We start from the raw sequence: 106,272 nt of genomic DNA, 5'->3' as shown, positions 1-106,272 counted from the left end.
TCTGATCCTGGAAATCGTCCTCCAATTTCAACTTATCATCCTAATGTTCAAAATGAAGTATGCAGATATTATCTACAAAAAAGTCATTGTCAACCTAGAGCTCACGAGTTTCCTGATGATTGCTTGATTTCATATATTGACAAGGACTTTTTTCTAGGTTCAGGGATTGACTCATGGTGTGGAGAGTTTCGCTGGTGTCTTGGAGAGATTGCTTCGCGGTGGAGGATGGAGGTTGGTGTGTTCAGATCGCTCCTCCATGGCCGCCAGATGGGTGCCTAGTTGATTTGATCTATCTTGGAGATGGAAACGCATCAGTGGTTCTAGTTAGAGTGGGAGACCCCAAATCAGATTGGGTAGGCAATTCAGGTGGTTGTTCGCGGGCGGTGGCTGTTCGACAGCGGCGGTGGTGGAGGCTGCGATACCAAAGGGTTGGACTTGTCGTCGTTCCAATCAGCCATGGCCGGCGTGTTTGGATCTAGGTTCAGTTTCGAGATGGTGGCCGATCCGATCTGTGTTCAGATTCGATCTGGTTGCTGGTCCGATTTGGTCTGGTGTTGGTTATGGATGGAGGGGACCATTGTTGGTGGTGCTGCATTGGCTGAGGTTGCTCAAGGACGGCGATGGTGGGTTGTGATGGCAGTACTGATAACAAAGGGTTGGGCTGGGCCAGTGGGCCATTCTCTCTACACTATGGTGGTTAGTTTGTGGACCTGGAATCATACTTTGGGCCCAGATTAGGTTGATGATGCGTTTACTGTTCTTTACTTATTTTGGTTTTTATTTTCAGTGGAATGTGGCTTTATGCCGGTAATAAGTCCCTATCGAGTAGTGGTAGGGCGACGTGGGCTCTGTCCCGGACTGCACCTTTTTGTGTGCCTGGTCAGCCCTAGTTAGGTGGCGAGTTCCAAAATGGTCGCAACCTCCTAGTGGCAAGATGAAACTTAGTGTCACCGGACTAGTTTTCCGGTGGCAACATAGTGGAAAAGCTGATCTTATTAGTATATTATGGGTAAGCATTTTCTTTCCGTTATGTCGTCGTCTTTGTAAAGTGAATAGAGTAGCCAGATGTGCACTCTTCGCTAATTGGTGCATATTAGAATATATATTTTTTGTTGAGACTCTCGTTATTATCTCGAGTTGTTCTTCTTATGCTTATTATAATTTGGGTTTCATGTATCATGTCTCCCCCACTATGTATTATGAAGTTTTATTAATGATCAAGGTTTAAGGGCAGCTATTGTGGCTCTCTTTAAAAAAATAAAATAAAGTGAGTAGCTGATAATAAGATTGTTTGCTCAACAATCTTATCATCCGCTTCAAGCTAGAATGATCATTACATACTCTTCCGCTGCCATTCACTAAACAGACAAGAGGTTGTGGGGCTACCACGGTGATACTAAGGATAAGTCAACTCAGTAGACATCCATTGCTCACTTATCACAGCAAGTCTATAAACTATGAGAACACTAAGACATAGTAAATAGGCTAAGTACAATAATACTTATCTCTTAGATCCTAAATACGAAACAAAAAATGTACGGCCTAAAAGCAGCCCATATTGAAGTACCAAAAATCAACCGAGAAAAGGCCCAACACCAAAATCCAGTTGTTGTTGCCCTAGTGCATCCAATATGGCCCAAGCCCAGTTTTGGACACCTAAAATATGGGCACCCAATCCTTGGTTCTGGTGGAGACGCAGTGCATCGTTCGACAACATCCAACTCTAGAGGGGCCTCCACCTCTTCGGATCACTGTCGTCTACCACCGCAATTCCACCAGTTAGATGATGCGCTAATGGCAAGCGCATAATTTAACCCTGAAAATATCGTTAGTAGTATAAGTAAGTAGGGATCGTTCTATTCCGGGGATTGAGGGTACACATGTAATTGTGAAATAAATAAAGAAAAGTATTATTTACAAAAATAAAATAAAGAATAAATATATACAAGTGAACAAAAATAAGGGGGGGTTTTAAGATTTATAGAATTGAAAATTAAAATAAATAAAATAAAGAAAATATAAAAACACATGTACAAGAATGAAACATAAGAAACAAATATCAAAACCAATTCCATATGAATGAAATCCAATTACAATTCCTATAGTTGATTATCTAATGTCATGAGAAATAAGTTGACCATGTGAAACGTTAATAAGCAAACGATTTCCCATATTTTACTTTCCTTGAATAATTGATCTAAGTGAAAGCACCTAAATCAATCCTATTGAACATGCAATCATAGTCTAGAAAGCTAGCTAATCAAGAACACATTCAATGCATAAAGAACAAAGAAAGGATGTCAACCAAAGTGCACAACCTAGTATGAAAAAGTTCATCTATTTGCAATCCTTCTTAATTGATTTCGACTTTTGTCCAAAGCCTTTACTACTTATGAAATAGGTTCACAAAACTATTAGGTGAATTGTTTACCTAATTCTAGCACCAATTACATGCATATATCCCAAGTTGGCCACCAAAGAACACATACATATAAGAGTTTTCTATAAACCAAAATCAATTAAGCAATCTCACATAAGCAACATAGAAATCAACACAAAGAAATTACAACTTTATTTCAAAACATATAAACGGGCTTTAAACTTTGCCCTTAACATTATTTGTTAACTAGAATTCATAGTCTTACAAAATCAAACAAAGAAAACAAGAGAAAGGATATAATACACCTTGAAAGATGAATGATAAAGCCTTGAGACGAAGAACTTGAAGATCCTTGAAAGCAAGCAATCTTCTAGGGACGACACAAGGGTGGATGGCGGTTAGGAAATTGATGTATTGCATGGCTTCTCTTTCTCTTGGCTTGAAAATGAAGAACAAGAAAACTAGAGAATGAAAAAGAAATATGGAGAGGAAATTGAGAGATAAAGAAGATGGAATGGATGAAGGAATTTGTAGAGGAAAATGGAAAGAAAATGGAGAGACAAAGAAGATGGAATGGATGAAGGAAGATGTGTTATGGATTCAGAAATTGGTGTTTATATAGGGAAGAAAAAGAAGAGTGAAATGATGAGTGGAAGAAAAATAATGAAAGTGGAGTATGAAAGTGATTTGTAAAATATGGAAAAGAAAGAGAAATGATGAAATGAAAGCAAAGCATGAAGGTGCAGCAACATGGAAGTGATGATGATCTATTAAAGAGATTGTAGAAAAAATATATCCAAGGAAAAAGAGAAAAGCATCTAGCTTTCTTCATGTGGGTGGGAAACATGAATATGTGGTGTTGAGCTGTTTTCAGGTCAGTTTCTGCCCCTTTATTCCTTCAATTATTTCTCCATCAAAACTTCATATTGGGCCTCCGATTTCTTCATATCAAATGTTCCTCTATGAGTGTAGATCATCCTGACAAATTTTCAGAGCTTCAATCCATGTGGTTGGGCCGGAAATGCTGATGGACCTCTTACAGGTCCAGTTTTCCAGTTTTGCTTCTGTAGAAAATTGGGCTGATTGTTTGAAGGTCTTCCACTCATATTTTGCTCTGGAACTCTTCATAAGAAATGATCCTTTGGGTGTCTAGAATGGATCTGGAAGGTTTCAGCTCATTTGAAGTTCATTTGTTCAGGCGGCCGCTCCTTCTTCTTTGCTTGGCTTGGTTTCTCCTAGCCGGAGTAGGAATATGTGTAAAATTGATCTTTTAGTACATTTCCATTTTTCCCCATCATTTCCAGGTAATTATGGACCTAACGCTCATTTCACCTTCATCTACCCCAATGTACCTAAAAATAGAAATTGAATTAAAAATCAATTCAGTTAAGGAATTAACTAAGCAAAATGTGAGGAATTAACTATTAAAATATCACATTAAAATGCTCCTATCATTAGATCCTCGACGATTGCTACCGCATCGAGCCTCGCTAGACCCAAAATTATAGCGTTGTGGAAATCCAGAGCCATCTCTGATCCGCCATGACATGTAATGCTGTAACCGGCCTCCAAAACCGCTACCTTGCCCGTCAAATTGTCAACAAACTTAAGCCGTGTATTACGTGGCCTAATCCGACTCCAATCAACTGAAAAACTCCTCTATGCAATCACACAACAGAAAGCATTGAGGGTACACCACAATTTTCTACATTGGATACCAGCACTTGCACGTTTGATAACCTTTACTGAATACCAACTCTCGCACGTCTGATAACCTTTACTTCCCATACTTCTAAAAGCAAAAGAACTTTGTTGCATGATGTTAAGAAGACCGATAATCCGTTGTATGGTGAGAAAAAGATCGGTTAAAAGTTCATCGAGAAGTGTCAACATTGAATGGTCCCGAAAAAGGCAACAAGAGCCAGAGAGAGCATCTTCTTGGTGTTGGCGTCGATAACCGCTGATGGAAACCCCAGCCATGGTGGCTAGGGTTTGGGAGAACATAGAAGAGAGTCCGTTTCATTTTTTTGGGATGAATTTGATAATGCTAGAGTCTTAGAATGACACCAATGATTATTAAATGAAACAAATTTATAATAAATATTATAATATACTAATCAAAGTCTTAGAATGACACCAATAACTATGATAATGTCATGGGTAACAAAACATCAATACATCAAGTGTAGTGTAATTTCATACTCACTAACAAATCCAATTTTAATAATTTCTAAAAATGGATTAAAAAATAAAGGGAGCTTCTATTCATACCTCTAAATTTGGCAATTTGACCTCCCTACTTAATAGACCTCAAACTTACTTTTACAAATAACCAATTTGGTATCTACACCTCTGTAATTTTTCTATAATGCCCATCGTCTAATAAAATAAATAAAAGCCTTTTTTTTTTATTCTATTCATACTTTCAAAAATCAATAGTTGGATCTTCTTTAGTTTTTGAAGATTTGGAATTGCAGCAATTTTTTTTTTTGAAGTTCATCCTCCATATACGAGTAACAAAGGTGCTAGCACTTTTTCAATTAATTGTCGACTCTTGGTTAGTGTAAGCAAAAATACCATGTTTGCTCATCATCTCGTATAAATATGTTTTCCAAGTATTATTTTCATAGCATTTAGGTGTCATTGTCCCTAAATTGATTCTCTCTGACTTGTTTCCATAGCAACTGATCATGCATGATCCTTTTTTTAGATATGTATGGGATAGTGGAGGAAATTACAATTATCAACTGTGAGTCTAGTGCATTCTCCATAGATTTTTATCAGAGGGTCGAATTTTTCATCATATCTATAGAATAGTTCCACATAAAATTGCTCTGCACTGATGATGTGCAGAAAGATCTTGTGGACAACTATCCATTGCTACGTTTGTCATATAAACGTGTTGGAGTATTGCTTTTTGTCATCGCTCGTTCACATGTTTGATTGCATTCAGAATGAGTAGGGCTTCATCAACTAAGTTGTCTTTGTATTTCCTATTTTCTCTCCTTCTATTTTTTTTATAGCGTAATGATAGATCTTGCAAATTGTCAGCTGTGTGAGCAAGGAAGTCTATCACACGAGGACAAAGTCAAATTCAGAAAATTTTGACTACAATATTAAATAACGTTTGGTGATATATATTTTAGGGTTTACATTGGAGGAGAAAATTTTTCCCAAGTTGAAGACTATTACTGTTCGTAGAGATAAGAAGAGATTTGTTTTTTTTCCTTATTTGTGTCTTTATTGGTAATTTGACATGAGTTGACAAAGTTAATTATTACTTGTAAAAAGTGAGAGGTCCAAATACCAATTTTGGAGGTATGAATAGAAGCTCCAAAAAATAAACGGATGTTGAAGGAAAAAAAAATTCAATCATACTCGTAATGGCCATTCTCATATTTTAAAGGTAATTTTGTTGCTATTAAGGTAACCACATTATGATTTTCTTAATACAACAAAAGTGTTTTAGGGAATCAGAAATTGAGAGAAAATCGCTATGTATCCTCATTGATAATAGGGGTCTCTTTATATAGAAGATTACAATGTATAGAGTCTGAATCATACTAGGAAATAATCTCTAGATTCTTCTAATTAAACCCTATTACTACTAGGTCAAGTAACCTAGAGTTTGGGCCAGACACAATTTGGATTTACTTAAACACTTCCCCTTGTGTCGCCCAAATATGTTGCTTTCTCGTTGCCTCATTAAAACCTTGTCGAGTAATAAAAACCCGGTGACACAAAAATAACCTCGGTCGAATGGGAAAAAGAGCACAATTCACCATTCACGTTTCAAGACCATACATGTAGACACCTCCCCCTGATGTCTTCACCTCCCCCTGATGATGCGCTTTTAGCAAGCGCATAATTTAACCCTGAAAATATCGTTAGTAATATAAGTAAGTAGGGATCGTTCTATTCCGGGGATTGAGGGTACACCTGTCAATGTAGGACAAACAAACAATTAAAATTAAAACAAAGTATAATATTCACAAAGACATTACAAAATATATACAGATTTACGAAAAGGGGGGGATTTTTGGTTTTTGGATTTTCGAAAATAAAACTAAGTTAACAAAATAATTAAAATGCAAAAACATAAAAATACGAATGGAATGAGAGAACAAAGATCAAAATCGAAACATATGATTAAAATTGATTCAAACCCTAATATTGTTCATCTAAGTCATGAGAAGGGAGTTGATCATGTGAAACGTTAAAAGCAAACAATTTCCCATATTTTACTTTTCAATGCTAATTAATCTAAGTGAAAGCACAAAGACTAATCCTATCAAACATGCATTCAAGCCCTAGAAAGCTAGTCAATCATAACATGTTCAACGTAATAAACATAGAGAAAGGCTATCAACTCAAGTGTACAACTTAGTATAGAAAAGTCCACCTAATTGCAATCCTCGTTAATTAAATTCGATCTTTGTCTAAAACCTTTACTACTTTGGTTCAAGTTTACACAAAACGAAAAGTCGATTTCATGTTCTTAAACCTAGCAACAATTATGCATAAACCCTATAAGTGTCGACCCAAATAAGATTAATACACAAAGGATATCTATAATGCAAATTTAATTAAACAAACCCACATAAGCAACTCTCGAAGAACAATAATATGAATCTGAAAATTCTCAATTAATCATAAAAATTATAGAAATTAATATTTGTTCAAACACATGTGTCAACTAGAACAAAACCAACGAAATTCAAAGCAAAGGTTACAAAGGAGAATCGGATTACACCGTGGATGAAGATGAGATGGATGATAAACGTTGTGGGCTCTTGAATCTTGAAAGCAAGCTTCAAGGATGGATATGGATGGTGATGCTCACGGCTTCTCTTCTTCTTCCTTTGGCCTTGCTTGAACTCGTGGAGATGACTAGATGATGGATGGGAAAATGGAAAGGAAATAGAGAGACAAAGAAGATGGAATAGATGAAGGAATGTGTGTTATGGATTCAGGAATTGGTGATTGAGAGTGAGAGGAGAATGTGTTTAAATAGGGAAGAAAAAGAAGAGTGAAATGATGAGATGAAGAAAAATAATGAAAGTGGAGTATGAGAGTGGTTTGTAAAATATATAAAAGATGAGGTAATGATGAAAGCAAAGCATGAAGGTGAAGAAATGTGGAAGTGATGATGATCTTTTAGAGTAGAAAAATGTATCCAAGGAAAAAGAAATGCTTTCTTCATGTGGATAGGAAACATGAACATGTGGTGTTGAGCTGTTTTCAGGTCAGTTTCTGCCCCTTTATTCCTTCAATTATTTCTCCATCAAAACTTCATATTGGGCCTCCGATTTCTTCATATAAAATGTTCCTCTATGAGTGTAGATCATCCTGATAAATTTTCAGAGCTTCAATCCATGTGGTTGGGCCAGAAATTCTGCTGGACTCCTCACAGGTCTAGTTTTCCAGTTTTGCTTCTGCAGAAAATTAGACTGATTGTTTGAAGGCCTTCCACTTCTATATGGATCTTGCACTCTTCATATGAAATGTTCCTTTGGGTGTCTAGAATGGATCTGGAAGGTTTCAGCTCATTTGAAGTTCATTTAGTCAGGCGGCCGCTCCTTCTTCTTTGCTTGGCTTGGTTTCTCATCGGAGTAGGAATATGTGTAAAATTGATCTTTTAGTACATTCCACCTTCATCTACTCCAATGTACTTTCATCTTTGCTCTCTTTGGTGTTCGCAAGCTCTTCTTTCTATTTATGAGTTCATTTCCACTTTTTAGCTCGGAGGTCCTAAAAATAGAAACTAAACAGAAAAATAGAAACTTTCCTAAAATGAAAAATAACAACTTTCCTAAACTGAAAATGGAAACTTACTAAAAATGATAAATAGAAACTACAAAATAGAAACTTTCTACAAATAGGAACTTTCCCAATCGAAGAATGGAAACTTTCCAAAACAGGGATTTTCTAAGGAAATGGCGCAGAAAATGTAGGGAAAAGCAGTTAAAACGTCGCATTAAAATGCTCCTATCACCTGACGACTATGGTCATTGGAGTTCGGATAACTTCAGCAAACGATGCTACCAACCTGTTTCTCGAAAGTGGAATTTAGGCAATGACTTAGTGAGCAAGTCTTCCATACTGTCCTCAGATCGAACCTAGTTCACTTTGATCTTGAGGAGAGTTTGTTGTTGCTGATTATGCTTGTTGTTGTCCCTTTTGATGTAGTCTTACTTCATTCGTTCAAAACAAGCAGCATTATGCTAAATGCTCGTAGGCTCATCTGTGGTAGACTTCAAACCACAATAGTTCGAACATGCGTAATCATGTATCCAATCCATAAATATTCACGAACTATTTCGTGAAGAGTAATAATCTCTGCATGGTTCGAAGATATAGCGATTATGGTCTATTTCTGTAGACCTCTAAGATATCATGGTCTTTACCCATGGTGAACACTTAACCAGTTTGGGAATGACATTTGTATGGGTCAGAGAGATACCAATATCAGCAAACCCTTCCAAAACACATGTCGTTTTGGAATAAGGATAAAGGACGCAGGCCAGTGTTGGCTGCGATCCTGGTGTGTGATGGGTCTGAATCCATCATCTCTCTGTAGGGATAGAAGGATAGAACAAACCCATATCAATCGTACATCTCAAGTACTGAAAGATATCTTTTACACCAATCCAATGGCGTCACATTGGTGCAAAGCTATATCTAGCTAACAAGTTCATGGCAAATGAGATGTCAGATCTTATACATTGAGCTAAGTACAATAATGCGCCTATTGTACTTAACTAGGACATTTCTGCCCCTAGCGCATCTTCGTCATCATCCTTTGAACGAAGATGATCCATTTTAGGATCAAGAATACGGATAATCATGGCGGTGCTTGAAGGCTTGACCTTGTCAAAATGCCTAAGCATCTATCAACACGATGCTCAAGTTTCAAACTGAGACATAATCGTGTTCTCCCAAAATCCTTTATCTCAAACTCGGATTTCAAGTGTTCAGCTGTTTTCCCTTAACTCTATAAGGGTTTCCAATTAAGATAATGTCCAACATGAACTGCGATAAAATCTGAAACTTGTTATGGAAACGCGTGGGTATATCCCTTCCCAATCAAGTAGTCACTTTAATGAGCGTTTCAACCTTTTTGTAAACGCGCTCTGTGGTCTAGAGCCACTTGACTTGGGTAAATGAAGTTCACCATGAACCTTCATGTATGTTCCGTATCTAGATCCCCATAGAAATACGTAGTGACCACATTTGTAAGTTGCATGATCAGTTATTCGTAAACTACCAAACTGATAGGGTAGTGGAGTGCAATGACATCCATTACGAGAGATTATGTCTCATCGTAGTCGATTCCAGGGAGTTTTATGAGAAGCCTTGAGCCATGAGGTGAGATTACCATATCTTTTTCTCACTACGCTTTCTAACGAAGCTGACTCATTAGTTAACAGGTTTTATGTTAAGAGGTGTTGGCATCATTGGCTCAAAAAAGCTCATTTTCGTTAGAGAATCCAACTTAACCTGGTTCACATCTTTCCATTTAGGCCAAATTTCTCTACGGTGGCATTTATTCATTAACGAAGCGTGGTTCGATATCATCGAACTCAACAAACTCATGCGCAACAAAATGCGCAACTACATCATCAATTATGATGGAGTTTCTATCCCACATCTCATGTACACTAGTGTAATTTTCATAGAGTTCTATATTCAAGAATAGGTTCTAACGTTGAGGCGTCCCCCAACGATAACCATAATCCTGAAGATTCTCATGAGATGAATTTTGAGTCTTAATGATCAAAAGATTGGAATGTACCAAAGTATCATTCGAACCCACGGGCCTCCCACACATTGTAGCTGGGGCCATGGCCTATAATGCCAGAGTGCCACTCTCTTTGGCGTCGGCACCATGCTTACCTCCGTGTAGGGTGGCGCTACGTCCTCTCGTAGGGACATCCATCCTTGCAGGCATGTTTGCAGCATATTTGTGTGATCTCGTCACTTTAACGGGGATCAAGATGAGACATAGTGGAGACAGACTATGACAATTTCTGTCGTTCCTATTGAACATTCATGTTCTTATCTCCTCCTAACGATGGGAAGACTATCTCATCAAACTGACAACCTGCAAATGTAGCAGTAAGGAGATCGCTTTGCAAGGGTATGAAGCGGCGGACGATTGTTGGAGTCTTCAATCCAACGTAGTTGCCCATTTGTCTGTAAAGACCAATCACAGAGCGCTGTGGCGACGCAATTGGCACGTGAATGGCATACTCAAATATGCGTAAGTACTATTCTTGTACCCAATCACTAGCTGTAACGTAGAGGTAGATTGAGTGGCTGTGGGTCGTAGATGAATTAGCTTAGCTGCATGCGATATTACATCACCCCAAACGAATATAAGGAGCTTGATGCACATTACTAATAACCTGACAACCATCGTAGTCGTTTCCTCAAGACCATTTGGGTGTGTACATGAGAATATGATGTCCAACATCAATCCCAATGCAATAACCATCGAAAGTCTTCGATGTAAAATCACTAGCATAGTCAAATCCAATTGACTGAATAGGATGATTCGGGAATTGAGCCCGTTGTCATATGATATGTGCTATGAGTTTAGCATAAGCACCATTATAAGTGGACAATGGCACAACACGTGACCAACGTGTTTGCATGTCAACCAACATCATGAGATATTTAAACGGCCGCAAGTTGGTTGAACTAGTCCACAGAATCCCCACGGATTTTATATAAGAACATAATGAGTATTTTAATATCTTTTGCATAGGACGGTCTCAGTCCTAATTTCCCTAAGGAACGGGATATGTAAAACGAGCGAGAGGCTTTAGAAGCAACCAATGAGAATTTTGGTTAGGCCTGAGCGTCTGAAACGCTATTTTGAAGTAAGTTGGTGATTACAACATCACCTAGGGCGCCATCACCATGCTGGACGCCATCCATGGCATCATGGATAGGGACTACTCTTGCCCTAGGCTGGTGGTGGATGGAGGTGGTGCCCTAGGCAGCAGCGTCGGTCACATTTAGTCCAGGAATCAACTTTTGATTCATGCTTCATTTCGCTGGATAGAAAAGATGTCCATGTGAAGTCTTTAATAGACATATCATGACCAGGATGACCTATCCTGTCGTGACAAAGCTAATATGTGTCTAAATCAAAGAGATCTTCTCTCAAAACTTTATTGGATTTAATAGCTCGATCGAATAGTGACATGAAGTCCACTAGAGACACATAAACTTCTCTAATATGCGCATTTATTCACAATCGTTAGAGGCATTACAAAGGAACTCATTTCCGTTCTCTACATGCGTTTTTGCATGGACTTCGTTGGCTATTCATATGTGCGATTCGCCCTAGAAGCGTAGCAATTTTATATGACAGTAATCAAGGTGCCATTTGGCAAGGGGACTATGGGCTATTCCATGTCCTTGAATTAATATTGATGGCCCAGTCATTGTAGTCACAAAGTAATATGCTTAGAATCAAAATGGAGTCAAAATGAAAAGAACTCTAAATTTTATTCATAAGCCAACGGAGTCACATCATTGTCTCTTTAACCAAAGAAAATCTAATCCAAAATGCTAGCTAATGCAAAACAAGGATAGTCGTCTAACTTCTTTAGGTAATTCCAAAATAAATGTGACCAGCTGAGTAGAGAGATGTCAGTGGAGCAAGGCTCGTTTTAAGTACCACTAATCTCATAACCTTTCTAGACATCACACGTACTTTGGGTGAGCCTATTTTGAAGAAAGACTAAACCATTGGCATTTACTACAAAGTATATGACAATTGCCTATTACATATCTTGGAAAACTAAAGACTTAAACAGAATTGGCGATCTATTGATCTCAGCTAGATTTGTAGTCTTCAACCCTACACTTTAGATCATCTTCTTAATCTTCTTGTTCCACATAGTGAGCTTTTCTGCTTCACAATATGCTTTGTAGGCGGTGACTAGTTCTTCACGAGCTCTACAAATGTGTGCCTAATGATCAGACACTCCACATCGAGAACATACATCTCTTTGCTCAAATTCCATTGATTGAGGCGCTTTGAAAGCGTCATTTAGATGGCTCTTAGTGTTGGTGTCGCAACCAACATGGCCAGCCCTCTCTTTTTCCACGTTGACTTCTTCGGTTCCGTGTTCGCCTATTTTGGCAGTTACCTTCCCAAGTAGAGCGATTATATGGACCAGAACATCCAAATGTATCCCTAAGATTAGGATTTCGCTCTTGGCGCCCTCTCTTTGGGGCGCGACTATAATTGGATTCCAGAATATACTATGTTCCCACGGATCTCGAATTATAGTTCTTCACAAGGATGTTATCATGCTTTTCAGTGACATTCATAGCTCCAATGAGCTCATGAAACCTTATGATCCGTCTTGCAGTAACGTTGATTCGATAGTTCTTAGCAACCATCAATGCAGAGACGGGGAAGGTAGAGAGAGTCTTCTCAATCAACATCACATTTGTGATCTCTTTACCACAGAATTCCATTAAGGATTCAATGCGAAATGCTTCTGAGTTGTAGTCAAGAACTGACTTGAAATCACAGAAGCGGAGGCTATGTCATCTCACTTCTAGGTCAGGAAGCAGGGAGTCACGGACGTTGCCAAATCTCCTTCTGGAGTCTTCATTCATACACTTGTACTGGAGCGAATCATCCATATGACGAGTCATTAGGATGAGCGAATCATCCATATGATGAGTCATTAGGATGATGGCTTTCGCCTTATTTGCCTCTAAGGCTGCTCTATTTGCTTCCAAAGCTTGAGCTTGCTCAACAGTTAGCACGTCCTGGCTAGGCTTGAGAATCGTCTCCAGGATTCCATCGGCCTTGAGATGCTGGCGGACATCACGAACCCACCTGTGATATCCCGAGCCAGTTGTTCCCAATTTTGCAAAGTCCAATTTGTTCAGGTTACTTATCTTGAAAGAGAACAATAAAAAGGGTTAGTTTCGGAGCGTAAAATGCTACCACGAAAACATATAAAATTCCTGAGCGTAATCGCTTCCAGGAAATTAGGACTTTTTTAGCGTAGTCGCTTACAAGAAATTAAATTCCAAGAGGTATTTGATTAGATCGAAACAATGGCGTAAGTGGCCGATCATAAATTCTCTCCAAACTCTAAGTTTGGAGATCTCAACAAGCTTGGAGTGAGCACGAACCCCCACAGTTCTTCTTAATTTGGTCTCCCCTATGATGAAGAAAGGGGGGTAGAAGAAGGGAGGTTGCAAGTCCCCGAAAAATAAGAGAAATTAAATTTAAAAACGGGAATGTTTAGTAAAAAATACCTGGAAATAGGTCGCCGGAAAATTTGGTAGAAAAGTAGCCAGAAAGTGGAACGGAAGCGGTCAACCGGCGTTGATCGGTGTTGACCGTGCTGACGTGGTGCTGGGTCCGCTGTTGACGTGGATGATGATGTGTCAGGTTCTGCTGGGCTGACGTAAGCGGGCTGTTGGGCTGAAGTCGGCTGGCTTCTGGGCTTGGGTTAGTGGGCCTCTAGGTCGAGTGCTTTCTTCTTCTGGGCCGAAGGCTTTTGGGCTCAGTGGATGGGTTGCGTCAGTCTCGTGTTAGGTTTTGCTGGGCTGACGTCAACGGGCTTCTGGGCTTGGGTTAGTGGGCCTCTGGGCCGAGTGCTTTCTTCTTCTGGGTCGAAGGCTTTTGGGCTCTGTGGATGGGCTGCGTCAGTCCCTCCCCTCTTTTTTTTTTTTTTTGTTCTTCTCTTTTCTGCCGGTTTTCTGCAGAATTTTCATTGGCCGGTTCACACACTTTTAGGCCGGTTTTTGTGTTTTTTTCTTCTGGTTCCTGAATCGTCAGATTGAGAGATGTCTACTGACAAAATTTTGTTGAAATTAGGTGCCCGGAAGATGGTGAACCGATGGAATATTTGCTGCGGGTTGGATGGAGCTTCCAGTGGCCAGTTCGGTAGGTTTCTGTCCGGTTCTTGGGGTGGCGCCACCAGTTCTGAACTTCTGGGATTCTTCAAGGTGTAAGGTGGAAGCAGAAAATGCTTCAAGGTTTTGTATTCGGATTCAAGGATTTTAGCTTCTTGAATCAGAGTTTGGTTATTTGTTTCAGGATTAGGGCTTCATGTTGATAACTTGTTTTAGGGAATCAGAAATTGAGAGAAAATCGCTGTATATCCTCATTGATAATAGGAGTCTCTTTATATAGATGATTACAATGTATAGAGTCTGAATCATACAAGGAAATAATCTCTAGATTTTTCTAATTAAACTTTATTATCATTAGGTCAAATAACCTAGAATTTGTACCAAACACAATTTGAATTTACTTAAAAAAAAAAGTTAATTATGAAAATTAATCTATTGGTCTGGGCCGTTCTCGAAACCTCTGTTGAAGAAAAAAGAAAAAGAAAAAAAAAAGGAACTTACTGGCTTTTGGGTCGGGACACGAAACAGTCAACAAAAAGGCGTTGACTAAAAACGTTTTAGACTTTTTAAAGTTTTTAAATTTGGAAATAATCTGCAACCAACAAACTCTGGGGAGTTTGTTGCGAATTCATGTCATCATTTTCCGTCACCACTGCCATGGGTCCCCTCACCTCAATCACAGCCATTGGATCCACTTTCCATCTCCCCAGAAGGCCCTCCCCGACGCCCATTATTTACACCCACTGCCCCTGTCCCCTCTCCTTTTGCGTTTCATGCAAAAAACAGCAAAACCCGGATTTCGAGGCCCTTCTTTTCAGTCTCTCCTTTTTAATAAATATATAGATTTCTCCGCCACTGTCAGTTTCATCACTCACTTTACTCTCTCTCACTCACTCCGATGCCCACTTTCACTGTTCAAAGTATTCTCTTATCTTCATCACAACATAACCGCCTGTTAGCTCCGGTGCCGGAACAATCAGAGCTCCGATCATCCATCTCTTCAGAGGAGCAAGTTCCCTTTGAGACGATGAAGCTTTGAGTCCAGCTTGATCTTGTTTCAGAGTACGTTTTCTTATTCGTTTTACTTGGTGAATGCTAGCTATTTCTTTTTACCTGGTTTGAGTTTGATTGGTTTTATCAATGATCAGCAAACTGGGTTTGAGTTTGATTGGTTTTATCTTCATTTCAGATACGTTACTGGTGATTTGTAATTTTTTTTTTTTCTGGGGTTTTTTGTTTGCTATTTTGGGTTCTGTTGTTTTTCTGGTGAGTTCTGCAGAGGTTGCGTTTTTTACCACATGAAGAAAAAAAAGTTTACTTTTTAATTTTGTTGCATGTAAAGGTAGCTAGCGCTTTCATTTCTTAATTCTGATATCTACTATGCGATCTCGGTCATTCTGTCTCCAATAATTTGACTGAATTATTTTTATTTGGGTAACAAGGAATTTTGCTTTTACTTTCTGAAAGTTGATCATTCCTTTTCTCTAATCTGGTAAAAAAAGGTGGTTTCTTTATCAAAAAAAGAAAAGAAATCTTCATGATCGTTAAATCGTATAGATTTAAAGAGCAAATAATAGTAGAAAAGGAAAATACTTCTTCATTGTAATTATTAATTATATTGGATATGCTGTTGTAACTGTGTGACCTAGATATCTGCAAGTAGTAACTGTGAAACCTACTTTGAAAGCTGGCAAGCATAATAGTGAGAGTTTTTGAAGTTTGAAGTTTGAATTAAGTGTGCAGTATTAGTCACTAATGATCGGCATTGTGTTGCAGGTACGACAGACTTGACATCAGAATGAAGATAAAGAAGAGGCATCTGTATCGAGCTAAGCATCCATTTGATGCTCATCGTAAGCATCGTCTCCTTTTTCTTTTTATTTTTCTTTGTTTGTACTGTTTTTGTTTCTTTTTTAAAAGTTAATTTCCATATTAATAGACTTTACTTGTGAACATTCTGGGGAATTCAGCAAGAACTAGCTAGTTATGCTTTTCTTCTGCAAAGTAACTTATTTCAGGGTCAATGACTTGCTCTTAAAGTCTTGTCATTTTTGTTTGTAACGCTAGTATCACAGCACAAAGTGATGAGAATCAAATTTTCGTATATACCATCATGAACACTACTATAGTCCATCCCCCACTGGCGCATATGCGACTTCTAACCTTAAGTTAGAAATCCGGATAATGGTGGGACCCACATTGCCGCCTATGCTCCTCGATAGCTAGAAATCTTTTATGTGCACATGGGCAGCGGGGATTTCCAACCGCATGCCCGTAAATGATTGTGGGACTCACAATTGAGTGTGCGAGTATCAATAGCTAGAAGTCTTTCACATGCACATTGGTGGCGGTGACTTCCAACCGCACGCCCGCAGCTGATTGTGCGACCCACAATTTAGTGCATGAGTATCGATAGCTAGAAGTCTTTCACATGCACGTGGGAGACGATTTCTCGCCACCCACCCATTGATGAGTGTGGGACCAATAATGGAGCCTGCACTCATCAATAGCTAGATATCTTTCATGAGCATTTTCATGTAGGCGCCCGCAGATGATCGTGGGACCCATAGTGGAGCCTACACTCATCAATAGTAGTAATCTTTCATGCATACGTGGGTGGCGATTTTCATCCACGCAACTGTAGAAAATGTGGGACTCATAGTGCAGCATACATCATCTATAGATAGAAATATGCACACACACGTGGGCAAAGATTTATGGTCGTGAATGCCAACGGTTGGTGCATAAGCGGTTATAGGTCCATACATGTTCTAACACAAAGGGAGATGCAAGTGGGTTTGACATTAAAAACTAACCAAGTTCCCCATTCTTTCAAGGGTTTTGTTTACGGGTTGGTAGGTAATCAAATCACATGTACCTTTATGAGTTTATTCTCATTTATCCATTCCTCATTTCAAGTAAGTAAACGTGTCTAGTATGGGAACTACAACAGAACCCATATTATTTAACAGCTAGTTGTTCACATGCCCTCGTGTAAATGACTTTGGCATTTTCCAGTCTAAACATAGGAATTAGTCATTCTTTCTAAAAGAAAAGAATTTTCCCTGAAAAGAAAGGAAAATGATTTCTTGTTATTTAGGTTTCGAGATAATTAAAGAATACAACTCATGATGTCAGTTTTAGTATTTTGCAAAACGGAAGAAGGGGCTTGTTTCAATTCTTTTCTTTCTTAGACACTAGCTCATGCTATTATGTTATCATGTTTCTACTCGCACCAAACATTTGATTTTAAGCTAGAGTTGTATGCTGTAACATTCTTATCATATATCTTACATTCAATGTTGTGCTTGGCAGTCTTTGAGGCTCTTTGCTGTGGATCATGGAAAGGTGTGGAACTTCTAAGAATTAGCAATGGAACTATGAACATGAAATTCATAGACCATCCATGTGTGATTCAGGATAAAGGTCCATTTGCCAACCTTAGAATAAAATCAAGAAGAGCAACTTTATATGATTGCATTTGCTTGTTGAGGCCTGGTGTGGATATCTGTGTGCTTTCAAACTCTGATCATACAGAGAGTTCAGATAAGGAAAGGCGAGATCCGGTGAGTGGCAGTCTAATTTCAAACATCTCTAACTCTTACATGACATCTTATCAGAGCAAGTTAACAATTATAACCATCATTACCCCAGAGGAAGACCAAAGAAGAAAAGAAAAAAATAGTCTCGCCAAACCTTATAACAGTTAGGTCTAAATGTTTGTGTCTGAGTGTGTTATGTGGTCTAATGCAGGTGTGGGTCGATGCTAGAATAAGTTCTATCGAAAGGGAGCCTCATGACTCTCAATGCTCATGCCAGTTTCATGTCAACTTTTATGTTAACCAAGGACCTCTTGGTTCAGAGAGAGCAACACTTAAAAAAGAAACTGAAGTTATTGGAATTGATCAGGTTTTCATCTTGCAAAGGCTTGATAGGAATTCTTGTAAAAATCAGTACTACCGTTGGGATCGCTCTGTGGACTGCTCTACTCTGCCAAACACTAAATTGTTATTGGGGAAATTCTTATCGGACTTGTCATGGTTGCTTGTTACATCTTCCTTGAAGCAGATTGTATTTGATGTAAGATCAGTGCAGAACAAGATTGTGTATCAAATTTCTGGTGGTTATGATGACACAACTCCATCAAACTCTGAAAACTCTTTTAAAGCTGTGAATTTCGGAGTAGAGAATGGGATCCCGGTACCTATAATAGTTCAGTTGGTTCCAGATGATGCTATTGGGGGTGATCCTACTTGTGACATGCATGAAGATAGACCATCTCCAATTTCTGAGGTTCCAGAATTGCGGCGTTCCAAGCGTCGAAAGATACAACCTGATCGTTTCCTTGCATGTGATGCTCCCTCTGAGATACAAATAGGCCCCATTCGAAGCAGGCCATATAAGATAGATCAATCTCAAGATGATTCTGATGACGAATTGTACCTACCACTGTCATACCTTTTTCGTAAGAAGGCAAGCAACTCTTTGGAAGAGGATAGTACTGAGGCAGAGCAAAATGCTGGTTCTAAGAGGAAGCGATCAACCAGTGACAATGATGATCTATTTGAATGCAAAGAAAGCAAGATTAAGTGGATGAAAGTGAAATCAGGTGTGGCTAAAAATAAGACAAAGAAACATCGAGCTGATCAACTTGCCATTGTTCCTGCGTCTGTCAAAAGTGATCAGCTAACCCTTGGAAACTTCCCTCCAAATGCCAATGGTCCTACAAATCGTTCAAAAGACAGTGGTGAATTTCCTACCAAGCATTATTATCGTTTCAGTACTTCTAAAGCACAGAAACCGAAAAGAAACAAAATTGCTGGCTTGGAAGACATGGATGTTCAAACTAAATGGGATGGGGGTGCATCCTCTAGTAGATTTCCGAGAAGAGGCTATCATTACGCATATCATCATCCCTCTATACGATCAAAAAGGACGGATCGGTATACTGGAGCTTATTCAAAGAGGTCCTTAAATGCAGGTGCATACAAGGAGCTGATAAATAAGTTCTTGAAAGACATGGATTGCTCAAACAAGCAAGAACCAAACATTATGGACCAGTGGAAAGATTTCAAGGCAAACAAGAACTCTGATCAAAAGGACGAAACTGAAATGCCAGAAGATGAGGAGGAGGAGGAAATGTCTGAGGAGGATATGTTGTGGAAAGAATTTGAATTAGTAATGGCATCATGTTATCTTCTTGGTGATGAGGTAAAATTTTAAGATTTTTCACTGGCATCTAATTTTCAGCAGCTTTATCATCAAAATTTGAACAAAAATATCAAATTCTGTACTCTTTGGGGAAGTTCTCTTACCGCGCAATGATTAATACATTTGAATTGCTGAATCTATTTTCAGGAATCAAATGGTGCTGCTTCAGGTAAATTTGCACAAAAGTCAGGTCCAGGTTGCAAGCATGACTTCACTCTCGATGAAGAAATTGGGCTTAAGTGCATTATATGTGGCTTTGTCAAGACTGAAATCAAACATGTTACACCCCCCTTTGTAAGTCAATGTAGAAACTCTTGCGTGCAATAGTTTTATGTCACATTCCTTCTGCTGCTATAATTAAACTCAATTTGTATGACAGAATTTTGTGTTTCAATTAGGCTGATCTGTTAGCAAAATTATCAACTGCACCTAATTTCTTGCTTATTCTTTAGGTGCAAAACCCGTATGGGTTCACAGATGATAAAAAACCAAATGAAGAAGATCCACCACCAGATCCTAAAAGAGCTGAATATGAGGAGTTTGATTTCTTCCACAAACGTGATAACCCTGTGGATGAGCATATTTCAGAAGAAAATGACAATGTTTGGGCTTTAATTCCTGAACTTAGAAAGAAACTGTTATTCCACCAGAAGAAGGCTTTTGAGTTTTTATGGAAGAATATTGCCGGATCTATGGAACCAGCATTGATGGAAAAGAAATCCAAGAGAAATGGTGGCTGTGTTATATCTCATACTCCTGGAGCTGGGAAAACTTTTTTGATCATTGCATTTCTTGTTAGCTACCTGAAGTTATTCCCTGGAAAACGACCTTTAGTCCTTGCTCCAAAGACAACACTCTACACCTGGTACAAGGAATTCATTAAATGGAAGATCCCTATACCGGTTTATCTAATTCACGGTCGTAGAACCTATAGAGTGTTTAGGAATAAGTCAGTAACCTATACAAGAGGCCCGAAGCCAACTGACGATGTGATGCATGTTCTCGATTGCCTAGAAAAGATACAGAAGTGGCATGCACAACCTAGTGTTCTTGTCATGGGGTATACTTCTTTCCTAACATTGATGCGTGAAGACTCAAAGTTTGTCCACAGAAGATTTATGGCTCAAGTCCTGAGGGAAAGTCCAGGGCTCCTAGTACTAGACGAAGGGCACAACCCCAGAAGTACCAAATCAAGGTTGAGGAAAGGATTGATGAAAGTTGAAACTGATTTGAGAATATTGCTTTCAGGTACTTTGTTTCAGAACAATTTCTGTGAATACTTCAACACACTTTGTTTGGCAAGGCCGAAGTTTGTGAATGAAGTTTTGAAGTCATTGGACCCAAAATACAGAAGGAAAAAGAAGGCATTGAAGGACAAAGCACGCCATTTGATGGAAGCTCGAGCCAGAAAGTTGTTCTTGGATAAAATTGCCAAGAAAATTGATTCAAATGAAGAAGAAGATCAGAGGATCGAAGGTCTCAACAAGCTGAGAAAGATAACAAACAGATTTATAGATGTGTATGAAGGTGGAAATTCAGACACCCTTCCCGGTCTACAGATTTACACCTTGCTGATGAACACCACTGACATTCAACAAGTGATTTTGGATAGACTGCAACAAATAATGTCCAAGTACAAAGGGTATCCCTTGGAACTAGAACTTCTGATCACCCTTGGATCAATACATCCTTGGCTAATCAAAACTGCAGCTTGTGCTGATAAGTTCTTTAGTCCCCAAGAACTGATGGAGCTTGAGCAATACAAGTATGATTTGCACAAAGGGTCAAAAGTCAAGTTTGTTTTGAACCTGGTTTACCGTGTTACTCGGAAAGAGAAGGTCTTGATTTTCTGCCACAACATTGCACCTGTGAGACTGTTTCTAGAATTGTTTGAGAGGGTCTTTCAGTGGGAGCGAGGCAGAGAAGTTTTGGTTCTTACCGGGGATCTGGAGTTATTTGAACGTGGAAAGGTTATGGACAAATTTGAAGAACCAGGTGGAGCCTCAAAGGTTCTGCTTGCATCTATCACTGCTTGTGCTGAAGGCATTAGTCTGACAGCTGCATCTAGGGTCATCTTGTTGGACTCCGAATGGAATCCTTCCAAGACGAAGCAAGCTATAGCACGAGCTTTTAGGCCTGGTCAGCAAAAGGTTGTGTATGTTTATCAGCTATTGGCAACAGGAACGCTCGAAGAAGACAAGTATAGAAGGACTACATGGAAAGAGTGGGTATCCAGCATGATATTCAGCGAGGCATTTGTGGAGGATCCTTCTCGCTGGCAAGCTGAGAAGATTGAAGATGATATATTGAGGGAAATGGTGGGTGAAGACAAGAGTAAAGCATTCCATATGATCATGAAAAATGAAAAGGCTTCAACACATACTTCATAGAGGTGAGTAGTTCTAGCTTTTCTCTGCTTGTTTCTGTGTCAATTTCCCTGTTTCATATTTACTTTTAAGTTTTATTCTAATCAAAATGGTGAGAACAAAATACATTGATGGAGATTGGGTTAGGAAGGGGAAACAAGGAAGAAAAAAGAGCCTGTGTTAAATTGCGTAATGGCCAATTTATAATGGATTGTCACAATTTACTTTATGTTTATGCATGTAGAAGGTGCTACAAGACGTGTTCAAAAGACGAAGGCTTCTGCCTGTCTGGAACAGTTATAGCAAGAAGCAGTGCAGATTTGGGGCTAAAAGCAGCTAATGGCTCCTGCTGGGACAAACAAGCTAAGCCTGAAGAGAAACACACTTGGCCCTGCCTAATGTCAAAGACAGGATAAAGTTGCTTAATGAGTTCAAAACCCAGGTCTCTGCACAAACAAGTTTCTTCAACTTTCAATGTTGTTGTCACCTTTTCTAGTTTTCTTTTGGTTGACCTTGCGTTGTTCTTCTTCTGAAAAAAAAAAAAAAAAAAAACTTGTGTTGTTGTAGTTTTCAAGATAGTGGGTTTTATGTGTGTGCCGAAATATCCATATAGGTGGTCTGCTAGAACTTAAAAGTCCTATTGACATCAAATACATGGGCGCATAAGTTAGCCTTTAGCTGAAGAAAGTTGATGGGGGTGGGTTGGGAACTTGGGATGAATCCTAGCCTCCTGGGTTCCAAACTTACCAGAAATTATGGGCAGAACTGATGCACCATGTAAATGCTGATGCACGACAATGTGTCCGTGATTTAACTGTCATAACTGAAAGCGTTAATCTGAAATGGTTTTCTTCTTTTCATTTTCAGTTTTTCATGATCTCATTATGGTTGCCTCATCCAAGATGTGGTTGAATGACTGCATGCATAAGAGCTTCCTGATTACACAGTATGCATTATTGCATATTTTCGTAGTACATGTTATGGTTAGGGGTCAGCACTTGTGATAATGTAAGATGACAGCAGATGCATTCCCTTTGATCACCCTAAATGGTGTTTAGGATTTCATTTGGAAAATAGTCAAAGTTTCTTTGCATTTTCGATCACTACATTGTTTCCTCGAGGTACCTTTTAACCATGCCTCAAAATTGGAACAGCTGCACACCAAATAGTATGATCAGAAATGATGAAGGGGCTCTGTTATGATATTCAACTGGTCATAATACAACTTCTGCATGTAATACCAGTTTAGCTTTCCTAATTTCAAGTACGAAATTGGGAGGAGGTGTTTGGCAAATCGATCACAGAGGAAACTTGAACCTGTAAATGTGTGTATAACATTACTACCAAGTACCAACAGATCTTAGCAACAAGCTAAGTCGGCTTCTGATCAGCCCACTGAGGCAATGGAGAAGTGCAATAGCTCATATTTGATTATGTTATTGGTACTGCAAAGGTAAATACCTACAATACAAAACCCCAAATCAGCATCACATGTAACGTAGGTTTGAACAAGTTCTTTACGACTGCAACTTGGTAAAATAGGCAGAAGTTTTGGGAAATAAAATATCTTTACAATAAACAACAAATTATCTAATCCGCGCCTAAAAATATAACAAATAAGCTATATATAGTCATCGGTAAATGTCTACATTATTTACATTATTTTCTTAATCTAAACCGCGTCCAACTCAAATCGTTGATAAAGGTCTATGATATAAATCTCACCCAAAATGGCCAAATCAAATTAAAAGAGTGTTTGGTTTTCGACATCTCGCTTTCCAAAAACATTTGAAATACCACTCTTGTACTCTTCAAACTTCAAAGAATTACCTACTGAGTACTGAAAACTGAAAAGCAAAGCTGCAAAGGCATTAAGCAAAGCGCCTAGTTGCGAGGGTACGCCATGTGAGGAGTGGGTTCCAACTTAGAAAACGCTCAAGTTGGTGGGAGTTGGTTGAATTAGAAAAAATGAGAAAGGACAAAAAGGAAAGTTCAAGTTGAGAAAATCACGCAAAAAGGTTGTAAGACGAGAGAGCAAGAAAACTAAAGGTGTTCTGGCCTTCTGGGTAATAAAATAAAACCCAGTTGAAGCCTGGAGAGGACATTACTAATCCAGCCTTCAAAAAAAAAAAAAAGAAGTTGAAATGAGATAGGGTGATTTTTTCACGAGGAACCGCGGCATTAGCCGATTTGTTTTGTTTTGTTTTTTCAGTTAGTTACTTCAGGCTCTCTAGAACAATTTATCAAGTATTTTAAGTTACAATTAATGTTTATTAAGATTATTTATCGACTACTTTATTTTAATCTAGTTACATTTCCCTGAACTCCCTTATAACCTCTTACTCATGTTCAGATATTTTCAACAAATATGTTCAGTTATTTCACTATTAGAGTAAATAACTATGCACATTCATGAAATTCTCAATCATTAAGAGTTACATAAGTTGAGTAGGAAACATCTTTAACCGTATGATATAGTTTAAGAAGTGAGGTTAATAATGCCCCCGCCCGTGCAAATGAGTAAGGATAATGATGTCTGTTGTGTTGAGGAGAGAAATGCACCAAGTAGTGTAAACATAATAGTAGTTATGGCAAGTGAGGGTAATAGTGTCCAAGACAAGAGGGGCTAATTAACCGTGGCCAAGGCAAGTGAGGCTACTAGTAGTTATGGCAAGTGAGGTTCACAATGGCCGTGACAATGAGGTTAACAGTGTCAATGTCACGTGAGACTAAGTACATTAAAAGATCTTGTATGTTATCCAACACTGTAAGAATCAATTTAGAAACTTTCTCCCAATTTTTTTTGTTTTGACATGAAATCATGATTTTCACCTAAAACTGTGGACGCACATAATTTTTTAGCTAAAAATCGCATGTTCTTATTTTTTTTCATTAAAATCTTCTAATTGGTAAATCATGATTTTTAGGAAATTTTACAACTGACTGAGCTAAAGAATTTTGACCCAATATTTTTACAATTTTTCAAATTCAAAAAATTGAAAAAATTATTTTGAAAAATAAAAAAACAGTTCAAACTAGCTTAGGTCTGTCTCTTGGAGAACCTCATATAGAAATTATATTTACCAATAATAAGTTTATGGCATGAGAAAACTTCAATAAAAAAAAAAAAAGATCGAGTAATGGTGATATGAAATTATATCCCATTGTATTTTACTTTTGAAAGGCCAAGTATTGTTTCTCAGTTGTCGTGTATGTGTATATTTTTTGCATGTTAGGGTAAGTATCATATACCTTATAATAGAAAAATACTTATCTAATCATAATTATGGATTGATATCATGATTATATCCACACCTTCAATCTCACAATCTAGATGTCGTATAATGTGGTCGCGTTCAGTTTCATATACAATCATCACATGCAGAAAATAGAGATGGAGATATGAATCTTCAATTCATAAACAATATTGAAAAGCAAAATATATAGTTTACTATTTTTAGGTGAGAATCCATAATTAATTCCATATATACATTAAGCAGCTACCTACTAGTACTAAAAGTTGCTAGTGGATAATTGAATCAAATTGGGGAAAAAGTCGTTAATTAGCTGGTGGACGATGTTATGCAGGTGGATGAGATTTTCTTGCAGTCAACATATACGGATGTCCACTAGTGGATAGTCGGAACTCGATCCAGGAATGGCTAATCTGTTTGATTGGTGGAGCTCCTAAAAGTTAAAATAAAGTTGGATAAGTTTAAACTAAACAAAATGACGAACTTTACATATAAATGTTATATAGGCAACCACAATGGCGATAATTAGTCAAAAAGCACATAAGGATCTAGCTATTTGCATATAAGTTTTGCAGAAAAATGTTTGAGGCAGCTAGCTCAATTGTTTTCTAACTCTAGCTCAGAGATTAATGTAAGAGAATGGGTTTTGGAGAAGGTCAAATTAATTAAACATTTTGAAAAGGAAGAATATTCAATTACTCTTCTTTTAAATTTTAATTAAGAATATTTCAACATCTAGTTATCTTTTAAATGATAAGAGAAGGGGAGAGTAATTAACTACAAAATATAGACTTGAACTTTCAAAAATCTAGACTTGGAACTTTCTCGTCTACTTTGATATTCTTTTGACTAAAGCTAGGGAGAAATTGTATGTGTTTATATTGGTATGTTGATCATGAATTTCCACAAAAGGCAAAGTCAATTCCATACATTGTACCATAATTGGATATATGTAGTATGTCAGTTCCGTTTCCCTGGTTAGCTATTGACTAGGGATTGTGTGGTCACTCATCGTCCAATTTCAATCGGACGGTGAGTGACCACACAATCCCTAGTCAATAGCTGACCAGAGAAACATTTTCGTGTAGCATCTTTCGCTCATAGTGCATGTCGAGGAAATTAATGCTCCATTGTACCATAATTTTGCAGCAATTAAAGGTTAAGTTATATATTGAATTTTGTTGATCACGTAGTATCTTTAGCTCATAGTGCATGTTGAGGAAATTAACGCTCCATTAATTCAAGCACTACATACTGCTCAACTAGCAAATACTACCGGTTTTGCATATCTATTGGCAAATATTAAAAATCAAATTTCTTGAGAAAATTAAAGTCGTGTAAGTCGATTATTGATATTTTAAAGTCTCGACCCGTTTGATTAGTTCATACAGAAAAATTATATAATTAAATTAAAAAAATAATAATAATAAAAGGGAATGAAGGTGGCAAAGTTGTGGTGGAAATAAAGAGAATAGATCATTAAGCTAAACACAAAGTCCAAAGGAGGGAGGATAGCATCAAGTTGAGGATCCACTTGCGAGTCCGGCGTAAGCTCTGTGATCATCTTTCTCTGTCCGAGGAAACAAAGCCATCAAAACTAATCCAAGTGGACCGGAAAGAACCAACCCAAAGCTACAACAACACCATTATTAAACAAACCCATCATCCAAACAACTCCCTCTCTCTCCCCTCTTTATTCTCTCCCACTATGCCATTTATATGATCATACTCATATATATCTCTACCCATTAACCCTAAAACCTTGTCTATAAACATACAGCTAAAGCTCCTCTAAAGCTCTGATCCTGTTTGCTAAGACGGAGGAGAAATGCCTTCCTCAGTTCAACTCCAGAGAATCAGCTCCCCTAACCCAATAACAACCGCGGCCGCCGCGGCCATCAGCCACAAACAGTCCCAAGCCGTCACGCGCCAGGTCCTTCCTCTGTCCTCACGCGCCGTCAACACACCCGCCATACCGGAGTCGGTGGCCCTCCAACACGCTCACTCTGCTATGGCCTCGCCGGACCAGTGCTGCTCCGCGGTGGTGCAGACCATCGACGCGCCCGTCCCTGCCGTGTGGTCCGTGGTGCGCCGCTTCGACAACCCACAAGCCTACAAGCAGTTCCTAAAGAGCTGTCATGTCATCGGCGGGGACCCCGCCAAGGTCGGCACGCTCCGCGAGGTGCTCGTGGTGTCGGGCCTCCCCGCGGCCTCCAGCACCGAGAGGCTGGAGATTCTTGACGACGAGCGCCACGTGCTCAGCTTCAGCGTCGTTGGTGGGGACCACCGCCTGAGGAACTACCGCTCCGTCACGACTCTACACGCCTCCTCAAACGGCACCGGAACCGTCGTCGTAGAGTCGTACGTCGTCGACGTGCCGGCGGGAAACACGAAAGAAGAGACCTGCGTGTTTGTGGATACCATCGTACGTTGTAACTTGCAGTCGTTGGCTCAGGTCGCCGAGAGTATGAGCAAGCCGGAATAGTTCATAATCATAAACCAAGATTCATTCTTTTTTTGGTTTCCAATGTGAGTTGGAAATTTTGTAGATTCGTTGTAGGGTTGAAATTGTCAGCGGCTTTCGATCGTACGGTGTTTGTGTGTATAGGGGTTCTGCATGTTTTACCTGTTTTCATGACCATAGTGTTCATGTTATAATATAGTCTTCTATCATATCCCCTTCAATTTTCTTGTTTTGTGTTTTCGATCTTCTTGTTCTTGAAGAAGGGTTTGTTTGTAATTATGTAAGTTAACTACGACTAAAATGGTATTAGATTTTCCTCATGTGCTCCATTGTATTTTCTCTCTATTTCGTACACAATTTAGTTATATTAGAATGGTCAAAGTTTGCATGAGGTTCTCTTCAGCTTTGTGACCTTTGTGAGATGGAAACAACTGGCCGAATATCCTAGATATCCGTGCCTATATATAAATATGCATGGTGATGGTGTATGAGGAATTGTACGTACGGTCGGTACGGAGATGTATTTTAATTCATCGGTAGCAGCTGCGATATATACCCAGTTACTATAGTAATTGGTAAATAAATGGTACGCATTACGGCCTTACGGGGTTGCATGTACTAATTTATGTACTAGTTATTTTGAGCACCCTAATTAAGAAAAGTTTTAGGTAATTAATATTCTTTGGATTATAATCGTACGTAAATGCCAATGAGAAAGCTGCTGTAAAGTGTGAAGATTCGCACGGACACCGACACTGTGCAGTGTTAAAGGAGACGATGATCATCATCAATGAATTAATGTTGCTTGAGTCTGGACACATATTGATATTGAGATAAATTATTACATGGGCAAACATAGCACATAGTGACAGTAAAATTAAAATTTAAAAAATTTTAGATGTGTTTCAAATTTATCCTTATTTATTAAAATAAAATACTCAAAACATTTCCTTACATATTCACTGATTGGGCAGCCGTACAAGCGACGTGGTATGTTTGCTCTACGTAAGAATCTCTCTGATATTCAAGTAAGATTTCTCAAGGCAAAAACAAGAAACTAAGAAAGAAAGAACTAATATTATTGGACTTTAGATCAATCACGTACTATAGTCCGGTAAGGCAATAATGAAGATTGTGAGACGGAATTTTACGCATATCGTCTGATCGCAATGCATATTTTTGAACTTTCAACCCTTGTACAACACTTTAGAGAAGCTCTTACAGACATTTTAACACATAATTTGGTAAAAACATAACATATAATACTTGGAAACAATTGATTGTCTTCCCGTGGATTAGTTAAGCACAAAATAGTGCTTTCGTCCTTTCAGTTTTCTTCTCTTTTTATCCTTTAATAAACCTTGTTCATGAAGGAAATCAAATAGTTATGATCATATTGATTTGACTTGATATGTGCATGAGTGCATATGTACCAACTATTATCTCTATCTATGGTATCATGTGATATCATTTAAGAACAACGGTTGCGTAGCTCTATTATTATTCTATATAATTTGGGTACTTTTTGGTGCCCTTTGTACTTGAATTTCGTGTGTTAAATATTATAGCTGGCTACCCTGCGGATGCAGTCAGTCCGGCAGAGTTGTCTAGCTTTTGCAATTTGCAATTTTCTTTGAAGATTGTATAAAACAGAAGAACAGTTCAATTTCAAACTTGTAATTTACAAAAGAAAAATAATAATTAAAACGAACTAACTAGCTATATGGAAGCGCATGAACGCAGTGTTTGAATATTATATTATTATTTGTACAAACAGTGATTTGATTTTGGCGATTGATCGAATCAAACGTGGCTAAACCAGCTAATTAATCTAGCTACAAAGATTGCAACTTGACTTTGATGAGTGATATTGGAAACAATATAATGAACAAGTTGCAAAAAATTGAGCTAGCTACCTCCTTTTATATTCTATCTTCTTCCTCGTGTACCATATGTTGCTGTGTATAACAAGCTAGGCTGGTTCTATCCATCTGCAACTTGATTAAGCAAGTTGGCAAATGGATGCAAAAATATTAATGTGTGATCCCTCACTTGTTTTGCAAGAGAATGAAATCAAAGCCATCCATTAGTCTGTTCGTGTCGACCTAAGAGTTTGATTTGACTAGACCAAACAAAAAACTTGTATAATTCATTGCTGAAATTTCTTGAACCACCCACCGTCGACTTCTAAGGTCCAAAGGGTACCGAGATTTCTCATCAGTTGTGATCACTAGCTGCCATTTTCAAAAATTTATTAGTAAACAACATCGACTGAGTTTTCAAGATGACCATGAGCTTACGAACTAATGCTTGTAATAACTAATAACAGATCGAACGACTAACCATGTTTAGCTCCTTACTTATAATGAATCATTCTTCTTTACAGATCAATTCAATTTGTTATGTATTATTTATAAAAGAAAATTATTTTCCTTATTAGATTATTAACTAGTAGATATACTAGACTACTAGTTCATTTGTTTACTGTTATAGTAATTAGAAGGAGTGAAAAAATGCTTACTTGTTATAGTAATTAGGAGAGAAAAATGCATACAAGGGACAAGGAATCGATTGGCCTGAGAACAATATCTAAACGGGGAAAGATTGAGTCACTCTTAACCAAATTTCTAAATATTGGTATTTGTAAATATATCAACTAATTTCCCTTCATGTATATTATCAAAATATGAAAGAAAGTATAGAGTATCAGTTTAAATTTCAAAAATTAAAACTAGTTTAGATGTTGCTTAAAAATTAAACTTCGACAAAAAAATTTAGTTATTTATAGATATTCAAACTCTTAAACAAATCAGAAATGGATATCATTTGTGATGCGCAACTACTATTGCAAGTGGACATGGAGCAAGGTGAAGGACCCCTAGCAGCCTAGCTAGTAGAGATTTAGTTTTAAATGAAATTTGAATATAATATGGATGGTAGTGTACATGCATCTTTGCCTCTATAGATCACAACCCAAGCAACGAATCTTCAACATCGAACAGAATTTTCATATATATAATATTTCAACTATAAGACAATTGTTGTAAATATTTGTGGATAATCATGTAAATAGATGTTGAGTAATAAGTGTCTATCCCTATAGATTGGTGATTGAAGGTTGTAATTGTACGAGTGATTGAATTGTAATTACGTATTGCCATTTTGTGTACACCATGTAGTCCTATATAAGGCTCCTCATGGTGAGATGAATAATACACACATTCTACTCTCTATTCTCTGTGTCATTACTCTCTTCTCTCAAACTCTTTTACTTTTCATTTTACAACACGTTATCAGCACGACAAGCTCTATGATTCAGATTGCGAGTTGCGGAGAAGAGGCGGTTCATCATTCAATCAAGAGAAGAGGCGGTTCATCATTCAATTAAGAGAATAGGCGAATAACTCCTAAGTTATTGGATTGGCTGAGAAGACAACCTTCTCAGTTCTGCACATATAAACTGAAGATTCATCCGTTCTTCATCAAGTAATGTTTTCCAAAATCTAATTTTATATTCATGCTTGTTGAGCCTATTGATTGAACAATCACCATGATGCATGAACTCCCAAATTTACTTTATGATTATTTGGTTGATACATATATATCTGTCGTATATATTTGTTCATGTTTTTGGATTTGATTGACATATATCATGACACATTCACATGTATGATTCCTATTTAATATTAATACTGCCAGAAGCAGATTCAACTCCATATAATTGGTGATTGATCAATTGATTCAATTCATGTTTTGGTTTTGATTGATATTTATCCAAAGCAACTACCATAGTAGTTTCACAATGTATCATTTATTACTACATTTTAATATTGTATATTACGCGAATTACGGGCTTAATTTTTGGTTTCACAAATTTGAATTATGCCATTATAATTCCTTATGCTAGAGGCATTATGGGCTAAATCATTACAGGATTATTACATAAACATTACGCCATAAGCATTTGCCCTTTGTTACCTATACGAAATGCCATAAGCATTAATGAGATTTGAACCCAATTGCTTAGGTACATAATCGCTGCATTAATTTATTTACGTTACGATTTAATAACATATATTGAATTTGGTTATGTTATAATTGTGAATATGAGGCTGAGTTAGAAGCTCAAAATCAAGCCCCAAGTCACAACAACAAACCCGAGCCAGAAGCTCAGGCCCAACCTACAAGGCCAGAACAGAAGTTCGCCACGTGTTGCCATAACAAAGGTTATGAATCTTCTCAAAATAGGCTCATCCAGTTGGATGCGATGTCCAGGTAAGGTTCAGATGAGGCCTTGTACTTAAGAGAGCCTCGCTCCACCTAAACCTCATTTTTCCTTACCTGATCGTATTCAATTGCATTTACCGAAAGGGTTGAGTAATAATTTTTCATTCTTTGGCAGACCAACTTGAGCCTAGCAGACCCACTTTCCCTGCGCAGGATCTAGCAGCCCAGCAGGCCTTACATACTCTTTGACTAGCGCATGAAAGCCTAGGTCACGAGCCCGCAGACTAAGCCCGATAAGGTTCACTATCAAGCTCACTCATTCTTTGGTCCAACAGAATCAAAATAAAAGGAAAAATGATTTGATATTGTAATGGTGAATCTATTATCTAATTTGTGTAATTAATTTCCAGAAGCATTTATTTTCATAATTGTGTGATAATTAATTTGTTATATTACTAGCATGCAGTTAATATTTCAATTGATTTATGATTTCCATTTAACCAATTTGTGAGATATTATTAGAATTTACTTTATTCAATATTTTTATGTTACTTGTCTAAATTTTCGCACTAAAATATATGTGTAGAAAATGCAGGTACCTAATGAACTAGAAGTTCTAAATCAACCAGCAGTTCATACATAAATCGAACTTGTAGTTTCGATAATGCCATTTAAGAAACTTGAAATTTTTTTCATAAATTCACCACACATGATAAAACCAGTAGATTTTACATGTCTAATCCGATTTTTCATACCATGTTATAGAACCTGAAGTTCTCATTACTTGCTTATGGATAATATTACCCAAAGCACTAATATTATTTGTTCATTTCCTGTAAGAAATGTCAAATCTCAATATGTTTGACTTTGTTGCTTTGGAGGTCTCAAGAAGAAACTATCTAAAGTGCACTCAAGATGTGAAAATTCATCTGACTGCAAAGAAGATGAGATCAACAACCGATGCTAACAATGTCATCATTGAGACTTTTAATATGAGTGCCATAATTTTCAAAAAGGAAACATATGGAGAAAACACTACAAGTTAAGTATCCGATGAAGAGGATACACAGACTCTTTGGGTCGCTCTAGAAGAGCACTTCACCATCAAATGACCATTTTCTTGCTTGAAGCAAGACATGATTGGCAAAACAAAATTAGCCCATATGACCGTCTGCCACTTGGCCAAAGCCCAAGAGGTCATGTAATCAAGCTCCACGTGGCCAAGGCCCACGTGGTAGGAACCATGATGCCATAACTCAGCAAGCCCGAGTTGAAAGGAACACTGGTCCGGCCCGCTGCCACTAAAATCAGCATGATCTTTGTTATCAATGTGGAGGAATTAACTGCTGGTCCCGCACCTGCTGTGCGATAGCCGAAGCAGTAGATGAGTATTACGCCGGTCGCGAAACTCGAAACACTAACTTTATTGAATGGTTATTTTCCATCGATTCCACACTAGAGATCGTGGATTTTCAGGCAGTTAGTAAACATACCTAGAATGAGAACTCGAAGACATGGGTATAATTGGCCCCTTGTGCCATATTTTCATCTTAATGAATAAAACATCTTCAGATTTTGGTGATTTATGTTTTCAATTATTTTGGATTATGAAAATGTGGTTATGTTCGAATATATTTAATTCAATAAACTTATTTATACATGTGATTCATTGAATTAAATAAATGAATAGGCATATTCTGTGGGGAAGTTTGTTGTCTGGTTAAAAGTACTATTACGCACACTATACTCCCAAATCGGAGATATTTTTCAAATTTATTGTCTATTCATACCTCGGTGACAATCATATCAGGCCAATCCAACCTGATAGAGGGTTATGGCAAAACCCACAGTATGTTGTCCAATGGTATTGAACCTACCATTAATGAGGCCTTATAATCTCCACGTTCCAGAAGAACGTTATTGAGTGTTAAGGATATTCGAACTAACAGTTACTACGTTGAAACCATTGAGAAAAATGAGTGGAATATCTTTGCATAACCTCCGAGTATGCGATCAGAAGTGTACATTGAAGAAATTGAAATCTGTTAGCTAGAAGCTAAATAATTCAAGCAACTACTTGCTATGGCATGACCATTTGAGATACCCAGGTCAAAGTATGATGCACCATATCCTCAATTCATCACAGGTGCATCCCCTTCTGAATAAGGGTCTTGTGTATATTGACACATTATGCCAAACTTACTTGTTAAGAATGTTTAATACTAGACCATCATGTGCAAAGACTAGTACATATACCACCATTTTTCTGCGCAGAATGCAAGGGAAATTTGTGGACATATCCAACCACCACACGGACCAGTTAAATATTAATGGTTTTGGTTGATGTATCGACAAAGTGATCACATGTTACACTATTGTCCGCAAGAAAACGTTGCTTTTGCTAAACTCTCACCCAGATCATGAAATTGAGGGTTCACCACTCGGATTATCCCATAAAGTTTATAAGACTTGATAATACCGGAGAGTTTACATAGAAGTCTTTCGATGATAATTGCATATCCCTTGGGATTGATGCTGAACATATAGTTCCCTATGTTCACACCCAAGATGGTCTCGCAAATAGAATCTTGGTAATGCGCACCAAGCTTCTAGTTTTTGCATGGGGCTATGCAATCTTGCATGCAGTTATGTTGGTCCCGTTAAGGCCCACTGCTACCCAACCTCACTCCGCCTTATAGCTGGTGGCTGGGTACTAACCTGATGTTTCGCACTTACGTGCATTTGGGTATGCAGTCCACGTACCAATTGTGTCGTCACAACGTACAAAGTTGGGTCCTCAACAAAGGATGGGCATACATGTCGATTATGAGTCCCATCCATTATGTGCTCTTTAGAGCCCTTGACAGGCGATCTCTTTACCGCTGAATTCGCCGATTAATTGTCACTTTGATGAGACAGTCTTCCCGCCGTTAGGGGGAGATAAGAACGTCACTGTTCCTGATGAACGACGTGAATTAACATGGAATGTCTCCACAATGTCTCATTTGATTCCCAAACCGCACTAAAATAGTGAAGTGTGGACAATTCTAGATCTATAGAGTATATAATACAATATGCTAGACACTTTCTCTGATCTAGCAAAAGTGACGAGATCATATATACCTGCTGCAAATGTGTCTGCAAGGATAGACGTCCCTGTAGGATGTGTCGTCCCAGATGGACGAGGTACGACCATGGCGGCTAACCAATCATATGTCTCTGCCCAGAATTGAGGTAGACCATTAGGTTCGAAGGATTCTTATCCCCAGAAGAGGGTAAACTTGGCACAAACGAATCCTCTTAACATCGCAATCTCAAACCGATCAATCTCATGAGAAAAATCCGGATTATGGGTCTGTCCTATAAGAGACGATGTTGGGGGACGCTCTAACATTTGAACCCACACCCGAGAATAGAGAAATCTCGGTAAATTTACTGAGATTTGGAATCGGATTGAGATTATCATCGATGATATATTAGTATTTGCGATGACCACCGAAATTATAATAAGCGATGACCTCGAACCCTGCTTTGTTGATCAATATCAACGAAGAGACGACTGGCTAAAAAGGAAATAAGCAATCCAGGTCAAATTAGATTCCTTGACAAAGAGAAATGTGTTTGGACCTATTGTTCCTACACCTCCCCATGTTAAACCTGGAGAATTTAAATGGGTATTTGTAAGGAAGCATAATGAGAAAAACGAGATTGTGATACACAAGGCTCGTCTAGTGGCACAAGAATTTTCTCAACGCCTTGTGATTGATTACGAGGAGGCGTATTCTCCCGTAATGGACGTCATAACGTTCCGCTACCTTATCAGTTTGGTAGTTTCCAAAAAACTGAATATGCAGTTTATGAATGTGGTCACAGCTTATCTATATGGGGATCACGATATAGAGATATACATAAAAGTTCCTGAAGGAATTAATATACCCGATGCAAATAGTTCTAGACCACGGAACACGCTCTTCATTAGTTTTGAGGTGTTCACTTTATGGATTGAAACAATCCAGACGGAGGTGGTATAACCGTCTAAGTGAATATTTAATCGGGATGTGATATGTGAATAATAAACTATGCCCATACTTGTTTATTAAGGAAACAAGTTCCGAGTTTGCAATTATGATGGTCTATGTCAATGACATAAATTTGACTGATACTCCTGAAGAGATCAAGGAAACTGCAAAACACCTGAAGTCGGAATTTGAGATGAAAGGCCGTGGGAAAACAAATTATTGTCTCGACCTGAAGCCCGAGGACAAGTGCATATGAAATTTTAGTCCATCAACTAAATTACATCTAGAAGATGTTAAGACGCTTTAATGAGGATAAAAGCAAGCACACCCATGGTCATCTGAAGTCTAAAGAAAACCGTATCGTCCTGCAAATGATAACGAAGAGATATTGGTACCACAAGTCTCATATCTAAGTGCAATAGGCGCATTATTGTACTTGGCTCAATGCCCTAGACAAGACATCCCATTCGATGTGAACTTGTTAGTTAGATATAGCTATGCGCAAACACGCCGCCACCGGAATGGCATAAAAGACATTTTTCGCTACCTTAAAGGTACGATAGATATGGGCTTATTGTATCCCTACGCATCTCGAAATGGATCAAACCCCTTTGATCCTCGGAATGATGCTCGCCTTGTTGGATATGCTGATACAGACTATCTATCAGACTCGCAAAAGGCACGTTCCCAAACTGGTTATGTCTTTACCATTGGGAACACTGCAATTTCTTAGAGGTCTACGAAATAGATACTTGTTGCTACCTCTTCGAATCATGCTGAGATACTAGCTCTTCACGAAGTAGTATGTGAATGTGCATGGCTAAGAGCTGTTACAATGCATGTTCGAAGCACATGTAGACTGCATTCCACCACTGATGAACCAACCATTATCTACGAGGATAAAGCTGCTTACATAGAGCAGATAAAGACGAGTTTCATCAAAGGAGACAACACCAAACATATTGCACCGAAGTTCTCCTTCAATTAGCAACAACAGGAGCATCAGAAGATTGAAGTTAAGCAGATTGGATTTGAAGACAATCATGCAGACCTCTTCACCAAGTCACTACCAAAGTATACATTCCAGAAGCATGTTCAAGATATTGGTCTACGTAAACTATCTGAATTACCTAACATGTAATTTTCAGGGGGAGTCAAAATTAGGGGGAGTATCCTGAAGCATACCCACTTGACCATCATGTACTTTTTTTGTCCTTCGTTCAGGGTTATTTTGTCCCACTGGGTTTTGTTACCTGGCAAAGTTTTAACGAGACACATCTTTAGCATGGTCACCCCAATTATAGTACATCCTGAAGATGCTTTGATTCGACATCTACGCATTTGCTCATCTTTTTCCTTCGACAACGGGTTTCTCCCACTGGGTTTACCGAGCAAGGTTTTGGTGTAGCAACTCTAATGCATCCCTCTCGTAGACAATTTACCTACTTATGGTGCTGATAAGAAGACTCCACCTATCTCTAAAGCTGTGATACTACTAATCCACACTCAAACGCGTTGTGTTCTTTTTCTCCTTCGACCAAGGTTGTGTTTTCCCACAGGGTTTTTCTATTACTTGGCAAGGTTTTTGACGAGGCAACTTAGAACCGCACAGCCTATGCAACACTATTGACATGGAATATCCAAGGGGGAGTGTTGTAAATATTTGTGGATAATCATGTAAATAGATGTTGAGTAATAGGTGCTTATCCCTGTAGATTGGTGATTGAAGGTTGTAATTGTAGGAGTGATTGAATTGTAATTAAGTATTACCCTCACTACTAGAATTATAGCCCCAGACATCGGTCAAAAACCGATGAGAAAAAAAATTCCAACCGATGTCTTTGTGGGTGATGAGAAAGATCCGGAAAATGCAGACATCGGTTTTTAGCCGATGTCTAATATTCGGGTAGACATCGGTTCCTTATAATAAACCGATGTAAAGAAGTTTAAATGATAACAAACTTGCATGCTTTACTATTGTTAAACCCACATTTTATTGTATTTAAAGCTTAAAGAAATATAGATTATATAACACAAGTTTGAGTTTTAACATCGTTATTGATTTAAGAACCGATGAGTAATACTGTTGTAGACATCGTTTCTGACAATGAACCGATGTGTGGATATGTTAGTAACATTAGTGTTCATTTCCGAACTGATGTCTGGAACTCGATAGTATATCGTTTCTGATAATGAACCGATGTCTGGATGTTTTAGTAACATCGGTTTTCATTTCGAAACTGATGTCTGGCACTCGGTAGTATATCGTTTCTGATAATGAACCGATGTCTGGATGTTTTAGTAACATCGGTTTTCATTTCGGAACTGATGTCTGGCACTCGGTAGTATATCGTTTTTAACAATGAACCGATGTCTGGATATATTAGTAACATCGATTTTCATTTTGGAACTGATGTATCTGTATTTCTGGACATCAGTTTTTATGGCTAAAACTGATTTCAACTTTATATCTAAACATCACATTCTATAAAGAGGATTCTGTCCACAAAATAGAACTGTGATTATAAATTGCAAATTGGGGTATTATATCCGACATTCATCATCCTTAACAGTTTACAAAATGGGCAAAATAAAACCCCAATTCATATATGCACCTATATACTACAAGGCTAGCCTAGCAATTAGTATTCTTGTTTGTTCATAATTGCTACAAAAAAGTTAGTTAAAACTAACTCAAAATCAAGAAACTGGTCAGAACCTACAACAGAGTCTGTAAGTAGTCGGCTACTTCAATGCGGACCTCGTCAAGTTGTTGTTGGGTATACCCTTTCCGATCCTTTACCGCCCACTACAAATACCTATAATTCAATAAATAAATCACTTATCTGAAATAGAAAAGAAAACAATTGGGAAGCTAATTGTCATAACTCTTGTTAGTTGAGATTTGACATACCTGAAATCCCACCAATATCACTCAAAATTGATCCAGATTGGGTTCAGTCCCTGCAAGGCAAAATAGTCGATGATCATCAAATTTCACAATTCACATTTGGCAAAGTTTTCTCCATCCCAAGCATTTGAGCCTACAATGTGGAAATATAGCAAGAGCAAGAGCTAAAGCATTGCTTTCTTCAATTTCTGCAACTTTATATTAAACAGCAGAGTGGTTTATATGTTCAGAAGCAGAATCATGAAACCTTGTGAAAGAAGAGCCTAATCTCTCCTAGCAAAACATCAAAGCTTTTGAAAATAAATAGACATACTTCAGTCCCACTGGAAACAAAGAACAACCATGAAGCAATTAAACCACATGTAAACAATTTCACCAGCACAATAGTAAACCGATTTTTGTTCCTGAATTTTTGCCCATTCTTAGGATTCAAAGGCAGGCACAATGGGAGTTTATCATCATATCCCATTTCAGGAACATCCCACCTATATAAACGAAAGCTTGCACTACATAATTAGCAGAATTCTTACTCTTTAAAAGGTGACTTGCACAAATGGTGAACCATCTTTCACACTTTATCCCTGCAAGTTGGAGCTAATCACACTCTACTACAATCCCGGAACAGATTTTCCAATAAGAAAGGTTCTTTCCAAACAAATCAACAGATTAACAACAAATGGGATACACATACAAACCAAAAAAACTCTTACACACAATAGTGAACTTCTGTTGAATAATCAAGGGAAATATTTTTATCTGTTGATAAAGATTAATTTTTTATGTGAGCTTCTTCCTCCACAGTCCACACATATTATTATGTAACTTATCCTTGGAATTATGTTATTAGTGAAAGTGCCTACAAATACCTCAAAGAGTAAACTTGCAATCTAATAGAAAAAGACTTGCCATCATTAGTAATTTCAAAAATTTCTTCACACTTATTTCCTTCACAATTGAATCACACACCTCATTTCTTCTCCAACAGTTTGATCTTTTAAATAATAAGAAAACTGAACTTAACTAACTACATTGAACTACTATTACTTGGTAGTAAGCAGTGAGGGGTTTTGCAAGCTCAATGACCACAACATTGAACCTTTGCTCTTACCACTGTGATAGTACTAAGGCTCCAAACAAAATTGAAGTTACCGCTTTGATCTGCTAGCGTTGACCTGCAACAATGATGAATTAAGAGCACCATTCAAAATTGAAAGAAGCTTAACATGTTATCAGTGCCATTCAAAATTGCTGCCCAAATATGTTTCTTTGCCTTCTAATGTAATAAGTATCTAGCATGCAGCATGCTGTCTAGAACAGGAAATCAGTTCACACATGCAAATAGGATATTGGTTCATTGCACGTGGCAAAATTCTTATCACCATGAAGAATGGTACTACTTTGCACGGGTTAGTATTTAACCTATATTTGAACTTTACCAGATATATACACTTTCATTTTGGATCATTTCCCCTTGAATTCCATATTATATGCTGTAAAAGTTTTGTTTCCTAGCTAAATTCTTTAAAAGCTATCTGTTCATGTCATGGCCTTAAATCTACATCTCATGGAGTGATGAAAGTTAGTAAAAAATACCTTTAAAATTGGACATCTTGAGATTCTATTAGAAGGCGGGGTTTAACTATGCTACAAGTGAGATTTCTTCTCCTCTACAAGTGACATTTTTTTCTATTAGAAAATAAACTTGAAGTCTAAACTTGTATACAAAGAATATAAATTACCTCAGCACATGCTTGTTCTTTTTCCCATTCACTGCTCCAAATCTGCTCCATAGAAACTCGACCCATTCAATGAAACTTTTCTTTTCTTGCAAGATGATCGATTTATAGCTTGTCCACTCGGTGGAAATTCCATAAATAAGCTCCATGAATCACACATTTCAGTTTCAGTTTCAAATAAGCAGAAGAATCAGAAGCATATAATCAAACTAGACATTTCAGTTTCAACCCATAGGGGATTTCAGTTTCAAGTCTCAAATACTCTTTAACAAGTCCACTACAAATTCTCAGAAGAAAATAGCTTCATATTATTAACAGAAGATTACAGTTTTACAGAAACAGGTCGCTGGGTCTGGAAACTAGTTTCTGAAATAATTTATGTAAGTGATATTCCAATTGGATAAGTACACCCAAAGTCATATAGTTTTGAAGAAAAGTGAGAGCCGAAAGACAAACTATCAAAGATCATATATCAGTTTAGTTTGTCAAAACTCAAGCTATTCAGAAATATAAAATTGAAACAGAATATGAGTTAATAACATCACAGAAATAAAAGGTTATTCCAATTGGTTTATCATGGTAGAGGCATGATGCAAAAATTACAAAATGTACCTGTATTCCAAGCATCTTTCCTATAATTCCCAAAGCTTCCTGTGTATCCTTGTAAAGATGAGACCAAAGCTTCCTAATTATCCACTTTGGCTATTTTCTTGTTTCCAACCAAATAACACTGTTCAGCAGAAAGCACAGTTTGCACCAAGCGAGCCAAAGTTTTGATTCACAAGAAAAGACATATACCAAGATGACAAGTCTTCCAAATTACCAGAAACAAACTAAACAATGCCCATCCCATGTGAATATTGATGAACTATTCAAAAAGAGGAGGAGGAGGAGGTGGGGGGGTTTATCCCACAATCCTCTGTTTCTCCATTTTATAAAATTGAAAAGAAGCATACTGTATAGAAACAGAAATGCCTGTGCAAAAAACCAGCCAAGTGGTCCAAACCAATAAAAGAAGACAAAGACTTAGTTTACAGTTTCTACTCTTGCTGTCTCGCAACCTAATTATACTCTTTTCCACTTATAGAGATTTCATCTCAAAGAGAAGCATGCTATCTTCGATCACTCTTGCTTGAAAATAATAATAATAACAATAATATGATGTAAAAGCTAATAACAAGGTTACAACTTGTTCCAATTTGTTATTAACCCATTATAATCAGCAACATTGTTTCTGAGATATACCAACATCTCACTGAGATGTCAGCAACATGGTTTGTTGGGATATTTAGCTCGAATTTTGAACACTAGATGCAAGTGGGCTGTCCACCAGCCACCAAACGGCAACACAGAGTTCAGCATCAATGGAACAAAAGCAGTGAATACAAGGGAAGTCGAAAGAAATCAAAATATTACAGAAAATGTTATATCGGATACCTATATGGTATGTGCTTATGCGTTTGAAGATCTCTATACTTTTTTGCAAGGCCATAATCAATGATATACACCTGCAGCAAAAACAAAACCCAGAAAAGAAACGTCAGGCAATGCATGATTCAAGAAAATAGTGTAGTTAATTTAATGCTGCACCCACTTTCATGTGATAGTGTGATAGGCAAGATGATTAAGCTGTATATAGTGTGATAGACAAGATGATTAAAGCACTATAGAACTAATACAAAGATACAGGTATTTAAGTTCTTGTTTTAGCCACAGTTACAAAGCAATGGTTCCCTCAAATCATATCCTTGATTAATAAGGTTCAGACATACAGCTCAGTTAGTAGCTTGCTTTTGAGAAATACTAAAATAAGACTAGTCCAGGGCATGATTTCAATGTCCTGGAAGCATATAAAGGTTAAACTTCTTTCTTGTAAATTAACCAAACATGTTGTTTAGCTCTGTTTTTACATCCCACATCAATCCCCATGAAGTAATTCTGTATAGAAACATTTGCCTTTATTAGAATGAAATTACTTTCCCAAGAAATTCAACACCTTGACATCCAAAATCACAATGGAAGCAACCACAAAGAGTCTTAAGCAGCAATTGAAAAGATTCCAATCAAGCATGAAAACGCAAAGTTATGAACATGATTTGAGACAAGTACCTGATTAGCTTTACGCCCCAGACCCATTAAGAAGTTGTCAGGCTTTATGTCACGGTGAAGAAATCCCCGTGAGTGCATGTACTCCACTCGGCTAGTCTACAGAAATAAGGGGGAAGCATAAGCATGGGAGCCATGTCCATTTTTCTCATATGAAAACATCAACCATCCTTTAATATAATAACTTACTAATTGATCTGCAAGCATTAAAACTGTCTTCAAAGTGAACTTCCGATTGCAATAGTTGATGAAGCAGAGAGAGAGGAATCAGAGAGAGAGAGAGAGGTACCTATACGAGGAGGGAGAGGGAGAAGCAAGGAATGAAATGGAAGGCGTGAGAGAAAATAGAGGTGAAGTCGGAGACGATCTCTTCGAGTGGTCGTTGCTCTGCTCTGAGCCGTCCAAATACGGCCTTGGAATCTTCGAACCCCAGAGTCCCCCGCTTCTTCATCTTTAGCTAAATTCCGAAGCTTCACACAGAGATAGAGAGAGATAGAGAGAGAGCTACAGACGACGAGCGGCGCAGAATTATCAGAGGGGGCCAAACTGGGTTTCACTTTTCAACGGGTTACTGCTCTACCCGTTGAAAGCTTTCCCAATGTTAGGCTAACAGAACTATAGTGAACTTCTATATACACATCAAATTCCAACGAATCTAAACACAACCGTACATTCAAAACCCAGACCCAAACCAAAATAAGCTTCGGAAATATAGGCACTCACCGGAGTTGGAGTATCAGTCTTGCAAATGGGCATCGTGGCCTTCATTTCTCCAAAGCAAAGAGACCTAAGTAAACCCAGTCAAATCAAACAAAGAACAATATCAGTGTCACTAACAATCACAAACAAGTGAATTCTTAGATCTTGAACAAAATCCTTCAGAGACTAAAAAGAAATAAAAATCAAAAGAGACAGAGAGAGAGAGCAAGAAGAACCCGAAATCTGCAAACCCAGAAACAAAGAACAAAGTGTGGAGGCCATTTGGACTAGTTGGGGTTCGGATCTCAGAGCAAGGATGTGCTGTCGTTGGACAAGAAGCATCGGCTTGCGGCCAAAGAGAGCTTGCCGGCAGAGGCGATGGCGCCGGTGAGGGGACGGAGGAGGTTAATGAGGGAGAGACAGTAGCCACGGATCTCAAGCTCGAGGTCTGGAGAGGGAGGTTGGGTCAGAGAGCGAGGCCGGGAACTCAGGGTCAGAGAGCGAGGTCGGGGACTCTGGGTCAGATCGAAGGTGGCTCCAGTCAGCTTAGGTCGTAGAATGAAGTCGGGGACTTGGAGCACGTCAAGTTGGAGAAGGATGTCGGGAACTCAAGGCAGGGCCGAGGTCGGCAAGGTGAATGAGCTGCTGAGTCTCACAGTCTTTAGCTAGCTAGGGTTCGAAAGTTTGAGAGAAAGAGATAAAAAATAGTAAGTGTCGGGGGAATGAAATAATTGGTCCCCGCGTTTCTCAAAGTTTAAAACTTAGTCCCTCCGCGTTTTTTAAAAATTTTCGAACGAAACTTTTCTCATCGGTTACTTTCGTAACCGATGTCTATAATAATCATAGAAATCGGTTTTTTCACAAACTGATGTTAGCACGATTTTTAACATCAGGTGCAATCCTGACCGATTTAATAGTGGCGATGTCTAATGACATTATTCTAGTAGTGCCTTTTGTGTACACCATGTAGTCCTATATAAGGATCCTCATGGTGAGATGAATAATACACACATTCTACTCTCTACATCTAAACACTCTCTATTCTCTGTGTCATTACTCTCTTCTCTCAAACTCTCTTACTTTTCATTTTACAACAACAATAACAAATTTCCTTACCCTAGCTACGCACACACCATTTTTTAGTAGAATCAATCAAGGATAGAAAAGTTTTGCAAGAAGCTCATTCCAAGTATCTTGAAGGCCAGGCAAGCACCGATACACACAATCTGCATAGCTAGTAGGGTTTGCCAACTGCTCTGGACTCCATTGCTTCTTGTATATTGACGTGTGTGCGTCTCTGCGATAGCTTGAGAGTTTGGTGATGTTCAGAAGTGTAATTGGCACCTTTGATTTGCTGAATGCCTCTCTTATTAGCTCCATTATATATGTAGGGGACTCTGAAGTCTGAACCCCAATAGTTTGGATCTTCATCAAACTTGTTTGATTGTAATAATTGCCTCCTGGTTCACCTCCCCCAATCCACAATCCTGCCAAAAAAAAAACCTCAAACATTAGCTAGCAAATAAAACACAAGTTCAAATTTTTTATTCAATTTCGTTGTGGGATGTAATCACACATTCAAATTCACGGTAAAGTTTTCACTTTAGAGGTAGCATCCAGAAATCTTCATTGGGTGGTATAGCTCAACATACAAGTTGCACGTGTTTACAAAGGGCTAATTTTTCACATCAAAAATCTAACAAAATAATATATAATATGGGAATGAAATTCATATTCTTCGTTTTATAATTCACTCTCTATGTTTTTTTTAATAACTTAATTTTTTTATCCTTAGTAACTTAATTTTGTCTTTTTTTTTAATAAGAACTTCAATTAGAAGACAGGTCCAATATCAACCCTAGAACGCGCCGCACGCGCCTAGGACTTCCCCAACTTTCTCTTGTGCTCGTCCGGCGGCACGTCCTTGCGGCGTTGTCGTCGGACAGGTTGTTTTCTTTTTTGTCGTTCGTTTGTGACGTTTGAGTGGGTCGTTTCGATGCTTGATAGCTGATAGCGGTGGTTGGATGTGGTTTGGATGGTGGCTGCCATTGGTTGATCTGGTTTGGGTCGCGGGTGATTTGGTCTAAGTGATGATGGAGGGCTGTCGGATCTGGGCAATTTGGCTTGTGCTTGGTGGTGGTGCTGTGGCGAAAGGGCTGGGTTCTCCTTCGTTCGATGGGTGGTGGCTGAGGTCGACATCGAGGCCTGCTCGTGAGAGCAGCCCGGATCTGGGCTGTACGGGATCTTTTCCGGCTTTCTCTGCGAGCACTCCTTGGTGGAGACCTTGGTGCGTGGGGCGACGATGGTGGACTGACTAGGGTGGTGGTGGTCTGGAGGCAGTGCGACGGAACCGGTGATGCCACGGTGGTGGGTCTAGTGGAAGGTTTGTTGGCCTCGCTAATGGGTTGCAGTGATTATACAGTTGGGCCGAGTTTAATGTTTGTTGGGCCCTTGGTGGTGGGCAGTTATCACTAGTTTTTAGGGTTTTGTTTCTTTTGTTTTGTTTTAAGTATTAGCTATTGAGTCGGGTGCACTGCAATTTTTGGCATAGACAATCTTCTATTTGGTGGTCTAGAAGTCGTTCCTGTTCTGGAGTTAGGTTAGCAGCGGTGGCGAAAATGTCTGCGGTGGCATACTTGCATAGACAATCATCCTTGGCCTTCTAGTGGGAATGTTCCTGTTTGATCTCGGGTCGGAGGTGATGGCGATTTGGAGCATTTGTGGATTGATGGTGTTGACATTAAGGTGGCAATGGTCTTGGGTTTAATTTAGTCTCAGGTTTGATAGTCCGACATTTCATTTTGGTCGGGTTCGAAGTCACAACGAGTGTAGACTTGGTCGATCAAAGGCAGGTCAGGAGGACTCTGGGTGGCGAGTTAGTGCTGACAAAGTTGTGTGTCATGGATTCACTGCTCCTGCGCATATTGTCTTTGCCTTTTAATTGTAGTGCAAGTTTAATTCTGTAGGGCTTTTTTGGCTCCGTCAGTCAGTCATTTTGGAGTTCTAGTGTGAAGTCCAATGGTCATCTCTGTGTATGAGATAATGTCAAAACTCATTGTATCCAGTTAATTATTAATGAAGTTTCTTCTTGATAAAAAAAAAACTTCAATTAGAGAAAAAAAATGTGATTTGTAAAATGGGGAGTGAACACTTCCCTATATACATGCCGGTTCTGAAGCGGACATCCGCACTTCGCTAAAGTGCAGACGGTGGCGCAGCAGCGGTGTTCCAGCGGCGAAGGCTGCTCGGGGCTTGGCGGAAGGAGGCCGGAGGCATCCCAGAAGGTTCTGGGCAGCGATCGAGGTTGCAGGTTATGGGCAACGACTCGACCTGCAACTGCAACTTTCTGGTCAGAGCTACAACCTCGTCGTCGGTGACTCCACCCGACTGCAGACCGATCCGTCCTACCCCTGGCATCCGTCCGGCAAGCGGCGCCGCGCCGTCGAAGCTTGATTGAGGCTGCTGCGTTGACGTCTGTACTTTAACAACAGTGCAGACGTCCTCTTTGGAACCGCTCCGTCCCTATATAATATGATTACACTTTATATGACATAGTGCTAATTATTCACAAAGAATTAGTTATTTCCGACTAAGTGGTATCAGAACTATGTTGAGCTGGGATGTCACCTCATGCAACTTGGAGTCCATCTCCACCTTCTCTGGTACCATTTGTTGGTGATAACAGCAAGGCTTTTTGCCCAAATCTATGTAGGGATAAAAGGATTTTACTCACTTTCCATGGAGAGGTGACATGCTAGTGAAAAATAGCCTTCTCTTCTTAGGATCAGTATTCTTCTCCAATCTCCACCCATCTTATTAAACTTTTCATGGCCATACGATAAGCCTCTGTGATTGGCACCTCCGCAATATTTTTCACCCATCATCAAAGGATCCTAGCCTGAGAATTCTGTTAGTAAGCCATGTATATAGTAGGAGGAATGGGTAATTAAATAGAGAAAAGAAATTGGATATATCGTTTAGTATGAGAAAGTTAGAATGTATATATATAGAAAATTATAAACTTCGAACTGGTCATCCACCATATGTAAGTGTTAAACACCAACATATCAACATTCTTCCAATGTTTTCCATGCTTATTGATTGATCCTTTCCTGCAATCCTATGGGATACCCCATGGTGGAGAGCATTGCCTGAGTTTGATTCAAGCAGAAATGTTGCCCGGCCAGTAGAACTCAATCGTTGCATTGTAATCCTATAAACATTAGGAATAAATTAAGAAAAGTGAGAACTTAATAAACTGTGAATGTACACCCTTGACATGAAGTAAACTGAAAGTACATGAAATGTGACCTTGGCTGTGAAAACATTTCGTGAGTCTGAGTCGAAAGTGTCCATGGACTTGGCATCGGTGGGGATGAGTGAGTGGAGAAGACAAACCATGGAAACATTCTGACCCCGGTTTAGAGAATCTCTAACGAACATCATCCGTTTCCCTTGTAGAGTCTCAAGATTCAAGCATCAAAGAGGCATTGAATCTGTGTAAAAAAATTTGTGACAAGGTTAATATTGCTCTCATGTTACCCAATTAATCCATCAAGATCATAATTCCACAGGTTTTGGTCAAGAATTGCAATTTTTTTCATTTTTTTTTAGATTATATGTGAGTGCTAGGAAAAATGCCATAATTCCCTAATTAAGAATATTCCATCCCTTAATTTGGGGAGACTGGAAGAAATTAGCAAGTGCTTAGCTCAGTTTCCAGCACTGTTCATTATTATGTTTAATTAAGTTAATTTGTCTACAACCAATAACATTTTTATCTAATCCTTATATATCTTTTTATGTAACAATAAGAAACAGTAAAATAAATCATTACAAAAAAATGGAGAGAGGGCCTCCGAAATTTGTGGAGCGACCCGGTAGGGCGAAATTTCAATTTCGTGATGACGGCGGGGAGTCTCGTGCTCTCCAGACCATGCAGGAGCAAGATGACGGCGGCCCGTGTGTGGAGAGACAGTGGTCACTTCTGCACCGGCACTGGGATCGCAGTCAAGTTTCTCAAAGACTCCGGCTGAGGAGATTCTCGGTTGAGGGTGGTGTTTCTCGATGTGGGAGGGCAAATCATGTCGTCGGCGGTTGCAGGGTTGCAGCTTTCACTGCGCTTGGGCTCTGCGTCGTGAGTCGGCTTCGTTTGACCATATCGGGGGTCAGGTCGAGGTGAATGGAGAAGCCGGTGGTGGAGTCGAGCCCGGACGCACTCGAGTCGGGCTGTGGTGCTACAGATTTCCAACGATCTGTGACGACGGTAGAAAGGCCAAGATGGCGTCAGCGGTGGCTGGATCGAGGCGCAGGTTGGCTGGGATTGGTCTGGCAGCGCTGGTGACTGCGGTGGCACGCTGCAGGGAAGATCTGAAAAAACCGGCGGCAAACCCTAGTTTTGAACTAGGGTTGACTTTGACCGGGCTGCTTTGGGCTTCTGGGCCGGAATTTCTTGGGACTGCTTTCAATGGGCCATTACTGATGACTGGGCCTGTTTGTGAGGGGCTCACCTTTAGAGAAGGGTTGCAGACCTTCAAGAATAGCCTAAGGAGCAACCTATTTCCGAGGTTGTTGGCTACTGAGGAAGCTGAGGATGGCGTCAGTTCCAACCCCAAGGGGAAGGGACTAGCGCTTTCTTAAGCTATCTCGGAGTTTAGACATTCTGGACTCAAGCCTTTTGAAATATGGGTAATTTCTATAGGCTTTTCTAAGATGCTTTTAGTTGATATTTGTACCACAATTGCGTGATTGGTAGATTAGACTAGATGGATATTTCTTCTTTAGAGAGCGAGACTACTCTTGCTTAGTTTAGGCTTGCTGTTCAGCGAGCGTCCTTTTAGATTTTAATGAGTTTAGAGTGGCTTAGATAGGTTATCCGGTTTTGTCCCGGTTTTCTTATGTAAGTTATGTTAGACTCTGACCTGTTTTTATGGCTTTGATATCTAATAGCATCAAATCCTTTTTTTTTTTTATAAAAAAAACAGTAAAATAGAACCAAAAAACCCTTCAAAATCTTTCAGTTCCCCAAACTTTAACACCTTCTAATAGCTATGTTCTATGTTTAAGAAGCCTAAGTTGCGGCCGATCTTAAAATATGTGTTCATAAGAATTAGCATGTTAGCACAAACACACATTTGCTATTCCAAGGCCCATTTTTATTGAAACTGTCTTGTACCATAAGCTACCCACACAGACGAAACTAAAAAACCGGCCCAATCATTTTGAAGAGTAAGGATTCTTGTTTGGATTGAGTTTAAATTCTTGGGCCAAACTTCGTCGGCCCAAATGGAATTAGACATTCTGACATAGTGGGTGTGTGTGGAATTTTTTTTTTGAAATAAATTAGACAGAGTTATATGAATGAAACTACAGAATAAGGCGTCTTGCATGGATGGTAAACTGATCTGGGAAGATCACAGCCGTAAGGCTGCTATCTCCATTTCTGGTAGTCCTTGTCCGGCCGTCCATGTTCTCGGCAAGTCAACTGTGGCTGAATGTACGGACACTCCGATTCTTGGTAATGCAGCCGAGTCAACTCGTCCCAAACCTTTGGAAATGTCACACCCTTCTTCCTCCCTAGTCTTAGCCAATGGGGGCTTCTCCCTCCTGATCCTATCTAACCACAAAACACACAAAAAACCCAACTCAGTTTAACGTAAAACAATTCTCGTTTGTATGTCACTTTCATGAAAGAAAAAAAATTTGACTAGGTGGAGTGATTTGGTTTGAGACTTTGAGTAGTACTGATCACCAGTACGTTGTGCTGATGAGTCCACGGAGGTCGAAGCTGCTGGGGCGAGTTGGAGCTGTGGGGTGAAGTTGTACATAAGGTCCTGACGGTATGGCCAAGAACAAGAAGAGAATGAGAGTGAGAAAGGTGAACAGTGAAAGAGGAGGAGAAGAAGACAATAGTGGTGGCGGCTTCATATTTTGCATGAAATGTAACGACTGGGAAGAGGTTATCCTGGGGTTTAAGGTTTATGACTGAAATGTTGTTTTCCGGTGAATTTACGACTGAATTTGAAGGACTTGATTTGTAATTGGATGTGGAGAGGACAACCGACCCGATACTTTTCAAGTTTCATAGATGTTGAAATGTTGAATTAATATTCGACTTTGATCTTGATGTTTGTTCGATTTTCATTTAGGAAAATTTCTAGTCAAATTAGTACCAAACTTTCTATTTGTGCAATCACTAAATAAACTACCTGATTAGGTTGAAACAGAAAAGAAAATTCTTATGAGGGTACTGTCTGATGGATGATTGTGTGCAAAGTTCGGAGGCATCTTCACAAGAATCACAAAAGAACTTCAAAGGCCTTGATCACATTTAGCAAAAAATTTCATTTCATATACGATCGTCAAAATACATCAATCAGTTTCCTCCTATGGCCATTCCCCACCTTTTTTTTCCCATGAAAATCACTATCAAATTTACACAGCTTCTCTTTGTCTTCCCAATCACATGTTTTATGGTTAATTTTAACCATTCTATTGCAATGTTTCCTTTTTCTTTTTTCTCCTTTCTTTTCTTTTACAAGGATCAAGGATAGAACATTTTGGCAAAGAGAAGCTCATTCCAAGTATCCTGCAGACCAGGCAAACACCAATGAACACAATCTGCATAGCTAACAGGGTTTGCTAATTGCTCTGGAGTCAATGGACTCCACTGCTTCTTGTAGATTGACGTGTGTGCATCTTTGCGATAACTTGAGAGCTGGGTGATGTTGAGGAATGAAATGGGCACCTTTGACTTCCTGAATTCTTCTCCTATTACCTCCATTATATTTTTCCGGGAATCTGAACCCCAATAGTTCGGATCTTCGATCAAACTAGTTTGATTGTAACAGTTCCTGTTTGGTTCACCTCCCCAGTCAATACTCCTGCCAAAGCACTTCAAATATTAGGCCTCCACCTTTGTACAAACTTCAACTAAAACTTTCCGTTCTAAGAAAATTTACTTTACATTGAATTTACCAAGTGATCACCACAACTTGGCAAACTATGTGTATGCACTTGCAAGAATGAGAATAAATAGAGGTTAAAAAAATCATGGTAATTTGACTCACTTTCCATGGGAAGGTGACATGCTAGTGAAAAAGACCCTTGTCTTATTGCGGTCCATGTTCCTCCGCACCCATCTTAGCATACTTTTCATTGCCATACGATAAGCCTCCGCGGTTGGCACCTCCACAATATCTTTCACCTCATCTTCAAAAGACCCTTGCCTGGAAAAATAAAACTCAAGCTATTAGATATTTGTTGATTATAGAGATAGTTTACGAATTTCCTTAATATTATTATTTTTTAATAATTTGATAGGAAGGAGTAAAGAATATACAAGATCTTAAATTTCTGGCCGGTCATCCACCACAGATAGGTATTGAACACCAATACATCAACCCCCTTCCAGTGTTTGCCATGGTAATTCATGGACCCTTTCCTGACAAGCCTATCCGATATCCTATGGTTGACAGCATTATCCGAGTTCGACTCAAGAAGAAATGGCGCCCAATAGAACTCAATTGTAGCATTGTAATCCTGAAGTTTGTGATGAAAAATCAATCAAGTAAGATCGATGTGAATGTACATATTAGTAAGCAGAAAATAAAAATCCAGTGAAATGTCACCTTGGCTGTGAAAACAGTTCGTGAATCTGAGTCGAAGGTTTCCATGGATTTGGCTTCATCGGGAATGAGGGAGTGGAGAAGACAAATCATAGAAACATACTGACCCCTGTTCAGAGAATCTCCCACAAACATCATCCGCTTCCCTCTTAGAGTCTCCAGCATTAAAGTAGCATTGAAGCTGTAAAATTTGGTACAAGCTTTTAACATATGAAGAGTTATTTGAACATAAGAATCAAACATCCTAGATAGTAAATTTGCACATAACACTTGTATTATACTACATTACTACTAGATAATAAAAAAAATTTCCAAAAATAATCCCATGTGTTTTTCATAAACCTTCTAAAGAGTGGAAAAACACGAAATTTGTAATCAGAACATGAGCGTATATACACAGACAATTACACATAGTTTCAAATTAAAATGTCCGAATTATATACATACGTAACTACTTGTATATAGTTAACATCATGTATGTCAAGGACCCCATATGTTATACCAAAATCCCTAATGCCAAAATGCACATGTAGTTACCCATTCAAAAATCCCAAAAATTATGGGCACAAAACATAAAATCAAATATTGAAGGGGCTCTTTTATAATTTGTCCCGCACAAGGACAGATGTAAAATAGGATCATCAACTCTCTTCCAGAACATAAAACATATTTGACCTGTACTAGCAGAGATCGTGCAAACAGGACACGTGTCCCCCTACCCACGACTTGCAGGCCGGCCGGCCGGCCTCCCAGCCGGTCCGGGTTGGAAAAACCGCTCTGGCAAGATAACGACAAAGCCAAAACGCTGTCGTTTAACGAACCAAGGAAGACGCTAACACAGGAACCCAACAAATCTCTAAGTCTTTGGTTTTGTCGGTGTGAAGAAACAACAGGAAAGTCCGAGTCCAACTTTCTTAAAAATGCGTTTCTACATTAAACGCGTTTGGATTTGGCTAATCTCTGGGATCTAGAAAATGCTTTTACTACTGACCTGGGAAGATCACAGCCGTCCGGCTGCCACCGCCATTTCTGGTAGTCCTTATCCGGCCGTCCGTGTTCCTGGCAAGTCAGCTGTGGCTGGATGTACGGACACTCCGATTCCTCGTAAAGGGGCCGATTCGACTCGTCCCAAACCCATCTTCCGGTGAAGATGTCGCACTCCGGATCAGTCTTGCCGATGGAGAACGGCAGCTTCTGCCTCTTGATCTTCCCTAGGCCCACAAAACAAAACAACCCAAGTCAGTTGAACCACTGAAACCGCTGTTTCTGGGGTCGGAAAATCTTCAGCGGAACTCGGTGAGTTGACTCACCGGGTTTGACGACGAGATGGTCGGAGAAGGCGGCGGCGGGGGGTTCGAGTTGCTGGCTGAAAATGCACATGAGGTCCTCGCCGTAGAGGACGGCGACGAAGAGAATGAAGGCGAGGAGGGTGAAGAGGTAGGGAGAGAGGCGAGCTTTACGCAAAACGGAGAAGGAAGAAGAGGAAGAGAATGGGGGTGACTTCATTTTGTGCATGTAGAAATAGAATTTTGTATGGGGTTTATGAAGCTCAAAAGAGCTTCATGGTCTTATATGTGTGGAATGAATCATTATGAATGGAACAACTATTTGGGAAGGAGATTATTATATGGAAAACTTTAGAGGGTCTTTGATAAAAGTTGATTAAACATTTAAACTAATGTTGGTGGCAGGCGTGAAACTTTAGCTGGGTTTTTGAGGAAGACCAAGACGATCATTACCCTCTTGAGAAAAACTTCCTTTTTTTTTTCCTTGTAATTTAAGTTATTGTATAATTTGTCTTTGAAGAATAAGAATCTCAAGGTGATACAATGCTTGAGTAGAAATTTTCAGATTCGCGACCCTATGATTATCTTTGGAACGGATCGTTTCTAACCCGATTCAAAAACGTCACGACCTAATCATTACACATATTCTACCCCGATTTAAATACATCACGACCTAAATAATTACACATATTTTACTGGTTATATCTCACATAACTTTGCTAAGAAATTTTTTTTTTCTTCCAATTTTTGAAGGTTCTTTTATATCATAATCAAATTCCGAAAATGCTTGCACGTTTCTCTCATTCGAAAAATCTCATGATCAAATTTGAAGGTTATATGCATAAATGAATTGTTTCGAACATATGAGGAAATTGATGAAATCTGAGAGGAAGATTGAAAGCAGATTGTTGGTAAAATTTCGCTTGGAATAAAACCAGATGAGAATATATATACAAGTTGCATCGATCTCAGGCTCTTTTGTGTTTGGACATTCATCTATCCAACTACCATGTTTGGTCCAAAAAAAAACTCTTTTTTTTTTTTCCTAAGAAGTGGGTAGTGAAAAGTGAGTGATAATGATACATGAGAATGGGGAAGGGCTATAAATGTGGCTTGGCTTCTAAGGTAAGTAAAGCATTGCAAATCATTCTCAGTCTGCACTTCCTTATCATGACACCAACAAAAGGAAAAGGGAAAGAAGTGAGAGATGAAGCAAAGATTAAGTATGATATATAATCATAGAGGCGGGTTTAGTTTAGGTAAAGGTTTGGTAAAAAATTGGGTAACATCTCAGCCTCATAGTAGTTGGCATTGACCGATAATTAGCCAAGCACAACAATACAAGTATACAACAATGACGCAGATGTGCTACAATAGTGACCCAACAACCAAATTCACTTGACTAATCCATTATTGTCCAACTAAATAATAATTTAATCCTTGTTAGATGCTTCAATAACTACAATAATTTAGGGAAATTAACCACATAATTTAGGGGAGCACCAAGTTCCTCTACTCATCCATCAACTCTAACACAAGAACTCTCATTCAAGTGCTATTAGGATAGGGGTGAGACTGTGAAAGCGTGATAGATCCTGAGCTCAAAGTGGGTTTACACCAGAAAGAAAAACTTATTACATGCAATCCCAGATACTAATGGTCGAACCACAGTGAATTACAACAAGCAAACGGTCAAATCTAGAGCTCAAAGCATTGGTTCAACAGCTCAGATGTGTGAGTAGAGATTGTGGTGACTGAGTGTGACTCACATGTCTGGATATTCTCTGGCTCCAAAGTTTGAGCTCCAGATTAAATGTTTAACACTAACTACACCAAGACCTATATCTCACCACAGACATAAGATCACAGCAAAAACAATTTCATAGTATTATTGCCAGGTGAAAAACAAATGCATGGCTTGACACAAAATTATGAAGTTGGAGTGTTGGACCATCTTCATGCCAGAAAAGCTCACAATAATTACTCTTAAACATTAGTATTCTTTCCCACTGGCCAAAAAAGAAACATTAATGTTCTCCACCATTAACAACCCCTCCCCCTTTTCCTTCCCCAGCAAACGCTGAGAAAAAGAAAAGAAAAGTTACTGTAATCTTCATAAGACACATTATAAAAGTTGACAATGTAATATTACATACCTGAGATTGAAGAGCCAGAGAGTGCAGAGTATTCAAAATCAGATAATCACAATGAGGCAGACAAGATGAGGATGCATGTACTTCATTCATCTAACAGTTTGGGCAAGGAATCATCACTCGTGATCTTATACCTTCCGATACCTAACCAGCAGTGCTGCTTGCTGATGCTTTTCAATGAACCTCCACAATGTGGTTCGCCAGCAACATCCCAATCAGTAATAAAATACTTGCAGATCAGGTAAGCCTTGTATAGTTTCAATTCATTACTGTTTCATTTTGAAAAATAGAATGAAGAAAGAAAATATAACCTGTCTATAGGAACCAGTGAACTATGCTTTTATAACCCAGAGGCATTTAATGCTAGTTGGGATATCCAAAATCACACTATTCCAGGCACTCTATAGGAACTTTTTTCTGTATATACCAAACCACAACTGTTCCAGCCAATCCAGGAGATCACGCTGAAGCATTCATTTACATGCATGTGCATATGTTCCTACTAGAATACAATCAAACACCCTCCCCCACTAAATCACCACCCTAACCTAACTGCTCAGCTGTGACAACACCCAGCCACATAATTGGATGAAAGATACATATCAAGGTATCCAGATTATGGTTTTGGTACATTAGTCCAAAATCCAATCAAAATTTGGTGAAAACATAAATCTAGAATGTCCACTATGAACCTAGAGCTCTCCAGTATCTTCATCTTTCTAAACATGTGAATCAGATTCCATCAATTCAAAAAACAGCAATAAGCTGAATACTAACCAACAATAAATAAGACAAAGAAGAAAATATGCTCGCTCCAACTCAAGTTCTAGTCATACAATGCAAAACATGTAACCAAACAAGATACTGCATGATTCTCAAAATCTTAAAGTTTTCATTACTCAATTTCATCTATGATATCAAAATCTGTGTGTAAACAATACATTGAAAATGAGCACCTATTCCACCCCATTGATGAGGTCTCTCCTTCAGGAGAAAAAAGAAAAAAGAGAAAGCAGAACACTTAGGTGAGATGGCAAGAGCACCTTTTACATTATGGTGCTGTAAAGCTTATGTGGTAGCTTTGACTAGGCCGTTGTGTGCATAACAATTTTCTCTTGTTCGCTGATGTTGATGTCGAAGTACAGATAAAATGAACTTCACTAGCTTAACCTAGAACAACAATCTTTATGCTCGCTCAGAAGTTGACAGGAGAATAGGAGCTTCGATAACCTTGAGAAGATCCCCTAAATTTGTGCAATAAAGAAGCAGACACACTCTGGAATCAAAACGAAAGAAGCGGTCAGTCGTTAAACTAGAACGCTTGAGAAAGGCACACTAATTGCTTAGGAGTTTATATCTGCGAGACAGCAATGAAGTACAGAACAAAGAGCAAGATAAAACAGATTAAATAATAGAATACTTGTGCTTGCTGAGGTAAGCCAGTCCAAAAGTCCAGATTTGGTATAATCTGAAACAAAGAGGAACAACACATCAGAATTTAATGATAATGGTTTACACCAACCAAAATGATGGATGCTTTCACAGACTAAAAGTAATGAGTATAATTTCCTCTACTGCAACATGATGTAACATGTCATAATCAGTTTTGGAATCTGACTGAAAAGATGATAGACAGGAAATCATAATTTGCTAAACAGTACGCTGCATCTCATATTTGCTAAAAGTAAGATAATAGTTGTACAGTTTGAACCCAGCATGAGATGAGCATATGTGGCTTATCTCATATTTGCTAAAAGTAAGATAATAGTTGTACAGTTTGAACCCAGCATGAGATGAGCATATGTGGCTCAAAGCCCTATTGGATACATTGGCCCTAAGGATAATATGGTTTGATTCTCTTTCCATCGACATATCCTGTCATGGCTTATTTACTGATACCATCATGTTAACTATGCCTAATCTGTGATCACCATTTTACTTGACTCATTGACATAATCAGTTCTCCCTCGCATGGATTATAAGAAAACTCAAACTCCATCTCATGACAATTAACAGCAAATAAATGAAGGTATGCATAAAACAATTCCAGACATATATCAACTATAACTAAACCGTCTGCTGGCTGCATGGAAGAAGCAGATCAATTGAGTTAGAAGACATACATCTATTCCACTAACTCCAAGACTACAATATCGATAAACTGCACCAGCCAACAGATACACTCCAAAAATGCACAAGACTCTGAAATTAATTGAATTATAAGTCAATAAAGATGGCAAAAAAGAATTCTAAGAATCAAGCATAAAAAATATCATTTCTAAGGAAGCAACTTGCCAGAAAATAAGTGACTCTTACATTATTAGAAAGGTGGCAAACCAGCCCCATCCTTTGCCACTAACATGTACAATCTTGGCACAGCCAGAAGGATGCTTCAGCACTGTACCCTGTCAGATAGAGAAGATTATGAGATGAAAACTATATGAATCATGCATACAATCACTACACATTTCCAAAGTTTCAATGCTTCATGGCACAAACATTTTGAAATACACTATCACTATACAACACTATTGTTTTCATAAATCACAAGCCTTTCAGCGCCTGCTGGAGATACATGGTGTAAAGTTCATGGAATATGGAGAATATTTCTTTATTCTCATGGACAACTCATGACATACATTTACTTCAATTAATCTTAAGATAAATCAATAACCACAAGCCTTAAACAGTCAACTAATAGAAAAGATCGCTGTGCATTAGTTATGGCCATAGATTTTGCACACCAGTCACACATGCAGGATCTGGCATTGCTTTTGTCACCAAATTGGTATTTAACCCAATCTTATATAATATTAAACAATAAGCATTGAGGCACTTACATAGTTACATGTCCCTGTTTTCTCCAACGAATATGGTCCCTGCAAAATAAAAAGATTAGAAACTAGACCATGAACCAGGCATGTAAGAAATTTTTTCAACCTACAGATATTATTGGGTACAAAGTCTTGCCTGAAATCCATAAGGATCACAAATTACAGACACAGAGAGTGAACAATTTTCATTTAGGCCATTACTTGACATCTTAACAATGACACCAATGTGAGGATTGTTCTTATCTGCATATTGGGACAACAAGAAAATGATTAATCTTCCGGAATTATTCATGAAGGACAAAAAGCATGCATATCCAGACATATCTTGTGCAATGCCATGTTTGAGTTACACTATTGATCAATTTGGAATCTTAGGAAGGTACTGAGAAAATAAATAGATGAAAATTCACCAATTATGTTAATGTCCATGCTCGAGGCACGCCCAATGTTAGTGCAAACATCGTAACCTGTAGTCACAACAGAATTCATTTAGAGGAATATACAGAATTCTAACATAGAATAGTTGTGGTCCAAACTAGATAAGAAAGGCCAGTCATGATGCTGCTTTGTTAGAAATTAAAAAGGGAGCCGCAGGGCCAGCACAGTTAGAGTCTCCATAAGGGTTTAGCATTCCTTTATAAACATAGTGGATACAACATTAATGATATGAAACCTTAGACAATATATACCTCCTGTGTTTTTTGCTACAAGAGCACTACAACCCATGCCACAGTGTGATGGGCCACCACAATCCTGCAATGCTCAATAAGATAATCAAATGAACAAGATATTTTATAGAAATTTGTGATGCATGTAAAACTACTATCGTTTTCCTTATAAGTGAAATTGGAACAACAGGCTACCCAACCTAAATGCAACCCCGATCAAGGGTTTCTATATGAATATAACTATCCAGGTCAATTCAAACTAATCGTCTATTAAGGTCTTATATGCTTTAGGCCCTTGATGCTATAACAATAACATGATTAACATTAGTATCTATTCTTCTCAATCGCCCACCCTGTTATGCTAGTTTTAGATTTTACCTCTTAGAAATAACTTGGCCTCTAGTTCTTTTAGCTAGCTCGAGTTAGAGAGCACAAACAACTCCATTACAGGTCAAAATATGAGGAAATAATATTCCCACCAAGTAAATATAATTGCAAGCATTTCAAATTACAACAATATAATTGCCTTCTCTATTAAAATAGACAGAGTAATAGCATGGAAGTTGAGAAATCTACCGAGCAATCAACACATCTAGGTGGGTCGTGATTGAAAATCATTCCATCGCAAAGCTGGTCCACACAATCAAAGAAGAGAAACTCAAAAATGAATCTAGTTGCAATAAATAATAAAGCCTATAACTGCTTGTATAAAGACCATAGTTAAACATTAATCTCTGTTCAGCATAAGAACAATGGATGGACCTAGTCATAATGTTTGAACTTCACTCTACAGTCTACAGTATGTTGAGTCTCTTTTTAACCTCATGTTCAGTAATCCAAAACAACAGACCATCTCATTCACTTTTACTTTACGAGTAAGAAGTTATACTTAAATGCATCTTAACAACATGATTGTGGTCATAAGAAAGAAAGATCAGTTGAAAAACAAAGGTGTGACCTGATAGAGCGAACCTGAAACCAGATCACAGTCTTATTTCCTACGACCTTGTAGAACCTGCAGTGGTGAAAGCCAAGGAAAACAAAAGGCTCACTTATATTAGAAGCCGACGGAATTCACCAACTAACAATAGTGTATCAAAATACCACTACGCAACACCTTTTGCCTTTACTGTATATGACAAAAACAGCACTCCTGTCCATAACTCCGTTAAATCATATTGTTTCCATATAAATGATATAACTATCACTGTTGTAGGTTTCCCAAAACTAAACTGAATTGAATTATAGGTAAATAAATCGGAACATAAAAATGCATTGCCAATCAAAATTTCAAGAGCCCAAAATAGAAACTGAAACAACAATGAAAATAATTGCAGAATTAGAAAGGAGAGTACCCATCTTCGCTTTGAACTCCGTGAGGATACAAGGGTATGGGAGTATCCAAACTGAAGTCGTAGAGCTTGTAATCGCCAACAAAACTGAAATGGCAGTTGGCAGAGAGCGGGTCAACCGGGTGCAGAATCGTCAAGGCGACTACAACCCATTTTAGAGAATCGCCTCGGAACACCATACTTGGCCACCAAGCTCACACCGGTGGATTAAAATCTCATCAGTGCTATCTAGTTTTTGTTGCAGAGATGCATGCTGGGTATGGACTGGAAATGAAGTGGTCCGTGCGTTAGGGGGGGGGGACTGGGAGTGTCAAAACCGACATTCGGCAAGGCCCGTTTCGTTGCACATGGCGTGTCGTTTTAGGACGACTAGGAGTACGGCATACGGCTTGAGTTAAGCTCGTCTTCGGTTTTGGACCGAGTTTGAACTCAATATTAAATTTCATATAGAGGATGAAATTCTTTTTTTTTTAGATTCTAGACAATGTAACTCCCACCCGATCCTGATGTCTATGAGATTTAAATTCATGATCTCCATGGTGTTAGTTAAGCAAACTAACCAATAGGCCACGCTCACCAAAATGAAAAATTAGTTTATCTTGAATTCATACATTTGGATTGTAGATCTTATGAACAAACCTTATATATTCGGTTCATAAATTATAATATATTTTTAAACTGTTATCTATCGTTGTCGATAATAGTTTAACAAAAACTCATTTTGCACTTGTTCTATAATAATACTAGCTTTTTTCATACATGCTCTGCATGTGTAATTATTTTTTATTTGAAAAAAGAAAAACAGTTATTGCAGAGAGAAAATAGTGCGAGAGAAAAGTGGAGATTGTGGGCTATTTTTTTTTATTTTCTTAATAAAAATCTATTTTATAATTGTCATATTTACCCTTGTGATTTAATTTATTCTCAAAGTTTTTTAATCTTTCAGGGTTAAATCTATCAAAAATTTCAGTTCTGGCTAACAAAGTCTATTATCTTAATAATAGTATAGATAATCGTGATGAGCTAAACTTAAATAAAAATAATAATTATTTTATAATCTCATATCATGGTAACGTGGTAGCCCAAGTTGATATTATTGGTTACTAGCAACATGCCCGCATTTCTCGCGGGTGACATTGTGTTAGGAGAAAAAAAAAACAGAAAATGATCTACACTAAAAGAGGGCTTCCATTTATAATAGTAGAGATTTGGTCCATACAATACGTACTTATTAGTGACCCAAATCATTTATTTATGGGATAATGACCACTTACCCATAGAATACCAAATACAACCCCATCCATACACTCCACCAACTTATTTTCAACCCCACTCACACAAAAGTTTTCTCTTTTTCTCCCAACTATTCCTTTCACTTAATGTTTATCCCCTTAATACCCCTTTCTCTAGCTTTTACTATTCGTTTGTTTCCTTTTATTTTCTTTTGATGAAACGTGGTGGGCCCATCTTGAATTTATTTGTCTAAATATAATTACAGCAGGATTGTATCCTCCATTCGACCGTAAACAGTAGATTTTACTATTCATAATCGTTGATAGACTTGAATTAGTTGCAATCTGTAAGAATACTAGCAAAGAATTGAAAAAAGAAAGAGAAAAATTGAAAAAGCTGAAAGACTATAGAGATAGTCTTAACAAAGAGACTCCCAACTATTGGGATATCATTTATAGACTCCAGACTAGGATCTATAAATTAGAAGAAGATATTGATAATCTTTTATATGTTCTAGAGATAGAACAAAAACCACTCGATTATTTAAGTATTGGTTAGATCTGCCTCAGTTGGTATCAGAGCCTGTAAAATAGCTCAAAAGAGAACCCCTCCTTAATGGGGACAATGTCAGAATTGTTATTAGAGAAAATAAATTCTCTACTGAAATCTTCTGATGAGAAATATCAGAAGCTGTTACTAGAAATATCTAGATGCCAGTCTCATCTAGAGAAACTACCTGCTATAATCCACCAATTAGAAAGATTGGAAAACAAACTGGATTATATCAAGGAACTTCCAAAAACGGAAGAAGAAAAGCTGACAGTCGTCAGTAGAAAAATCAATGAACAGCAAAAAACGCTAGACTCTATGAAGAATATACTGAATGACAAGAAAGTGCCTACAGTAAAAAAGAAAGCTAATGGATTCAAGCCATTAGAAAGGCCAGACAAAAATCCTGTTCCAAATATGATTTTTCTGGATCCTTCAACTAGTTCTACTAGTATCCGGTATGAAAACCCGGAAAAAAAGAGAAATGAAGATGTTAAGCATCTTTGGAAAAAAGAAAGGAGTACAACTCCTAAATGCTGAAGAATTTGAGTTCAATGAGATTGAACAAGAAGTAAAAAATTCCTCAATCCCAAAGCTAGATTTTAAACAGATCTACAAAAGAGGAAAATTTGATTTAATGGATAGCCATTATTTCAAACTACTGGAGATTACAACACCAGCAACAGTAGGTGGAGAGACTGATCTTCTATTGATCACTCCAGCAGAAGTTGCCAGAGCACAATAAAAAAATATCAATTTATGCATATTGGAGCAGTCCAAGTAGGCATAAATCTGCTTGCTCGTGAAGGAATAAACTGTTCAGTCCTATGTGTTCTACAGGACAACAGGTTAACAGACTTCCAAGCTAGTCTGTTGGGAACACTCGAAGCATCCCTATGCGACCAAGTGGCGTATTTCAACTGCTTCCCTAACTTCACCACCAGCTTGAAAGATGCAGCTCACTGCCTCAGACTGAGAGTCAAGACGGATGGCATATCCATGAAAGAAGATATGCAAGAACTTGCAATAGTATATAGAATATACTATAAATTGATGAGTACCACAGTAGCCCCTAAGACAAGGATTCCTCACCAATCAGAAGAACCATTCACAGCAGATCCACAAAGTTACTTGGAAAGAAGTAACATTTCCTCTTGAATGGAAATTATCTGGTCCAAAAAAGCAACCGGAAAGAGCAAAAGCAAAAATCTACGAGAGTAGAAGAACTGGAGAAATCAGCCTCAACTTCGACAATCACAGGAAAAGTGATGTCTGTCCTGAGAACCTCAGGATAAACAGCAGTCTTCTGAGAAGAAGTTACAGCACTAGAGAAGCTAGTGTCAGTGGTACAAAACCCACTATTGAAGAGCCAATATCAGAAGAAGATCTAGAAGCTGATCTAATCAGACCAGTCCATATGCTCAGAGCCGAGAGGCTCTATGATCTCTATAAAGAAGCTGAGAATTGTGAAAGTTCTGAACGATTAGAAAAACTAATCGAAGAAATGAAAAAATTCAAAATCAGAAAGACGAGAAAAGTCTTTCCTTATCAAGATATTGAAATGGAAGAAGGAGAAAGCTCCAAGACTTCCATCGTTCGAGAAAAGGGAAAAGTCAAACTCCCTATACAGAAAGCCCCTACGGGCAGAAATGGAGAAAGAAATTCTCAAAGATTTGTCCCAGAGGATAATATACCCAGAGTACCAATTTCCAACTATGGAATTTGGCTAGATCTGGATAAAGCTCTAGACAAAAGAAAAACCCTTGACCAATGGGTAGACAGCCTAATGATGGCCTCTGCTCTTACCCTTGGAAAATTTGAAGCTCCTGATCTGCAGATGTACTTTGAAACTACTCTCACCGGAGTAGCAAAAAAGTATTACTTCTCTTTCAAAGAAACAGCCAGAGGAAAAGAGTGGCTGGAAGAAATCAAAACTTCAAAGTCTCCGTATGATTTTGCAGTACCCCTGTACGATCAGTTCTGTGGAGATCTCTCAAATTTGAGTGAAAAAGCCAAAGAAACGGCAAAATCGAATATCTATGCTCTCAAAATCTGTGCCATGAGATATTTCGAAGAATACCTGAATGAGTTTCAGGAATACTACTGTACAATTGGTGAACTAGAGAATACTGATCTAGTTAATCTGTTGCACAGAAAACTCCCTGAACCATGGAGGACAGCTGTGAGAGAAAGCATAGCTGAAAAACCAATTGAAAGATTTTCAGTTGGAGGAATTGCCGACAGAATCCGGCAATTACTGAAAGAACAATGCAAAGCCAATCTTAGAGCTAAGATGGCCAAGAAGCAACTCAAAGGAGTTGAAAATTTCTGTTACGGAATATTGGATATGCCCACAAACTGGGGATGTCATGAATCCAAGTTCCACAGAAAAAGAAAAGAAAAATATTACTCTAAAAAATTCAAAAAGAGTAATCAAAAGAAGAATTGGAAATTCAAGAGAAGTTCCAATTACAAGAAACAGGAGGATGAAAATCCTAAAAACAAATTCTTCAAGAAAAAGAAGAATACTACTCATCAGCATAAACAACAACCTAGCAAGAAAGCTTGCAGATGTTGGTTGTGTAAAGCTGAAGGGCACTATGCCAATGAATGCCCGGAAAAGGGTAAAAGATCTACTAAAGCTCTCTTTGAAGAATACGAGCAAATAGTAGAGGTAGCAAATATGAAAGGCTACGAAATAGCCTATTCTGATGATGAAGATGACGACAGGTCAGTCTACTCTGCCTGGTCTGAAGAAGAAGAAAGTTCATCAGATGAGTCTGAGATAGATTCTGAAGTAGAGTACTTCGAATCCAGACAAATGAATGTTTTGAAAATCAAAAACTGGGAAGAAAGCAAGACAGAATCCTTCATGTCTTCTTATCAGGTGAACCCTGGTATATGATATAGCTTTCGGCAAGCGCATAATTTAACCCTGAAATGTCGTTAGTAGTATAAGTAAGTAGGGATCGTTCTATTCCGGGGATTGAGGGTATACCTGTCATTGTGTAACAAATAAAGAAAAGTATTATTTACAGAAATAAAATAAAGAATAAATATATACAAGAGAACAAAAATAAGGGGGGGGGGGTTTTAAGAATTATAGAATTGAAAATTAAAATAAAGAAAATATAAAAACACATGTACAAGAATGAAACATAAGAAACAAAGATTAAACCCAAGTTTATCATTGAATTCGAATTAACCCTACATTGTTCTTCCAAGTCATGTGAAAGGAGTTGATCATGTGAAACATTCGAAAGCAAACGATTTCCCATATTTTACTTTTCAATGCTAATTAATCTAAGTGAAAGCACATAGACTAATCCTATCAAACATGTAATCAAGCCCTAGAAAGCTAGTCAATCATGACATGTTCAACGCATGAAACACATAGAAATGCTATCAACTCAAGTGTACAACTTAGTATGAATAAGTTCACCTAATTGCAATCCTCTTCAATTGAATTCGATTTTTGTCCAAAACCTTTACTACTTTTGATTTAAGTTCATAACACAAAAAGTTGAATCATGTTCTTAAATCTAGCACCATTCATATCAAAACCCTAAGTGTTTCGAACCACATAAGATTAAAATACAAAAGATATCTATAAAGCAAATTCAATCGAACAATCACACATAAGCAACTTTGGAATTACAACATAAGAATCGAAATTCTTTATTCAATCATAAAATTTCAGAATATAAACCTTGTTCAAACATAAATGTCAACTAAAAACAATTCTCACGAAACTAAGCAAGATTACAAAGAAAGAGGTTGAATTACACCGTGAGATGGAGATGGGGATGAAGGATGAAATGTTATGGATTCTTGAATCTCGAAAGCAAGCTTCAAGGTGGAGGATGGATGATGATGCTCACGGCTCCTTCTTCTTCTTCTTCTCCCTTGCTTGAAACGTTGAATGCACTAGAGGATGAAGAGAAAATGGAAAGGAAATGGAGAGACAAAGAAGATGGAATGGATGAAGGAATTGGTTTAGAATGAGAGGAGAATGTGTTTATATAGGGAAAAAAAAGAAGAGTGAAATGATGAGTGGAAGAAAAATAATGAAAGTGGAGTATGAAAGTGATTTGTAGAATATGGAAAAGAAAGAGAAATGATGAAATGAAAGCAAAGCATGAAGGTGCAGCAACATGGAAGTGATGATGATCTATTAAAGAGATTGTAGAAAAAATATATCTAAGGAAAAAGAGAAAAGCATCTAGCTTTCTTCATGTGGGTGGGAAACATGAATATGTGGTGTTGAGCTGTTTTCAGGTTAGTTTCTGCCCCTTTATTCCTTTAATTATTTCTCCATCAAAACTTCATATTGGGCCTCCGATTTCTTCATATCAAATGTTCCTCTATGAGTGTAGATCATCCTGACAAATTTTCAGAGCTTCAATCCATGTGGTTGGGCCGGAAATGCTGCTGGACCTCTTACAGGTCCAGTTTTCCGGTTTTGCTTATGTAGAAAATTAGGCTGATTGTTTGAAGGCATTCCACTCATATTTTGCTCTGGCACTCTTCATAAGAAATGATCCTTTGGGTGTCTAGAATGGATCTGGAAGGTTTCAGCTCATTTGAAGTTCATTTGGTCAGGCGGCCGCTCATTCTTCTTTGCTTGGCTTGGTTTCTCCTAGCCGGAGTAGGAATATGTGTAAAATTGATCTTTTAGTACATTTCCATTTTTCTCCATCATTTCTAGGTAATTATGGACCTAACGCTCATTTCACCTTCATCTACTCCAATGTACCTAAAAATAGAAATTGAATTAAAAATCGATTCAGTTAAGGAATTAATTAACCAAAATGTGAGGAATTAACTATTAAAATATCACATTAAAATGCTCCTATCAGTACATTCGTTTGTGACTACTGCTTTTGTCACGAAAAGAATGGTCTCCCTATGTTTTGTGAAGAGTCAAAAAAGACTTATCACAAAGAATGCTTCATAGCTGAAGCTGGAAGAAAAACCAAGAATGGCCTTGTCAACCAATTGGTTGAATAAGAATATGAAGAATATTTCTCTGAACAAAAAGAGAAAGAAGAAGAAAAAGAGGTAGAAACTCTGTTCCAAAAAATTATGGAACCTTCTCCTCCATCTTCCTCAGAAAAAAAGGAAGAAATCATCTGTGAAGAAAACATTGATGAAGATATTGAACTGGTCGAAATACCAGAAAATGCATAACTGGTGAAACCACCAGAAACTGTTCATCTCTTAGAACGACAAGAGGTTACTGACACATGGGATCTACTTGGCCAACCATCTGACAAGTTTGATTATAAAGTCAGATATGACCCTCCGTCATGGTTCAATGATCCAGAGATCAACAAGATAATTCCTACAGACTGGGATAATACAAAACTTTCTAGTTTTGATAAATCACCCACTCAGGAAAATGTTCCAGAAGAATGTAAACCATTCATTCCAAAGGAACAAGCTCAGGAAAATGAGCTTCATCAGTCAAAAGTCGTCTTTACCAGTAGATACAGCAACTACATAGAGATTGGACTAAAATTCCCTGATCACAGAAAATATCATCTACACGCCTTTGTAGATAATGGATCAGGATTTACTGTTGCAAAGAGATTTGCAATTCCAGATAAACTCTGGAAAGAAGATAAGAAAAAATCTGCTACTGGTGTTACATTTGATGGAAGCCATCTCACCATGAAAAAGGTAGCAAAAAATGTTCATATCACCATTGGTGGAGGAACATTTATCATCCAGAATGTTTGGCAATCTGAAGGCCAAGGATCTGATTTTTTGTTGGGAAATGATTTTATTCTCCAACAACGGTTCATTCAAGATGAAGAAGCGATCGGCTTCAGAAAAGGAGAACGGGTGTTCTGGGCAGACCGACTCACACATGCATTCAGTGTGGTAGGTCCCGGTTTTACTACTCACTATCAGAGATCGCAATAGAATAGTGGTGATCTTACCCCCTACAAACCCAAATTTGAACCCATACTCCAAATCAAGCAAGCAACAAGAAGAATTGCTTGTTGAAGAATCTTCTGAAGAAGAAGAAGAAACTAGTGAAGATGAAGAAACCAGTTTCATCCATGAGCACAACCTCAAGTACTTTCAGAACAATCTTGAGTCTCAACAAATTCCCACCCTTGAAAAAATCAAGAAACTACTATAACAGAATGTAGATACAAATCCTCAGAAGTTTTGGGAAAAAGACCCAGTGGTCTGTGAATTGAGATTGCATGACATGAACGCTATCTGCCATGTCAAAGCTATTCCTCAGTACAAAGAGGAAGACCAGAAAGAATTCAGAAGTGATATTGAAGATCTCCTGAAAAAGAGATTAATTCAACCTTCCACTAGCCCTCATCATGCTCTAGCATTCTATGTAAGAAATCATGGAGAGAACCTACGAGGCAAAGCTAGAATGGTGATTGACTACCGAGATGTTAACAGGAAGACTGTCAAAGACGGTTATCAAATCGCTCAGGTACGAGTTCTGATCAACCAGCTCAGAGGAGCCAAAGTTTTTTTGAAATTCGATGCAAAGTCAGGTTTCTGGCAAGTCAAGATGCATCCTGAGAGTGTACCTCTCACTGCATTTGGAACACCACAAGGTCATTACGAATGGCTGGTAATGCCTTTTGGTTTAAAGCAAGCTCCCTCAATCTTCCAAAGAAAGATGGACAACATCTTCAAGCATGTAGCGGAGTTCTGCGTCGTCTACATAGATTACATCCTGGTCTTCTCCAAGAACCGAGAAGAACACATGAAACACCTCCATGAGGTAGTAAAGCTGATAGTTCAGCATGGAATTATCTTAGGTGAGAAGAAAATCTTCTTTATCCTCGATGAAGTTGATTTCCTAGGCATAAACATCAAGAATGGAGTCATAAAACTCCAACTTCATATCCTTGAGAAGATCTGGAAGTTTCCAGACAGAATTCCTGATGCTAAGAGTCTAGAGAGATTCCTTGGTGTCATAAATTATGGGAGAGATTTCATTCATAAAATCTCAGGGTTAACAGCAATGTTATCTCCTAAGACGAGTTCCAAAAGAAAATGGAACTTCACAGAAGACGATGAAAAGATCGTGAAGCAGATAAAAAATCTCTGCAAAAACCTCCCTCCTCTTTAACAACCAGAAGAAAATGATGAAATTATCCTCCAGACCGATGCAAGTGATAATTACTGGTCCGGTGTAGTCCTTGCAAAAACGCCTGGAACTAACATCGAAAAGATTTACAAATTTTGTAGTGGCAAGTTCAGCCCTGCAGAACTGAATTATCCCACAGGGGAAAAGGAAATTTTAGCTGTCAAGAAAACGATTTTAAATTCTCCAGCTTTTCTTGGAAAACCCTTTACTGTCTGCACCGATTGTGCCAGAGTAAAGAATTTCAAAAATTTTAAACTTGATAAAGCTGCTGATAGAGGAAGATTAGCAAACTGGCAATTATTTCTTAACCAATATGATTATAATGTTGAATTAATTGCAGAAAACAAGAATTATCTTCCAGACGCATTGACCAGAGAAATGGCAATGTTCAGCCAAAGAGAAGACGACGAAGGTCGTAATCCCAGAAACAGAAGAACTGGGAAAGAACATGAACCTCAAGAAGATCCTATGGAAACCAAAGAAAAGGTTCTTAAAAGGTTTCTGCTAAGTCCTAAAGGACTAGCCTCAACTGATCAATCTCAGGGTAAAGGATTGGCTAGCCCGTCTCAAACGGCAGACTGTAAAGGCTCATCAAGACCGTTGATGGCTGCTGCTTTGCCAAAAAGCAGACCAACTCCAACTGGAGTCATAAATGTTTTTAATTATGAATTAAGAACTTTTGATACTCCTGTGTTCAGAACTGGCAGGAGACTAGCTTATCACCAGAAGACAATTTTGGATAATCTCTTATTTGCCTTTCAAGAAAAAAGCAGTGGTCTAATGTTCCCGGCACTCTTTGCACTAGCTGAAGAACTATATGAGAATGCCATACCACAATTTGAAGAAAGTCATATACAGCAGAGTGCTGTAAGAAAAGAAAAAATTCTCTTCCTTGAAAGTCCAGAAAGTGCTAGGGTTCCTGTCATGGCACTTAATGAATCAGACTGGCATGAATTCCATAGTCTGATAGGAAGACATAATCCAGAAGACCTGGTTCCCCCAACTCTTTTTATTGTTTCAGGTCCTTATGTTGGGAGATACCTGGTTAATGTTCAGAGTGAACATCCTCAAGAACACAAGCTCTGGCTTGTTGAAAATGGTTTTGTCCATAATCTATGGACCAAGACAAATGATGATCTAAAAGGTTTGCCGCCTATCATTGTCAACACAGTCAAAAACATAAGAAAAAATGACTGTATGTTTCGATTGAAGTTCAGATCCACTCCTCCAGAATGGATCCAGAAGGCAAACGGTGAAGTCGAATATATTCCTCCTCATCATTATGTAAGAATTATTCAGAGGAAATATCTTCAACCAGCTTGTGTAGGGTACAATGGCCAGCCAAACTCAAGTATCCCGTGGATGAAGGCCATGACTCTAGAATATATCAAGAAGATCATCTCAGAAGATGTCCATAATACCTTCCTGGCAGCAGGAGAAAAGATTATTATCACTGCTTATGATCATCCTGACGTAGTCAGCAGTGACTTATTCCTATCTCTTACCAGAAAGGAGATAGATTCGACACTGGCATGCTTACGATGGGTGGAGAAGCTTGAAACAGATAACCACTACAAGATGTATGTTGATACAGATGTCGAAGATAATACAACAACAGTAAGGATGGCCCAGGCAGACAACGACTCGTTTGTCCTCGGTCACAATTCAGAAACAGACGAGAACATGTGAAGCAGCAGGTGTAGAAAACACCGAAAGTTCTTTTGGACTTTTCCCAAAAGCAACCTTTGCTTTTCAAAAAGCAGGTGAAAAACATTTCACCTGAAAGAATCTGCTTTTCCCCGGCCGACCTCCACCAGCAGGAGCACTAAGGAAAGCAGGAAATCACGGAGTCGTGCTGTACATTTAGTAATTTTGAATTGTAATTTGAATTCCGCTTCCTATATAAGGAGCTTTAGCTTCTCTTAGAAGGCATTTGGAAAAAGGAGAATCAGTCCATATTAGTTTTAAGAAATAGCAGTGTGATTTTCTTTCCTGTCCGTGTGAAGAAGTGTGCTTTCATTTCAAGTAAGTACTGTAATCATTCTTATGGATAGCTAAACAGCTTTTAGCTGTTTACCTGAGAATGAGGCTCTAAATTCCTAGCTTGTAATTATGTTTATATGAATAATTTCAGTGTGTTCACCCACTTCATCAAATTTTTAGCAAGTTAAAATTCTGTTATGTTTCTGTCATCTTAATCGTGTTCAGCCAATATCTTATACTTTCTTTAAGTTCAGAATTCCTGTTTTTTCTTAAAAAAAAAGCTTGCCACAGCTTAGGATAGAAACAGACAGCAGTGATTCCGCCTGTTAAAGTAACCGTTAGGCAGGAGGCCGTTAGGTGAAAAACTTGGGCATGTTGAAGGCTAGTTTTGTTTTTCTCAGAAGTTGGAACAGGGTTTTCTAAGAAAAAATGAGTTTTTGGACCCAAAAGTCAGCATAGGATGGCACTACTTTAGAAAGGACTACCCTTATAAGTCTTTTCACCTAAAAGTTGTGTAATTGGGCAAAATACAAGGATGTTGGATTGATTGGGCAAAATACCATGAGTTTTTGGGCAAACGGGCACAACCCCTTTATTTATTTTGTTTTTAAGTAATTTTAATGACCCAAATCACCACGTGACAACAGTTTAATCAAGCTGAGTCGAGTTTTGCTGAGTTTTGGTGATTGATCACCCGGCTCGACTCGGTTTACAAACGGTATGTCGTTTAGTAGAAAACTGATATAAACCCCTAGAAAAACCCGGTAACCTGAACATCCCAAACGGCGCGAAGAAGACAGCAAAGCCACTAATGGACACCGCCTCCCCGTACCCCTGCGCCAACAGCGCGTTAAGCAACACGCGCTTCTTCGACCTGAAGCCTCCACTCTCCGAACCTGTCCTCCAAGCCCTAACCGAAGGGGGCTTCGACTTCTGCACTCCGGTTCAAGCCGCCACAATCCCCTTGCTATGCAGCTTCAAGGACGTCGCCGTCGACGCCGCCACCGGCTCCGGCAAAACCCTCGCCTTCGTCGTCCCACTCGTAGAGATCCTCCGCCGCGCTTCCACCAACCCCAAACCTCACCAGGTCTGATTCAAACACAAGGCTCTTATCTTTCTTTAACCTTACACAGTGTTCTAAATTCAAAGATTGAAGCTTTTGTGTGTGTTGGGGGTTAGGTTATGGGGATGATTATATCTCCGACGAGAGAGCTGTCGTCGCAAATTTACAACGTGGCGAAGCCCTTCATTTCGACATTGCCGAATTTCAAGTGTGTGCTTTTGGTTGGGGGAGGGCAAGTGAAAGCAGACGTGAAGCTAATACAGGAGGAGGGAGCCAATTTGCTGATTGGCACACCAGGTAGATTGTATGACATTATGGAACGCATGGATAGCTTGGATTTGCGCAACTTTGAGGTGTGCATTTGTAGCCCAAATTATGTGGAATTTTGATTGAATTGATTGGCATTGTGTTTAGTGTGATTTGAGTGGAGTTATAGTTAGTTTAGGACTTTAGGCTGATAGGGTGAGATTTATACTGTTGCAGATTTTGATCTTAGATGAGGCGGATAGGCTGTTGGATATGGGATTCCAAAAGCAGCTGACTGATATTATATCTCGCGTGCCAAAGCTTCGAAGAACTGGTCTTTTTTCAGCTACACAGACTGAGGCAGTTGAAGAGCTGGCCAGGGCGGGGTTGAGGAATCCTGTGAGGGTTGAAGTACGGGCGGAATCAAAATCAAATAAGGATTCAGCGTTGTCACAGCAATCTGCGTCATCCAAAACACCTTCTGGCCTTGCCATTGAGGCATGCTCTTTAACTTAATTTCAAGAAAAATGTGTTGCTAATGTCTCATTTCCTTGTTAGTATATTTGTTTTGCTTTTAATGCCCTTGCTCTGTTACAGTATATGGAGTGTGAGGCAGACAAGAAGCCGTCGCAGCTTGTGGATATCCTTGTTAAGAATAAGTCTCACAAGACCATAGTGTAAGTGACACGAAATTAGTATGTGTTAATGTTACTGGAGTGATCAACTCATTTAGAGGTGAAAGTGTTCTACTTGGAAAGTGATTTCTTTTTCTCTCTCTTTCTCTAGGTACTTCATGACTTGTGCTTGTGTTGACTACTGGGGAGTTGTTCTTCCATGCCTTGCTCTGTTGAAGGATTTCAATCTGATTGCTCTCCATGGGAAGATGAAACAGGTAAAAACATGGCTGACCTACAGACTTGGACACTGTTTATAAATCAGTGTTTCATTAACTCATCATTCTTTGTTCTATTACGTTCTAGACCGCAAGGGACAAAGCTCTAGCCTCATTTACAGCTCTCTCAAGTGGTATCCTTCTATGCACTGATGTTGCAGCTCGTGGACTTGACATTCCGGGTGTTGACTGTATAGTGCAGGTAGCTTGTTAACAAATTGCACCTAGATGAGCACCTCCATTTTCGGATCTAAATAGTATACTTACCTGTTTCTTGGTTTGCAGTATGATACACCTCAAGATCCAAATGTTTTCGTGCATAGAGTTGGCAGAACAGCACGTATGGGTAGACAAGGAAGTGCAATTGTTTTCCTGTTACCAAAGGTTTAGTTGTAGCACTTTATACAGCTCTGTTTTGACTCTTTGGCTTTTGGTTGTTGTTTACCATATATGAGGTACTTATTGGATTTGGACTATCGTAGGAGGAAGCTTATGTGGAATTCCTGCGGATAAGAAGAGTTCCTCTTCAAGAAAGGATATGTCCAGATGATGTCGCTGATGTTGTTCCTCAGGTAAGCATCATTTATGGTACCTTTTACTGTCTTTTACACTGGAAAATGAAAGAAAAGAAAAGGAATTTACATGATTTATCACTTCTTTGCACCTGTTAGAAAGGTTTCATTGTGCTCATTGAATGTTGATTGACAATTTTGGGTGAATATGCTAGCATGGGTTTTATATTGGGTTCTTAACTCTATACACTAAAGCAGTATATTGAGATTATCATATATTATTGATCATGCTGTTGTCTTGCAATTATGGAGCTTAGTTTTGTGGTGGTCTCCCCTGTTTTGAAGTATATGGTCCAAAACATCTGTTCCTTATCTGTATTGTTTGAGTTGAGTAATTGAACTGACATTGTCTTAAAATTTTGCTTCAGATACGATCTGCTGCAAAAAAAGACCGTGATATCATGGAAAAGGGCATGAGGGCTTTTGTTTCTTACATCCGTGCATATAAAGAACACCACTGCTCCTACATTTTCAGGTGACTATATGCACATTGTGTTATACTTCAGGCTGCCCACCCAAAACAAAAGGTAATACACTTTGGAATAAACATTTTTCCATTTCTGATTTGAGTTTTTTGATGCAGGTGGAAAGAACTTGAAATTGGGAAGTTGGGCATGGGATTTGGACTACTACAGCTCCCTGCAATGCCTGAGGTAAAGCACAACACACTTTCCACGGAGGGTTTCACCCCTGTTGCAGACATCAACTTGGAGGAGATCAAATATAAGTAAGAACTCTCTCCTATCTTTTACAGTTTGGATGGAACTTGAGGTGCTAATGATTAATCCTCTTAGTTTAAAAGGACACCATTTCTTTCTTTCTTCAATCTTTCATAAATAGGTTTGACCTTTTGGATATTTTTTAAGGCTGGGTAATACATGTCTGGTAAAACGTGTGCTTTTTTTACTGAAATTGAACTGAATAAACTTGTATTATCAATCACAACTGAAAATTAATCAAAGGGTAAATGAAAATGATTAGTGTTTCTTGTAGGACCTATTGCTCCCAAATTTGTTAATGTTATAATGAACAGTGGTTTGTTTTGACATGCAGTATTACGTACTTTCATGCATGTTTTGTACATACTCTGAAAAAGAAATAGATTGCACATTTTCCATAATCAGCCATTGCTAAAGAAAAAGTTGAAAATATAGGGACAAATCTCGTGAGAAGCAAAGAAGGAAGAATCTGCTAGCAAAGAAGGAGGCAAAAAAGCAAGAACCTAAACCTGAAAAAACAAAAAAAAACCCAAGTGCTAAAGCTAATGAGATGAAGAAGAAAACAGCTAAACAAAGACGTGCTGCGCAGACGGTTGAAGATGCAGATGAGTTGACTAGAGAATATCGCCTGCTGAAAAAGCTGAAAAAGGGGACTATCGATGAAACTGAGTTTGCCAAGTTGACAGGAACTGAGGACTTACTATGAAGTTGAAGTCATATTCTACAGAATGTGATTTTGGGAATCCAGGCATTAGTGAAGTGAAAGAAAAGAATTTAGCCATGGATTGGGACTTGTATTTTTACGGATGCAGCCATCACCAAGCTTTTTTGGGAGAGATAACACACAGATGCAACAAAAATGTGGGGAGGCAACTTCCTAGGTGATAGATTCAATGAGCTTCTGCTCCTGCCAAAGTTTTAGTTATGGTTGAGGGTCTGTATATGAGTCAAAATTTCAACACCTGTTTCCTATTTAGTTTAATTTGTATTCTTCGAAATAGATTTGGTCTTGTTACAATTTTCCAAGCAAAAACAGAGAATACACGTGTCAACAGTTGATAGTTTTTCTTCAATGAAACAGTGCTATACATTTTTCTGCTCCTACTGTACTCTTACCTTTGTATTTACTTTCCTCTTGACACAGTAGTTTTCCCAGTATCTTTGTATTTACTTTCCTCTTACTGCCTTCACTGTCAAGTAAAAACAACATGATGAAAACAAACCACACCAAGATTTCATGGACTTTTTGGAGCAGTGAAACTCTGATGCAGTGGATGGTTTTATGTAAAATGAAGATCCAAATCGTTTACTGATGCCCAAAACTGGGGATCCAGTAAAGTTTTAAGCTTTTTAACCCCAAATCAAGGTTCTAAACATCTACAGATACACTCATATATCTATCAATATATCCTAATATTAGAGTGCCATTATATGTGCTGGTTGATTTCTTAAACGGTAGGTTTACCAATAGGGTTAAAGTATGGAGTTTTTTTTTTTTTTTTTTTTTTTGCCCAAAAAAAGAACGTGTCTTTTTTTAAAGGGAGGTTATAGTTGGACCTTTAAATTTGATCTTTGGACCTCCATCTTTTTCATAATCAATAGATTTTGTCAACTCGTATGAAAAGACAAATAAAGATAAAGAGAGCAAAGAGGAAAAAAAAAAAAACAAGTTTCCTATTAATATAACATTCAATTTTTTTTTGAAATTCATTATATTACCTATATAACTTTATAATTTTTTTATTATTATAACTTTATAATTTACCTAAAACAATTATGTAAAGATAATTAATTTCTATACATGGCTTCATCATTTAATACAAAAGTAAATTCAAAACAATCTGAATTTGAAATTTCCTTAAACTAAATTCATTGAATATTTTGGTGTAGTTATTACTAATTAGTAATTAAGATCCAAGTTTTTATACCAATACCTACAATCTCAGCCCCCATTTATTGCCAATAGCAGGCCTATTTTTTGCCAATTCCCTTGCGGTACTGTAGCTGAACCAATAGCAAAGTCCAAGCCCATGCGACCATATTCCTTCCATTTTTTGAACTGTTCTGTTAATGAGGAAATTACCAAAATAACCTCAACTAACTCCTAAATAGATACGAAGGCTTCAGACCACAAAGCTATCGTGATTTTTAAAGCTGGTTCAACCTCTGCGTCATTGAAGCCGCCGGAGTACATCGGAGCTCTGATTCTGGTGGAGGTCTGAGTGCTCTGTGCGTCTGAATGTAATCGAAGCCTCCGTTCATCATGGAGAATTTGAATCAAAACACAAGCTCATGTTCTAGCTTAATTGTGAATTTCTATCTTGTTGATTTAGTGATTAGCTTCCCTCTTCTTCGATTCGTGTTTTGCATTTGTTTCAATTAGTTGTATATAGTGAATTTGATGAGTTTCCTTCTATTTGATCAGTTTCAATTTGTTTACATTGTATTTGATTATTATTATTATTATTATTATTATTATTATTATTATTATTATTTTGCACGTTTTGATTTAGTTGTTAATAGCTTTGTTCTTCAATGAATCTGGTTAGGTTTGTGTTCAACGACTTGTAAATGTTTCATTTCGGTTAGTTTCATAGGTGGAGGGCTGGTTGAGTGCTTAATGTTATTGACGTTCAGAAGGTTTGGTAAATATATGCAATTATATGTGTTGTTCTTACTTTTTGTAGTGCATTTGTTCTAGGAAATATGTATTCAGAGATGACAGCTAGGTGCACTTACATGTCATAGACTGTGATGGTCTTCATTGATGGTACGACAAGGTTTGCTGATTTTTTTCAATGAAATTTGCATGCGGTTTAAGGGTTTGAAGCCAGGCTTGTTTGAGTTGAAGTATTCCTTTCCGGATTACCCTTCTTGTGCTCTCGATTCAGATTTAGATATGAGGTTGATGTTTAGGTCTTGAGCTGAGTTTAAGAGAACTTCAGTTGACATTTTGGTGAGGATTTGTGATTTTGGTGCAAATTGTGTTGTTGATGGAGTTCAATGTACCGCCGTTGCTGCTGCTTCTTCTTGTGTGTCAATGGTATCGACGTTGATTGATGAGACTGATTATTTGGGTGATTTTAGGCCTGAAGATCCCAAAGTTTACATGTCTAACTGTCTAAGCAGTGGAGAGAGTACATTATTTATTTGAGAACCAAAGTCTGTTCTAGAAGAAAAATGCTAGAGATCCCAAAAATTTATACCGAAATAAGATCCCAAATGACATGGCACTTCCCATATCATCACCCTATAATTTCCACAAGGTATATGTTTTTGTAAAATTATATTTTTCTTAAGAGAAAAAAAAAAGTGTTTAGTTATTAAACAGTAGCTGCAACCAAAATTTCCTCCACTGCATCCCATTTTTTAGCTAGAGAGCGAAAACTTTAGGGTTATTTTCTCCAATTTGGACAAAACTTCTGCAATCAAACTAGTATTTTCAATCCACGTACGTCCTTCCTTGGTGTGTTAAGACCCTCAAGAACCTCAACCATACCAATTATGATCATATGGTTTTGTGACGACCTATACTTTTAATAATATTTAAAAAGTAAGGTATAGTGAATATTATTATTTTTGCTTGAGTATTAACTTATATTCTTAATTATGAGTGTGTATATATGTATAATTGTTTTATGGTGTGATATATATATATATATACACACACACATCACCAAAACGTGCTGTGTAGATATATATATATATATATATATATATATATATATATATATGCTATCTCTATATTTATAGACCAGCCAATTATTTGTGTTTTTTTTTTAACCCAAACCAATTTTAAAAGCCCAATTAAGAGCAATTGACATGTACCTTTTTTTTTTTTAATGGAAAACTCAAATTTATTAACTCAATGAGAAGTACATCAATAGGGCAAAGCCCAATGCATCAATGTATCCCGCCTGCATCAATAACTCCATGGAGCCATGAAGGCCCTACCTCCTTACAATACAAATCCTGCACCATACTTAAGGCCTGTCAAGCTAGCTTGTGAGCAATAGTGTTATACCTCTTTCACACATGTTTCCACGAAATAAGGACAAACTCCTTCAACAACGATCGTACAGCATCAAGAATTCCACCATATGCACTTAGATCCAAGCCAGTGTCATCCAAAGCTTTGATGACGTTGAGAGTGTCGCCATATATCAAGATATGGTCTAGTCCTAGTTGTTTGCAGTACGAAAGACCTTTCCAAAGTGTCATCGCTTCAGCTGCCCCCGCTTTGAGTGAGCCAATAATTGGTACAGCAGCTGCCCCTATCAACTTCCCAGTTGCATCTAAAATTACAGTTCCCAACCCAGAGCTTCCTTTCTCCTCCACACAAGCACTATCAAAACATAGTCTCACCCCAGTCCAATTCGCAGTATCCAGTGCCTCACTCTCCCTCAAATTCCCCACAGAACACTCTTCATCTACGTACTTGATGCTTTCTACCCTACATCTAAGCCTTCGTAAACTCTCCTTGCCATTGCCTACACTGTAGTAATAATTGATGTGGAGCCAGAGACACCTTCCCATGCCTCTCATTATCTCTATCCTTCCAAAGCCACCAACTGACAAGACAAAACTGCTCAATTTCACTAGGACAGCCCCCCTTATCACCCAAACCAACATATCAGTAAAACTAGGACCACACCATGTCTTCAGCATCCCTCTTAACCAGGTACCTTTCCAGACTTTACGTACCCTTGGACACTCCTACAAACAGTGCAAAATCGACTCCTCTACTCCACCACACAGGAAGCAATTGGCATTATTCCCAATTCTGCGTTTGAACAAACACTCAGCACAAGGGAGAAAAGAGTAGCAAGCTTTCCATAAGAAGATCTTGACTTTGTTCGGAATCCAAAGACTCCCACTACAAGAGAAAATAGTAAAAGCGAGGAATTTCATTGTGACAACCCAAAATTTGTCGCAAAAACTTAGTAAATACAAGGAAAATTCAGTTGTCGCACATGATCCCATCGGCGACAACCAATTTGTTGCATAAAGTAAGTATTTGCAATAAATTGACAGTTGTCGCCCATTTGACATTATGCGAGACCCAATTCCTCACAAAATGTCAATTGGGCGACAATTTCTACCAACTGTCGATGAATGTTTGGGTGACAACTTTAACTTCCTCCTAAAAGATTAATTAGGCGACGACTTCTGCCAATTGTCGCTTAGTGTTTATGTGACAATTAATTTTTTGTCGCTAAAGAATGATTTAGCGACAACTTCTGTGAGTTGTCGGTTAATGTTTATGTCGCAACCTTAACTTCCTCGCTGAAAATTAATTGGGCGACAACTTTAACGGGTTGTCGCTTAATGTTTATGTGACAACTTAAACTTCATCACTAAAAACTAATTAGGCGACGACTTTTACTAGTTGTCGGTTAATGTTTATGTGACAACTTTAATGTTCTCGCAAAAGACCAAATAAGTGACGACTTTTACATGTAGTCGCTTGACGATTTATGTGACAACTTGAACTTTCTCACTGAAACTCAATTAGGCGACGACTTCTACGAGTTGTCGGTTAATGCTTATGTGACAACTTTAATTTTCTTGCAAAAAAACAATTAGGCAACGACCTCAACTGGTTGTCACTTAATGTTTATGTGACAACTTGAAATTTCTCGCTAAAAACCAATTAGGCGACGACTTCTATTAGTTGTCGGTTGAAGTTCATGTGACAACTACAATTTTCTTGTAAAAGACGAATTAGGTGACGACTTCTACATGTTGTCACTTAATGTTTGTGTGACAACTTGAACTCTCTCGCTAAAAACCAATTAGACGACGACTTGTACGAGTTATCGGTTAATATTTATGTGACAACTTTAATTTTCTCATAAAAGACCAATTAAGCGACAACTTTTACTGGTTGTCGCTTAAAGATTATGTGATAACTTGAACTTTCTCACAACCTACTGATATATCGATAGAGGAAAATATCTTAATTTCCACCGTTTCTGCAAAATTTCTCTAATATCGTCAAATATTTGTGCGAAGAGAAAAAATATTAGATATATCATATAACCCAAATATCTAATATATCTCCAAGGTCAATCCCCTTATAGAGAGGCATGAAAAGGCCTAATAGAGAGGCAGCTCAATATGTTTGTGAAAAAATTTCAAGGTGAAATCTCTTATAGCTGATCTGGGCGAGGTGAAATCCCCTCGAGGTGAATCTAGATGAAGTGAAATCTCTCAATGCGGATTTGCGTGAGTTGAAAGTCCCTTAAAGTGAATCCGTGTGAGGAGAAATAGCCTCAAGACGAATATGTGTAAGGAGTAATCCCCTCAAGGTGAATCTAGGTGAAGAGAAATCCCCTTAAGAGGAATCCAAGTAAGGAGAAATCTCCTTAAGACGAATCTGAGTAAGGAGTAATCCTCGTGAGAGAAATCCAGCGAAGGAGAAATCCATCAAAAGAAAGAATATGTAATACCATACTTTTACGAGTTGTCGGTAAATGTTAATGTTTAAGACATCCTTGTAACCAAAAAAGAAAGAATATGTAATACCAAGTCAAACAGAGAGACTAGCCCGTGGTTGATCAAACAGAGAGAGGTAAAGTGTTGTTTTTATGAATTCTCCTAGCAATGGTGGTTGAGCACAACATAGCAGATTAGCAGAGAATTAATTGGATAGTGTAATTAACAAGCTTGTGGAAATTAAAGAACAAAAGAAAATAGGTCTATTACATCACATCTTTTAAGGGTAAAATCTCCCTATAACTTTATTTTAAGCTTTTAGATAATATACAAGTAAAATTCATATGAGATTTACTTGTCTATGTATCATTCTGTTTGATCTTTTAGGTCCCTACTTCGCCTCGACGGTTATGTCGCAATATCTCTAAAGCCTATATGCGATGGATAGACTCCTGCAACCATGACAGACATACTTGCTTATTTGGACATAAATTTCTTCTCTTTCTAAACGAAAAGGAATGGTACCATTAACCGGTTAATTCCATAAAAGAAGTCTTTTTTTCATGAGGTACAACTATAAATTCCTACCGCAATTTAGACAAAAATGGAATTGTGAGGCTGGGATCATGGGTAAAGACGGGTGATATTTTAGTAGGTAAATTAACGCCGTAGATGGCGAAAGAATAGTCATATGCTCCGGAAGATAGATTATTACGAGCCATACTTGGCATTCAGGTATCCACTTCAAAGGAAACTTGTCTAAAATTACCAATAGGTGATAGAGGTCAAGTTATTTATCAAAAGAGCGATTGGATTGATAAAATAAAGGGTTCTAACTATCTTGTTATCCTATAAATTTCTACTTTTGAATTAACTTAGAAATTGGAGCCTTATATAGGATACCAAACCAGTGTCTTAATAGTTATCTCTTTTTTTTTTAACAGAGTAAGATTTATAAAATAAGACTTTTACTAGGAAGACACCCTTGCTTAAACTACCATACTACAATCTATATGTCACAAACTCGCTCTCATATGAATTTTTTTAAATAATATCCGGTGGCGGTGGTGTCTTCCAAAGTCTAAAATTGTAAATTTTAAACTCTAAATAATACAAAATATAGAGATTTTGAATGAAAATTATTTTTAAAACAGCGCCATCTGATTGAAAAACAAAAGGCGCAGTCCATCAAAAGACCCGATTTTTATCAAAAAATAAAAATAATAAATACATAGAAATCATAGGATAAAAAGTTAAAAACCTAGTTAATTACGACTCTACACTCCAAATCTAGAGAGAAAGGGGCTGGCGGCCATATTCTTCTCTACCTCCCAAGGCAACTTCTCTCTCGTCATCACCAACCTAACCTCCACCCTCAATCTCTCGTCATGAGTAGATGGCATGAATGCCGAGACAGCGGAGGGGATCGTGCCAAACTCAGTCTGATAGTTGCCGCCGTCACGCTCTGAAATGGGGGGCCGAAAGTCTCCGCCTTCGTCGCTGCTGTGCGCCGCGGCAACTACCGGACCGGAGAAAAACAATGGTGAATGCCTTGCTTCGGGTTTAATTTAGCTTTATATTGTTTAATTATACTCTTCATTGACATCTCACATCTGTTTCATCTGTTCGACTTTGGCCTGATTTTTAATAGCCCTTGTTTCATCTGTTCAACTTTGGCCTGATTTTTATTAGCCCTAGTAGTAGTAATCTTGCTAGCTGTTACTTCTACTGCCTTCTAGGCAAAGCAAAACCAGTAGCAAGTAATCATGATCACTAAGCTTTTATTTGTATTTTGAGTTTTCTTTTGGCAATCAAATCCTAAAGAATTTTGCTTTCTTCGCACTAATGATTGAGCTTTGATTTTGTTTTGGTGCTTATTGCATTTTAGAGAAATGAAGAGCTAATGTGGCTGGAGGAATTCTTATTGAAGTAGCATGTTTAACATTGCCGATTGTTAAACTAACTTTCCCTCGTGTTATTGTACTCCAACTCAAAGTTACTACTGTAAGATTTCTTTTCATCTATTAGAGTTTTCTTTTCTGTAACTAACATTGATCAAAGACAGATATATGCTTGATGCTTAATGCCAAGTTAACCCCACAAGATAAATTAGTTGGTGAAGTAGAAGTAACTATTGATTTGAATAGTTATTTCAACTGAGATGGTGAAAGATATAGTTATTACAACTTGAATGGTTAATTGAGTTCTATGTGATGACTGGATTTTTCTCCGTGTATCATAGCATTTAAGAATCTTCCAAGGTTCCTCTTGGGGTGGAAGCATTCATGTAGATGGAGTAGGTAACAATATTTATACTTTGTAGTTAGAATGAATATGACATTGTTTATTCTGGAACTTGTGACTTTAGTGATACAATTGGTCAGGGACTATGGAATAAAATGAAGCTTTTTGATGCAGAACAGTTTACTATCAGTGCTTTGGCTGGCACTGCAACCGAGGTGATTGTTTCTTGGCCTATTCACCATGTAATTTGGTCTGTTTTCTATTTAGTTAATCAATAGTTTTTCAATTTTGGATAGAAAACTCAGTTAATGGGATAAGTTGGGATTTGGGATTAGACTGAGCAACTTGCCTACTTGCTGTTGTGATACTATGCAGGCATGATGCAGAAGCTAACCGGGCTGCAATGGATTATGGTGAATCCTAGGTTTGGTAGATGCAATGCAAACTATCATTCTGGTGTGTCTTTTTGCATCTCTCCGACCCGCCACCCGTACCCAAATACCACATTGAATGACCTCATCAATGACCTCCTTGAAAATCTTGATGCTCTAGCCATTTCCAAGGTAATCTAAAGAACCACTAATCTAATTGAGAATTTACAATACCAATTTGACTCATTTCCATATTTTGTAATTACTTGTTGGGGCATTTGGGATTGAACTACAATTTTGTTTAGATTAGATAATGAAGGACTAGTTTTCTCCTGCTCTCTTTCTTTACAATCTCTGTTATATTCTTTTCTCCTTTCTGTGTATTTAGTGTGCTGGTTTTGTCTTGGATTGCATCTTATTTACGCGCTGATTGAATTTTGGAGGTTTCTATATTATCAATGACATTCTATCTCTTGTTTTATCCCCACCTAAAGGACAAGTCGAATAAGATGGAGGACTCAAGGTAAGTCTAATCTAGAGGCACAGTGGACAATGGGATCCTAATCATAGTGGAGCAGTCTAGTCATGGAGGAAGATTAGAAGCAGGAAGAAGATGAATGATATGGTAGATGTATTGGCTGGTAGCAGTATGTTTCAAGAACCATTTAGATAGTTACTCTTTTGTATAAGAAATTATATGTATAAGACCCGCCAAGCATATAGTTTTTGAACCTCTTATGCATTTTATAGTGTAAAGCATATTTTTTGTGCTTCAAGTTTCTATTCAATTTCGTATCCATATTAGCTAATAGATATCAATTTTAACTTTAGGTTGTCGCCGATATCATTTGTCAATCCAAAGTTGTCGTAAAAAATTTAAATTTCTCGCTTAATTGAAAATGTGACGACTTTGAGTTGTTGCAATCAGTTGTTGCTCAATGTGTTTTACAGATTGTCAAAAACGATGAAATTACACGGTTGTCACTTTTTCAATATGCGACACAATTGGTTCCTTGATGAAATTATATGAGACAAACAAGAAGTTTCGCATATAATTTTCTATAACAAATGCATATGTGTTACATATTGATATATGCAACAAAAATGAAACCTCACAGTTATTTTTTGCAACAAAAATAAATCTCGCATATAAATTTTTGGTCAAACATACAAGTCTTGCAGATGGAATATGCAATGTAAACGAAGCCTCGTATATTAGAAATTGTAACAAACATGAAGTCTCGCGTATAGTATTCTATAACACACTTATGTGTCTCGCAAGATGTCTTATGCGATGAATGAATTGCATCGCTTATTGAAAATGCGACAAACATACAAGCCCCGCATATGGAATATGCGAGGTAAACGAAGTCTCGTATATTAAAAATAGTAACAAATATAAAGTTTTGCATATAGTTTTTGATAACACACTTGTGTGTCTCATAATTTGTGATATGTGAAGAACCAATTGCGTCGCATATTGAAAAAGTGACAACCGTGTAATTTCGTCACTTTTGATAATCAGTAAAACACATAAGGCGACAACTGGTTGCGACAACCCAAAGTCGTTGCATTTTTAATTCAGTGAGAAATTTAGACTTTTTACGACAATTTTGGGTTGTCGCCGATAACAATTTCTCTTGTAGTGTCCACAATGTACTCCAAACATTAGTGGAGTTAGTTTCACCTTTTCCCCCGCTACTGCACCTACCCATGTCAAACTGCTTCAACTCCATCCCTAACCAGTAACCGAATTTCACTGAATAGTGCCCATTTTTACTATAGTGCCAAATCACAACATCCCCAATACTCTTCTCACATAGAGGAATCGATAATATTTTCTCAACATCCATAGGAAGGAAATTATCATAGATAAAAGCTAAATTCCATGTACCTGGGCTTGTCATTAGTTGACTCACTTTCGCCTCTGCCTCCATGAATCTTGGTGTTGCAACTTTGAAAGTCCAGGGAGAAGGCAGCCATTTATCACCCTAAATCATAACATTATCGCCTGATCCTATTCTCCATCTTACTCCAGCACACAACAAGTCTTTCCCCTAAGCAAGACCCTACCACACCAACGATGTCCTTGTCCATCCTAGAGCCCCTGCCCTATTTCCTTCACTCACATATTTTGCTTGCAGGACTCTATATTACAATAGATTCTGGATGTAACACAATTCTCCATAAGGTCTTCGCTAACAAAGCTTGATTGAAAACAATGATATCTCTAAACCCCATACCACCGTCCTGCTTGTTTTTACATAGCTGATCCCATTGACGCCAGTGGATACCCCTTTTATTGCCTCCATTACCCCACCAAAATTTGGCAACCTTGGATTAATAAGTGCGGCACACACCTTTTGGCAGCTGAAAGACAGACATTGTATGCGCTGGAATTGCTTGCGCAACTGCCTTTATGAGCACAGTTTTCTCTGCTTTGGATAAAAGTTTTGACTGCCAACCTTGTAAATAGACATCCAACCTCTCATGAATCTTCTTGAACATGTCTTTCTGATTCCTGCCGGCTATAGTTGGTAAGCCTAAGTATCTTTCATGAAAAGGAACCGCCGAAATGCCCAGTAAATGCGTCATCGCTATCTTCTGATCGTCTACAATTCCTGGCCCAAAAGAAATAGCCTGTTTTTGAAAATTAATTTTTTGCCCCGAAACACTTTCATAAAGAAGGAGACACTGCTTAAAAAAAGTCATCTCTTGGATATCAGCCCTTCCAAACAACATGCTATCATCAATGAACAGCAAGTGAGAGACAACTGGACTTTCAGGAGTAACCAGGGCACCATGCAGTAAACCATCTCTCTCAGCCTTTTGTAACAACCCTATAAGCCCTTCTGAACAAAGCAAGAAAAGATATGACGACAGGGGATCGCCCTGTCGGATCCCCCTAGCGGGTCTGATCATACCCGCAGCTTCACAGTTCCACAGTATACTAAAAGAAACTGATTTCACACATCTCATTATAAGAGCTACCCATCTATCCGAAAACCCCAACCGAAGCATGATGTTCTCCAGAAAAATCAATTCCACTCGGTCATACACTTTGCTAATGTCCAGCTTGAGCACACAACTCTGATCCCCATTAGCCAGGCGAGCTCTTATAGAGTGAAACTAATCTCAATTGACATGTACTTCTATTAGATGTCGTTTAACGACAAACCAATCTCTAAAAAAATCAAAATCTGGTTTGCTATGTTCATCGTCTTCCTCCTCTATTTGGATTCTCTTTGTAAGCACCATTCCACCTAAACTACAGGATCAATACCACTACGATAGACCACCCTGATAAGAATAATCTTAGAAGCTGGAGGTGTCGATGTTGCTAAAGAGTTGTGATTCATCAAAGCTAGTAGCAAGAGGTGGATTCCTAGAAGCATGTGGTGGAGACCTAGAACTAGGAGGTGGCAGTCCATATCGAAACATAGAGGAAGCTGATGGTGTTGGTATCCAATTCTACTCTCTATTGTGCTTATCCAGAACTAAATGCCATACACTATAAATATCCTGGTTTGTTCTACTTTCTTTATTGAATTCCCTATATTTGTTTTAACCAAAAATAAATAAAAAAGGAGTGAGGGAAGGAGAATTTTTGAGACTAAGGAGGAACCTGTGAAGTATAAGCTAACTTCCAAAACGAGGTAGGGGGATCATGGGAAACCTCTACTTAGTTTGCTTGGTTGTGTAGACACCAAAAATTTAATGAAAATAAATTCATTAAATAATTCGGTCAACACTCAAAATTATGACTGAACAAATTTAGTCTGCATGTGGGTCCCACAAAATGTCCACGTGGCTTGTGAGTCAGCAAAATCACACAGACTCAGAGAACGACACTTGGCGACAAATGAAAGGCCCGACGGCAATAAATGAATTTGCTCCGGCTAAATCAATTGATATTAAAGCGGATCAATCAAATTAAATAAATTGATTCCAAGTCAAATCAAGTATTAAATCTCGTCTGCTGATTAGATATCAATTTATAATCAAGACGACAATTAGTCATCAAATTAATTTGCTGATTCCTTAAATAGTCGTGATTAAATCAGCTAATTAACGCTGATTAATTTGATTACGTAATTAAGGAAAATACAATTAATTACGTGTCATCAAGGCATTCCAAATTGAGAGAGACGCCGATATTATAAATACCCCCTCTCAAATCAAGAGAAGGACTTCGGCCGGAGAGAAAAATCACTCTCAAAGTTCATAAGTCTTCAAGCGCGTGAAGAGCCTTCAAGCTGCCAAATAGCCGGTTCATCACCAACCTCAAGTCAAAGAACTCGTCACGTGTCAACCCTCGTGGCCATCATACGACTCAAGATCAAGCGTCAATCGCCCTTGAGCCAAGTACACCATCGAGGACGACGACAAACAGAGGGACGCAAGCAGACGGAAGAAACCTCTCCAAAGCTCAGAAGTCTCCCAAGCTCGTGAAGAACCATCAAGCTGCCAAATAGCCGGTCTCTTCACCTCGCTGACTTCAGACAAGCAAGGGAAATCACCTACAAGCTTGGAAGTCGTCAAACACGCGGAGGATCAACAAGCACCAAACACACGTGCTGATTCATCCACCATCAAAAGCCATACTCGCCACGTGACACCGCTCGTGGTTCAAATCTGATCAAGTTCAAGCCTCTACAGCCCTTGATCATCCGTCGTCTTCAAGTTGTCTTCAACAAAGTAAATCCTCTACAAGTTCTTCATCAAGCTCGTGGAGAATCAACAAGCACCAAACGCACGTGCTGGTTCATCCCCTACCAAAGCCGAAGAACACTCATCACGTGACACAACTAGTGGCTTAAATCCGATCAAGATCAAGCTTCTACAGCCCTTGGTCAATCGTCTTCCTCAAATCGTCAACATAGCAAGAAGCTCACACTACAACCATTCGATTCAAGATCAAGTGCTCGCCACCCTTGGATCAAATCAACGTCAGAGATCGAATCAGAGGAGAATTTTGTGAAAGAGCATCTACAGAGATTGTAACCCGCATTTAAATTAATAAAATTATTATTTTGTACACGTGTCCTTCTTTAATTCGTTGCAGGATTTTTCGTGTTTACAGGTTGTTGTGTTGCTATATGTGATTTCAATTATGAACTTTGATTGATGAAAGAGTTAATGGGTGTTATCCGTTATTTATCATATTGTTTCATTAGCATGTTCATGAATTCTGAGGGATAGTTTTGATAGAATAGAATGGGAATGAAATATGTAGGAGTATTCTTTTGTGTAGTTGAACTTAATCCGTAATGACCAAATTTCAGGTGGGCTAATAGAGCTGTACGATTTTGGTGATCGAGATTAAGCAAGATGGCTAGCAAAAAGGGACTCATGGTTTGGGTTATGGGGTTAATTCATATGTTATTTCATCTAGAGTCACCTCAAAAAGGTAAATTACATGGTATGGGACATGTAGAGTCTTTGTGTCTTAGCATGTGAGTTAACAGGTAATATGTTAGGACCAACCCCAGTTATCTATGCATTTCACTTTCTTTATTTGATTATATGTATTAGGGCCAGCCTTTACAGGCTCCACTTTTCCTGCGTGCACTTTGTTTAATTGATAATAGGTATTAGGATTAGCCTTAATAGGTATTAGGATTAGCCTTTATAGGCTCCATGTTTCCTGCATGCTACAGCTAGCATCAGTGGCCCTGCACTGTACTCTTTTGTAATCTTTATATTGTAGCTGCACCTCCCTTTGGGGGACATGAAATGAAATATGCAATAGCTTTAATTGCCCTTTTCCATCTATTAGCCACGTTGAGTCTATCAACTGGTATCAGAGCATGGCCCCATCAAGGACCCTGCAAACCTCTGCTCCCTCCTCCACCCCTATCACCTCCGCTTTTGTTCCCCCACTTCTTCCTAACCCGACCTTTTCCACCATTGCTTCTGCCTCTTACCAACCAGACGACCTTGAACCGGTTCACGTGGCTGAAATACACCATTCCATTGTCGTGCTTCAGGAGGAATTCCACCAATCGATAGACTCCATCAATCAACACCAAGCTTCCTTTGAGAACCGCATTTCAGCACAACTAGCCGCACTCCAGAGCATGATAGTCCAATCTTTAACCCAGCAAAGACAACCAGTCCAATCCTCGGCTCCATCCATCACACAGCTGCTCCCACCCCTCACCCCGGCCAACATACCTCCCATTACCTTCGGTTCGATTTCCTCTCCGGTAATCGAAGGTACAGACCATCACCACAATACTCCCCCTAATTCCTCACCACACACACCACCTCTCTTCCCCTCTGCTCCCCCCCAGTACTCAACCATCACATCATTCCCTCAAACCCCAACTACTGCACCTCAAACACATGTCTCAATTCCCGCAACACACAACCACAGATTTCAGCAACACAACCCATACCACCATGAACCACAATTTTTCCGAGCACCGAAGATAGACTTACCACGGTTTATCGGTGACGATGCTGCGGGATGGATATCCATGGCAGAGCGGTATCTACGAACCCATAAAGTCCCTCCATCGGAGAAAGTATCAATTGCAGCTACTCACTTCGGCCCTGCTGCCTCTTTCTGGATGGATTCGTTCGAGCAACGACACCCAACCATCACTTGGGAGCAGTTTGTTCCGGCATTCCTTGCCCATTTTGGTGCCGGTAACAACTATGATTTCAAGGTGGCCCTCTCCCACCTGCAACAGACCACCACTGTGGAGGACTTCATCACCGACTTCACCAAGTTATCCTGTCGTGCTCGGGATTGGGGTGATGACCAGCTGATTCCCATATTTCTCGGCGGTTTGAAACCATCTCTCCGGCACGATGTGATGGCCCTCAACCCCACCACTCTGGTAGAAGTTCAGCGTTTGGCACGGTGCTATGAGGCAAAGATTGCAGAGACACAGGTTGCCACTGAGGTCCGTCCTAACCGTTTTGCACGCCCAAATTCATGGTCCCAATACTCTAGGCCTCCCGGTGGTCCCTCATATTCATCCAATTTTTCACACCCTTACCGTGCTCACATAAATCCATCCAACCCTAACCCCACACCAACGGTCCCACCTCTACACCCACAAAGCAACAAACAACCGACCACCAGACCCCCTCGCGTATGGTCCACAATGGAACAGCGTGAGCGTAGAGCCAAAGGGTTGTGCTTCAGCTGCGATGAGCAGTACACTCCGACCCATGTTTGTAAACGCCCATTTTTAGCCATCCTCGAGGCACCTTGTCCCACACCCACTGATGACACCTCAGAGACTTTAGAATTCCTTGACTGTGCTCCGACATTGGAAGATCCAACCCCAGATTCAGATGAGCCGTACCCACTTCATGCCATTACCCATACCTCCATTGGAGAGATGATGAGACTCAAGGGGTCAATTAATGATTCTCCGATCAATGTCTTCATCGATTGTGGGGCTGCTTGCAATTTTCTCCACCCAGACATAGCCCGCCATCTGAGGCTACCAATCTCAAGTGCGTCTGGTTTCCGATTCTCATCTGCCTCAGGCGAACCACTCCTCCCCTCTGGTATGGTCCATAATGTAAAGGTGGCCATCCAAGATTACTCATTCACCAGCTTATTTCTGCTCATGCTTGTTACTGGGTGCGATTTGGTTTTAGGAGCTCAATGGCTCGACACGCTGGGATTAATAGCCTGGCATTTTCAAGAAAAGATTATGGGGTTCTTTATTGATGGGCATTATCATGTTCTCAAAGGCATAACTTCTACCCACAACCCGACCCAAACCCATGACATTCTAGCCCTCCTCCATACAGACGAGTGGGACTCCATAGCCCAAACACCCACCCCACATTCCTCATTGCAACCGGGCCAGCACCCACCTGCTATTCAAGCTCTGCTCGACACATACCATGACATTTTTTCCCCACCAGTAGGATTACCACCAGCCCGGGCAGTCGACCACCGCATCACCCTCTTACCCAACACAAATCCAATCAACGTCCGCCCTTACCGTTATCCCCATTCCCAAAAGGCTGAACTTGAAAAACAGGTGGCCGACATGTTGGCTAATGGGCTCATTAGACCCAGCTCAAGCCCCTTCTCTTCACCGGTACTCTTGGTAAAAAAGAAGGAGGGTACGTGGAGATTTTGTGTAGATTATCGCTCGCTTAATGCGGCAACAGTGAAGGATAGATTTCCCATTCCGGTTGTCGACGAACTCTTAGATTAGCTTCACGGTGCCACATATTTCTCTAAACTCGACCTGAGATCAGGTTACCACCAAGTGAGAATGGCCGAGGATGACATTCCTAAGACAGCTTTTCGGACACACGAGGGTCATTTTGAGTTTGTTGTGATGCCCTTCGGCCTCACCAACGCGCCCTCAACCTTCCAAGCCTTGATGAACCAAGTCTTCAAGCCTCTTTTACGCAAGAGTGTATTGGTTTTCTTTGATGATATCTTGGTCTATAGTCATGACTTACAGTCCCATGTGGCACATCTTGAAGAGGTTTTTTTCTTGTTGAGAACCCATCAGTTGCAGGTCAAATTGTCTAAATGCTCATTTGCAAAGTATCAGGTAGATTATTTGGGTCACGTGATTTCATCCCAAGGTGTGGCAGTGGATCCACAGAAAATCCAAGCGATTCAAGAATGGCCTAAGCCCACGACCCTTAAAGGCCTGAGAGGGTTTCTCGGTCTCACTGGTTACTATAGGCGATTTATTCGTCAGTATGGAATTCTCGCTAAGCCATTGACCGAGATGCTCAAAGTCGATAACTTCAAGTGGTCACCAGCGGCAGAGTGTGCTTTTGAAGAGCTAAAGTGAGCGCTGATGACAGCCCCAGTGTTAGCATTACCATATTTCTCTATTCCCTTCACCGTTGAAACCGACGCTTGCGGATTGGGTATTGGTGCAGTGTTATCCCAGAATACACATCCGATTGCCTTCTTGAGCAAAACCCTCCCTCCTCACAATCAGGTGATGTCTGTTTATGATAAGGAGATGTTTGCCATTATGTATGCCATTGACAAATGGAGGCCATATTTGTTGGGCCATCAATTTACCATTGTCACCGATCATCAAACGTTGAAACACCTCTTGATTCAACGAATTCCACTCCCTCTCAGCACAAATGGCTCACAAAACTCATGGGCTATTATTACACCATTGAGTATAGGCCTGGCCGCCTGAATACAGTCCCCGACTTACTTTCTCGACGCCAAGAACTTTGTGCGGTGCAGGCTGTATCAGCCCCAGTGTTTGACTGCTTAGACCAGATTGGGCAAGCTTGTCGTAGGGATCCTGAAGCTCAGCCAATTATCCTACAGTTACAACAGGGTGTTCCAAGCAAAAAGAATTTCTCCTGGCACAACAACCGATTATTATACAAAGGCAAGTTCTTCGTACCCTCTTCCTCAGAATGGCGCACTAAATTGCTTTATGAATTTCACTCATCTCTCCAAGCGGGACACTCCGGTTATCTACGCACTTACCTTCGCCTCTCCCGCAACTTTGCGTGGCCTGGAATGCGCAAGGAAATCAAAGCCTTCATCGCTACCTGTGATCAGTGCCAGCGACAGACTTATGAGACCATCCACCCCCCTGGGCTGCTTCAGCCACTTCCCATACCTGAGCAGATTTGGTTTGACATATCCATGGATTTTGTGGATGGCTTACCACTGTCTCAAGGCCATAATGCTATTTTAGTTGTGGTGGATCGTTTGTCTAAATATGGCCATTTCATACCTGTTTCTCATCCATATACTGCAACACAGATTGCTAAAGTGTTTATTAAGGAGGTTTTTCGCCTCCATGGGATGCCTAAGACCATTGTTAGTGATCGCGATCCGGTGTTCATAAGCCACTTCTGGGAGGCGTTTTTCAAACTACAGGGCACAACCCTTTGCAAGAGTTCAGCCTACCACCCTCAATCGGATGGCCAGACCGAAGTGGTCAACCGCTCCCTCGAGCACTATCTCAGATCCTTTGCCACAGATAAGCCTTCTTCTTGGAGCGAATTGCTACATTGGGCGGAGTGGTGGTATAATTCCACCTACCACTGCACCATCAAAATGACTCCTTTTCAGGCTGTGTATGGCACTCCCCCTCCCTCTGTACCCATGTACTTACCCGGTTCTACCACTGTCCATTCAGTAGATTGTGCTCTCAAGGATCGTGATGCTCTGCTCCAATTGCTCAAATTACATATGTCCCAAGCACAAAACAGGATGAAGCAGCAATCGGATTGCTCTCGCACTGAACGTGAGTTCAAGGTAGGTGATTGGGTCTTTTTGAAACTGCACTCATATCGACAGCGTTCCCTGGTCAAGCATCCCTCACACAAGCTTTCCCCACGCTACTATGGACCCTTTGAAATTCAAGCTCGGATTGGTCAGGTTGCTTATCGTCTTCTTCTTCCAACTTCATGCCGGCTTCATCCAGTTTTTCATGTTTCCCTCCTTAAGAAGAGGATTGGTGAAGGCACCCACTCACAACCATGCTGCCAGAATTTGATGATAAAGGTGAGCTTCTTTGGCGTCCTGAGAAAGTGCTGGATATGGCAGTTGTCAAGAAAAAGAAACGCTCTATCACACAGTGGCTCATCCAATGGCACGGCCTCCCTGCTGCTGATGCTACTTGGGAGGATGCACACACCATTATAGCTAGATTCCCCGCGTTCTGTGCCTGAGGACATGCAACAGGTTAAGGGGGAGGGAATTGTTAGGACCAACCCCAGTTATCTATGCATTTCACTTTCTTTATTTGATTATATGTATTAGGGCCAGCCTTTACAGGCTCCACTTTTCCTGCGTGCACTTTGTTTAATTGATAATAGGTATTAGGATTAGCCTTAATAGGTATTAGGATTAGCCTTTATAGGCTCCATGTTTCCTGCATGCTACAGCTAGCATCAGTGGCCCTGCACTGTACTCTTTTGTAATCTTTATATTGTAGCTGCACCTCCCTTTGGGGGACATGAAATGAAATATGCAATAGCTTTAATTGCCCTTTTCCATCTATTAGCCACGTTGAGTCTATCATAATAGATGAAAATAGCTAAACTTGTCTTGTTTAGTTTCCTAGAGTAAAAGCAAATGCAACTAGTTTGTAGTTTGCCTTTGAAGTATAGGTTTGAATTTGATGTGGGAATAATGAACTATCAAGAAAGTTTGTACTGTAATCTATATAATTATGTTTGTTGCATTATAAATTTCTTCTTTTTCCATAATCCATGCTATGTTCATTGAATCGATTATGTCTTTTAATTGATTTAAGTTCTTTGATTTGTTTCATTATTTTCCAGCTCTTATATTTAAAATTCATTGGTTAAATTCAAGGTAGGACAAAGGTCTGCAAATCTGAAATTGTGTTTCTGAGCTTTTAACCTAGTTGCCATTTTACTGAAAACTGTACATTTAGGTTGGGTATTTGAAGTTGGTGTCTTCATAAAAGTTGCAATAGGCATCCTAAAGATCATTTCAGAAATGGAATCTCTTGAAAATAATTTTTCTACAATTAGTTATGTCTTTTTCAAAGTTACAAGTCTGTTGCATGATTTTTTTTCGAAAACAGCAATATTGTCATGTTCTTTGTACTTCTTTTACTAGCTTTCTATTCAATCATGCTTGAAGGCACTAGTATTTCAAAAAGACATCCCCAGGTTTCAAATGAAACCAGTGTTTTCCTTTTTGGAATTCATGCAACGGATTTATGTCAACATGAAGTTAGCTTTATGCATTAGCAATTCAGCTGGAAAGGTAACTTGGTTATTTCTTTCAGTACTTCAAATCTGATTCAAATGGACTACGACTTTTCTTTATTATGTTTCCATTTTTTAGTGCAAGTCATACCTTCAACTCAAAAAATAAAAAATAAAAAATCCCTGAGTTGGGGTATGACAGGTTTTAACTCAGGTCTCATCTTCTTGAAGCCCCAATAATTAGATTATAATTGGAATTATTTAAAAGAAATGGAATTATATTAATATCTATGTATAAGTTTGCTTTCAAAACCCTAACGACCACGAAGCTTCTTGCCAAATCCCCCAACGTGCTAGCAACCGACCAACTCCGATAATTGTTTCTTAATATTATACAAACAGTGTTTTGATCAAGAATCTTCACTTGAAATGGAGTTGTCTCCTTTACAATTGTGCATGTTGCCATTCAAAATATTAAAAAGCTTAGATGATTCCTCGAATTAGATCAAGTGAAATTTTTGGTGCTATCACTTTCTATTAAATAGAATCCAAATTGAGGAGTTGCATTAAAAAATTGATGACAATAACTTGTGATTTTAAGAATCGGTGTTTTTTTTTTTTTTGAATAAATGCCCGATACGGCTGCACTCAAGCCTTGATTAAAGAAACCGCAGAATACATGGGGGGGGGGGACATGGCACCTAAACCCCGGATTACAATAAGTATAAAGAGAACTTCATGAAATAATAACAAGTGTCTCCACTAAAACAATGTATTCTAGCAAGCACCAACTAACGAAGAGTGTTCTACTAGCTGCTTTATTCGCTTTACAATACTAGCGAATAATCGGTGTTATCAGTATTGGGATTGTTGGAATTTGATTGTTTGTGTGTAGAGTTTATTTCCTCTTCTGTTTTGCTAATATTATGATTTTATTTCAAAAAGTATATTAGTTCCTCAAATAAATTAATTTTTATTTACATATTGGAAGTTACTAAGTTAAAAGAGATTATATGGCAGCTGCCACGTCATTTGGGATTCATATTTGGTATATTTTTTGGGGGTATCTGGCGCTACTCTTTCTAGAACCATCCATATTGCAAAAAAAAAAAAAAAACATAATCTGGATTAATAGAAAAATCTTTGTAATTGTCTACTTGTTCGGATCCTCCAAAAATCACTTTTTGATTCTGTCACTGAAAGTATACAAAAATGTAGGCAGCTTACTCACAAAATTCTTCATGAATGAATTGATAGAGATAAGAAAAAAAAAACCAAATTGTTGAATTAAGGGTGTTTTGGTAAAATTAAGTAGGTGTACTTAGTTTGTTAAGTATTCAAAAAAGTGGATTGGAGGTTTAATAAGTAAGAAATGTCTAAATATCAAATTTGAAGGTCCAACTAGAACCTCCCTTTTTTAAAGACAGTAAAATCCAATATAAAGAGTAATTTTAAATACACATACTTTTTTTTATCAATACACACCCCTTAATTTTTTTTGTCCATTTTTTCCCAAATTTTTCCCCATTTACCCTTCCTCCCTCCTCCTTCTCCTCCTCTCTCTTCCCACGCCAAATCACCAGCAATGCTACTCATTTGCTTTACTCTTTCTGCAAATTCTTAAGGTCCTACACATTTTTTCTCTCTCAAACCATGAAGCTAATCGTAATGTTGGAAAGAGGGGAGAAGGAATGATGGGAACTAGAATATTCTAGTGATTCACGATGAGTAGCCATGACCTTGTTCATGGGTCCACCTTAGGATCTGAATATCAGGGCCATGGGCTGGCAAGTGGGTTTGAATCATTTCCTTCAATACAAATCCAACGTTATCCCATACTTCAGGAGGCCGATTCAATACGTATTATTTGGAAGCAATTAATCTGGGTAAGTACTAGCAAGGCCATCCAGGCCAACTCATATTCAAGAGAATGTCCTCATAGGTCACAATTGACATAGATTAGGAGAGGATTTTCTAATATTGCCCTAGCAACCTGGAACATCAGAGTGATTCGAGAGGCTCTACCAAGCATCCTAACAGTTCTAACTTGGCCAGGCTCATACTTGAAACGGTCCTTGGGTCCCTTGACAGCAAGATGATCTCCAACACACATCTCACTAAAATGGTGTGACATTCTTCCTTGAGGATACATCTCTATCACTAGATCAGAAGAGAAGGTTGGAGATAATAATAGTTGGAATGTTGAAATAGGAATAAAAAGTATTACAAAAAATTGGGGTGTGTAGTAATAAAATAGATACGTGTATTTAAAATTACTCCAATATAAAACACTAATCATATAGCAAAAAAAGATGAAGTTTGGAGGAGATTGAAGATGTTTTGAAGTGAAAAATTATGAAGAAGGTGGTTGGTATTTATAGAATTTGTTAGAGTTACTGTTCTAATGGGCAAAAAATATTTTTCTAATTTTTTAGAATATTTTATTTTATTTTATTAAGTTTTTTTTTTGTTTAAAACACAATTACTTTATTATTCACCGTTGATTTTAATGCATGGCATTTTTTCCACCGTCAGATTTAGAGATTCAGTAAATATATATTATTTTTAAAATTTTTAGAAAGAATTAATCTGGACCTTTCATTTTAAATAAAATTAATAAAAGATAAATCTCGGCCGTTCCTTTTTTTTACCATTGGAAGCCATCAATGGCTTTTGTCACACGTGGGGCCCAATGTCGGCCACCATTAATGCTCGTGTAAGGCGCATTTCTTCCCCATATCCACAGTTAAGTGCGAGTATGAGATTCAAACTCCCTGTGGCGCGTTGACTATTACGTTCTAATTTAATAGCATGTGCAGCTGGGGCCCACGTCTCTCGTCCCTCTGAAGCGGCTGAAGCCAAAATGGCTTTGGTTCCTCAATCCTCACTTCATCAATCCTTCCATCATTTTGGGCTTTTGGCTAAAGTTGAGTTAAAATGACTACACTGCACGTTAGGATTGGGGAGCTAGGTTGGAAATGACTCACCACAAAAGAGAGATCAAAGTATCTTATAACTCCACCGTCGGGGATGCCCTCATATCAAGAACGTGGAAAGAAACCATGCACGCATGCGCATGCATGTGCCAGGCAACGACATTTGCCGCAATTCTCTAAACTGAGCCTTTTTTTCTTGAATCCATGTTTTTCTGCTTTCAAGGATCCATTGACTTATTTCGGTTCACCGAAACGGATTTCTGTCTTCCATCCGCCCGTTGGCAAGAGAAAGAAATAAAGTAGATTCTCGCTCCCTAGTCTGCGTTCACTTGCTGCAGCTTTTACCCGAACATATATTTAATTCATCGAACATATTTGATTCAAATAATGATGGTATACCAATCAAGCGCGGCTGCGCGCTGGCAAAAGAGAGAAGGAATATTGGTCTCTTTCATGAAACACACGTACATACCAATCAAGCGCGGCTGCGCACTTGCAAAAGAGAGAAGAAATATTGGTCTCTTTCATGAAACACACGTACATATGAAACAAACGTACAACCTGATTCACGTGGGTACTTCTATGTATAAAGTATCATGAGCAAAAGGGTTAATCATGGTTTTGCATGGTTTTGAATGTTGGGTTAAGGGTTTGAGTATTTGGATTTTTCAATAAGGTTACTAGGTTAGATGCATGTAGAGATAGAGATAAGAAAAGTAAAAATAGCTGTACTCATCTTATTTTATCTGTGAGCTGTGTTTTGTTAATTTTTTTGGAATAACTGTTACTACTGAGAATGACATGTGATTAAATATGATGCCAGTATGACTCCTGAAGAATATTAACAAAGTTAAAAGCTGACCACAAAGATGACCAAGAAAATTAGTATCTAGTCGATCAACAATGTTCATGAGAAGTGAAACATTGAAATATATATATATATATATATATATATATATTGACATCCAAGCTAAATGCTTAATAAGGAGATACAAACAATAGAAAATTCTATGAAATATAGAGAAATGCTAAACTATAGCCTTATTAGAGCAATTCTCCAATAATTTTCCCATAAGTTTTTCTTTTAAGCATATTATGCTCAAATAGTTATCATAAATATTTCCCTGTTTTAAAGAGAATAATACCATATTTAATTGTGAATAGTACATTCATACAAAAACTGCGGGAACTAAACAACAAAAATTATCAGAGTTTTTAACTTGTAAATTTTTTACTGCGGGAAGGAGTTCATAGGGTCTCTCTGAGAACATGTCGCCAAAAATGCCCGTAGCATCTTTGCCCCTTTGATTCTCATGGATGTTTTAGGCTAGTTTTGGCTGAGAGTCATGATCTTTAAAAATGTTGAATTACTTAGATAATGACTCTTTTGACAGTCCTACAGGGATGAGTCATTATGTGTAATTTCGCTGATCAATGCAAGGACTTGACAATTCTCTAAAAAAAAACTTGTAAATCTCTATAATATAAAGATTTTTTTTCCCTTCAATTTTTTCTTAAAAAATAAAATGTTAGAGATGCTCTTATGTACCTGTGAAACATGCAATGACTAATTGACTATTGGGAAGATATGTGACCCGATTATATTGGTTTTGGTGATCTATAACATTATAGCACGATTTTATTTTTTATTTTTTTTCTAAAAAGAAGAGTTGTCAAGCCATTAATAAATGAAAATGTAGGTAACAATGTATCATGACTCACCCTCGCAGGCCACAATATAAAGCCATGTTATCCTAGAATGCAGCTTTAGTAACTAAAGTAACTAAGACAATGTTAGGGTTATGCACCAAAGTCAGCTCTAACTTATTCATAAAAACCCATGGTCACCCTACGCAGAGGGGGTTTCCCCAGGTTCAATTTAAAAATAGACAAAAAAATAATAGAAAGCGCCCAAAGCTTATTATAAATCCCAAGACCCAAAAGCAGTATAAGCTACAACACCACCAATGCCTAAAAATTTAGCCCAAAACACAAAGGAAAGCACTTAAAAGCCTAGCCTGCTGCCAGTACTCATGAACAGACCGCCACCACAGTTGGCAATCCACAACGCTGCCTTCGACGTACTACACCTATCTCCGCCAACGAAGAAAAGGCCGCTAGCACCACTACCAGACGCTATCGTTGCTATATCTCACCAATATCCACTGCCATATCCGCCCCAAAACCCAAACCCAGAGAAATTGGAGTCGTCGTTGACCTAACTTGAACTTGGAACATGACCCTAAAGCCATCACCGGGCACCACCTCCTACTGGTCCACCAACAACAGACTTAACATTAGGTCGCCATCACAAGATTCGAAAAACCCGACTGCAAACCTGAAAGAAAGATGTAAACCTATCACTGTGGAAGACAGACATCCATGATCACCGTGATGGTGGCCAATCCACCATGCTCAACTAAGAGTGTACAAAACACGGTACAAACCGATTAAACTGGCCAAAATTGACCTATAAATATGGTTTGATTAAAGTCATTTAACTGTAAAAATTGAAAGCTATTCAATACTGAACCAAACCATTTATGAACTGGGTTGGTTTGGTTTCTCTTGTGCTTAAACCGCGGAATCAGCTAGAACCGTCCGGTATGTGAAGTATAATAGAAAAAAGTTTTAAATTTTATATACATAATACATTAATATATATTCATTTGTCCATTTTGTTCTAAGTAAGTTCTAATCTCCAATTGTAACTTTATTCTCAAATGATATACTACCATATTGAATCTAAGGCCAAAAGGCCTAGAACCCTAGTATACAATCGCTACAATTCCTATGATCCTCTCACATTACATATCTCAGTCTCTAACCTTTTATACTACCGTACTAAGCTATTATTGATGGCTAAGCCATCAAATAAGTGAAATCACTTTGAATCTATTCTAGATTTTGGTTTTAACCAAAAATTTATTATTGACATTGAACTTTACTATAATTTTTTTCATAAATAGCATGTTAATATTATATAGGTTACAACCGCCTAACCAACTGAACTAAAATATATTTAATTTGATTGGATTGTTTAAGATTAACCTTATTTCTTTTAATGATAGGTTGTCCAAAATGCCTAAATCTCTCACTTTGGCATAGAAATGGTTTGGAGTCAAACCGAATCAAACTCAATCCATGTGCAGCCCTATGCTTAATCATCTAGATCCAAAGCCACCACTGAACTACTTCGTTGCCAATCCCGACTTTAGTCGAAAACACAACAATCCCCCAAGACAAAAATACAGAATTAATTGTCGAAAACCAACTATGCTTGGTGGCGACAATAGGAAAACCCATCACCATCACCTTTATAAAACGCCAAAGCAGTGCCAAAGCCACCACCCCAGAGCCAAAGTTCTGAGGAGCCGCAAATAAACCCTAATAGACACCTACCAAAGAGGAGATAGTATTTTTTTTTAGGGGTGGTTCTAGTTGGACCTCCAAATTTGGTATTTGGACGTCCATCTTTTTTCAATTATTAATAGAGTTTATTATATATGAAAAGACAAATAAGGACAAAGAGAGAAAAAAAAAGAAAAAGAAAACAAATACTCTTCTTACCTCCCCCATTAATATAACATTCAATTTTTTTCCTTATATAACCTATCTAATTTTATAATTTACATAAAATAATTAAGTGAAAATAATTAATTTCTATACATGGCTCCATGATTTTATACAAAAGTAAATTCAAAACAATATGATTCGGAATTTCCTTAAACTAGATTTATTAAATATTTTGATGTAGTTATTACTAACTAAGATCCAACATTCCAACGTAAACGTCTTTTAATTAGATTTAATCAATATTTATTTGATAACCAAAGTCTTTTTTAGAACCATCCATATTCCACAACAAACAAACAAAGCTTTAATCTGGATTAATAAAAATCTTTGTAATTGTCTGCTTGTTCAGCCATTCCAAGAATCACTTTCTGGTTCTGTCATAAAAATATACCAAAAATGTTGGTAGGTCACTGACAAAATTTGTCATGGTTGAATTGATAGAGATTTAAAAAAAATAAAAAAATAAAAAAAAAACCAACAACAACAACAAACTATTGAAGATTAGACCTGTAAATGGACTGGATTTGGATCGGATCGACCTAGATCCAAATCCGTTTACTTAAAAAAATTTCAATCCAAATCCGTATCTGCTGAATTAACGGATACCCGATTTGCTAATCTGACCCGTTTCTAATTTCAAATATTTTAAAATTTTAAATAGTAATATTAAATTTATATCATGATATCTCATAAGATATTAATAAAATATTACAACAACATAAAGAGTATCACCAAAAGTAGAGTTACATTATCAAAATTCTTAATGCTTCTTGGAATCTTGGGTGATGGACTGTCCCTTAGATTTCTGCATAAAATTTGTACTAGAAATTCTTAAAATATATTATATATATATTTTAAATAATAATATATTAATAAAAAATAATATTTTATTATTACGAAAACCGGCCGAATCATTAAAGGATTAAGGATCGGATCGACCTAAATCTGTATTTGATCCGTTAAATAAATAAGTTAAAGGATTCGGATCATTAACGGATCAACGGATTAAATTTTTTGATCCAAACTCGTCTAATAGCCAAGGATTTGGAGCAGGTCCAGATCAAAATCCTGTCAATTCACAGGTCTATTGAAGATACAGATTTAATTGTTCAAGGGTGTTTTGGTAAAATTAAGGAGGTGCACTTAACTTTTTGCGTATTAAAAAAAAGTTTGTCTTTTTGTGGTGCTTTAAAGTTTGGTTTAAATAAAAACCAGCAGAAAAAGTCGGAGCAGAAAGCAAGAATACACTAGAGTCTAACCAAGTTTCAATGCCCCGTCCGGCGGTGCGTCCATGTGACGTCGTCATCGGACGGGTGTTCTGTGGGTCTACCGGCGAGGGACAATCGATTTGGGGCCACAGCAGGTTGCTAGGAAAGTTTTGTCACATTCGAAGAGGGCAAGGCAAGCAGAAGTGCGCTTGTTCCTTGTTCTTTGTCAACTTGCGCAGAGGCAAAGAATCAGAGCAAGGGCGGAGTGGCGAAGGATTTCTGGTTTTCGATGGGGGCGATCTCGGTTTTCAAGGTGGACTACCGGCGCTGGTACCCCTGCGTTGGGATTTAGCAAAGCTGACGGAGGTCGTCATGATCGACGTGGTAGTGGATCTGATTTTGGTATGAGATCGGTGTCCAAGGCGATCCGGCCAACGATGTCAGTGGGCGGCCAAGAAAAGATGAAGCGACGTGATCTGTTGGCGATTGAGATGCAGTTTCGGTAGCACCGATGGACAGAGTCCTACCCGCACGATAGGCTTGCTGGGGATGTGGCTTGTTGGGCCTGCCCTAGGCTACTGGGCCCTCTTTGGTGGGCTGGTCTCTTTTTAAATTGGACAAAATACTGTTTACTCCATATACTTATAGGGAGTAGACGTTTCAGTCCCTCGCCTTTCAATTTCACCTAAAAAGTCCATAAACTCTCCAATTTCACCCAATTGGTCCTTACCGTCAATTTTCTGTCTAAATCTCCGTTAAACTGCTGACGTGGCAATGCTTACACCCTGAAATGTCTATTATACCCTCACTTATTATTTTCTTTTATATTTATTTATTCTCTCTCTCTTTCTGTCTTTTTTTTTTCTTTTTACCTATTCTTCTTCCAGCTCTCTCTCCCCCTCTGTTTATCTCCCTTGTCTTCTTCCAAAAACAACCAGCTCTCTTTCTTCTTCCTTCTTCCGGGTTCACTCGCTCACTCGATCTTTCGCCGTCGGGGACTGCTCTGTTCCCGGCAAGACCTTCGGCTCCGGGACCTCAATCTGGCTGAGTCCCACGAGCTTCAGTTCAACAACTCCGAGAGAGCCAAAGAGGCCCAAATCCACGGGATCGAGACCTTGATCGGTGTTCTTCAAATGGGTTCCTTCGGTTTGATCAGAGAGAACTGAGGGTTGATCCAGCAAGCCAAGTCGTTGTTCGGGTCAGATCAGCTTTACCCGGAAATAAGACCGTTCAAGTTCATCAACCGGAACTTCTCCATTTTTGACATCGGCATCATTGCCGGCGTGCAGGAAGAAGATCACAGCTCGTACAATGACGACAAGAAACATGTTTTTGGTTCTAGCAAGAAGAAGAACGGAGCTCCGAACCCAAACCTGGACTTCGCAGATTCCAACTGCCAGATGAAAAGAGCGCCGAAGAAACGGAGCCGGAAACCCGGGCTGGGTTGAGACACGCCACTCAACCACGTGGAGGCAGAGCGGCAGAGGCCGGAGAAGCTCACCTCGCAAGGGCAGCGTTGGAAGCGAGGGAGTGAGCCAGGAAGAAGGAAGAAGAAAGAGATAAAAACGAAGGAAAAAAAAATAATAGAAAAAAATTATTAAAAAAAGAAAGAATTGAGGGCATAATGGACATTTTGGTGTCAAAAATTGACGTCATGTACTGATAGTGGGTCGAGTTTCAGATTTTGTGTACCGAAATGTTTGGTTTGAAACTTTGTGTATAAGAATTATTAGTAGCCTTTACTTGGTGTACTGTTTGCGAAATTTTCCCCTTTTTTTTTCTTTCTTTTTTTAGACGCCGCTAAACGTAACTTTGAAAGGATAGTACTTGGCTGACCAGGTGTGGTTAGAACCTCCTGACCAGGTTTTTGGTACTCCTCTAAGTGTCTTACACGTGTCCCTTTTTCTTTTTCAACCTTTATCTGTTTTCACAATTAACAAGCCTGCAATGTAAAATTCAAAAGCATACATCTAGCCTTCAACATGCCATATTTCACCTAACGACATCCTGTCTAAACAGTTACTTTCGGGGCGGAATCACTGCTGTTCTAGGCTTTTTGAATAGTCAATCTTAGCTTGTAACTGATAAACAGATATATTGCAGTATTCAAAACTTAAACAAATATTTTCAGACTACATATTGGGCTTCATATAGAATTTATTTATTTAACATGGTTACAGAAATTCAGAGCCTCATTCTCAGGTAAACAGCTACTAAGCTGTTTAGCTATCCATAAGAATGATTACAGTTACTTACTTGTAATGAAAGCACACTTCACTCTACAAGAAGGAAAGAGCACACTGCTACTATGGCTTTCTTGAGAGAATTTGCTTCGTCTCAAGTTTGAAATTTCTTAATCTAGGATTGCTAAGCCAATTTTTGAATCTAGAACTGATATGGAAATTTTCGAATGCCTTCCTAAAGAAGCTAAAGCTCTTTATATAGAGAGCGGACTTCAAAATACAATTCAAAATAACAAAATGTACAGGACGACTCCGTGATTTCTTGCTTTCCTGAGTGCTCCTGCTGGTGGAGGTCGGACGGGGGAAAAGTAGATTCCTTTAGGTGAAATGTTTTTCACCTTTCTTTTTTGCAAAGCAAAAGTAACTTTGGGAAAGATCCAAAAGTACTTTAAGTGCTTTATACACCTGCTGCTTCACATGTTCTCGTTTGTTTCTGAATTGGGACCAAGGACAAACGAGTCGTTATCTGCCTGGGCCATACGAGCAGTTGTTGCATTGTCTTCGACATCTGTATCAACATACTTATTATAATGGTTGTCAGTTTCAAGCCGTTCCACCCACTGTAAGCATGCCAGTTTTTGACATGTAGAACATTCATCTGTCTAGATTCTAAGTACTCTACCTCAGAATCTATTTCGGAATCAGATGAGTCTTCTTCTTCTGACCGGGCAGAGTAAACTGACCTGTCATCTTCTTCATCATCAGAATAGGCTATTTCGTAGCCCTTCATGTTTGCTGTTTCTATTATCAGCTCATATTCTTCAAAGAGAGCTTTCGTAGATCTTTTACCCTTTTCTGGGCATTCATTGGCATAGTGCCCTTCAGCTTTGCATAACCAACATCTACAAGCTTTCTTGCTTGGTTGTTTATGCTGATGAGTTTCTTCTTTTTCTTGAAGAAATTCTTTTTAGGATCTTCATCCTGTTGTTTCTTGTAATTAGAACTTTTCTTGAATTTCCAATCTTTTTTCCGCTTACTCTTTTTGAAATTTTTAGAGTAATATTTT

At 38.5% G+C, this 106,272-nt stretch overlaps 5 protein-coding genes, 3 long non-coding RNA genes and 2 pseudogenes across 11 annotated transcripts; 5 read left to right on the top strand and 5 right to left on the bottom strand.

Annotated features, from left to right (window-relative positions):
• The first annotated feature begins 15,039 nt into the window (after positions 1 to 15,039).
• LOC112189804 (SNF2 domain-containing protein CLASSY 1) lies at positions 15,040 to 22,718 on the top strand. Of its 2 annotated transcripts, none has more exons than XM_024330121.2 (7): positions 15,040 to 15,343; positions 16,058 to 16,134; positions 17,597 to 17,847; positions 18,035 to 19,492; positions 19,640 to 19,786; positions 19,945 to 21,884; positions 22,106 to 22,718. In XM_024330121.2, exons 2-6 carry the CDS (start codon positions 16,080 to 16,082, stop codon positions 21,880 to 21,882), a joined length of 3,849 nt encoding a protein of 1,282 aa, XP_024185889.1. In that variant the 5' UTR covers positions 15,040 to 15,343; positions 16,058 to 16,079; the 3' UTR covers positions 21,883 to 21,884; positions 22,106 to 22,718. The 2 variants fall into 2 exon arrangements, with proteins under 2 accessions (XP_024185889.1, XP_024185266.1); XM_024329498.2 differs by having other exon boundaries at positions 15,041 to 15,343; positions 22,103 to 22,718.
• Positions 22,719 to 26,591: 3,873 nt separating this feature from the next.
• LOC112196905 (abscisic acid receptor PYL4) lies at positions 26,592 to 27,896 on the top strand. The gene has a single exon (XM_024337378.2). It carries the CDS (start codon positions 26,941 to 26,943, stop codon positions 27,595 to 27,597), a length of 657 nt encoding a protein of 218 aa, XP_024193146.1. The 5' UTR covers positions 26,592 to 26,940; the 3' UTR covers positions 27,598 to 27,896.
• A 10,426-nt stretch (positions 27,897 to 38,322) lies between these two features.
• LOC112176063 lies at positions 38,323 to 38,871 on the bottom strand. The gene is made up of 2 exons (XR_002926774.2): positions 38,737 to 38,871; positions 38,323 to 38,641 (listed from the first exon to the last, which is right to left on the bottom strand). It is a non-coding gene; the product is annotated as an uncharacterized LOC112176063 (long non-coding RNA).
• A 3,032-nt stretch (positions 38,872 to 41,903) lies between these two features.
• LOC112181975 lies at positions 41,904 to 42,693 on the bottom strand. The gene is made up of 2 exons (XR_002929223.2): positions 42,579 to 42,693; positions 41,904 to 41,977 (listed from the first exon to the last, which is right to left on the bottom strand). It is a non-coding gene; the product is annotated as an uncharacterized LOC112181975 (long non-coding RNA).
• A 1,733-nt stretch (positions 42,694 to 44,426) lies between these two features.
• On the bottom strand, positions 44,427 to 50,201 carry LOC112171201 (annotated as a pseudogene).
• A 397-nt stretch (positions 50,202 to 50,598) lies between these two features.
• LOC112187740 (protein trichome birefringence-like 33) lies at positions 50,599 to 53,749 on the bottom strand. The gene is made up of 6 exons (XM_024326684.2): positions 53,212 to 53,749; positions 52,893 to 53,112; positions 51,905 to 52,082; positions 51,616 to 51,815; positions 51,344 to 51,502; positions 50,599 to 51,157 (listed from the first exon to the last, which is right to left on the bottom strand). The coding sequence occupies exons 1-6, from the start codon at positions 53,414 to 53,416 to the stop codon at positions 50,818 to 50,820; spliced, it is 1,302 nt and encodes a 433-aa protein (XP_024182452.1). The 5' UTR covers positions 53,417 to 53,749; the 3' UTR covers positions 50,599 to 50,817.
• A 2,460-nt stretch (positions 53,750 to 56,209) lies between these two features.
• LOC112200297 lies at positions 56,210 to 60,651 on the bottom strand. 3 transcript variants are annotated; one of them, XM_024341346.2, is made up of 11 exons: positions 60,198 to 60,628; positions 59,815 to 59,857; positions 59,419 to 59,472; positions 58,864 to 58,927; positions 58,585 to 58,641; positions 58,311 to 58,417; positions 58,181 to 58,219; positions 57,657 to 57,745; positions 57,464 to 57,542; positions 56,761 to 56,808; positions 56,210 to 56,616 (listed from the first exon to the last, which is right to left on the bottom strand). In XM_024341346.2, the coding sequence occupies exons 1-11, from the start codon at positions 60,371 to 60,373 to the stop codon at positions 56,536 to 56,538; spliced, it is 837 nt and encodes a 278-aa protein (XP_024197114.1). In that variant the 5' UTR covers positions 60,374 to 60,628; the 3' UTR covers positions 56,210 to 56,535. The 3 variants fall into 3 exon arrangements, with proteins under 3 accessions (XP_024197114.1, XP_024197243.1, XP_024197178.1); XM_024341475.2 differs by having other exon boundaries at positions 59,801 to 59,857; positions 60,198 to 60,275; XM_024341410.2 differs by lacking the exon at positions 57,464 to 57,542 and having other exon boundaries at positions 60,198 to 60,651.
• Positions 60,652 to 71,855: 11,204 nt separating this feature from the next.
• On the top strand, positions 71,856 to 75,687 carry LOC112187878 (DEAD-box ATP-dependent RNA helicase 18). The gene is made up of 11 exons (XM_024327194.2): positions 71,856 to 72,178; positions 72,271 to 72,507; positions 72,638 to 72,898; positions 72,998 to 73,077; positions 73,187 to 73,292; positions 73,381 to 73,494; positions 73,578 to 73,676; positions 73,775 to 73,864; positions 74,233 to 74,339; positions 74,448 to 74,591; positions 75,019 to 75,687. Exons 1-11 carry the CDS (start codon positions 71,903 to 71,905, stop codon positions 75,287 to 75,289), a joined length of 1,785 nt encoding a protein of 594 aa, XP_024182962.1. The 5' UTR covers positions 71,856 to 71,902; the 3' UTR covers positions 75,290 to 75,687.
• A 6,804-nt stretch (positions 75,688 to 82,491) lies between these two features.
• Positions 82,492 to 83,658, top strand: LOC112182691. The gene is made up of 3 exons (XR_002929524.2): positions 82,492 to 82,564; positions 82,910 to 83,025; positions 83,390 to 83,658. It is a non-coding gene; the product is annotated as an uncharacterized LOC112182691 (long non-coding RNA).
• A 5,508-nt stretch (positions 83,659 to 89,166) lies between these two features.
• On the top strand, positions 89,167 to 92,455 carry LOC112171193 (annotated as a pseudogene).
• The last annotated feature ends 13,817 nt before the right edge of the window (positions 92,456 to 106,272 follow it).

Source organism: Rosa chinensis, chromosome 1 (genome assembly GCF_002994745.2).
Source record: "Rosa chinensis cultivar Old Blush chromosome 1, RchiOBHm-V2, whole genome shotgun sequence".
Classification (NCBI taxonomy): domain Eukaryota; kingdom Viridiplantae; phylum Streptophyta; class Magnoliopsida; order Rosales; family Rosaceae; genus Rosa; species Rosa chinensis.
This window is presented reverse-complemented; position numbering and strand designations above follow the sequence as displayed.

Bases quoted from the DNA above. Each gene is read 5' to 3' on its own strand.
- LOC112189804 (XM_024330121.2), top strand. From the start codon at position 16,080: ATGAAGATAAAGAAGAGGCATCTGTATCGAGCTAAGCATCCATTTGAT. The intron at 19,493-19,639 runs GTAAAATTTTAA...ATCTATTTTCAG, and splicing joins GTTATCTTCTTGGTGATGAG to GAATCAAATGGTGCTGCTTC. The intron at 19,787-19,944 runs GTAAGTCAATGT...CTTATTCTTTAG, and splicing joins AACATGTTACACCCCCCTTT to GTGCAAAACCCGTATGGGTT.
- LOC112196905 (XM_024337378.2), top strand. From the start codon at position 26,941: ATGCCTTCCTCAGTTCAACTCCAGAGAATCAGCTCCCCTAACCCAATA.
- LOC112187740 (XM_024326684.2), bottom strand. From the start codon at position 53,416: ATGCACAAAATGAAGTCACCCCCATTCTCTTCCTCTTCTTCCTTCTCC. The intron at 51,503-51,615 runs GTATATTCTTTA...TTATTTTTCCAG, and splicing joins GGCCAGAAATTTAAGATCTT to GCAAGGGTCTTTTGAAGATG. The intron at 51,158-51,343 runs GTGAGTCAAATT...GTGCTTTGGCAG, and splicing joins ATGTCACCTTCCCATGGAAA to GAGTATTGACTGGGGAGGTG.
- LOC112200297 (XM_024341346.2), bottom strand. From the start codon at position 60,373: ATGGTGTTCCGAGGCGATTCTCTAAAATGGGTTGTAGTCGCCTTGACG. The intron at 58,642-58,863 runs GTATATATTGTC...TTGTGACTACAG, and splicing joins TGTAGCAAAAAACACAGGAG to GTTACGATGTTTGCACTAAC. The intron at 56,617-56,760 runs GTATTCTATTAT...TTTTGATTCCAG, and splicing joins GCTTACCTCAGCAAGCACAA to AGTGTGTCTGCTTCTTTATT.
- LOC112187878 (XM_024327194.2), top strand. From the start codon at position 71,903: ATGGACACCGCCTCCCCGTACCCCTGCGCCAACAGCGCGTTAAGCAAC. The intron at 72,179-72,270 runs GTCTGATTCAAA...GTTGGGGGTTAG, and splicing joins CCAACCCCAAACCTCACCAG to GTTATGGGGATGATTATATC. The intron at 74,340-74,447 runs GTGACTATATGC...TTTTTGATGCAG, and splicing joins CACTGCTCCTACATTTTCAG to GTGGAAAGAACTTGAAATTG.